The 144,179-nt window shown below is 39.6% G+C and overlaps 1 long non-coding RNA gene across 1 annotated transcript; it reads left to right on the forward strand.

Moving 5' to 3' along the window:
- The first annotated feature begins 11,377 nt into the window (after positions 1 to 11,377).
- LOC132532634 (uncharacterized) lies at positions 11,378 to 108,534 on the forward strand. Its single transcript, XR_009544555.1, has 6 exons — positions 11,378 to 11,571; positions 72,813 to 72,895; positions 89,266 to 89,337; positions 91,545 to 91,672; positions 107,770 to 107,910; positions 108,290 to 108,534. It is a non-coding gene; the product is annotated as an uncharacterized LOC132532634 (long non-coding RNA).
- Positions 108,535 to 144,179: the final 35,645 nt, after the last annotated feature.

Genomic DNA, 144,179 nt, shown 5'->3' on the forward strand with positions numbered 1-144,179 from the left:
AGTCACCCGCTGAGGCCCCAGAGGGCGCATGACTCACCCAGTGAGTGTCAGCAAAAGGGGCTCCTTGAGCTATTCCTGGCTTCTCAAGACCTTTCCTATTGGCAAAATAACAAAAGATAAGCAGAGGTCCCCCTCTCTCTCCAGCACTACTGCCCTGGCAGGCTGGTGTTTAAAATCTTGAAGGGGGCTAGGAGGTAGCTTACCTGGTTAATTGCACATATTACTATGTGAAAGGTGTTGGGTTCAAGCCTCTGAGCCCTGCCTGTAGGGGGAAAGGTTCACAAGTAGTAAAGAAGGTCTGCAGGTGTCTTTCTTTTTTTCTTCCTCTCTCTCCACCTTCCCTCAATTTCTCACTGTCCTATGAAATAAAAATACATACATACATACATATGTAAAAAATAAATCTGTGCTCCAAGTCTCTGATTGTCAGAGAAATGCAAATAAAGACAACAATGAGATACCACTTCACTCCTGTGAGAATGTCATATATCAGAAAAGGTAACAGCAGCAAATGCTGGAGAGGTTGTGGGGCTCAAAGGAAGCCTCCTACACTGCTGGTGGGAATGTCAATTGGTCCAGACCCTGTGGAGAACAGTCTGGAGAACTCTCAGAAGGCTAGAAATGGGCCTGCCCTATGATCCTGCAATTCCTCTCCTGGAGATAGATCCTAAGGAAACAAACACGCCCATCCAAAAAGATCTGTGCAGCACAATTTGTAATAGCCAAAACCTGGAAGCAACCCAGATGTCCAACAACAGATGAGTGGCTGAGAAAATTGTGATGTATATACACAATAGACTACTCAGCTATTAAAAAAATGGTGAATTCACCTTCTTTAATTTTTTTTTATTATTTATTTTTATTTATTTTCCTTTTTGTTGCCCTTGTTGTTTTATTGTTGTTGTAGTTATCGTTGGTGTTGTTGATGTTGTCGTCGCTGTTGAATAGGACAGAGAGAAATGGAGAAAGGAGGGGAGACAGAGACAGGGAGAGAAAGAGACAACTGCAGACCTGCTTCACTGCTACTCCCCTGCATGTGGGGAGCTGGGGGCTCCATCCTTAAGGTCCTTGAGCTTGTGCACCATGTATGCTTACCCCACTGCGCTACTGCCCGACTCCTGAATTGACCTTCTTTACCTCGTCTTGGATGGAGCTTGAAGGATTCATGTTAAGTGAGATAGGCCAGAGAGAGAAGCATGAAGACGGGATGATCTCACTTATGGACAGATGTTGGAAAATAAGAACAGGAGGGAAAACACAAAGCAGAACTTGGACTGGAGTTGGTGTATCGCACCAAAGTAAAAGACTCTGGGGTGGGTGGGGGAGGGTTCAGGTCCTGGAACATGAGGGCAGAGGAGGACCTGGGAGGGGAGCTAGAGTGTTATACAGAAAACCGAGAACACATGTACTAATTACTGTATTTTACTGTTGACTGTAAACCATTAATCCTCCCAATGAAAAAAAAAATCTGACCTAGCTTTCATAGGAAGACAATAAGGCAAGTTCTGATTCTACCAAGAACTGAACTAATATAGGCCTCCCCTGTGTGTCCCTCAGTCTGTACGCTCTGCTTCTGCCTTCACAGTCATGTCTAAGAACCACACCTGGATGTGGGTGGAAGGAGCCAAGGGAGGCTGTGATTTCCTTGTTCTCCTGCTCTCAGTACTCATCAGACTGGCCCATCCCAGTGAGCCTTAAACACCTTTTGGCATTTGATATTTTTCCATTATCTCTCGCCGTTGTCCCCTGGACAAGCATTCACATGTGTGAATGGGACAATAAATGTTCACAGTCGTCTGGGGGCACAGGCTTAGCTAACTTTCTCCCAAATCTGTCAGCCCCTGGATAATTTAGGGGGATTAACTGGCTATCAGTTTGGGAGATGGCATAGTGGATAAAGCATTGGATTCACAAGCATGAAGTCTTGAGTTTGATGCCCAGCATCACATATGTCAGAATGGTACCTTAGTTCTTCTCTCTCTCTCTCTCTCTTTTTCCCCCCTACCCCCTTCCACTCTCCCATGAATAAATTAATAACAATTCAAACAAAAAAGGTGGCTACAAAGGATCAAATGACATACCCTCTTCACCTCTCCTGCATGAAAAAGAGACAGCAAGTGGCTTTTAGAAGAAGGGCCATATGCGCAGAGGATATGAACAAGACATTCACTTCAGAGGAGATACAAAAGGCTAACAAACATATGAAAAACTGTTCCAGGTCGCTGATTGTCAGAGAAATGCAAATAAAGACAACATTGCGATACCATCTCACTCCTGTGAAAATGGCATACATCAAAAAGGACAGCAGCAACAAATATTGGAGAGGCTGTGGGGACAGAGGAACCCTTCTACACTGCTGGTGGGAATGTAAATTGGTCCAGCCTCTCTGGACTACAGTTTGGAGAACTCTCACAAGGCTATACATAGACCTTCCATATGACCCAGTAATTCCTCTCCTGGGGATATACCCCAAGAATTCCATAATGCCCAACCAAAAAGATTTGTGTACATCTATGTTCATAGCAGCACAATTCATAATAGCTAAAACCTGGAAGGAACCCAGGTGCCCAACAGCAGATGAGTGGCTGAGAAAGCTGTGGTACATATACACAATGGAATACTATGCAGCTATTAAGAACAATGAGCCCACCTTATCTGACCCATCTTGGACAGAGCTAGAAGGAATTATGTTAAGTCATCTAAGTCAGAAAGATAAAGATGAGTATGGGATGTCCCCACTCATCAACAGAAGTGGAGAAAGAAGAACAGAAAGGGAAACTAAAAGCAGGATCTGATTAAGTCGATAGCAGGGCACCAATGTAAAAACACTGTGGTGAAGGGGAGGGTGGCCATTGGGCTTCCCGGCATGGCGGAGGGTGGGGGGGTGGGGGTGGGTGGTGGGTATGGGACACAGTCTTTTGGTGGTGGGAGTGGTGTTTATGTACAACATTATATAAACCACTATTTAATTAATATGAGAGGCGAAAAACTTATGATATGTCTAGAACTTCTTAAAACACAGACTGAGTCTTTTTAATACATAGGCTGTCTTTGATATGTTCTCTCCCAAAAGCCTAGACCAGGGAGAACAGGAGCAACCGACAACACAGCTATATACAAGATGCTGGGTACTATACCCCAAACCCTATCAGAGGGACTTTCCAAAGTTAACCCTATCACCAAATAATGTGATGATAACAATAACTATCCATTGTCTTCTTGAACCCTAAGACAACAGGAACCTCACATTTCCACTATAGAGCCTATATTTCCCCCAGTCCTGGAATCTTAGGGTGGGGCCCACTTTTCTGCATGCTGCTCTCAATTCAAACCAAATAATATTGCATCCGCGGATCGCAACCTAATCAACACAACGAGTGCCACCCTGGCATGCTTCACTTCAGACTGTGACCAGAGACTTTAGGTGTGGAATGACAAGCCTTCAGCTTCATCACTCGGGTGAGACCTTTCCTTTCATAGTACTCTCTAATTCCATCCCAGGTGGTCCACTCCTCAAAAAAGTCCCCAAACCTAGATATAGTCCAGGTCCCCTGAGATAGAGCATAGGTTCACACGTGGCCATAAACTAGGGGAAAAATATATACCTCAAAGCAAAAGTACACAAGAGCATGCAGGGAATACCCCCAACACTTCATCTGCACTATTCCAGTCTTTAGGTCCATGATTGTTCAACAGTTTGTTTGGCTTTGTATGTTAACTCTCTTTTCAGCCACCAGGTTCCGGATGCCAGCGAGATGCTGACCAGACTTCCCTGGACAGACGACCCCATCAATGTGTACTGGAGCTCCACTTCCTCAGAAACCCACCCTACTAGGGAAAGAGACAGACAGACTGGGAGTATGGATCGACCATACTCAATGCCCATGTTCATAGTCAATGCCCATGTTCAGCGGGGAAACAATTACAGAAGCCAGACCTTCCACCCTTTGCAACTCACAACAACCCTGGATCCATGCTCCCAGAGAGATAGAGAATGGGAAGGCTATCAGGGGAGGGGGTGGGATGTGGAGATCGGGTTATGGGAATTGTGCGGAATTGTGTCCCTCTTATTCTATGGTTTTGTTAATGTCTCCTTTCTTAAATAAAGAAAAAAATAAAATAAATAAATAAAAAAAAGAAGAAGGGCCATAAGTATCAAGACCTGATGTAATGGACTTATTATGGACAACTTCAACTGCCTTGGAAGTAGATAGGCTGTCCATTATCACCAACTGTGAGAAATGCTCTCTCTAGGCCTTAGTATCTTCACCTGGAAAATAGTTCCCAAGAAGTACAGGATTGCTACGTAACTATTTCTTGGGACTCTTGTTGGTCAGGTGGTTTGGATTCACAGTAAAAACTCTAGTGGTTTAAAAGGTATCTGAATTCACTCCCCGCTCTGAGTCCTGGGGCTAATTTCTGGTTCAGGCTCTTCTACAGGCATTTGCTCCATGTCTCTGGGTAGCTTTTCTATGGCAGGGTCATATTTTAAATATAATCATATATAATATATATGATGACTTTTTTTTCTGTTTCCTTGTTGGCCACCCTTTCCATTTATCATTGTGGGTCCTGTCTTTCTCAGTACCCCTCCCTGCAGAAAAGAGAAGGAAAAGGATGCAGAGGAGGACCAGGTACTGAGCTAAGGACTTTTCATCACCCCATTTAATCCCTGCACTCTAAAACAGGAATTCCCCATTGACAGAGAATGAAACAGGCTCAGAGAGAGAACCCAAGTTCTCCTGCTTTGAATAGGTTTGAGTCACTTGCTTCTAGTCCTCCAGAGATGGGTAAGGTTAGTGTCTTCTCCTGGTTTCTGACTTCCAGCTGCCTAGACTCTTGGGGAGAGGTCATATCAGGAAGGTATCATATCAGAGGCAAAGCATTTGGGGGAGGAGACAGAACAGCCCCTTTCTCTCATCAGAAAGACTCCCAGGTCATAGGCAGGGAATTGGTGGGAGTACAGGATAGGTGTGGGCAGGGAGAGACACCAGAGGGCCTTGGCTGCAGTCTCCCTGGCAGAACCATGGAGAAGTATGTTGTGTGGCCTGGCGAGATCTGGGTTGGGGCTGAGAGTCACCGGGGTGGACCTGGAACCTGGGTCTCTTTGCCACGGAAGCAGAAGGACCTTAGAGAGAGAGGAAAAAAAAAAAAGCCTTCCTAGCTGTCTTGGTGAACAAAGCAGTAGGCAGCCACAGTTTATCCTCAGCCCCAGATGAAAAAGGAGCAGCAGGTGGCTGTGTAGGTGTCATGAGGCCAGGAGGGGACCCAGGGTCAGAGTTGGAATGACTTGGCACTGACCTGCACGGGACAGATAAAATCAACATGCAGAGGCTCATTCCTTCTCCCTCTTCCTGCCAGACCTTAGCATTGTATTGGCTGTCTGGAACCTTCTGTGCAACCTTGGAAAAAAGGGAGGTGGACCTTAGTTCATTGATGTTGTTCTACAACCCCGTTTGGACAAAAAAAAAAACAACCACTCCCCTCCCCCAAAATAAACAGTTTTTTTTTTTTGCCCCTAGATGGTGCAAAAGTGAGGTTGGGTTTAAAAATAGGGCCAACACAGGACCAAATAGAGGTGGAGTGGAATATAGAACTGATGTGAAAGTTAGCTTGGAGTGAAAATGGGGAGAGATGGAGATTAGGAAAAAAGACTAAAAGGAAAAAAAAATCAATGTCCAGCTGCCAGCAGTCCAGCTGGTGGGCACCAGCTGGGGAAAGGATGGAGTATAGCTCGGGTCCTGCTAACAAGGCTGATGGCAACCGCAAGCAGCCACCTGCAGTCGGCTTTAGGGAAATTCTGGCTCCTGATCCCAGAGCTTCCTGTAATCCATCTTAGGAGTCACTGAGCCCTGAACTCACTAAACAGCATGCACTGGAGACCTGCTCAGCTCACTCTCAGCTGCAAATGGTGCTGAAGCTCTGCCCCTGGAAGGCCAGATGGTGCAAAAGGCAGTGGTGGCCTACAGTCCTGCTGGTGAGCTCAAGCAGGGCAGCAGATGCTGGGGTTGGCCGTTCCTGGGGCAGCTTAAAGCATGGTTGCTGGCACTCCCTCTTCATTCAAGAGGCACATATGTTCTTTCCGTGTGTGCCACTCTCTTCCTCCCAGTGTCCACTTTTCTCTGATTGGCATCTGCCCTCTGTCCTGATAGAACCTGGTGTTTTTGCTTCTCTCCATCTGCAAGGATCAAGCTGGTCCATATTAGAAAGGGGGACTGTCACAGCCAGAAGGAACAGACAGAACAGCAGAATGGATGCAGGAGCTCTGGACTCAGAAGGCTTAGGACCTCAGTCCTGGCTCTTCTCCTATCTGTGGTACTAAGAGCAAGAGAATTGTTTGCTCCTCTGTTAAAAAGGAGTTCCCATATTTGGGAGCTACTCTCTTCCCTGATGCAGGTTTCCAGTCCTATTTCCAATTCTGACACCATCCCACTCAGACAATACCTTTAGCCCACCTGCATGTTGGCTGTCAGGCTCAGGCAAAAATTAGTAAAGTCATCTTGAAATATACCTAAAATAGGCCTGCCAGCCTTTTCCAAAATGGAGACCCCAAATGTCATCTGTTATCATTTTACCCTTAGATTTCTGATTATTAAACAATTTTCTCTGCCTTATATTTTAATGCTTTTTCATCCACCAAGCTGAAGATGCTATCATGATGCCAACCTGACTTCCCTGGGAAGATGACCTCACCAATGTGTCCTGGAACCCCATCTCTACAGAGCCCTACCCCACTAGGGAAAGACAGAAACAAGCTGGGGTTATGGATTGACCTGCCAACACCCATGTTTAGCATGAAGCAATTACAGAGAAGCTAGACCTTCCACCTTCTGCACCCCATAATTATCCTGGGTCCATACTCCAAGAGGGATAAAGAATAGGAAAGCTTCCAATGGAGGGGATGGGATGTGGTACTCTGGTGGTGGGAATTGTGTGTAATTGTACCCCTCTTATCCTATGGTCTTGTTGATCATCATTCAATCAATAAGAAAAAAAAAAAGGAGTCCCTACCTCATAGAGTGGAGGGGCAAGGATTCAATGAGGTAATATAAAAGAGTTTATATCTCAGTACTTGGTATCTAGTACTTAGTACATGTTTACTCAAGATGTGGAACTCTAAGACCACAACTAACAGCATTCACATCCATGTGGGTCCTGTTTTGACATATTAAGGCCCTCCAGCACCATCCTAGCACAGAAGTCCCCCAACCCTGTGGCCCAGTGCTTCTCTCCCCTGGTGGAACCATGCTCTCCCAGACCTCAGTGATATAGTACTTTAGGTTTGCTTCCCCACTCTTGCTGTCTGTTTGCTTCTCCCTGGGCAGGCATCATGAGAATCCCAGCAACACGTGAGGGTGGCAGCTGATTCTTCCCAGGCAGAATTATATTAGAGGTTTCCATTTCCTGAAACCCTGCCTGTCGGAGATTGCCTGTTTCCAATTACTGTACCTACCCATAATTAGATGACAGCAAACTGAAAAAATAGCTTTCCTGGGCATCCTACACAGATGCTGGGTTGGTTTGAGGTTTTTAACCTCATTATTAATAATAAATGTTTTGGTGATGAACTTTTGACCATGCACTCCTTAAACATCCTTTCCATCTTCTTCATGGCTGTGAGTGTGGTAGGATGGGACTAACTGGAAATTAGAAAGTTGGAGCTCAGGTTCATGGTTATGCTTGAAAACTCAGTCTCTCTCTGTGCCTCAGTTTCCTCATGTTTAAATGGAGAGGGTGACACATTATGACTTCTGGGGTCTCTTTTCCTGCTTTATTGAACATAGACAGTTGTTAAAAAAATAAACTAAACTGTCAAGATTTAGAGTAAGTATCTCAGGGCCCTGCTTAAGTGCACACATTACAGAGCTCAAGGTCCTAGGTTCAACCCCCTGTTCCCCACCTCTACGGGGAAAGCTTCATGAGTGTTGAAGCAGGCCTGCAGGTGTCTCTCTGTCTCTTTCCCTATCTACCACTCCCCTCTCAATTTCTCTCTGTCTCTATCGAGTAATAAATAAATAATATTTTTTTAAAAAAGGAAATAAAAGTAGAGTAAGTAGCTCAGGGTGGCACTGAGAAGCCCATGGGTTGGTTTCTAAAATTACTCCTCTGGAATGAGCTTTCAGCAAGTGATGCTGCTCTGTGACCCTTGAGGAATGGAATATTGAGAGCCATCTCCCTGGCTTAGCACATTTTTTCATAAGAATTTGTTTTTATCTGAAGAATGCTAAGCATTAAATACAGTTATGTCTTTCTATGTCACTTTTGACCTTGACTTTTCCAGGGGAGCTTTTCAAATTTTTGTTGTCCAGGTGACACCTTGAAACATATATATATTTAAAATTTTTAAATTATCTTTATTTATTTGATACAGCCAGACATCAAGAAGGGAAGAAGTGAGTCATAGGGTGAGATATGGAGACACCTGCAACACTACTTCACCACTTGCAAAGCTTACCCACTGCAGGTAGGGACCAAGGGCTCGAACCTGCATCCTTGCACACTCTAATGTGTGTGCTTAACCAGGTGTGCCACCACCTGGCACTGGAACATATTATTTTTGTAAGTGGCATCAAAGAATGCACCTAGGACTTCGTGCATGTGCAACACCACTGAATCGCTTCCCAGCTCAATTTTCATTGTCTATTTGCTGAGAATCAGACAGACAGAGAGACGGACACAGAGGGAGAGATACTAATTCTATCATTTATGGAATTCCCATGGTGATATTCAAGGTGCTTTCAAATGATGTCAGTGAGACTGACATAAGCTAGAGCTGAGCAGTGCTTTGACTTAAAGTAAAGAAAAAAATACAAGTGTACACTTTTGCTATGACTCAGTATTTCCTTTCTTGGGGACATATCCAAAGGATGCAACTACACCCATCCAAAGAGATCAATGTACACCTATGTTCATAGAAGCACATTATTTTCAATATATATTTTATTAGTGATTTAATAGTGATTTGCAAGATTATAATAGGGGTATAATTCCACACCAATCCACCACCAAAGTTCTATGCTCTCTCCCTTTGCCCCAGTGATAACTACCATAATTCTCTCAAGGTCATAGGTATGGCCTAATTATATATATTCAAGTCCATGAGCTTCAACTCTTTATATTCCACTTATGAATGGAATCAACCTGTAGTTGTCTTTCATTTCATTACTTACTTCACTAATTATGATCACTGCCAGTACTATTCATTAAGTCCCAAAGGGAACACTATAGTCTTCTTTTTAATTTAAAAATTTTTTTAATTAATTAATTTATTTAAGAAAGGAGACATTAACAAAATCATAGGATGGGGGTACAACTCCACACAATTCCCGCCACCCAATCTCCATATCCCATCCCCTCCCCAATAGCTTTCCCATTCTCTATCCCTCTCTTTAACTGCTGAGTAGTACTCCATTGATTATATATTCAATGACATTTTTTTTTGTATTGTGAAGAGCCAAATTAGTGATTTTTATTCCACTGTTAAAGGTCCCCCACCCCAACTCTAACTCATAGCATGTTTCTTCCTGATATTTTAAACTTTTAATCAGTAAAATGAAAAACCAGAGGAGCATGTGGGCCATTTGAGCAAACATGGCATACCCCATGTGGAAGCTGTTGTCCATTTTCATTTCCTCCTCTGGCCTTGACTTCACTTCCTCTATAAGCCAAACCTATACCTATTACAACTTTGAGGTGTCCTTCCTTTTAGAAGCAGCGTCTGACTTCCCCGGGTGTTCTTCAGATTCGCTCCCCTCTCAGTGATGGTGGACAAACAAAGTTTCCTGTTCACAGAAGTTTCCAGTCCCAGTGGAACTGGGGTTCACAACCCTCTGGTTATCTTCCTATAACATTACCCACGCTGGGAATTTGGGCCAAAATTCTTTTTATGATGCAGAAGGAAGGAGTTCTGGCTTCATACCACCACAATTTGTAATATCCCAAACTTGGAAGCAACCTAAGTGTCCAAATGACATGAGTGGTTAATAATGTTGTGGTATATATACACAACTGAATACTATTAAGCTGTTAAAACTGATGAAGTCATCTTCTTTACCTCACTTTGGATGGAGCTTGACCAACAAGAGAAGAATGGATACCAAATGATTTTATTAATTGGTGAATCTTAAGAAATAGAGACAGATGACAGAGGACCTAGTGGGGGGTATACTGTTATGTGGAAAACTGAGAAATATTATGCATGTACAAACTATTGTATTCACTGTCAAATGTAAAACATTAACTCCCCAGTAAAGGAAAAAAAAAGAAATAGAGACAGAAAAGGAAAACACAGAGTGAAATGTGGACTGGGTTTGGTGTTCAGATACCAAATTTGGCATCACACCATAGCAAATGGTAAGGGTAGGCTGAGAGGGGGCTGAAGGGGCTTTAGTTGTCATTATGGTGGAGGAAGACTTAAGTTGGGAGTGAGAATGTTGTGCTGATACCTATCATGGGGAGATGAAAATTTGTACCAATGTGTCAACAACTGTACTGTAAACTTTTACCCCTCCCCAATAAAGTGAAAAAAGAAGTAAAACAGGAAAAAAGCAAAACAAGCAAGCAAGCAAAAAGAATAGGGAATGCTTCAAACATTCATGTATATATGAACTACTGGGGACTTTTGCTAGATTTCAGATTCTTATCCATGAGGGTTGCAGTGGGGGCTGGGCATCTGGCTCTGTCATCACAGGCTACAAACTGTGCTTGAGATACTCAAGTTGCACAACCACACCTTCAAACTTCTTTGCTTCCCCTCATTAGGGGAAGGAGATTAGAAAGGCTGGGTGCTTCAGTCACGCTAATAAACTTGACCTTTCTAGGATGGATGGTCTTTAAAGATTTGTCTACCGTTTCATGAGTGGGTGTGGCATTGGATTGGCAACAATTAGTGTAGCTGTTTGCTGATTTTAGAGTCAGACAGCAGCTGAAGCTCCTTATTATGCTTTGGGACATCCAGTACTTCACCAGGTAACCCTGTGGCCAATCTTGAGGTTGATGATTTTCTTGCCTTAGGGAAGCCTGACCTTGGAAACATTGGATGCATCTGCCAACACTTTGACTTGAGTGTGTATGAGGCTCAACGGTGCAAGAAGAAAAAGAAGTGGCTGTAGCCACAGTGAGAAAAAGAGGGGGGGGGGCAAAGGGAGGGCAGAGGATGATAATAATCCTTCTTGTGACTTTGATGAGCATACCAGCATCTCCTTACTCTGTCCCTGGGCAGGGAACTCTGGGACACATCTGGGGTCCAGACAGGGAAGGAAACATTTTGAGACACATGACAGGTGAACAGAAATAAAGTTTCCTTTGTAAGTCCCACCCTGGATAACATCCTATCTAACTTCACTTCCTGTGTCTTTTTGTTTATATGCTCATGGTACCCAGGACCACCTTCTTTTATTTTTATTTTTTATTAGTAATTTAATGTTGATTAATAAGATTACAAGATAGTAGAGGTATAATTCCATACAATTTCCACCACCGGAGTTCTGTGTTCCATCTTCTCCACTGGAAACTTCCCTGTTGTTTACCCCTCTTGGAATATGGACCAAAATTATTTTTGGAATGCAAAAGGTAAGAATTTTGACTTTAGTAATTGCTTCTCCACTGGACATAGGCATGGGCAAGTTGATCCATACCCTTGACCTGTCTAACTTTCTTCAGTAGAGTAGGGCTCTGGAAAGGTGAGGTTCCAGGAAGCATTAGTGAGATCATCTACCTAGGGAAGTCAGGGTGGAATCACTGTAGCATCTGCAACTTGGTAGTTGAAAGGCAGTGAAGTGGAAAGCAGGACAAAATGTTTAATACACAGGAATCATAGTGTAGGAAGAGAGAAGATGAAAGTGGTGACCTTGGAGTGAAAGGAAACTAGAAAGTCTGTTTTAGGTATCCTGCTAGAAGTGTTATGCCTTATTAATCTTTTTTTGAACTTGATGGCTAACATGGCAGTAGACTAGAAATATTGTCTGGAAGATGGCGTCAGAGTTGAGAGTAGAAATAGGAAGGAGGACTAGGGCAGAGAATTGCTGGCAAACTTGAAGAAAACAAATAAATACAATTAACTATTTACCACAATGGTTTAACCTGGGGCCCATATTTATTACTATTTAGCACTGGAGCCCGTAAAACTGCCAAGTTCCTGTCTGACTGCTCTCTCAGTCCATAGACACAGTTGGGAACATTCTTGGCTGTATTTACTTCAAAACCAGGCTTCTTTGAGTGGCAGAGTAGGATGATCAAACCTCCATTTGGAGAATGGGGCAGTTGATAGTGAGAATACAATCCTGTAGAAACCTACAAAAGGGCTTATGATGATGTTCCCAATGGCAGTGACCAGTGATGATAGAGAGGAAGTTCTATTAGTGGTCTAGGCCCATATTATCTAGGGAGGAATCCAAGGATTCCCTGTCTAGGACCCTGGGTGATGGAATGGGCTGATATTGGCCCAAAAATCCATTGTCAAGTGAGCCAGTCTTGACCTAATCCAGCTTTTGTAATTACTTCATCTGGTGAGTTTAGACTTTCTCCCAGTTGTTAAAGTGTTGAGTCTACCTTTTTCATGGGGGATGCCTCTTTTGTCTTCCCAGGATTAAGATCCTTTAAGGGCAGGATTGTGATTTAAATTCTAGCCATCCTTGTGTGCTGTTATATAGATGCCATTTCTGCAAGCTCTTTGAGCAGAAAGCCCTGGTGGGAAAAGTAGGGGTTAGGTGGTCTTGTGTTTTCTTTATGTGCACTGGAGTGTGTGTGAGTGTGTGTGTGTGTGTGTGTGTGTGTATGTTTGTGTGTGTCTATGTCATGCATTTGTGACTCTGTATATGTGTGTGGATTTCTGTTTATGTTGTGCATGTGTGTTTACATGTGTTGTTATAACTATACATATTCTGTATACGTGTATGTGTGCATGCATATATGTGTACAACGTACATTTTTGGCTTGAATGATAGACATGCTGAGCAAAGATATGAAAAGTACTTGCCTTTTTATGTAGTCAACCAAGGTCAGTAGTGCTGTTTTTTTCTTTTCTTTGTGAAGAAAAGTGTAGGAAAATCTAGCTGATGATGTTTTTCCCTGGTCATTCTTAGCTCATGACCTTGTTATTAACAGCTACCACAGCTGTGAGCTGAATGAAGGGTGGCCAGTGGCTCACCACTTTCTGCCTGGGAGCTGGGAGCTGGGAGCCTAATGTCTCTCCTCAAACTTCCTCATCTCCTGTTCTGGAAGAGTACACCTTACTTTCACCTCACAAGCTACCCATCTCCACCATTTCCCACTTCCTTCCAGGTAGCTTTTCCTCCTCTACTTTCTTTTTAAATATGGATTTGAACTAGATGAAAAAAATGATAATATCTGGAATTATACCAAATGTGGTTTTTATACCCTCTTATGATGTCAGTTTCTCCTCTGCACAATAAATAAGCTAGACAGAATGATCTCATTGGTTTCTTCTGTCATTCAAGTTGATTACAGTCCCTTTCCTGATGCACCTCCCCAGTCTCCTGCATTCATCTTGGGGCTTGGGGGAGAGGTGTGCACGTACCTACAGCAGCTTAATTGTATCTTCTGCAATATTAATGCATTTGTCAGGACAATAGCCAGAAAGGAGAAACACTCGAGTCTGGGAGGACTTAAGAAGGGTGCATCACAGAATATGAGACGTCAAAGGCATCCTTATTAATTACTGTCCTCCTGAGACTTAACAAAGTGTCCCTGAGAATCTATTTGATCTAGGGTTCAGCTCCAAAAATTCATGTCTAACTAATACTCCAAGCTAGTTCTGCTACAGTTCATTCGAACTTCAAGAGAAGCAGCAATAGATCAGAGTTACAGATCCTCAGCACCAGCGACATTTGCTATTTTGTGCTCTGTCAGGTGAGCCACCACCCAGCCCCAAACCAGTGACATTTGGACTGGATGATTTTTAACTGGGTGGAGGGGGCAGGCACCTTCTGTGCATTCAGAATTTTCCATCAGCTGGTACAATCAGGATGTCTCTAGACAATGCCAGCTGTCTCCTGGGGGTGATATTGCTCCTTGTTGAGAATCTGTGCATAGACAGTGCCCTTTTGGGGGGACCTGAAGTTGCATATTGTGACCCAGACAGACAGACTCATAGTAGATCTGTGTCACCACTGAGGGATAGACACTCTTCAGATGAAGCCATGGCTGACCTATGTGTTGAGGGGTGACTTTTGATTATGGTAGCAACCTCCATATGGGAGCAAGTGTCCTTTGGAGAAGGGAGAAGATACAACATTGTCACACTCACACAACATGGGACAGAGATTCCCCCATCCCCCACCCCAAATTCATGAGAGAAAATCTGGACAAGGTGAGCTGTAGGATTCTCCCCTCCAGCTTCCTTTGACACCCAGGAAATCAGCATCCCAATAAGAATTTTGTCTAAACTTGTTTTCTGCTCAGCACTGTGCAGGGTGCTTTGGATGTGATATCATTTTTGATCTTCCCAGCAACCTTATCCTGTGGCTTCTATTATTATCCCTATGAAATAATGAGGGACGTGTACTACATAATGTGGCTAAATGATGATCTGGGATGAAAACTCAGACAACCTGACTCCATAAACCATGGGGTAAACTATTGTGCTGTGTATGAACACATGTACACATGTATTTGTATGTCTTTTCCCATTTGTTGAAAACTCTGTCCCAGTCTTGCCCAAGCACAAAGGTGATATGATTTTAGATGGAGACATGTAACTGTATAAATTAATGTATGTGGTTCTTTTTTTTCCAATACCTCTAAAGAACTGGGTCACCAAGTATGTGAAAGGAAAGCCTGGTGGGGGTAGATGGCATAATGAAAGATCCAGTACCTCTAAAGAACTGGGTCACCAAGTATGTGAAAGGGAAGCCTGGTGGGGGTAGATGGCATAATGGTTATGCAAAGGGACTTTCTTGCCCGAGGCTCCAAAGTGCCAGGTTCTTGAGAAAGAAGAACAGAAAGGGAAACTAAAAGCAGAATTTGACTGAATCTGGAGTAGGGAACCAAAGTAAAAACCCTGGGGTGAGGGTGAGGTTGGATATTTGGCTTCCTGGGGTGGAGGAGTTAGTCATATAAATCACTATTTAATTAATATGAAAAAGAAAAAAAAAAAACACTCTCACCCTAACAGAAGTTCTTTACCATTGTTGAGCAACAGACTCCCACGTTTCTCTTCACCACTCCTTCCCTTCTCCAGAATCCTTGGTTTTGATGCAATACACCAAATCCAGTCAAAATTTGCTTTGTGTTTTTCCTCTATTTTTAAAGTTCCACCTATAAGTATTTTTCCATCTCCTTTTTGGGCTTATCTCACTCAACATAATGCCTTCATGCAAGATGAGGCAAAGGAGATGATTTGATCATTTTTAACAGCTGAGTAGTATTTCATCTCACACACACACACACACACACACACATACATCACAGCTTTCTCAGTCACTCATCTGTTGTTGGATATCTGGGTTGCTTTCAAGTTTTGATTATTAATCATTCATCAGTCCAGCTGAAATTTCTTTATGCTGCGGAGATATCATGTGGTAGTAGCACATGAGATGTGTGTGTGTGAGGTCCTGGGTTTGATCACTAGCACCATAAATAAGCAGAGATGTGTTGTGCTCTAGTCAAAATGTCTAACTTGAGCTGTGTGAATCATAAAACAGTGGAGAGAGAGCATATATAAGTAGCTAGTGGGGGCATTATTTCACATAAGGAAAATTCCATAAGTTACCTGGTTCAAGAATGGGTGGATCTAGGAGCTCAAAGGATGTTGTAGGACACTCTATCTTTTTGTTTTCTGACCTCTCTTTCTTCTGTGGACTCCCCCACAGGCAGAGCTTCTCTGAAAAATGGGGCTCAGGTATGCTTAGCTTTACATTCAGTAGAAAGAGAAGCCTTTTACTTCTCAATGTTCAAGCTAAAGTCCTTGATTTCCAGCCTCTTCAGAAAAATATTTTATTTATTTATTGGATAGCAACAGAGAGAAATCGTGGTCCAGGAGGTGGTGCAATGGATAAAACATTGGACTCTTGAGCATGGGGTCCCGAGTTCAATCTCTGGCCACACATGTATCAGAGTGTGGTGTCTGGTTCTCTCTCTCTCCTTCTATCTTTCATATATATATAGTAAAGAAACAGAGAAAAATTGACAGGGAAGGGGGGAGATATCTGCAGCACTACTTCACTGTTTGTGAAGCTTCCCCTTTACAGGTGGGGAATGGAGTCTTGAAACCAGGTTCCTGTGCAGCTTGATATTGCACAGTGTGTGGGAGAGATCACACACAGTCTTCCAGCTACTCTTTGAGCTGTCAGTACAATGTCAATTACAGTCACATTTAAAGTGAGTATTTTTGATTTAAAAATATTAAGTTAGCTCTAGGGAGAGGATCTAGCATAATGGGCAGAGTGTCTGCTTTACCCTACAAGAGGACCTAGGCTTGACCTCTGACACCACAGAAAACTACTGCCTCCCTGCATGTTTCTACAATACTTTTAGCCCACCTGCATGTTAGTTGTCAGGCTCAGGCAAAATTTATTAAAGTCAGGCCCCTTGGAATATATCTAAAATAGACTTCCTAGCTTCTTCCAAAATGGAGACCCGAAAAATATCATCCACTCTATTCTTACCTTTAGGTTTCTGATTATTAAATAATTTGTTCTGCTTTATATCTTAATGCTTTTCAGCCATCACGTTGTAAATGCTACCATGACGCCAACTTGACTTCCCTGGGCAGACGACCTTATCAATGTGTCCTGGAATTCCATCTGCCCAGAACCCTACCAAACTAGAGGAAGATAGAATCAGGGTGGGAGTATGGATTGACCTGTCAATGCCCATGCCTAGGCGAGAAGCAATTACAGAAGCCGGTCTTCTACCTTCTACACCCCATAAATGTCTTTGGTCCATACTCCCAGAGGGATAAAGAATAGGGAAGCTTCCAATGGAGGGGATGGGACATGGAATTCTGGTGGTGGGAATTGTATCCCTCTTATCCTGCAGTCTTGTTGATCATTATTAAATCAGTAATATAAAAAAACACAAAGAAAAAAAAGTTGACCAGGAGCAAAAAAACACAAAGAAAAAAAAATTGACCAGGAGCATGGACTTATGCATGTATGAATCCCCAGGATTGCTTAAAAATAAACTCCAGAGAGAGGCAGGCTGGGAGTATGGATCTACCTGTCAATGTCCATGTTCAGCAGGGAATCAATTACAGAAGCCAGACCTTCCACCTTCTGCATTCCACAATGACCTTGGGTCCATACTCCCAGAGGGTTAAAGAATAGGAAAGCTATCAAGGGAGGGGATGGGATACAGAGTTCTGGTGGTGAGAATTATGTGGAGTTGTACCCCTCTTATCCTACGGTTTTGTCAGTGTTTCCTTTTTATAAATAAAATAAAAAAATAAAAATAAACTCCATAGTAAGACTTACTGATAAAAATCATATAAAATCATAGAAATAAATACATTTCTCTTTTTAAACTCAAGCTTATCAAAGAAGGGGGGAGTGTCTTTGTGCCTTTTCTACACCTTTCATCACCCAGTGTTTCGTGCAGTTCCCCTGGCTCTCAGCTCCTTTCACCATCATTTTACCTCAGCTGCCCAGGTGGCTATAATAAAGAAATGGATGGTGGAATGTGTTGTCAAGGATATGTAAAAAGTGGAGCCCTTGAGCATCCCCAGTGAGGGTTTAAAATGGTGCAGTATTTTTTGGAAAACAATCTTGCTGCTTCTTAAAGAGTTCAGCCTGGAGTCTGTGTTCTCAGCACTCCTGTTCCTAGGCACATAGCAAAGGAGATGAAGTATAAGTTTTCAGTATATTCATATTCAGAGGTACACACAAATTCTCATGCACGAATGTTTATGGAAACTTTTCTCTTAATAACCAAAAATTGGAAGCACTCCTTGTTGGTCTGCTTCTAGTTCTGCTTCTAAGACCCCTTCTGTTGCATTGCTATCCTGGCAACTCCTCATGCCTAGTAAAATGTGGCCTATCCATATAATAGAAGACTATTTGATGATAGAAAAGAATGGAATTCTGACAGTTGTCACAAAATAAATAGCCTTACAACTGCTATATGAAGTGAAAGAGACTAGACACAAAAGGCCACATTATCTGTGAATCAATTTCTATGAAATATCCAGCACTGACCAATTCACAGGGACAGAAAACTATTTCAGGAGGCTGGTGGAAAAAAGAATAGGAGGAATGACAGCATTATATATGAGTTATTTATTTATTTGATTTATTGAGTGATGAAAATACTCTGACATTAGATACTGGTGATGGTTGTACAACTTAGTGAATCCACCAAAAACTATTGAGCTGCATGTTTTAAATGAGTAAATGGCACATAAATTGTAACTTAACATAAATGTGTGTATATATCCTATCTGTCTGTCTGCTTGTCTATCTATCTATCATCTATGTATCATATACTTTCCTACTTGTATACCTACTTAGCTAGCTATTGAAAGAGATAAAACTGAACACCAGATTAAGGGTGTTATATTAGTAGCTTTCTATGATTAGAGTAGAAATTATATGAAGGAAAAGTTTAGCATTAGTGTTATATCATTAAAAGTAATGGTAAAGGATCCTTCATCCCAAGCTAATAACTTCTGATTACATACTAGGTCTCAAATTCTTTTTGCTGACACATAACTTTTCTTATTATTGAACAGGAAGATGTGAACTTTTAAATTTAAAAGGAAAATATGCACATCTTATCTTAGATGGTGTCCTACCAGGAGGTGTCAATGGTGGGAAAGGACAGTTCCCTCCCCCTCTGATTTCAATGAACTGGGAAAACTCTTCAGCTTGGAATGGATGGGAATGAATGAGATTTACTCTCAAATTCACTCCCATGAATCCAAATGCTTTTTAATTTTTTTTTTATTGGGGAATTAATGTTTTACATTTGACAGTAAATACAATAGTTTGTGAAACAGACTGGGGGTGGTGTCTCAACTGGTCAACTGCCGGACTGTTACCAGCTACTTAATCTCTCCCTTAGCTCCTCTCTGTCCATGAACCACATGTATTTGTACTCACTGGTGATTTGCTGGGCTCCTAAAGTCATTCTAGTCCTATCTAGTTTTGGTCCCAGATGATCTCCTTTGGTATTCCTAGTTGATCCAGGAGAAGGGAGGAGAGAAACACCCAAAATGTTTTTTAAAGAGTAATTCAAAGCATTTTACTCATCTCAGGTCTTGCCAAGTGTGATGACTTTTGAGAGTGCCATTCTTCAGATCTGTCTTTGGCTTTGGTTAAGGCCAGACTTCAAAGGGAATTTCCAAGGCTGGTGCAGAGACGAAGGCAATTTCTCATCTGTCCAGGAGGACAATGTCGCAGCCACTGACCACTTGACATTAGGGACTGGTCCTTGCCAATTAGATACACATAGCCCCCAAAAGTGTGTCTGACACATAGTAGGCACCTAGTAATTAGGTTTTTAAAAACATATTTTATTTTATATTTATTGGATAGAGATAGAGAGAAATCAAGAGGGAAGGAGGAGATAGAAATGAAGAGAGAAAGAGAGAGACACCAGTGGTTCAGTGTAGGAAAATTGTGAGGATGTGGTTGAGCTTGGCAGGGCTTGATCTGAAGGTCACGTCCATCCTGTTAGTCTTTCTCTCTCTTTATACTGAGAGGTCGAGTGAGGAGGGACATGACCCCCCAAGATTTGCCTTGACTTATCAGACTCCCTGCCTCTCAAAGCACCCTGCATTCCTGATACTATGGCCTGCTCCCTTATTATCTACATAATCATTGTTTTGCCTGAAAGATTCCCCCCATCTCCCCATGCATTCCATTCCTTTGATCTATCTTCTTTCTACCCTCAAGACCCACCTTGCCTGCAGGCTATTATTAATCCTACCCTCGAAACAGTTGCTAAGGAAGTTCCTACCTTTCCTAACCCTTTTGCCTTTCTCTGCCCATTTCCTAACTATGTATGGTATTGTCAAGCCATTTCCATTTCTGATCTGCCACTTCCGGGTCCAACTTTTAAAAGCCTTGGCTCTCTGATCAATAAAGAATTGAATCGCCTTGCCACCACCAGCTCTGTTCCTGGGTCTTCTCTCTCGCACCACTGAGTGAGTAGCAGCCCAGGCTAGCTCTGTTTGCATTCTCTCCATCCCAGAGAGTTCACACCTGAGAAAAGGCACCCCCATGCTAGCCCAGCAGTTCAGGAGGTGGTACAATGTATAAAGCACTGGACCCTTAAGTTTGAGGTCCTGAGTTCAATCCCCAACATCACATTTTCCAGAGTAATGTCTGGTTCTTTCTCTCCTGCTATATTTCTCATTAATAAATAAATAAAATCTTAAAAAATAAAAGAGAGAGAGAGAGAGAGACACCTGAGAAGCACTGCTTCAGTGCTTTTAGGTAGGGACTGAAGGCTTGAACTGGGTGCTTGCACATTGCATGTGTGTATTCTACCAAGTTCACCATCACCTGCTCCCAATATTAGTTTTTGAATGTTAAGTAGATTACAGTGGGTGACACAAGCAGGCAGGAAGCCTTAACAAAAAATAGGAAGGGAGGAGTTAATAAAAATACCAACCACAGACTCTGGTGGTTGGTTATTCAGGATGGGGTGGAGGATAGGAAGGACTTTGTTGTCAGGTTGATGACTTACAGACACATACTGTATGAAAACTGACCCTTGAAATGTTATCAATTTTGTGAGCTGCTGTTAAGTCACTGATAAGAAAAAATATAAAGTAACCTCAAACACAGATCCAGTTACAAATGTCAAAAATAGTTAACTTCAAAGGAAAAATAAATAGGGATATCTGGAATTACTGATGATTGAGTGGCCATGTGAAACCTTCAGAATTCCACCTCTGGTATCCTATAAGTTTCTGTAAGAGAACGTGTGTAGACAGGAGAAATTAGTTCACCTTAACTGTCACCAGGACTGAGATGGTTGGGATTAATTTACTGAGAATTAAAAAACTGCTTATCACAACTCCCTTCTTTGAAGAAAAGGTAATAGGTCCCTCTAAGGAACCATTTTGCAGGTGGAAGCTTACTACCCTATTACGCCATTACGGAACCAAAGCAACTGAATGCTATTGGGCAGTGGGTCTCCATTGAGGTGGGCACTGTGCTGCCCCCATGTGGTGAAAGTGGAGCATTTTCCTTCCACATAGGGGCTTATAAAAGCTTTTCAGAGGGGAGTCGGGCTGTAGCACAGCAAGTTAAGCGCAGGTGGTGCAAAGCACAAGGACTGGCATAAGGATCCTGGTTCGAACCCTGGCTCCCTACCTGCAGGGGAGTCCCTTCACAGGCGGTGAAGTAGGTCTGCAGGTGTCTATCTTTCTCTCCTCCTCTCTGTCTTCCCCTTCTCTCTCCATTTCTCTCTGTCCTATCCAACAACAACAATAATAACTGCAACAATAAAACAACAAGGACAACAAAAGGGAATAAATAAATATTAAAAAAAAAAAAGCTTTTCAGACATATACCACACTAGCCTAGCAGGGAACCCAGGTGTCCTTTTCTATTCTTCGTCTTATGAGCTAGTTAGTTGCTTTGACCCCATATCCATCAGCTGACTGGCTATGTTTTCATCTAGAAAGCCCAAATGACCTTGGTATTTTAAATAGTGAAAATTGAGTTCATTACCTTTCACCTCCACTTCCTAGCAGTGTCTTTCTGTAGACTCTGATCTAGTAAGCGCCATCCTTTAGTCCCCTGGGCTGGAATTCTGGGTTACTTCCATACCACCCCACCCCCTTTTCCAGGATGAAACAGTCACACTTTACTCACCACTATGCTATAAAGTTCATCTCAACACATCTCAGGAAATCAATTAGCCTCAGTGATGATATGGCTAAGTGTGGATCCTCTAAGTCATTATCTAGGTACAAAGACAAGGACTCAAGCGTACTGGACTCTCTGATGTTCAGTTCTGAAAATTTGCAAGGCATCTGTAATCTTGCATTTTCTAATTTAAGAGAACACATCCCCAATAGTAAAGAATTTTTTTTTTTAAGAAAACCAAGCTTTTATAAAATGAGATTTTTCATTTTACAAGCATACACAGAGTGCATAGATTTTTTTTTTCCTATTTGGTTGCCCTTGTTGTCCTTATTGTTGTTTTTGCCATTTATGTTGTCGTTGTTGGATAGGACAGAGAAAAATCAAGATAAGAGGGGAGACAGAGGGGGAGAGAAAGATAGACACCTGCAGACCTGCTTCACTACTTGTGAAGCGACCCCCCTGCAGGTGGGGGGCCAGGGGGTCTAACAGGGATCCTTACACTGGTCCTTGCGCTTCGTGCCACATGTGCTTAACCCACTGCGCTACCCCCGACCCCCTTGATTTCTTGTTTTTTTTAAATTATCTTTATTTATTTGTTGAATAGAGCTATGCAGAAATTGAGACGAAAGGGGAGAGAGAGAGAGAGAGAGACCTACAACCCTGCTTCATCACTCGCAAAGCTTTCCCCCTGCAGGTGGGGACTGGGGGCTTCACCCACGGCATTGTAATATGTGCACTCAGCTAGGCGCGTCCACCGGCCTTCATAGATTTGTTGTTTTACTAAAGCATTATTACCTTTTGTTTGTTTGTTTGTTGGAGGTAACTGCTTTTGTCTATAGCAAAAACTTTCCTAAATATAAGGAACATTGATCTTCCAACAGAGGGCTGGAATTTCCCTCTTCCAGGAACACTAACTGCTTCTTTTAGTTATAAATAAACTGTAATCAAAATTACTCTACTGTCTATGCATTTGCTTGGTGAAGCAGTATATTTCTTTAGTAGAAGACAAAATGCTTCATTCTCTGGAAGCTATAGTGTGTACATTCTGTGTCATCTGCCTCTACCTTTGAGTTGAGAGGAATATGTGTGAAAGATAAAACACTCATCTGTATCAATGCACATCTTTAAGAAATATGTAATTAAATTAAGTTTTCCCAGTTGGTGTTTTAAGTCAGCATTTGTCATATAAATCCAAAATCCCTTGGCTAGCACTCACTAGTAATCGATGGATAGATAGCAATGGCACTAAAGAATCAATTCTTGCAATATATATATATATGAAGTTCTTTCCTTGCCTGGAGAATTTTTTATTATTTGGCTTGTGAAACCATCATTTTCAAACCTAGTAATGATGTGACCCTTTTTAAACTCTCAAAGGTGTGTTAATTTGAATGCAGGAGAGGAGATGAGTTGTGACGGAGGAATTTGACTTATGTATGAGCATACATCTGTGACTTCTCAAAGGTTTCCTACTGCTCTGAGTTTGCAAAGAATCATAAGAAAGATAAAAACAAATGTTTACTTACTTATTTTTAGCAGAGCACTGCTCAGATCTGGTTTGTGGTGGTGTGGGTTACTGAACCTGGGGCTTTGGAGCCTCAGGCCTGAGAGTCTCTTTGCGTAACCATTATCTTCCCAGTCTCCTTTTTTGGCAAAAACATTCAACTTTATTTTTTTTAAAATCTTTAAAAATTTTTTTTCTTTAATTTTAAGGAGAGAGAGAGAGATACAGAGAGGAAGACACAGAGACCAGAAACTCTACTGAGGTCTGGTTTATGGCGCAGTAGGGATTGAATTTGGGGCCTCAGAGCCTCAGGCATGAAAGTCTGTTGCAGAACCATTACGCTGTCTCCCCAGCCCAATACTTACTTTTTTTTTTCCTCCTCCAGGGTTATTGCTGGGCTCGGTGCCTGCACCATGAATCCACCGCTCCTGGAGGCCATTTTCCCCCCCTTTTGTTGCCCTTGTTGTATAGCTTCGTTGTGGCTATTATTATTGCCCTTGTTGACGCAATTCGTTGTTGGATAGGACAGAGAGAAATGGAGAGAGGAGGGGAAGACAGAGAAGGGGAGAGAAAGATAGACCCCTGCAGACCTGCTTCACCGCTTGTGAAGCGACTCCCCTGCAGGTGGGGAGCCGGGGGCTCGAACCGGGATCCTTACACCGGTCCCTGCGCTTTGCGCCACATGCACTTAACCCACTGCACCACCGCCCGACCCCCCCCCCCCAGCCCAATACTTAATGTTCTTTGTGTCTCCCTCACCTGGGTGGTATCCCTAGTTCCCTGTTCCCTTAATCTTAGAGATTTTGGTGTTGTAGAAACATGGAATGGTAGCTTCACATTATACCCTGATATCATTCCCAAATGGCAGTTTCTGGAAATATTTGGAGTCTATTTTGAGTGTTCTATGACTGAAGTTGGAAACACTTAAAACCCAGGGGATTACTGCCCAGTACAATATAAAGCCAAACACTGTTACAATAGCTTTTGCAAAAAAAAAAAAAAAAAGCCTTGTTGTTATCCAAACCTGCTATGCCTGCTATGGAAGAAGGAATATACTTAAATACTCAAATAGATCTCTCTCTACCTATAAAGAAAGAGAACATTTGTTTTTATTATTATTATTTTCTAAATTTTAATTGATTTATTTATAAAATGGAAACACTGACAAGACCATAGGATAAGAGGGGTACTATTCCCAACACCAGAGCTCTGTATTCCATTCCCTCCCCTGATAGCTTTCCTATTCTTTAACCCTGTGGGAGTATGGACCCAGGGTCATTATGGGGTGCAGAAGGTGAAAGGTCTGGCTTTTGTAATTGCTTCTCTGCTGGACATGGGCATTGAAGGTCAGTCCATACTCCCAGCCTGTCTCTCTCTCTTTCCCTAGTGGGGCAGGGCTCTGAGGAAGCAGAGTTCCAGGACATATTGGTGGGGTTGTCTGTCCAAGGAAGTTTGGTTGGCATCATGGTAGCATCTGGAACCTGGTGGCTGAGAAAGAGTTAACATATAAAGCCATACAAATTGTTGATTAATAGTTAACCTAAAGGCTGGAATATTGCAGATGAATATTTGGGGTCTCCATTTTGGAAATTGCTAGTAGGTCTATTTTAGGTATATTCCAAAGGGCCTATGACTATACTAGTGTTTTTTTTTTTTTTCTTTTTTCTGAGCCTGACATCTGATATGCAGGTGGACCCAGGCTACTGTCTTGGGAGATGATGTCATGGCTGGAAAAAGGGCTAGAAAGCTGGATCAGGGAAGAGAGTAGCTCCCAAATATGGGAAAAGTGTATAAATATTGTTGACTGTAACTCCCAGTGATTTTATCTGGGGCCCATATTCAGCTTAGGAGCCTATGTAACCTCTACATCCCTGTAGGTCTGAACTTGCATTCTGTGGTCATCAGTAGGAACATTCCGAGTTGCACCAATTTCAGGACCCATCTTCTTCAGGTGGTAGATAAGAGTATATTATCCAATCCCCCTTTGGAGAAGGGAACATTCTCTACCATTGTTGATCAACATTGAGGGCAAGGTCTTATGGGGACCCACAAAGGGGTCCATTATGTTGTTCCTGATGGAAATGAACAGTGATAATGGAGAGAGGGATCTATTCGAGGTTTAGGCTCATCATGTTTGTGTGGGAATCCCAGGACTCCCCAACTAGGGCCCCAGCTGATGGGGTGGCCTGATAGTGACTACAGAGTCATCATTAAAGTATGCCAGCTTTTGCCCTTATTCAGATTTTATAATCTTACTTTGATATGGTTAGTTTTGGAGTGAGTGAGACAAGTATACTAGGAAGTAGGTGAGGAGGGTATTTAAGTCTAAGTAGAAACTATTTCATTAGGAACTTTATGGTGTCTTTTTAGGTCTTTCTACTTGCTTGCTTCATTTATTGACTCACTGCAAACTATTGTGCACTTTTGCTTTAATATATATATTTTGTCCTAATTTATGGATTTTGCCTCCAGGGTTATTGCTGGAGCTCAGTACAAGTACTAAGAATCCCCTGCTCCTGGTGGCTACTTCTTTCTTTCTTTCTCCTTTCTTTCTTTCTTTCTTTCTTTCTTTCTTTCTTTCTTTCTTTCTTTCTTTCTTCCTTTCTTCCTTCCTTCCTTCCTTTCTCTCTCTTTCTTTCTTTCTTCCTTTCTTTCTTTCTTTCTTTCTTTCTTTCTACCCTCCTTCATTTCCTTCATTTCCTTTCTTTCTTTCTTTCTTTTTTATTTTTTAAATTTACTTAAAAAAGGAGACATTAACAAAACCATAGGATAAGAGGGTTACAACTCCACACAATTCTCACCACCAGATCTCTGAATCCCCTCCCCTTCCCTAATAGCTTTACCATTCTTTAACCCTCTGGGAGTATGGACCTAAGGTCATTGTGGGATGCAGAAGGTGGAAGGTCTGGCTTCTGTAATTGCTTCCCCACTGAACATGGGCATTGACTGGTTGATCCATACTCTCAGCCTCTCTCTCTCTTTTCCTAGTGGGGTGGGGCTCTGGGGAAGTGGAGCTCCAGGACACATTGGTGGGGTGGTCTGTCCAGGGAAGTCTGGTTGGCATCATGCTAGTATCTGGAACTTGGTGGTTGAAAAGAGACTTAACATACAAAGCCAAACATATTGTTGATCAATCATGGACCTGAAGGCTGGAATAGTGCAGATGAAGAGTTGGGGGGATCCTCCATTTTGTAGATAGCTAGTAGGCATATTTTAGTTGTATTCCAAAGGACCTGTATCTCTACTAGGTTTTTTTTTTTTCTCTGAGCCTGAAATCTGATATGCAGGTGGATCCAAGTTATTGTCTGGTTTTTCTTTCTTTTTTACTTATTTTTTATTGGATAGAACAGAAATTGAGAGGGGAGGAGAAGACAGAAGAGATGAAGAAAGATATTTACAGACCTACTTCATCACTTGTGAAGTGACTCCCCCTCCCTCCTGCACGTGGAGAGCTGGGGCCTCGAACTGGGATCCTTGAGCTTAGTACTATGTGCACTTAAGCTTGGTGTCTCCCACCCAGTTCCTGAAAAAGAACATTTATACAGATTGAGTGGAGGGTTGGGAAACCAGGAGCTAGACTTAGAGTCAAACATGGGAAAGCCTGAGGTGTTCAGATGTTCATGGTTTCTGGATCATGGTCTCCTGGGTTAGGATGAGCCTTTTGTGAATTCCTAGAATTTATCCTAGTATTTATTTTAACTCTTCTTTCTTATTTTGAAGGAACAAGATAAAAAGAAGGTAATGGGGGTGTTTGAGTGAGTCTCCAATAACTGTCATTTTATTTTCCAGATTCAGTTTTAGTACATTAGTAGCTGGTAGAGTGTTGCCAGTTAAGTTCAGCCTCACTTATTAATTTCAGATCATCTCTACCTTGGTAAGATCCAGTCAGGTGGTCCTGCCCTTTTTGGGACATAGGTTCACTTGAGCTTATTTAACTTTGTCCCGAGGAGCCAAATGAAAATGTTTCTCCTTTTCTTTTCCCCTTCTCACCAAAGAAATGATTCATTTTACCAGGGACATTGACTGGTACTTATGGTCACAAATTATGCTGTGATAGACTGTATTTCCCCGACATCTTTCCCTCTCTCTATGTATGTGTGTGTGGTGAAATGAAGCAAATATACTGGTCCATAGCTGAAAACAGATGACTTTGTTTTAGTGACTAAGCTGTACTTTATGCCAGAATAAGATGTGTTGAAACACCTCTGTCTGCTTTTATTAGTTTAAAAATTGGGGCTTTCTATTATAGCTTGTGCTTAGGATAGATTTTAATGTGATATGCAATTATCTCTGTCACGCTCATTTGATTTTGTCACCTATTCTGTACCATCATGGTAGAAACCAGCTGGAGACCATGTCTTTTTCTGAAAGCCCTACATTAAGATATCTCACATAAATTCATGAATTATTTGAAATTCTAGGCATCACTGAAGTTCAAATTTTGGAAACTGTTTCCAACCTTATTCCCCTTGAAATTACTTAAATCTTAACATCTCTGTGCATGGGCTGGAATCTGAAGTTTGGCTCATTTTTTATTTTCCTGACTTTTAACTTGGCTTTGCTGTGTCATGCAAATGTGTCCTGGCATTTCCATCTTCTAAGTTCCGTAGACCCTTGGTATTTGAAGATTACTAAACTCTTGAGAACTGAGCTTCTGCAATTATTTGTAGCAACTGAAAACAGTTATTTAGCAATTGAAACTAGGACTCCAAGGGGACAGGAGATCTGGTGTGGTCTTGGGATGAGAGTGATAAATTGGGTTACATTTAACTATCAGTACATTGCCAGCTGCTAGTATGATAAAACTACATTTGGAAAGTGAAAGGACAGCATCAGAGACTCATATTCCCGATTTGTTCCTGCAAGGTTCTGAAATAATAAAGAATAGTTAAGAGTGAAGAAGGGGGCTGTTCTTAGAGGAAGGGAAGAAGTTGGAGGAGTTATGTGGGGGCAGGAATATCGGAAGATCTTGGACAGCAACTTGCCTCAAAGTCCGTTACTGGCAAGCAGCCTTCTCTCCACTTTAATTTCTCTCTTCAAATTATTTTATTTTTTTATGTTGATGAGAGAGGGAGAGATAAAGAGGAAGAGAGGTAGAAAAATACAGAAAAGCAGATAGCTCGATAGCTAGATAGTAGTTTACTCAGAAGCTTTCCTCACTCCTGTGATTAATGCATCAATTAATGCTGGGACATTTTCCTCATTTAAAAATTTTTTTTTACCTTTATTTATTTATTGGATAGAGATAGCCCGAAATCAAGAAGGAAGGGGGAGATAGAGAGGGAGAGAGACAGAGAGACACCTGCAACACTGCTTCACCACTTGTGAAGCTTTCCCCCTGCAGGTGGGGGTTGGGGGCTTAAACCTGAGTCCTTGAACACTGTAACATGAGCTCATCCAGCTGTGCCACCACCTGGCCCTTATTTTCCTCATTTTTAGTTGCTTCTGGATCACTTCGAATTTCTTCTGGGCTCCGGTCCCAATTCACTACTATAGTTTATTAACTGTTTTAGATTTGACCATTTTGGGGGGTGTCTTTTGTAGTTTTGTGTCCTGGTTATTGTCATTCAGTTGTGGTGTGTGAGGAAAAGCTACACCAAACCAAAGTCCTCTTACAACTGAGATCACAAACTTTAGCAAATACAACAACATCAACAAAAGTAATGATTAGTGCAGTTTGATCAAAACCAGTTAGCTAAGAAAACTTCCCTCTCCACAAACAAAACAAACAAACAAAAAGACAACAAAAGGACAAACAATTACAAAAATCAACTATCAGACATAAATTCAAGAAATAGTGGGAAAAATGAGAAAAGAAAGGAAGAAAAAGAGAAAGATGGATAAAGAAAAACCTCACCAAGTCAGACTTCTTACACAAGATTAATCACAAATAAGCACAAGTGAATACAGCAAAAACATGAACAAAGATTTTTCAAATCAGAGATGGGGAAGGAGAAAGAAAGGAGGAGGGAGAGGAACAACAAAACAACTCTACTACCACAATAGAGAGCATAAACAATCACCAGTTAATGCCATGCAATGACAACGAAAGCTAATTTTGGTCAAACTAGGGAGAAGGGAAAACGTATTAAAGTGGTCTGGGAAATGGTGCAGTGGTAAAGCTTTGGACTCTCAAGCATGAGGTCCTGAGTTTGATCCCTGGCAGCACATGTACCAGACTGATGTCTGGTTCTTTTTTATCTCCTCCTATCTTTCTCATAAATAAGTAAAAATCTTAAAAAAAAAGAAAGCTTAATTAAAAAAAAAAAGCAAAACTAATAATAGTGGGGAAAAAAACACACCTAAAGATCGGTCTTCAGATTAATCTATTCCAAATTGTTCTGAAAAAGATGACCAGTGGCAGTGGAGAGAGGGATCTGTTAGAGGTCTAGGCTCATCATGTCTGTGTGGGAATCCCAGGACTCCCTGACTAGGGCCCCAGATATTTCATCTTTTTTGCCATTATGAGCATCTATACATGTGACAGCTCTCAGCCTAACCACCATTCTTCACGGAAGTCCCTTCTGTTCACCACTGCCCCCAGTGTGTGTGTGTGTGTGTGTGTGTGTGTGTGTTCAACATACTCTGCCATTGGAGGAGGATGGGTCCTGAAATGCAGCCTAGAATGTTCCTAACTGTGACCACAGAATATGAGCTCAGACCTACAGGGATATAAAAGTTACACAGGCTCCTCTGCTGAATATGTGCCCCAGATCAAATTGATGGGGTTTATAATCAACAATATTTATATACTTTTCCAATATTTGGGAGATATTCTGCTCTGATATAGCTATCTGGTCATATTTCCAACTCTGACATCATCTCCCTAGATGATACCATTAGTCCACCTGCATGTTAACTGTCAGGCTCAGGCAAAAATTAGTAAAGTCATGGGCCCTTTGGAATACACCTAAAATAGACTTACTAGTATTCTCCAAACTAGAGACCCCAAATCTCATATATATTCTTACTTTTAGCTTCCTGATTATTAATGCTTTTTTCTGCTTTATATCTTAATGCTTTTCAGCCACTGATTTGCAGAAGCTACTATAACACCTACCTGACTTCACTGGACAGATGACCTCACCAGTGTGTCCTAGAACCCCACCTCTCCAGAGCCCTGCCCCACTAGGGAAAGATAGACACAGGCTGGGAATATGGATCGACCTGTCAATACCCATGTCCAGAGGATAAGCAATTACAGAAGCCGGGCCTTCCACCTTCTGTACCCCATAATGATCCTGGGTCCATACTCCCAGAGAGATAAAGAATAGGAAAGCTTCCAATGGAGGGGGTCGGATATAGAACTCTGGCATTGGGAATTTTGTAGAATTGTACCCCTCTTATCCTATGGTTTTGTTGACCAGTATTAAATCAATAAGAAAAAAAAGAAATTGTGACTAGAAAGAAATTCTGCACAATAAAGGCTATATGTAACAAATCTCTCATTAACATTATAATGGGAAAACTACAAGCTTTCCCTATAAAATCTGGAAATAGAGATGGATGTCCACTACCACCACTAATGTTCAACATAGTCCTGAATGTTTTTTCCAGTGCAATCAACAAGAAAGAGTTATCAAAGGAATCCATATTGGAAAGGCAGATGTTAAACTATCACTATTTGCAGATCATATGAAAGTATCCTTCCCAAAGCTCGAAGATTTCACCATACTACAATAAACCATGAAAAAAAATCAGTAAAGCAGTAGAATATAAAAAAGACACACATAAATTTGTGGCATTTCTATACACAAATGATGAGTCAGAGGAAAGGGAAATGAAGGAAGCAATTCCATTTATAACTGAACCCCCAGGGATAAAATAAGTTGAAGTGAGTCCAGCTGCAAGGAAAGCAAAACCAAAAATAAACCAGTGAAACTTCATCAAACTGAAACTTTCTACACAGCAGGAACTATTACCTAAACAGAGAGATTCCTCACAATGTGAGAGAAAAACCTTTTACATGCTATACATTAGACAAAGAACTAATAATCAAAATACATAAAGAATTCACCAAACTCAGCAATAATAAAAAAAAAAAAACCCAACTGAAAAACAGGGGGAGGACCTGGGCAGAATATTCTTCAGAAGAGAGATCCAAAAGACCAACAGACATCCAAACAATGCACAGTTACTGAAACAGCAAACAAAAACAACAATGAGATACTTGCAAGAATGGCAAACATTAGCAAAGACAGAAATACAACTGCAGCAGAAGCTGTAAGGAAAAAGGAACTCTCATACATCATTTGTAGGAATGTAAGTTGGTTCAACTACTGTGGAAAACAGTCTGGAGACCGTCAAAATGCTAGAAATGAACCTGCCCAATGATCCAACAATTCTCTGGGGTTTATCCAGTGAAACAAAGAAACCTATCTGATGAGCCCTTTGCACACCTATGTCCATAACAGCACAGCTGGTAATAGCCCAGATATGAAAGTAGTCCAGATGCCCAATGTCAGATGAATGGCTGAGAAGGTTGTAGGATACACACACAATGGAATACTATGCAGCTGCTAAAAACAATGAAGTCATTCTCTTTGCCATAGAGCTTGAAGGAATTATATTAAATAAATCAGAAAGAGAAGGATGAATACCAGATCGACTCATTCAAAGTTGGCATCTAAGAGACAAGGACTGAAAGGGAAAATATAATGTGAAACTTGGACTGGGTGGGGTATATTTCACTTCAGAGCCATGCTATACTATACCATCCCATATAAGGGACTCTGAAAAAGGAGGAGTGAGTGGAAGTGGCTCTGGGGCTCTGGTATATGATGGTGGAACAGCACCTAAGTTGGGGAGTATAGTGTCTTGCAGACACCTATCATGGGGCAATGAGAGGTTGTACCTATGTGTTAACAACCATATTATATATCACTATCCTCTCAATAAAGTGGAAAAATAGCTTGGAGTGAATGTAACAAAAGAAGTGACGGAATAAATAAATAAAAAAAAGAGGACCTTCACAATGAAAACTATAGGATATTGTTACAGGAAATACATGGTGAGGCATATCGATTGTCTTTTTGAACCCTAAGACAGCAGGAACCTCACATCTTCACTATAGAGCCCCTACTTCCCCCAGTCCTGGAACCCTCGGATAGGGCCCACTTTCCCGTATGCATCTCCCAATCCAAACCAAATAATATTGCATCCGCCGATCACAACCTAACCAAAGCAACGATTGCCACCTCAACAGGCTTCACCTCAGACTGTATCCAGAGACTTCACGTGTGGAATGACAACCCTTCAACTTCATTACTCGGGTGAGACCTTTCCTTTTATAGTACACTCTAATTTCATCTCAGGTAGTTCACTTTCTAACAAAGTCCCATAATCTAGATATACACCAGTTTCTGTGAGAGAGAGCTTATGTGCACACATATCCATAACCTACTGCAAAATATATACCTGAAAGCAGAAGTACACTAGAGTTTGCAGTGAGTATCCCCCTAACACTTCCTCTCCACTATTCCAAGCTTTGAATCCATGATTGCTCAGCAAATTGTTTGGCTTCATATGTTAACTCTCTTTTCAATCACCAGGTTCCAGATGCCACCAGGATGCTGGCTAGGCTTCCCTGGATTGAAGACCCCACCAATGTGTCCTGGAGCTCAGCTTCCCCAGAGACACACCTTACTAGGGAAAGAGAGAGGCAGACTGGGAGTATGGACTGACCAGTCAACGCCCATGTTCAGCGGGGAAGCAATTACAGAAGCCAGACCTTCTACCTTCTGCAACCCTCAACGACCCTGGGCCCATGCTCCCAGAGGGCTGGAGAATGGGAAAGCTACCATGGGAGGGGGTGGGTTATGGGGATTGGGTGGTGGGAATTGTGTGGAGTTGTACCCCTCCTACCTTATGTTTTTGTTCACTAATCCTTTCTTAAATAAAAAATTAAAAAAAAAAAGAAATGGAACAACATTCCCTGTTTGTGCATCAGAAGAAAAAATATTATTCAAATGATTATCCTTTCAAAAGCAATATATAGATTCAATACAATACTTATCAGAATCCCAATTATATTTTTAAGGAAATCTACCAAATTATCTAAAAATTCATGTGGAATCACATACAAAAGACGTAAGTATCCAGGACACTCTTGGGGAAGAGGAAAAAATATAGATGTCTCATGCTCCCTGTCTTGAGTTTATAATACAAAGCAAAGAAGTTTATGCTACTACTTCATATATATTTAGGTTTACTTCTGGGTGTTCTATTATTTTCCATTCATCTGGGTGTCTATTTAATTTTGACATATCACATTGTTTCAATTATTATTGCTTTGTAGTATAAACTGAAGGGGCCAAAGCCAGTTGGGAGAGTGGGAACACAGAGCTTTGTTGGTGGCTGCAGTTTGAAACTATACCCACAATCTTATAATTTTGTAAACCACTATTAACCACAAGTTAAAAATGACTTGTAAGATAATAAAGTTACATGCAGAAATAGAAAAAAAATCAAACCAAAAAAATTTTAAAGGCGACGCCTAAGGAGATGAATGTGGTGAAATTAGATTAAGTGTGTTTTGTGATTTTTTGATATTATTTATTTAGTACTCAGGTCCTTTTGGAACTAGGCAAAGGCATTGGGATGAAAATGTCAGCAATATGCTGTTGTTTGTTCAGAACACTGTGGTTAGAGATCAGGAGTATGTAGCCCAGTGAAGGGGTGGTACCGGAAACAGAGCAGTTAAGATGACAGTTCATAGTCGATGGAGCAAACCCTCTTAGTTCTTATTTTGTGTCTATCACTTAAACTGAGTAAATCAATATTCATGAATTGTTGAGTGCTCTGTAGATCAGTGCTTTAAAAAAATCCAGGGTTTTCTCAACTTGGGCACCACTTTCCTTTTGGGTTGGAAGGTTCCCTTTTGTGGGGTGCTGTCCTGTGTTAGAAGACACTGAATGGCATCCCTGACATCAACTATTACATCCCATTATCCCCTTCCTCCACTGAGTGAAACAAATATATTTAGAAACATTGAGAGTTGTCCCCAAGGGCAAAAAATCAATGTAGTTTGTTCTAGGTGACCTAGGGAGAGTTGAAATCCTTTATTTTCCAAATCCATTTACATTTCTGACTGTCCAGAGGACTTTTCATCCTATCTCCCTTGTTTCTTTCTTTTTTTTCTACATAGTTGAGGGAGAAAGAGAGAGATATTACAGTAGCACTCTAACATCCATAGAGCTACTCTGGTGCTACACTATTACTAGATGCCAGAACTTGAACCCAGTGCCTCATACACAACAGGCCCTGTGTGATCTACCCTGTGTGATCTACTTAGGCAACAGGGCACATGTGGTAGTCATCTGCCTCCTAATCCCACCTTTATCCTTTTTTACTCACTGGAATAAAGCTTTCACTGTTTTTTTTTTTCATAGTATTTTAATTTGTAGTGAAGAGAATGGAGATGTGGAAAAGATTACCTAGGGATTTTGCAACAGGCAAGACATCTATGTTGAAAGCTTTACTAGTTCTAGGAATCATGAAATATCATTCTTTTGAAATATGGATGACTTGGAGTAACTAAGACAGTTTCAAGGGTGTAGGCAGCTGCTCTGAGTGTATCTCACATTCCCAGAGACTTCAATATGGTGCAAAGAGGGGACAACGAAGTGTGAGGGTAAGACTTTGTGCTTTCTGTGAGTATTTGGGTTTATGCAGTAAAAATTTCTTCACACATCCCAGTTAGCACTTGAAGACTGTGTAACAAGTTCAATTTTAAAGAATCTGTTTAAAATATGTCAACACACAAGTTGGAAAAAAATATTCTCCTAGGGAAGGAGTTAGTCATGTTTTTTTATAGCAGACAATTTGAAAAAATGGAGTTGGGATTATAGGACATGAGTGTAATACAAATGTAATTGTTTGGAGGTAATTTGAAGAAAAATGAAGTGTGCTTGCACTGGGAGTTCAAGGACATCAAAAAGTCTTTATTTGATGGAGTTCGGGGTGAAAGCTCTCTTGGAAATTATTGCCTGAGTCTTGAGCTCTCAGTCCAGGGACTGGGTTTTTCATTTCTGCTGAACTCTCAGCTCTCAAAGGAGAAAAAAGCTATTCTTAAAATCCTCCACTATTCAAGGATTGCTTTTTGCACTATGAAAATGGGTACTTTATAGCTTAGCACTTTATTTTACTACCACTCATAATCCTATGAAATTTATGATATTGTTGCTTGAACTCACTACAATGACCATACTAGTTTGATAAAATGGAAACTGGTTTTAAAAGGACTCAGATGTTTTCTCCTTTCTGTTATGTCTACTTTGGGAGAAGGGCTGCCTACAATGTCCATTATTCCTTATTGGTGTGACAATGAAAATATGTTTGTACAATGCCTAGGAAGTTTAGGTTGGAAGGAAAATATTGGCTCCAACTAGAACCGGAAAGCTTAAGAAAATCTTTTCCTTTTTATAAATAAAAATGAAAAAAAAAAGAAAATCTTTGTGGTAGTGGTGGTTAAAGTTTAGGACTTGAATCCACTCCACCCTACTAGGGTGCTCATCCAGTTCTATCATTTTGTAGTTGAGGTAGGCCAGTAGCACTTCCAAATTCATGCCTTTTGTAGTATGTCTTTGTTTCACAGGAGTGATTACAGAGTTAGTTAATTTATGACTCAATGATTATAGAAACCTATGCTTTCCGTATTTCTTTGCTATCCTTCCCTTTCTCTGTGCTATATCTTGCCTTAGTCTCATGGTTACAAAATAGCTTTCATATCAATTGTATGTTAAAACAAATTAGGGGATTTATCTTATAATTTCATGTGCAGATAGTATTACATATCCAAGTCTATGCTAATGTATGGCCAGGTAGGCAAGTAAGTCCAGTAAGTACAGTGTGAACTTCTTTGATAAATTCATGACTTATTCTCCTAGAATTGGAGAGGTGACCACTTCTCCTGAGCATATGACCAAGTAGAGAATGGACCATAAAAATACTTTCATTTTGCCAGGAAGACACAGATAAGTAGGAATGACAGGTGAATAGTATTTGGCAGGAATAGGTAGTCTGAATTAAAATATGCCCCAGTAGCATACCATAGAAAACATACATTTTACAATTATAAAGTCTGAAGCAGGTTAGTTGGAGTTCCTTCATCTAGTATCTTGAATCCATGTTCCAGTGTTCCTCCACTTGGTAATAATGACTCCAATTCACCAGGTGTCTTCTTAGGTTGTTGCAATAAGGGAAAGTCATGGTAGAGCTATTTATTTGAACTTCCTTGACTCAGAAATAACATACTACACTTCTGTTGATTGTGTGTTGACCAGTACTAGTCAGTTGACCTTAACCTTAATGCTAAGGGAGTTTGAAATGTCTTCATGACAAATGAAGAATTTCATGAGCATGAACTGTCTTTGACAAAAGTAAGTCAGAAGTAGAGGTAGAAAATGCCAGCTAGGTTCAGAAGCAGAAGAGAGTGCTGTGTCAAAACATTTTGACTTCTAATATTGTTGAGTTCCCATCATCTTTATTGCAGAAATGGAAACACCAATCAGCATTTGTATTAGTGCATTGAGAGATTTTTTGTGGATAGATTTTTTTAAAGCAAAATTTGCAAAAAGTCTCTGAGCACCTCAGGGACAGGAAATATATAAATATTTTATGTTATAACTATTCTGTTTTGATGGCCCAGAAGCTCCAGTCATTACTCAGTTGTGTGTCTGAGTTCTGACACAGCAAGAAGTGATATGACTTACATTTAGCGAGAATAATGATGCTCCACAGCCTTGCTCAGCATCCTCATGCCATCGTTCAGTATGCCTAAAAATCTTTTTCTCAGTACAATTAGTCATTTCCCTCTAAATCTTAAATTGTTTTCAGAGAGACATTATACTGACTCATTGCTTTTCAAAAACAGTGTGGTTAATATTTATTGATGAACACAAGTGTGTTTGTACATCTGTGAGGCTATAAATTAAATTTGGGGGAGTTTGGTCTTTTGATAAAAAATCTTGTCATAAAAGATTCTAAATTTTCTTGGAGCAACAAGTATGATTTATTTGCCCCATACTACTTAATGTGGTCCTAGGTTTACAATAAGGACTATGTAAAGCCAGTCCAATATATTCTCTTTCATCTTCAGTGATAAACCATGCTCAACTGCTAAAGGATTTTTTGTAAAGTAAAAAAAAAAAGTCAATTTGTTTTGACAGTATGTGGTTGATATATTATCTATAGATTATTCTAGGAATAGTAATTATATCAGGATGATATATTTTGTCCAGACTGAGATCACTAAAACCCAACTCCCAGATGATTAGAAAATATCAAGTTACTTGAAGACAATATAACATCACTGTTGGGGAACATTCATAACAGATATTCAAAATTTCAGTGTAATATCTAACCCTCTATCTCAATACCCAGAAACTCTATTTCTAGTAAGCTAACTGCATATCCCACAAGTAAAGTTGGGTCTTTGAGAAAAAACTCAGGACAGTGATAGTTTCTTAACATAAAGTCTTAACCTTGTATATGAGAGAGAAAAATCAGTAATTTACTGATAGAAAGCAATCATTCATATGCTGACTTTAAATCTACTATCTTTATATTCAGTTACCACAGCCTATGTTTAAGCCATTTGATAACTTACCTTATTGTTATTCTGCTTCCCACATCAAACTTTCCTTTTGTGTCTGGAATTCCTGATATTTTTTAAGCTTTGTTAATAAGGAGATCCTGGAAAGACCGCCTGGGACCACAACAAAGCAGGACTAATATGACTTCAGGAACCCACCAAATCAATAGATGCAGAGAAAGCCTTTGACAAAATTCAACATCCCTTTATGATCAAAACGCTAAAAAATTGGGAATAGATGGAAAATTCCTTAAGATAGTGAGGTCTATATATAGCAAATCTATAGCCAACATCATTCTCAATGGCGAAAAACTGGAAGCATTTCCTCTCAGATCAGGTACTAGATAGGGATGACCACTATTACCATTACTATTCAACATAGTGTTGGAAGTTCTTGCCATAGCAATGAGGCAGGAGCAAGGAATTAAAGACATACAGATTGGAAGAGAAGAAGTCAAACTCTTCCTATTTGCAGATGACATGATAGTATACATAGAAAAACCTAAGGAATCCAGCAAGAAGCTTTTGGATATCATCAGGCAATACAGTAAGGTGTCAGGCTACAAAACTAACATTCAAAAGCCAGTGGCATTCCTCTATGCACACACTGTTAGAAGAAGTTGAAATCAAGAAATCAATTACTTTTACTATAGCAACAAAAACAACAAAATATCTAGGAATAAACCTAGCCAAGAAAGTGAAAGACTTGTATACTGAAAATTATGAATCACTACTCAAGGAAATTGAAAAAGACACAAAGAAGTGGAAAGATATTCCATGTTCATGGGTTGGAAGAATTAACATCATCAAAATGAATATACTACCAAGAGCCATCTACAGATTTGATGCTATCCCCATCAAGATCCCAAACACATAATTCAGGAGAATAGAATAAATGCTACAAATGTTTTTCTGGAACCAGAAAAGACCTAGAATTGCCAAAACAATCTTGAGAAGAAAGAACAGAACATCCAGATCACACTCCCAGATCTCAAATTGTATTATAGGGCCATTGTCATCAAAACTTTTTGGCACTGGAACATGAATAAACACACTGACCAGTGGAATAGAATTGAGAGCCCAGAAGTGAGCCCCCACACCTATGGACATCTAATCTTTGACAAAGGAGCCCAGACTATTAAATGGGGAAACCAGAGTCTTTTCAACAAATGGTGTTGGAAAAAAAGGTTGAATCATGCAGAAGAATGAAACTGAACCACTGTATTTCACCAAACACAAAAGTACATTCCAAGGATTCAAGGACTTGGATGTTATGCCACAAACTATCAGATACTTAGAGAAAAATATTGGCAGAACTCTTTTCCACATAAATTTGAAGTCATCTTCAATGAGACAAATCCAATTACAAAGAAGACTAAGGCAAGCATAAACCTATGGGACTACATTAAGTTAAAAAGCTTCTGCACAGCTAAAGAAACTACTACCCAAACCAAGAGACCCCTCACAGAATGGGAGAAGATCTTTACATGCCATACATCAGACAAGAGGCTAATAACCAAAATATATAAAAAGCTTTTTAAACTTAACAACAAGAAAACAAATAACCCCATAAAAATGGGGAGAAGACATGGATAGAATATTCACTACAGAAGAGATATAAAAGGCTGAGAAACACATGAAAAAAATGCTCCAAGTCTTTGATTGTCAGAGAAATGCAAGTAAAGACAACAATGAGATATCACTTCACTCCTGTGAAAATGTCATACATCAGAAAAGGTAACAGCAGCAAATGCTGGAGTGGTTGTGGGGTCAAAAGAACCCTCCTGCACTGGTGGTGGGAATGTAAATTGGTCCAGCCTCTGTGGAGAACAGTTTGGAGAACCCTCAGATGGCTAGAAATGGACCTACCCTACTATCCTGCAATTCCTCTCCTGAGGATATATCCTAAAGAATCGAACACACCCAACCAAAAAGATTTGTGTATACCTATGTTCATAGCAGCACAATTTTTTTTTTAAATTTTTTATTTAAGAAAGGATTAGTGAACAAAAGCATAAGGTAGGAGGGGTACAACTCCACACAATTCCCAACACCCAATCCCCATAACCCACCCCCTCCCCTGATAGCTTTCCCATTCTCTATCCCTCTGGGAGCATGGACCCAGGGTCGTTGAGGGATGCAGAAGGTAGAAGGTCTGGCTTCTGTAATTGCTTCCCCGCTGAACATGGGCGTTGACTGGTCGGTCCATACCCCCAGTCTGCCTCTCTCTTTCCCTAGTAGGGTGTGACTCTGGGGAAGCTGAGCTCCAGGACACATTGGTGGGGTCTTCAATCCAGGGAAGCCTAGCCAGCATCCTGGTGGCATCTGGAACCTGGTGATTGAAAACAGAGTTAACATATGAAGCCAAACAATTTGTTGAGCAATCATGGATCCCAAGCTTGGAATAGTGGAGAGGAAGTGTTAGGGAGGTACTCACTGCAAACTCTAGTGTAGTCCTGCTTTCAGGTATATATTTTGCAGTAGTTTATGGATACGTGTGCACATCAGCTCTCTCTCACAGAAACTGGTGTATATCTAGGTTATGGGACTTTGTTAGAAAGTGAACTACCTGAGATGAAATTAGAGTGTACTATTAAAGGAAAGGTCTCACCCGAGTAATGAAGCTGAAGGGTTGTCATTCCACACGTGAAGTCTCTGGATACATTCTGAGGTGAAGCATGTTGAGGTAGCAATCGTTGCTTTGAGCAGCACAATTTGTAATAGCCAAAATCTGGAGGCAACCCAGGTGTCCAACAACAGATGAGTGGCTGAGCAAGTTGTGATATATATACAGAATGGAATATTACTCATCTATAAAAAATGGTGACTTCACAATTTTCAGCTGATCTTGGGGATGCATTGGATCGACCTTCCTGTGGTGCATCCCGTGAGTATCCATTCATTGGGGAAACTGACGATCCTTCCTAGCCAAGTGAATCCACATGGATCCCAGTCACTTTCAAAGCCAGCAACAAGCAGCTCCTGACAGCTCTCAACCTGACGCTGTTGACTGGCTACGGAAGAAGGGCAAACGCTAGAAGAAGAAGCTGATCTTGGATCTTGGATGGAGCTTGAAAAAAATGTTAAGTGAAGTAAGTTAGAAACAGAAGGAAGAATATGGGATGTTCTCACTCTCAGGCAGAAGTTGAAAAACAAGATCAGAAGAGAAAATACCAGTAGAACCTGAACTGGAGTTGGTGTATTGCACCAATATAAAAGACTGTAATGTGGGTAGGTGATAGAGTACAGGTCCAAAAAGGATGACAGAGGACCTAGTGGGGGTTTTATTGTTATGTTAAAAACTAAACTGAGAAATATTATGCATGTACAAACTATTGTATTTATTCTCTAATGTAAAACATTAATCCTCCAGTAAATAAGTAAATAAGGGGATTCTGGGTCTAAAGGAAGAGTTTTTGCTGGAATATGCTGATTCCAATAGTGATGTGTGTCCAGGGATATCAGGGACAGTAACAACAAATGCCGGAGAGGTTGTAGGGGCAAAGGAATCCTCTTGCACTGTTGATGGGAATGTAAATTGGTCCAACCCCTGTGGAAAGCAGTCTAGAGAGCTCTCAGAAGGCTAGAAAAGGACTTACCCTATGATGAGTAAACTTCTTCACAATAGAACCTACTATGCATTGTAATGTCTGCATGGCACTTCATGTCACTGCCTGAATATTCTCTAGGGCCTCATGCTAAAATATGCCTACACGAGTGACCAATTTGCATTCTCAAGTTCATGTCTTAAAGAGAAAAAAACCTGCCCTTCATACAGGGAGTGGGATACAGTGAATTCTGAGAATTTTCCTTAATAGCTGGTGTTAATGGATTAGACAACTCTTCTATTTTATTAACCTCAACAATTCTCCCAAGTTTCTTCCTCTGGAAAGGGACTTACTTTCCTTGCTATACAGTGAGATGGAGCTACTCATAATCAAAATAAATGAATCTAGCATGTGGGCAAGTAATTATTGCAAGGTGTTTGAAACTGGCAAATGACTGGAGAGAAGTCATTGATGTCTTTCTGCTGGGCTTGCTAAATTGAATTTGTTGGATGTCATGTTCCCACCTTGCTGAAACGGGCTTTCAGGAGCAAAAAGAATGAGCTGATATGTAAAGCAAATGCAGCGATGAACAGAGATATGAAAAAGAGATGCCCCAGCATATATCCCGGCGAGCTGAATGTCTGGTTCTGGTTCTTACATTCCACTCTACAATTTCTCAAGTGGGCACTTGGGACAATGAAAGCTAATAGATTCCTTTTGTATCTGATTGAGCGTGTCCATAAATATGAGCCACAATTAATACATTGTGTAGACTGGGAATACCAGAGGACAGAAAATGAATCCAGTGAACTAAAAGTGAAAATCAGGAAAAAGAAAAAAAGATATGAAACTACTCTCATGAACCACTGAGAAATCACACCCTTGAACGATGCAGCATTACCTCTTGCTCCATCCCCATGCTGCATTGCAAATCTGTAGAAGGGCTTTGGCCCTGCTCTGCCATGGGCTAACCTTTAGTTTCTTTATCTACAAAGAAGGGGCCTGGGGTAAAGTTAAAGGAATGCATTTTATCCAGGTTTAGTCCAGGTGTAGTCAAAAAAGCTCTCTACTTTCTTCTTTAAGGAACAGCATGTGAAATTCGTGTTCATTTACATTTATGGCTGAAGTCAGGGCTCCAGCCCTTCATTATCTTGCATCTTCCTCTAACATCTGGTCTCCCCAGTTTAGCTTATACTGCTGCATGCAGTGTCCATTCAGCTGAGTTTGGATGCTCATTCATTCACAAAACTGCAGTGATTCTAAACTCAGTGGTACCTGCTCAGTCTTACTGTACTGAAAAACTGCAGATTTTGTAACCATTTATTCTGATGGAAAGTTCCTTCCTCCCCCACTCCACCCCCCACTACCCACACACATAGCTTACTCTCCAGAGCTTCCTAGAAGCAGTCAATTCCCTCACTCCTATGGACCTTTGCTCTTGCCAATCCTATATGAGAACTCCTTCTCTGTGCCCCCCCCCCACATCCAAACTCTTGAAAATACTCTGAATTTATAAGACTCTCTCTTTTTTTTTTTTGACTCTCTCTTATTTTTTTTATTTAAGAAAGTATTAATTAACAAAACCATAGGGTAGGAGGGGTACAATTCCACACAATTCCCACCACCCATTCTCCATATCCCACCCCCTCCCCTCATAGCTTTCCCACTCTCTATCCCTCTGGGAGCATGGACCCAGGGTCATTGTGGGTTGCAGAAGGTGGGAGGTCTGGCTTCTGTAATTGCTTCCCCGCTGAACATGGGCGTTGACTGGTCAGTCCATACTCCCAGTCTGCCTCTCTCTTTCCCTAGAAGGGTGGGTCTCTGGGGAATCTGAGCTCCAGGACATATTGGTGGGGTCTTCAGTCCAGGGAAGCCTGGCCGGCATCGTGATGACATCTGGAACCTGGTGGCTGAAAAGAGAGTTAACATACGAAGCCAAACAAGTTGTTGAGCAATCATGGACCCAAAGCTTGGAATAGTGGAGAGGAAGTGTTAGGGGGATACTCACTGCAAACTCTAGTGTACTTCTGCTTTCAGGTATATATTTTGCAGTAGTTTATGGATACGTGTGAACATATGCTCTCTCTCACAGAAACTGGTGTATATCTAGGTTTTGGGACTTTGTTAGAAAGTGAACCACCTGAGATGGAATTAGAGTATACTATGAAAGGAAAGGTCTCACCCGAGTAATGAAGCTGAAGTGTTGTCATTCCACACGTGTAGTCTCTGGACACAGTCTGAAGTGAAGCATGTTGAGGTGGCAATCATTGTGTTGGTTAGGTTGTGATCGGCAGATGCAATATTATTTGATATGGATTGGGAGAGGCATACGGGAAAGTGGGCCCTATCCAATGGTTCCAGGACTGGGGGAAGTAGAGGCTCTATAGTTCCTGCTGTTTTAGGGTTCAAAAAGACACTCGATAGTTAATGTTATCATCACATTATTTGTTAATTGGGTTAACTTTGAAAAGTCCCTTTGTTAGGGTTTGCTGTACAGTACCCAGTATCTTGTGCTATTGGTTGCTTCTGATCTACTTGGTCTAGGCTTTTGAGAGAGTCTGCATATCAATTACACAGCCTATATATTGAAAAGATTCAGTTTGTGTCTTGAAAAACTTCGAGACATACAATCAATTTTTCCCCTCGTATTAACTAGTGATTTATATGACTACATTTCACTAGGAGTGCACATAAACACCATTCCCACCACCAAAAGACTGTGACCCATCCCTCCCACCCACTCCCACCCCCCACTGGCCCAGGAAGCTGCATGTCCACCCCTCGCCACAGGGTTTTTACTTTGGTGCCCTACTTACAATTTGGTCAGGTCCTGCTTTTAGTTTCCCTTTCAGATCTTCTTACTCAACTTCTGTTGATGAGTGGGATCATCCCATACTCATCTTTATCTTTCTGACTTAGCTCACTTAACATAATTCCTTCTAGCTCTGTCCAAGATGGGTCAGAGAAGGTGGGTTCATTGTTCTTGATAGCTGCATAGTATTCCATTGTGTATATATACCACAGCTTTCTCAGCCACTCATCTGTTGTTGGGCACCTGGGTTGCTTCCAGGTTTTAGCTATTATGAATTGTGCTGCTATGAACATAGGAGTAATCTACCACTCCTGGTGGTCTTTTTTTCCCCCTTTTAAATTAGATAGAACAAAGAGAAATTGAGAGGGGTGATAGAGAGGGAGAAAGACACCTGCAGACTGCTTCATCACTAGTGAAGTGGACCCCCTGCATGTGGCGAGTGGAGACTTGAACCCCAGTCCTTGAACTTTGTAATGTGTGTGCTTAACTGGTTGTGTCACCACCCAGTTCCCCATTAAGACTATTCATCAGAGCAGATTTCTATGTCTTAGGCTGTGGCTGTCTTGGGTGAAATATTTTCCTTATTACACCCCCAGAGGTCTGTAACTCCTTAGGAATCTTTATTTCACTTTTCTGTGGGTCATAAGTTTATTTGTTCTTCCTTTCTCTTATAGCATAGTTTCTTTTTTTTAATTTCTGTATTGGGGAATTAATGTTTTACATTTAATAGTAAATACAATAGTTTGTATATGCACAACATTTCCCAGTTATCCATATAACAATACAACCCCCTCTAGGTCCTCGGTCATCCTTCTTGAATCTGTATTCTCCCCACCCACCCACCCCAGAGTCTTTTACTTTGCTGCAATATGCCAATTCCAGTTCAGGTTCTTCTTGTGTTTTCTCTTCTGATATTGTTTTTCAACTTCTGCCTGAGAGTGAGATCATCCCATATTCATCCTTCTGTTTCTGACTTATTTCACTTAACATGAATTTTTCAAGGTCCATCCAAGATAGGCTGAAAATGGTGAGGTCACCATTTATTATAGCTGAGTAATATATATATACCACAACTTGCTCAGCCACTCATCTGTTGTTGGACACCTGGGTTGCTTCCAGGTTTTGGCTATTACAAATTGTGCTTCCAAGAACATATGTGTACACAGATCTTTTTGGATGGGTGTGTTGGTTTCCTTAGGATATATCCCCAGAAGAATTGCAGTATGATAGGGTAGGTCCATTTCAAGCCTTCTGAGAGTTCTCCAGAGTATTCCCCACAGAGGTTGGACCAATTGACATTCCCACCAGCAGTGCAGGAGGCTTCCTTTGACCCCACACCCTCTCCAGCATTTGCTGCTGTTACCTTTTCTGATGTATGACATTCTCACAGGAGTTTCTTCTTCTTCTAGCATTTGCCCTTCTTCTGTAACCAGTCAACAGCGTCAGGATGAGCCTGATGTAAAGTTTCGAGACCTCCTTTGAATCTGGAGAGGTGGCAGTTCTAGGTCTTTTCTGGTTCCAGAGAAACGTTTGTAGCATTTATTCTATTCTCCTGAATTATGTGTTTGGGATCTTGATGGGGATAGTATTAAATCTGTAGATGGCTCTTGGTAGTATATTCATTTTGATGATGTTAATTCTTTCAACCCATGAACATGGAATATCTTTCCACTTCTTTGTGTCTTTTTCAATTTCCTTGAGTAGTGACTCATAATTTTCAGTATACAAGTATTTCACTTCTTTGTTTAGGTTTACTCCTAGATATTTTGTTGTTTTTGTTGCTATAGAAAAGGAATTGATTTCTGGATTTCAACTTCTTTTAACTTAGTGTTTGCATAGAGGAATGCCACTGACTTCTGAATATTAATTTTGTAGCCTGACACTTTACTGTATTGCCTGATGATATCCAAAAGCTTCTTGTTGGATTCCTTAGGTTTTTCTATGTATACTATCATGTAATCTACATATAGGGAGAGTTTGACTTCTTCTCTTCCAATCTGTATGTCTTTAATTCCTTGCTCCTGCCTGATTGTTATGGCAAGAACTTCCAACACTATATTGAATAGTAATGGTGATAGTGGGCAGCCCTGTCTACTACCTGATCTGAGGGGAAATACTTCCACTTTTCCACCATTGAGTATGATGTTGGCTGTAGGTTTGCTATATACAGACTTCACTATCTTGAGGAATTTTGCATCTATTCCCATTTTTTGTAGTGTTTTGATCATAAAGTGGTGTTGTATTTTGTTAAAGGCTTTCTCTGCCTCTATTGATATGACCATGTGCTTTTTGGTCTTGCTTTTGTTGACATGGTGGATCATGTTGATTGATTTATGTATATTAAACCAACCTTGCATCCTTGGAATAAACCCCACTTGGTCATGATCAACATCTTTTTAATATACTGCTGTATCCAGTTGGCTAGAATTTTGTTCAATATTTTAGCATCTATGTTCATCAGAGATATTGGTCTGTAGTTTTCTTTTTTGGTTGTGTCCCTGTCTGCTTTTGGTATCAAAGTGATGTTGGCTTCATAGAAGCTGGAAGGGAGTACTTCAGTCTTCTGGAAGACTTTTAAAAGTAGAGGTCTCATTTGTTGTTTCTGTATTTCTAATGACGATTCTTTCAAACTCTTTACTCACTCCTGTGATTATTTCCTTAGCTAGTGTTTGGATGTTGACCTCATTGTTTTGTGATTCACCCTTTGGGGGGGTTTAGCTGGACTCTTGTTCTGGTTCATTTCTCCAATATTTCTTCTTGTTGGTTTAACCATTTTATATAATATGTTATGAGTGCCCTCTCAGTACTTTTCAAATTACTGATCACTCTTGCCTGGATTGACTTGTGTCTAAGTAAGGTAATTAAAGGGTTCACAGTTGTGGAAGTTAACAGTTGTTTCAATAGTATTTTAATCCCTGATTTGGAGCTCAGTACCTTAAAAGTATCTTATGTGTTTTTTTGTGCTCTGTAGGCTATGGGAGCCTGAGGGCTTTTAATTGATAAGTAGAATTCTTAGTTTAATCACTGACTCCTGACCAAAATATAAAGCAGGGTGTGGCTGAGATAATCCAGTGGTTATGCAAAGAGACTTTCACAGCCCCACAGCTAGGCCACGGAGTTATAGGTCTTCTCCCGAGTATCCTGGTTAGATCTCTGTCTCCTGGTGTCAGCCCAGGGCCTCCCTGCTGCTGCTCTAGATTCTGAGGGCAGTAGCAATGGAGACTCAGAGTTGCATTTGGTGAATCTCAGGGGAGTCCACTCCTCCCTTCAGCTATCCACTTGTTGGTGGAACAGACTGGAAGTGGTGTCTCAACTGATAAACTGCTGGACTGTTACCAGCTACTTCATCTCTCCCTAGGCTCCTCTCTGTCCATGAGCCACATGTGTTTGCACTCACCGGTGATTTGGTGGCTTCCTGAAGTCCTTCTAGTCCTATCTTGTTTTGGTCCTAGGTGGTCTCCTTTGGTATTCCTAGTTGATCTGGGAAAGGAGAGGAGAGGAGAGAAACAGATTTGCTGCTGCTCGTAGTCCCACCTCTGGAAGTCTCCTGCATAGTTTCATTTAGTGCAGAAGTCATGTGCCAGTCAGATCTACTAATTTCTCATGGTCTTGTAGATAATAATAATGTAATAGAAGTTCAGAAGTTCTATTACATGCATTAAAAAAGAAAAAAGGGACAAAACTCAACATAGTTACATGTTGTGTGTTTTTTGGGTCAGGATTATTCTGGAATCAGTTATATTTGCCTTAAAAGTAAGCCACAGCATTGCTACAACTAGAGGCTGGATTTTCCTAAAATGTGGGTAGCACTCCTGCTTTGAGAGGTTTTTCAAGGAGGTTGGGGCTAGAAGACATGAATTTGAAGCACAAAAGATGTGCTGAGAACTCTCTGAACCCACTCATACTCCCAGTTATTCTAGATCCCTGCACTTTTAGATTGGTATTTTGAGCATGTCACACTACTTCAAAAAAGAACTTTACTGAGACAGATGTTTTCCCATCTGCAGCACAAGTCTTCATTTTGAAGGTGAAAGCTGGGTACCCGAGCGAGAATGAGAGCCTACATACAAGCCTGTCACATCCATCACTCTTGCCATCTTCCACAAGACACATTCTATAATCACACCGCCTGATTTCCAGGGCAATTAATTTGTAACATGGAGGGGTGGGGGTCAGGGATCCACTTTTGCTTTCCACATTGGGACTTGTTAGGATTGATCTCTTAGAAAAAGAAGTGGAGACAGAGGAGGGAGACATACTGTGAAATGAATGGCTTCACCAACTATTCAGGTGGGTCTGAGAATGAAGAACTTGGCAGGAACTAGATATAAGAAATAGGTAATTGGCTAGGAAGACAAATCAGGTTATTTCTAACCCTGTAGTTCCAACAGCCAAGAATTTCAAGCTATGGTTGTTTCTGTTTTCCATCATTAAACAATGGGCCCCAGAGAAGTTTCCATTTAAAATAAAACTATGCAGGATATGAATCTTTTTTAAGTCTTCAAATGTTCCCTACTTGCTGATGGTCAGTGAAATTCCGCAACTTGACAGATTGTCGATGCAAAGAATTAATTTTAAAAAGGGAATTAAGTAAAGAGATAGTTAGACCAGAACTATTGGACATTTTCAGAATCATTCACCCCAGCAAACTGGAATACACATTCTATTCAAGTCCACATAGGACATTCTCAAGGATATATCATATGTTAGGCCACAAAGAAAATGTCAGCTAACTCCAGAGCATCCCAAGATGGCCTTAGCTTCTTTTTTGTCCATGAACTACACATGTTTGTACTCACCTGTGAGGTTTTGAAGAGATCTTGGTCATATTTTTTGAGTTTTCAGGTGATTTTTGTTGCTTTTTCTAGTTGATTGGAGAGATCAAACTGCAAATGCTGCTATTCCATAGCCATACCTCTGGAAGTCTCCTACAAAACTTAAAAAAAAATTTATTAGTGATTTAATATTGATTTCCAACACCATTCCCACCACCAGAGTGCTGTGTTCCCACTTGCCCATTGGAAACTGTATTAGTTCTCCCAAGATCACAGTCTGAGTTGATTATAATTTCTATAATAATCTATAATTATCTATCTATATTTATATGTATTTGCCCATTTTTCTATGGTCCTGCCTTCTTTTCCTTTCTAAGTTAGACCTACTAATTCTGACTGCCTTCCTATCTCTCCTGAGAAGATCCTTTTGGTTATCTTATCCTAAGATTCACCCCTCTGGGAGTATGGGCCAAAATTCTTTATGTAGTGCAAAAGGTGAAGTGTCTGGCTTCTGTAACTGCTTCTCCACTGGATATGGGTATTGCTAGGTCAATCCATATCCTGTTTCTATCTTTTTTTCTTAAAATTTTATTTATAAAAAGGAAACACTGACAAAAAAAACCATAGGATAAGAGTGGTAAACTCTACACAATCCCTACCCCCAGAACTCTGTATCCCACCCCCTCCCCTGATATCTATCCTATTCTTTATCCCTCTGAGAGTATGGACCCAGGGTCATTATAGGGAGCAAAAGGTAGAAGGTCTGGCTTCTGTAATTGCTTCTCCACTGAACATGGGCATTGACAGGTCGATCCATATGCCCAGCCTGTCTCTCTTTCCTTAGTGGGGCAGAGCTCCGGGGAATCAGGGCTGCAGGACATATTTGTGGTTTTGTCTGTCCAGGAAGTTCGGTTGGCATCATGTTAGCATATGGTACCTAGTGGCTGAAAAAAGAGTTAATACATAGAGCCAAAAAACTGTTGACTGATCACAAACCTAAAGGCTGGAATAGAGCAGATGAAGAGTTGGGATGTGGGGGAGTCTCCATTTTGTAGATAGCTAGTAGGCCTATTTTAGTTATATTCCAAAGGGCCCATGACTATACTAATTTTTTTTCTTTTTTTTTCCTGAGCCTGACATATGATATGCAGGTGGATCCAAGTTATTGTCTGAGGAGATGATATGATGGCTGGGACCAGAAAGCTGGATCAGGGATGAGAGTAGCTCTCAAATATGGGAAAGGTGTATAAATATTGTTGATTGTAAAATCCATCAATTTGATGTGATCTGGGGTCCATATTCAGCTTAGGAGCCTATGTGACCTCTGCATCCCTGTAGATCTGAGCTCATATTCTGTGTTGATGAGTAGGAACGTTTCAAGCTGCCCCAATTTCAATACCCATCTTTCTCAGGTGGAACATAGAATATGTTGTCCATCTCCCTTTGGAAGTTGGAATATTCTCTACTGTTGTTGATCCATTGAAGGCAATGTCCTATGGGGGCCCACAAAGGGGTCTCTTGTGTTGTTCCTAATAGAGGGCTGGTAACAATAGAAAGGGAATTATTTGAGGTCTAGGCCCATCATGTCTGTTTGGGAATCTTAATACTCCCCGACTAGGGCCGCAGCTGATGGGGTGGCCTGATAGTGACTTCTTCTTCTAGTGTTTGCCCTGATAGTGACTAAAGAGTCATCATTAAAGTATGCCAGTCTCTTACCCTTGTAGTCCTTACTTTGATAAGGCTAATTTTAGAGTCAGTGAGGGAAGTGTACTAGGAAGTAGGTGAGGAGGGTATCTAAGTCTAAGTAGATACTAATTCATTAGAGACTTTATGGTGTCTTTTTAGGTCTTTCTACTTGCTTGCTGCATATACTGAGTCACTGCAGACTATTGTGCACTTTTGCTGTAAGGTATATATTTTGCCCTAATTTAGGGATACATGTGAACCTATACCCTATCTCATGGAACCTGGTCTATATTTAAGTTTTGGGACTTTGCTAGGAAGTAAACCACCTGAGATGGAATTAGAGAATCCTATGAAAGGAAAGGTCTCACCTGAGTAATGAGGCTGATGCATTGACATTCCATGGCTGACTTCTCTGGACACAGTCTGTAGTGAAGCATGCTGAGGTGGTACTTGTTGCGTTGATTGGGTTGGGATCAGCAAATGCAATATCATTTGGCATGGATTGAGAGAAGCATGCAAGAAAGTGAGCCCCTCCCTAGAGGTTCCAATACTGGGGGAGATAGAGGCTCTAACTTTTTATGGTGGGGTTGGGATCTGGAGAGGTGAGATTCTGGTATATATTAATGAGGTCATCTGCCCATGGAATTCACAATGAAATCACAGTAGGATCTACAACTTGGTGGCTGAAATGCAGTAATATATAAAGCAGGACAAAGTTTTTAAGGATCAGCAACCATGAAGTAGGAGTAGAGTAGATGGGTATAGAGATTTTGGGGTGAGTAGAAGCTAGGAATTCTCTTTTGGGTATTTTTCTATGGGTTCTTGACTATGGTAATTTTTACTGGAGCTTGATAGCTAACCAGCAGGTGGACTAAAAATACTCTTTGTGTAGATAGTATCAGAGTTGAGAATAGGACTAGAAAGCTGCATCAGGGTAGAGAGTGCTCCCAAACAGATGAAAATATATACATATAATTAACTATTTATCACATTGATCTGATCCAGTGCATGCATCTATTCATATTTAGCACAGAATACTGTATAACCTCTGAGTCCCTGTCAATGTATGTTCACAGTTAAGGAAACCTTTATTTTAATCTACTTTTGATTTCACTTTCTGAGATATTCCTTAACCTTACTTTTGTAGACTCTTACCAATTTTTTCACTTCTGCTCAAATGTTTTTCAGTTTCTAATAATTTCATATCTGCATGTTCCTTCAGGAAAAATACATCATGTTCTTGTTTTATGGTTGCGATGTCTCTTCTTTTTTTTTTTTTTTTCAGGTTCTACTTGTGTTTTCTTTTTTTTTCTTTCTTTTTTTTTTTTTTTATTAAAGAAAGGATTAATTAACAAAACCATAGGGTAGGAGGGGTACAACTCCACAGAATTCCCGCCACCCAATCTCCATAACCCACCCCCTCCCCTGATAGCTTTCCCATTCTCTATCTCTCTGGGAGCATGGACCCAGGGTCATTGAGGGTTGCAGAAGGTAGAAGGTCTGGCTTCTGTAATTGCTTCCTCGCTGAACATGGGCGTTGACTGGTCGGTCCATACTCCCAGTCTGCCTCTCTCTTTCCCTAGTAGGATGGGTCTCTGGGGAAGCTGAGCTCCAGGACACATTGGTGGGGTCTTCAATCCAGGGAAGTCTGGCCGGCATCCTGATGACACCTGGAACCTGGTGACTGAAAAGAGAGTTAACATACAAAGCCAAACAAATTGTTGAGCAATCATGGACCCAAAGCTTGGAAAAGTGGAGAGGAAGTATTAGGGAGGTACTCACTGCAAACTCTAGTATACTTCTGCTTTCTTACTTTGGTGCCATACTCCAAACTCAGTCAATTTCTGCTTTGCGTTTCTACTTCTTTTTTTTTTTTTCTGCATGCATAACATTCCCCAGTTTCCCATTTAGCAATACAACCCCCACTATTTCATTTATCATTTTTCATGGACCTGTATTCTCACCACCCACCCACCCACCCCAGAGTCTTTTACTTTGGTGTAATACTCCAATTCCATTTCAGGTTCGACTTGTGTTTTCTTTTCTAATCTTGTTTTTCAACTTCGGCCTGAGAGTGAGATCATCCCATATTCATCCTTCTGTTTCTGACTTATTTCACTCAACATGATTTTTTCAAGGTCCATCCAAGATCGGCTGAAAACGGTGAAGTCACCATTTTTTACAGCTGAGTAGTATTCCATTGTGTATATATACCACAACTTGCTCAGCCACTCATCTGTTGTTGGACACCTGGGTTGCTTCCAGGTTTTGGCTATTACAAATTGTGCTGCCAAGAACATATGTGTACACAGATCTTTTTGGATGGATGTGTTGGGTTCCTTAGGATATATCCCCAGGAGGGGAATTGCAGGGTCATAGGGTAGGTCCATTTCTAGCCTTCTGAGAGTTCTCCAGACTGTTCTCCACAGAGGTTGGACCAATTGACATTCCCACCAGCAGTGCAGGAGGGTTCCTTTGACCCCACACCCTCTCCAGCATTTGCTGCTGTTACCTTTTCTGATGTGTGACATTCTCACAGGAGTGAAGTGATATCTCATTGTTGTCTTGATTTGCATTTCTCTGACAATCAGAGACTTGGAGCATATTTTCATGTGTTTCTCAGCCTTTTGGATCTCTTCTGTGGTGAATATTCTGTCCAATTCCTCCCCCCATTTTTGGATGGGGTTATTTGTTGTCTTGTTGTTGAGTCTGGTAAGCTCTTTATATATGTTGGTTATTAAACTCTTATCTGATGTATGGCATGTAAAGATCTTCTCCCATTCTGTGAGGGGTCTCTTGATTTGGGTAGTGGTTTATTTTGCTGTGAAGAAGCTTTTTAATTTGATGTAGTCCCATAGGTTTATACTTGCCTTAGTCTTCCTTGTAATTGGATTCGTTTCATTGAAGATGTCTTTAAAATTTATGAGGAAAAAAGTTCTTCCAATATTTTCCTCTAAGTATCTGATAGTTTCTGGTCTAACATCCAAGTCCTTGATCCACTTGGAATTTACTTTTGTATTTGGTGAAATACAGTGATTCAGCTTCATTCTTCTGCATGTTTCAACCCATTGTTTCCAACACCATTTGTTGAAGAGACTCTGCTTCCCCCATATAATAGTCTGGGCCCCTTTGTCAAAGATTAGATGTCCATAGGTGTGGGGCCTCATTTCTGGGCTCTCAATTCTATTCCACTGGTCAGTGTGTCTGTTCATGTTCCAGTACCAAGCAGTTTTGATGACAATGGCCCTATAATATAGTTTGAGATCTGGCAATGTGATGCCTCCGGTTCTGTTCTTTTTTCTCAAGATTGTTTTGGCAATTCTAGGTCTTTTCTGGTTCCAGATAAACATTTGTAGCATTTGTTCTATTCTCCTAAAAAATGTGCTTGGGATCTTGATGGGGATAGCATTAAATTTGTAGATGGCTCTGGGTAATATATTCATTTTGATGATGTTAATTCTTCCAACCCATGAGCATGGAATATCTTTCCACTTCTTTGTGTCTTTTTCAATTTCTTTGAGTAGTGACTCATAATTTTCAGTATACAAGTCTTTCACTTCTTTGGTTAGGTTTATTCCTAGATATTTTATTGTTTTTGTTGCTATAGAAAAAGGAACTGATTTCTGGATTTCAATTTCTTCTAACTTAGTGTTTGCATAGAGGAATGCCACTGACTTTTGAATGTTAATTTTGTAGCCTGACACATTACTGTATTGCCTGATGATTTCCAAAAGCTTCTTGCTAGATTCCTTAGGTTTTTCCATGTATACTATCATGTCATCTGCAAATAAGGAGAGTTTGACTTCTTCTCTTCCAATCTGTATTCCTTTATTCCTTGCTCCTGCCTGATTGCTATGGCAAGAACTTCCAACACTATGTTGAATAGTAATGGTGATAGTGGGCAGCCCTGTCTAGTACCTGATCTGAGGGGAAATGCTTCCAGTTTTTCACCATTGAGTATGATGTTGGCTGTAGGTTTGCTATATATAGACTCCACTATCTTCAGGAATTTTCCATCTATTCCTATTTTTTGTAGTGTTTTGATCATAAAGGGATGTTGTATTTTGTCAAAGGCTTTCTCTGCATCTATTGATATGACCATGTGGTTTTTGGTCTTGCTTTTGTTGATGTGGTGGATCACATTGATTGATTTACGTATATTAAACCAACCTTGCATGCCTGGGATAAACCCCACTTGGTCATGATGAACAATTTTTTTGATATACTGCTGTATCCGGTTGGCTAGAATTTTGTTCAATATTTTCGCATCTATGTTCATCAGAGATATTGGTCTGTAGTTTTCTTTTTTGGTTGTGTCCCTGTCTGCTTTTGGTATCAGGGTGATGTTGGCTTCATAGAAGCTGGCAGGGAGTATTCCAGTGTCTTCAATCTTCTGGAAGACTTTTAAAAGTAGAGGTATTAGTTCTTCTTTGAAAGTTTTGTAGAATTCATTTGTAAAACCATCTGGTCCAGGACTTTTATTTTTGGGAAGATTTTTGATAACTGTTTCAATTTCATTAGCTGTGATGGGCCTGTTCATGTTATCCACTTCCTCTTTACTTAGTTTTGGAAGTTGGTAGGTATCTAGGAAATCATTCATTTCTTCCAGGTTCTCTAACTTGGTGGCATATAGTTGTTCATAGAAGCCTCGCATGATATGTTGAATTTCTGCAGTGTCTGTTGTGATATCTCCTCTTTCATTTACTATCCGATTTATTTGGGTCTTCTCCCTTTTTTGTTTTGTGAGTCTGGCTAAAGGCTTGTCGATTTTGTTTACTCTTTCGAAGAACCAACATTTACTTTCATTGATCTTTTGTATGGTTTTCCTATTCTCAATGTTATTTATTTCTGCCCTAACTTTAGTAATTTCTGTCCTTCTGGTTGCTTTAGGGTTCCTTTGTTGTTCTTCTTCTAGGTCTTTAAGATGTGCAATCAGGCTGTTTATTTGTGCCTTTTCTTGTTTCCTAATGTGTGCTTGTATAGTTATGAACTTCCCTCTTAGGACTGCTTTAGCTGTGTCCCAAATATTTTGATAGCTTGTGTCTTCATTTTCATTGAACTCTCGAAACATTTTGATTTCTTCCTTGATTTCCTCTTTGACCCAGAAGTTGTTAAGAAGTGTACTGTTGAGCTTCCACATTTTGGTACTGTTACTAATCTTTTGTTGATTATTAAGTGTTAGTTTAATTCCACTGTGGTCTGAGAAGATGCTTGGGATGATTTCAGTGCTCTTGAATAGGCTGATGCTGTCTTTGTGGCCTAACATATGGTCTATTCTTGAGAATGATCCATGTGGATTTGAGTAAAATGTGTATTCCAGTTTCTTGGGATGAATGACTCTGAAAATGTTCAATAGTTCTAGTTTATCTATCTCTTCATTTAGCTCCCTTATGTCTTTACTGATTTTCTTCCTGGATGATCTGTCAAGTTGAGAGAGTGGGGTGTTGAAGTCCCCTACTATGATTGTGTTACTGTTAATATATTGCTGTAGCTCTTTCAGTAGAAGTTTGATGTATTTAGATGGCTTCTCATTGGGTACATAGATATTAATAATTGTTAAGTCCTCTTGATTGACTGATCCTCTGAGCATTAAGTAGTGTCCATTCCTGTCTTTTTTAATCTTATCTATTTTAAAGTCTATCATGTCAGATATGAGAATAGCTGTTCCTGCCCTTTTTTGTGGGCCATTGGCTTGAATGATAGTTTTCCATCCTTTCACTTTAAGTCTGTGTTTGTCTTGTTGCGTTAGGTGAGTTTCCTGTAGACAACATATTGTTGGGTTGTGTTTTCTGATCCATCTTCCTACTCTGTGTCTTTTAATAGGTGAATTCAGGCCATTCACATTTATTGATATCAAAGATTGAAGATATTTTAACGCCATTCTTGTAGAGTTTTAGAGTGTTTTGATATATGTTCTATTTGTGGTGGTCTGGTTGTTTATAGGAAACCTTTCAGAACTTCTTTCAAGGCAGGCTTGGTGATGGTTGCTTCCTTCAACTGTTGCTTGTCTGAGAAGGTTTTGATGCTTCCATCTAGTCTGAATGACAATCTAGCAGGATATAGTATTCTTGGCTGAAAGCCTTTCTCATTGAGTACTCGATAGATATCTTGCCATTCTCTTCTGGCCTGAAGTGTTTGTATGGAGAAGTCTGCTGCTAATCTTATGGGTTTTCCTTTGTAGGTGACTCTTTGTTTTTCTCTTGCAGCCTTGAGGATCCTTTCTTTATCCTTATTCCTTTCCAATCTAAGTATGACATGTCTTGGTGTCTTTAGGTCTGGGTTAATTCTGTTTGGGACCCTCTGGGCTTCTTGAATCTTTATGTCTTTGGTGTTGTCTAGACTAGAGAAATTTTCAGCTATTATGGCCTGGAGAACGCTTTCTTCCTCCCCTTCTCTTTCTTCCTCTGGTAAGCCAATAATGCGTATATTGTTTCTTTTGAAGTCATCCCATAGGACTCTGTTGTTGTTTTCAGCATCTCTTAATCTCTTTTTGAGATCTCTTACTTCTTTTTTAGTTGTCTCTAATTCATCCTCAATCTTGCTAATTCTGTCTTCAGCCTCATTGATTCTATTCTCTCTGCCCTCTACTGCTTTCTGGAGTTCATCTATTTTGTTGCCCTGCTCTGATACTGTTTTAGCTTGTTCAGCTAGCTGCCTTCTTAGCTCAGCAATTTCAGCTTTCAGCTCTCTAATAACCATGAGATTATTAGAGTTTTCTTCCATATTCTCATTTGTTGTTCCTGCAGTTCTGATTACAATTTTTTCAAATTCTTTACTCACTCCTGTTATTATTTCCTTAGCTAATGTTTGGATGTTGAACTCGTTGTTTTGTGCTTCGCCCTCTGGAGGACTTTTAGTTGGACTCTTGTCCTGGTTCGAGTCTCCATTATTTTTTCTAACCATTTTATATAAGTTAACAGTTTTTTCAATCCCTGAGTTGGAGTTCAGTGGTGTAAAAGCCTTTTTTTTTTTTTCCCTTGTAGGCTATGGTAGCCTGAGGGTTTTTAAACTATCAATAGGCTTCTTGGCTTAATCACTGACTCCTGACCAAGAGATAAAGCAGGGTGTGGCAGAGATAATCCAGTGGTTATGCAAAGAGACTTTCACAGCCCCTCAGCTATGCCACCGAGGTATAGGTCTTCTCCTGAGTTTCCCGGTTAGATCTCTGTACCCTGGTGTCCCTCCCTGTTGCTGCTCCAGATTCTGAGGGTAGTAGCAATGGAGACTCAGAGTTGCACTTGGTGAGTCTCTGGGGAGTCCTTTCCTCCCTTCAGCTGTCCCCTTGTTGGTGGAGCAGACTGGAGGTGGTGTCTCCACTGACAAACTGTCGAACTGTTAGCAGTCACTTAATCTCTCCTTAGGCCCCTCTCTCCTCTCTGTCTCCAGCCACCGTGTTTGTACTCACGGGTGATTTACTGGGTTTCTGTGGTCATTCTAGTCCTGTCTTGTTTCGTCCGGGTGGTCTCCTTTGGTATTCCTAGTTGATCCAGGAGAGGAGAGGAGAGGAGAGAAAGCGATCTGCTGCTCGTAGCTCCGCCTCCGGAAGTCGAATCCCGCGATGTCTCTTCTTATCACTTCAAGAATACTAATTATAGCTGTGTTTGGTCATTTCTTTCTTCTCCCTATATACTCGTTTCTCTGCCTTTATTTTTTTTCTTCTTATTGTTTTGATTTCTATATTTCATATTATACACTTTTCCCAAATGTTTGAGATTTTTTGACTCTCTTTTTACTTTTTTAACTGAAGCAGGTAAGTTGTGGACATTTGGGTGGACTTATAAATGGTAGGTTTCCTATGGGCGACTGCAGGAGTTTGTTTTCAGTGAAGAACTTCCAACTGTTTCAGCACTCATCAACCATTTTTCTTTTTTTCTTGATTTTTTAGTTTTCCCTAGAGAAATGTTCTGCCCAAGGGTAAAACATAACTGAGCAATAGCAGAGTGAAGTGGGAGAAGGGAGTCAGGTTTCCACTTTACATTATGTAGACTTTCTCACAGGACCTTTTGTATGAAGATACTTTCCGTATCACATTTTCAATTACACAGAGACCTGGAGTGTGTATCTCGAGTCCTTTTGATTCTAATCACTTAAGTGAATAGGGGAATTTACTTGCCAATGTGGAAGAAGATGGAGTGGGGATTTGTGAATTTAATTACTCCATTGATTTTCAAAGTACTGGCCTCAACAGTACCCTCATGTCCAAAAGCACTATTGCTTCTATTGCTGAGCATTCTTAGTATTCTACAGAATGAATAGTTTAACTTTTCTACTGATTCCACTTACAATTTAGCTTTTAGATTTATTTTTCTCTTCACAAGTTTTTTTTTTAAATTGTCATGATCCTTTTTCTTTTTTACCTTATGATTTTTTTCTCTCATCTTTTCACCCTTACCCTTGTTATACTGGGCTACTGAAATTTAAAAATACTGTTTTTAAAAGCCATTTGATGATATTTTAAAGGGATTTATTGTAAAGAAAACATAGATAGACAGATGTGTTTGGTTTTTCATGTTTGTAAAAAAAAGATTCCCTTCATGTTACAACTGAGAAAACAGCTCTGGAGCAAATAGAGCATTTCCTAAAGTCATATTTGCATTTAGAGGAAGATTTCTCATTGAAAATATTTTAGCTTAATTCAGGACCATTGTAATTTTTCTTGTAGGTTCTTGAGAAACTCTATTCAGGTCCTGTGTTAAAACCTATTTCTGTTTTTTACTACTTTTTATTTGTGAAAATAGTATTTTTATTTTAATTAATTAATTAATTAATTTATTTATTTATTTTCCTCCAGGGTTATTGCCAGGACTCAGTGCCTGCACCATGAATCCACTGCTCCTGGAGACCTTTTATTATTTTTTTTCCCTTTTGTTGCCCTTGTTGTTTTATCATTGTGGTTATTATTATTGTTGTTGTTGCTGTCATTGGATAGGACAGAGAGAAATCGAGAGAGGAGGGGAGACAGAGAGGGGTAGAGAGAGACACCTGCAGACCTGCTTCACCACTTGTGAAGTGACTCCCCTGCATGTAGGGAGCCGGGGGCTCTAACCTTATGCTGGTCCTTGTGCTTTGTGCCACGTGCGCTTAACCAGCTACTCTACCACCCGACTCCCTGATTAATAGTATTTTACAAGATTGTAAGATTACCTTGTATAGTTCCACATACATCCACCACCATAGTTCTGTATCCCCACCCCACCCCCAATTCTCAAAGATCACTACATTTCTCACAAGTCTTAGACACAGTTTGCTTGCTTCAGTTTTTCTTTTTAAGTTCATGTGTATCAGTTCTCTAGATTCCACATGAGTGAAACCACCCAGAAGTTGTCTTTTGTCTCTTTAGTTATTTGTTTTGCAAATGTAAACTCTTAAGAAATATTTAAAATTAGGTTTTACTCTCATGTGTTTCAGATGACAACAATACCATTATCAGACCTAAGGAATATGAACAAATCTCTAATACTCAGACAGCAAATTCTCATTCACATTTCCCCAATAATCCTACAAGTCCTTGACATAGTAGGGGGACTGATTTGTCTCTTCTTAAATTTCCCTGAAGTGGAATTGTGCTGTATATTCCTTTGTATTTGTTTTCACTTATGAATATAGATCAATGATTCACTTGAACCATGTGCTTTTGCAGTAGATTTTTAAGAATTCCTGTGCAGTATTAATTATACAAACACACCATAAATTATATATCCATTCTGCTATTGGTGAATAATTAGGTTTTTTCCAACAAGGTCAGGAGTAGAATTGCTGGTTGGTGTCTTTATTTCTTGCCACCAGGGTTATCACTATAGCTTGCTGTCTGCTCAGCAGCTCCACCATTTTTGGAGACCCATTTCCTTTTTCCTATCCTTCTCTTCTCTTCCCTTTCCTCTCCTTCCCTTCACTCCCCTTCCCTTTCCTTTTCCCTTCTCCCTATCTCTTCTTCCTTTAATTCTTTTTCTTTTTTAAATATTTATTTTATTTATTTATTCCCTTTTGTTGCCCTTGTTTTTTTATTGCTGTAGTTATTGTTGTTATTGATGCCATCATTGTTGGATAGGACAGAGAGTAATGGAGAGAGGAGGGGAAGACAGAGAGGGGGAGAGAAAGACAGACACCTGAAGACCTGTTTCACCACCTGTGAAGCAATTCCCCTGCATGTGGGGAGCCTGGGGCTCAAACCATGATCCTTACGTGTACACCTGGTTGAGCACACATGTTACAGTGCTCAAGGACTCAAATTCAATCCCCTGGTTCCCACCTGCAAGAGGAAAGCTTTGCCAGTGGTGAACGAATGCTGCAGGTATCACTCTATCTTCCTCTACCCTCTTGATTTCTGGATGTCTCTATACAATAGATAAAGATAACTTAAAAGCAATAATTTTTTTGAATATAACTTTTAAAATATTTATTTATTTTTCCTTTTGTTGTTGTTTTTCATTATTGTTGTAGTTATTATTGTTGTCATTGTTGTTGGATAGGACAGAGAGAAATGGAGAGAGGAGGGGAAGACAGAGAGGGCAAGAGAAAGATAGACACCTGCAGACCTGCTTCACTGCTTGTGAACTGACTCCCCTGCAGGTAGGGAGCTGGGTCTCGAACCAGGATCTTTCTGTGCGTCCTTGAGCTTATCATCACGTGCACTTAACCCACTGCACTACTGCCCAATTCCCCTTTTCTTCCTTTCTAAGTCATACCTATACCTATTACTACTTCTGAATGCACTTCCTTTATTATTTTCCCTCTTTGGGTCTTGATGGAATTGGAGTTCAGAGCCATCTGGCTATCTTAACCTAACATTTCTCCTCCTCTGGGAGTATAGACCAAAATTCTTTTTGGGGTGCAGAAAGTGGGAGTTCTGACTACTGTAACTGCTTCTCCACTGGACATGGGCATTGGCGGTTTAATCCATACCACCAGCCTATTTCTATTTTTCCCTAGTGGGGTAGGGCTCTGGGGAGGTGAGGTTCTGGGATACATTGGTGAGATCATCCTTCCAGGGAAGTCAGGATGGAGTCATAATAGCATATGTAATTTAGTAGCTGAAAGTCCATAAAATATAAAGAAATACAAAAAACAATAAAATTAAACAATAAACAGGAACCAATACATAGGAATAGAGCTGATGAGAATAGGGATCTTAGAGTGGAGAGGATCTAGGAAGTAAGTTATTTTAGGTATGTTCCTAGAGGCCTATGACTAGTAATTTTTGTTTGAGATTGATAGCTAACATGCAGGTGAACTAAAAATGTTGTTCACAGTGTGCTTCTATTTTAAGCTAGATTTATGGGCCCTTTGCTGCCCTCCAAGTCTAGCTACATTGAAAACTAGTATTTCTGCTCATTTTCATACTCTGGATGGAGTTGAGGCTACTTTTCTCTCATGTCACACATCTAGTCCAGTATTCTTGGTGGTAGCCATCCTTGAACCTGGAAATGTGCAAAAGTTCCACGGTGTCTAGTTCCCCACACATATCAATAGTCTAAGTCTAGAATATGTCTTGCACTACCATTCCCTAAGAGTCATTTTTTCTGGAGTGCTTTTCTTTCATGAAGCATTTTTTAAAAGCAATATAGCCACCCTCCCCTAAACAAAGCCCAGTAATAAATCAATAAAAGAGACTTGCCCTGTTGAACTGGGCTGGAGGGTCAAATGATCAACCACCCTCCTCTTAATGCCTTGACAGGACCTCAGGATTGTGAAAGACTTGCTTTTATAACATTACTCTGGGCTCACAAAACCCTGCAGTTCAGTTACTATTGGATGAGCAATTAAATGTCAGTAGTTATTAGAGTTCCGTGTTAGTGAGGGAACCCTTCTAAATATTCATGAGTGTTCATATTAGCCAGGCTGCTCTAATCTCAGCCTTATTTGGATTTTCATCTATGATGCTTTTCCATAAATAAGGAGGCTGACATGAGTAGGAGGAGTGTTTTGCCTCTAGCAGGTGTACAGTTTGTTGATTAGATTTCCGTGGTTGGCACTGGAGGAAGAAATATTTGATTGTATGCAATGCAGATAGCACTATAGTGAGTGCTTCCTTATGGGAGTAGCAAAGATGGAGATTACCTGGGTCTTTACCTTGACAACTTCACAAGCACTCACTGACAGAACATGTGTACTGAAGCAGTTAAACAACTGTGTAAGATAGCACATCATCAAGTGCTAAATTGTGTATTGCAGGTATGGGAGCTGGGAGCAGTCAGGGAAGAATTAGCTTAATGAGAGAAATGGGAGTACAGGAACACATAACTTCATTGTGCTTTGAAGATATTGCTTTTTTTTTTTTTCTTCCCCCAAACCAGGAGTTTGTGGCAACTGTGCATTGAACCAGTCTGTGGGCATCACTTATCCAATGACATGTTCTCACTTTCTTTCTGTGTCACATTTTAGTAATTCTTGAAATATTTCAACATTTAAAAATCATTATTATACATTTTCCATGGTCTGTGGCCAGTGATATTTTTGGTGATCCTTGTAATTATTTTGAGGAGCCTTGAACTATGATCATGTAACATGGTGAACTTAATTACGTGTGTCTGTTCTTACTATTCCAATGGCCAGTTGCACCCCATATCTTTCCCTTTCATATGGCCTCCCAATTCTCTGAGATACAACAATATCAAAAAATTAGGCTAGTTAATTGCCCTACAATGGTCTCGAAGTGTTCAAGGGAAAGAAGGAGTTACTGGTGTCTCACTTTAAATCCAAAATCATACCTGATGTAGCTCCATATGGAAGGCATGCCAAAATTCCAGGTGGGTTGTTAGCTAGACCTGTGCCAAACAGAGAAGCAGGAAATGGAAAAAAATATTCTTGGAGGAAATTAAAAGTGTTACTCTGGTGAATATATGAATCTTAAGAATTGACACAAACTTACTCCTGATACAGAGAGCACTTTTTTTTTTTTTTTTTGGTCTGGGTAGAAGATCATATCTTCATAAAGTCTTCAGAATCCAACTTATGATTCAGAAAAGGGCCCTTACTCTCTTCAGTACCATAACAGTTGAGAAGTGGTGAGGAAGCTACACAAGAAAAGTTTGAAGATAGTAGAGACTGGTTCATGAGGTATTAGGGGGAAAATAATCTCCCTAATATTGTACTCATCCAGTAGTAAGCTGGGGTAGTAATTACTGATACAGAAAACATAGCCAAGATACTGAGATAATTTGGCAAGAAATTGTAGACATTGTTTGTATTAAATGATGAGTCAGCCTTCTATTGGAAGATATCCTTTAGGACTTTTGTAGTTATACATGAGAACTTAATACCTGATTTTAAAGCTTCAAAGAACAGGTTGATTCTGATTTTGGGGGTTTAGTGCAATAGGTAACTTTAGGTTGAAGCCAAAATCTATTTGCCAATCTGAAAATCTTAGGAGGTTTAAGAATCATGCTGAATCTGATCCACTTTTGCTCTAAAAAATGAAACAATAAAAGCTGGATGACAGAAATCTGGTTGAAATTTGGTTTATTGAATATCAAGCCAAAGTTTTGGGTGTTACTATAGAGAAAAATATCACAATATTACTTTCAAAATATTACAGCTCATGCCTAATAACACAACTTCTATTCTTTAGCTTATCAATTAATACGTCATTTTGACGTTCAAATCTTGTTATTTAAAAAAAAAGGCATTTCACAAGACTCTAGCTGCCATTGAGAATGCTTCCTCTGATGCATCTGTGTTTCTTTTCTTTTGCACAAATCACAAACTTGAGTCTCAATGCTTGCAAACTCCCACTGAAGTCTTAACTTGGGGTTGATTTTGTACAAACCTTTGATAACTACTTATAGTTAGTATCATTTCCAAATAAGCTGTAGACAGCAGTAAATTCAAATTCACTTATGAACAATCAATTTGGCAAATAGTTAATGAAGTTTTAAAAATGGAGCATGACAATGACTCAGGCAAACTCTATAGTTACATAACGTAATGTCTTTCTAACTGTACTTCTGATTGATATTTTTGTGACCTCAGAAAGCACATTCAGTAACTCAAACAAGTACTAAGCCTGCCCCTTTTGACAATGATGTCATTTGTATATTCATTTCTGTGAATCAAAGACTGAGGTATCACTTCCCTTTTCAATTGTATTTTGTGACCTGCAGGCTGAATCATCACATTCAGAAGGGAGACAAGGCTGGCTGTTCAGATCAATGTACAGATAAGAACTAGAAACTGAATACTGATTTGGTATCTCAAAGCTAGTGATTAAAGGATGGTATATACCATTTATCAAATGCCTCACATTCAGTGAATGAAAAAATGCTGTGTTTATTTCATTAATTTGTCAAAACACTCTACCAGTGTATTTCTTTTTGTTACCTCTATTTTTCAGATGAGGTGATCAAAGTTTGAAAATTAACTGTGACTCATTATACAGTTAGGACTTAGGGGAACTAGGAATATAAATCTATATCATCCTGATCAAATTATATTCTTTTTATATTTTCATTATCATGTATATATTTATAATACACATTGATATGTAATTTATTTAAATGCAACCAAACTCCAATTAGCTCATTGAATAGCTGTGCAAACTAATTAAACTGAAGCAATGGGCATACAAAACAACATTTTCTTTATATAATTGATGAGGCTTTCTCATCCCGCATTCTACATAAAATTTATAGTTACTGATTATTTATAGACACTTATATATTTGATATTTTGTAGGTTTGATCCCCATAGGAGTCTTAGTGTCAGCTGCTGGAAGGAGGAGAGACCAAACGTCTTGGGAAAAGCAAAGGCCTAAAGTATTCACCTATGGATCCGGAAGTAATATCCTCTCTCTAAAACACTTTAAAATGCTTTCATCAAACTCCATGCATACTGCTTAAAACTAGTGACTTGATGTATTGCACCCCAACCAGACTTCCCTGGGCAGATGACCCTACCAGTGGGTTCTGGAGCCTGGCTTCCCCAGAGCCCCGCCCCACTAGGGAAAGAGGGAGACAGGCAGGGAGTATGGATCGACCTCTCAATGCCCATGTTCAACAGGGAAGCAATTACAGAAGCCAGACCTTCCACCTTCTGCACTCCATAATGACCCTGGGTCCATACTCCCAGAGGGATAAAGAATAGGAAAGCATGCAAGGACCTGCTCGGGGTTCCGGGTTCGAGCCCTTGGCTCCCCACCTGTAGGGGGTTGCTTCACAGGTAGTGAAGCAGGTCTGCAGGTGTCTTTCTCTCCCCCTCTCTGTCTTCCCCTCCTCTCTACATTTCTCTCTGTCCTGTACAACAGCGATGACATCGATGACAACAACAATGATAACTACAACAACAATGAAAAACAACAAGGACAACAAAAGGGTAAATAAATAAATAAATAAATTGAATAGGAAAGCGATCAGGGAAGGGGATGGGATATGGAGTCCTGGTGGTGGGTATTGTGTGGAGTTGTACCCCTCTTATCCTATGGTTCTTGTCAGTGTTTCCTTTTTTTAACCTTTAAAAAACATTTTATTAGTTAATAATTTAATATTTATTTACAAAATTATAAGATAACAGGGGTACAATTCCATACCTTTACAACCACCAGAGTCCTGTATCCCCATTCCCTTCACTGGAAATTGCATTTGTTCCTCTGAGTTGATAGATAATGGTTGACTATTATTATGAATTAGGACAGTGACATACATGATTTTAAAATTCCCAGTAGTCTCACACAGCAACAACCACAGATGACAGACTTTTGACCTTATGCACCCCATAAAGAATTTTGGTCTATACTACCAAAAGAATAAATATTAGGGGAAAATGACCAAAGGGCTCTGAACTCCAATTCCATCAGGACCTGGAGAGAGAAGAGGAGAAAAGGGGAAAAATGTGGGGGACACTCAGAAGTAGTAAGTATGACTTAGAAAGAAAGAAGGCAAGGGGGAGTCAGGCTGTAGCTCAGCGGGTTAAGCGCAGGTGGCGCAAAGCACAAGGACTGGCATAAGGATCCCGGTTCAAACCCCGGCTCCCCACCTGCAGGGGAGTCGCTTCACAGGCGGTGAAGCAGGTCTGCATGTGTCTATCTTTCTCTCCTCCTCTCTGTCTTCCCCTCCTCTCTCCATTTCTCTCTGTACTATGCAACAACAACAACAACAATAATAACTACAACAATAAAACAACAAAGGCAACAAAAAGGAATAAATAAATAAAATAAATATTAAAAAAATAAATTAATTAATTAAAAAAAGAAAGAAGGCAAGGAAAAAAATAGGCAAATATGTAGTGTTTCTTTTTTATAAATAAAAACTAAAAAAAAAGAAATACTTTCCAACGTTAAGCAATTTTTATAGACATTCATCAATAATCTCTATCTTCCAAGTACATCTGGAAGCAAAGACAGAGCAGAAAAGGGAAGCAAATTTGGTGTCCCTAGTTTCTTTTTTTCTTTATAGGGGGTAGTTAATGGTTTACAGCTGACAGTAAAATACAGTAGTTGGTACATGTATAATAACATTTCTCAGCTTTTCACATAACACTCTAACCTCCCAACTAGGTCCTCCTCTGCCATCATGTTCCAGGATCTGAACACTACTCCAGAGTTCTTTACTTTGGTGAAATTATATTATTTTAACCATTTATTTCACTTCTCTATCCTGATGATGAAGGTGGAGATTATAATTTCTGTGTCAGATATTTTCCCCTGCCAACCCACTTGCAAATGCCGAGTAAGCAATTTGCACAGATTACAGATTTAATCTGACTTCCTTGCACTTGTGATATACCAGGGCAATGGCATTAAAATATAAAGTTTTGCTCATTTTCTAGTATAGGCACAAATTATTTCATCAACTTCTTCACTTCGATTCCTGCCTTGAATACTAATGCAATAATTTGAGCTATATATATCATCATGTAAACCATGTGGGCAAAAGATAGATGCTAGTGAAGTAGGAATATAGAGATAACTTGAGTCTTTGTTGACTCACTTGAATAGCTATATATATATATTTTCTGCTTACATCATAACTAGCAAATAAGTGATGATAATAAACAAGTTGGTATTTAATCCATTACTATTATTTATGGTTTACTACAATATTACTAAAATCTCTATGCTATTATAACACTTGACATACATCAAGGTTTTTCAGATGTGATATTTACTGACATAGGGGTTGAAACCTTCTGTTTGATAGTTTTCTCGCATTGTGGGGTGTTGAACAGTATCTCTGCTCTCTCCATCAACCTGTCACAGTAAGCAGAAATATCTTCAGATGTTGCCAAGTGTCTCCTGAGTAGGCAGGAGGACAAAAACACCCTCATAGGTTACTATTGTCATGGATAGTATTATTTGATATTCTTCATGTTTTTGGAGGTAGGGAGAAACAATTAACTAGTTTAAAAGATGAGACAATGACACTCTAAGACCTACCAGAGTCACAGTAGCAGTAAGTGGTTTGGAAGCCAGTTCAGTGTATATTTTCTATTGCAGTGTTTGGATTATTCATTTTGGTTGTCACTAATCAAATTAGTTGAAAGAATCTTTGCTTTAGATGTTGCATGGTTGTTGTAAAGAAGGATTGCACCCAAATAAGACACTGTTCTGTGAGCCAAAGATCATAAATATAATTTACATTATTTATCCCCTTAAACAGAAAAGTGTTATTTGGTATTCCAAAAGGTAGTTCACAGGATTAGGGCTTCCTAAATGAGCTGATGCAATTGTTCTGGCTGAAGTTGGATTGCCTTATTATACTTACGTATTTTTACTTACTTTTAAATACTGTTATAAGCAAACAGACTCTGAAATGTTCCCTGTGCTTCATTGATACCTTGTCCTTAGTCGACTGTTGGGAAATTAAACATATCATAAAGACCCTTCTTTTTTTGATCCTTTTTGCCCTCTTCTTCATTTACTATAGAAAAAGTCTTTGAGAAAAACCAACTGCATACATACTTTGACCATTCATTGAGTCAAATGCCTCATCTGTTTTTTCTAGTGATTCCAGATCTCTCCATGGAGGAAATAGTCCACAGGGTTGTGATCTAAATAACGTCATCGTCATCATAAGTTCCAATTCTGACCCTGTAAGCAAAAGGACACAGACTTTCTCAGTCCATTAATAGCTGTCAATAGATTTGTTCTTCAGTAGAAATATGGGGCAAGAAATCCTCTTGAGGGAAAAGAATATATTCAAGGGAACCGTTATGTATTGACTTACTTCAGTCTTGACCTTTGGCTCTTCTTTTTTTTCCCCCCAGCATTTTTAGACAAAAAGTCGATTTATTTTTAAGTACATCTCTGTCTGGTGCCTTCAGAGAATCCCTGCAAAGTCTGGTAGACTTGCTAATAGCCATCCAGACTGAATCATGTTATTTTATTTACTACCAGTCTCTGTCAACACTGTCTGGGCTAATTTTTCTTTTTCTTTTTTGGTGGGGGGAGTTATGGGGTTGTTTGTGAATATTGGAAAATATGCTTCTTGACAATTTATTTCCTGTGCCTTCTTGACACTAAGGTAGAAGGATGAATATTCTCAAAAAGAGCTCTACAAGAGCATTAAAAAGTACTAATGGGTTTACCTCATTTTTCTTCCTTATTTTATAATAGACTTTTATTTTCCTATATTGTACTCTTTAATTCTTACCTGTTGAATAAGGCATAATTAAACAAACAATTTTAATTTGATTTATGAATCTAATTTTGTGAAGCATGAACCAATTTCAATCGCTATCGAACAGGCCATGGCCGGTGCGCCGCTATGTTCCATCGCTGGGGAGCCAGAGACGACCTGAACTGCCCCTGCGGCTACAGACAGACTATGACCCACATAGTCAACGACTGCCACCTCTCCAGATTCAAAGGAGGTCTCGAAACTTTACATCAGGCTCAACCTGACGCTGTTGACTGGCTACGGAAGAAGGGCAAACACTAGAAGAAGAAGAACTGATAAGGAATTGTAGCACACCTGGTTAAGAACAAACATTACAATGCACAAGGACCTGGGTAAAAGTCTTTATCCAATAATACTAATAATTTAAAAAAATTATACAATGAGTTAAAAAATCAGCTTGGGGTCAGTTAGTTTAACCAACTAGTAGATAGACAGAGAAGACTTAAAATAAGTAAATGATAGTCTGATGTGACTATGGCTTGTAATTGGAAGGTTATCCATTACATAAACTTCTGGTGGTCAAATACCAATTGAATCTATTTATTTATTGATTAAACGAATATTTATTCTCTTCCTACTACTTTTCTGTGCTGAATTTAGTATGACAGGGAGATCATATACAAAAGTAACTACTTAGTAGCAATAAACAGAAAGCAAAAATGTGTAGAGGGTAGTGGGAACCATAATTAAAATGTAATGTGAAACTGAAAGCCTAGACATCTGGATGGCACTGTTCATTTTACAATATCTTTCTGTGGGGATCGTTGATGCCTCTTGTGGTTCTGTGAGGGAAGATGTCTGATTCCAAATGACAGGGAAATGCTGGAAGGGACATTTGTTCCACTCTTTACTCATTTTTCTAGAAAGAAAATGAATGTTCAATTGATTGCAGAGAGTTTGATTTCCACAGGGTCATGTTTTTCCCTGAGTACATAGTCACTGCCTTGAAAAGGAAACAAAAGTCTTTGACTCTCTAAAGTTCTTATTTTTAATGGGATTTGAGGCCTATAGGCAGGCTGATATGTTAATTAACATCAGAATGTATTTCCAGAATTTATCATAAGCAGAAACTTTGCCTACATTTGGGGAAGGATATTAACAAGAGCCTTCTATTTTCCCTTGGAAACATATCAATGGTGACCATGGGGTGGGAGTGGGTGGGTACCAGCTTTATGAGAAGCAGCAGTTTCTTAGTAGAAACTTTAACTGGGGCAGGGATACTGGGCATTGGATGGATAGTGGACTGTGTGAAGCACAATAAGCTCAAGATAGATAGAGAGATTATCCCATCATTTTCTCTAAGGTTTATTCTGTGCCTAGAAGGGAGCTATTTATATATATTTGTTCAGCAAATATTTGGTCAATCACTAAGTAAACAAATTTAGGGACAAAATTGTGCTATGAGCTTGACATGATGAATAGATGTCTTTCCCTTATCAGTGGCTTAGCCAATCTTTCTGAACCAAAAAAGCTTATTCTCAAATTAATGAGGAATTTTACTAAAGGTAGAACCTTGGAGAAGAAGTAGATCTTTTATCTTAGAACTTCGGTGGGTGGGTGATGACTCACATACCATGTAAAATTATATCCCTCAAATCACATGGTATGTGAGGCATCATCATCCCCCCCCCCAAAGTTGTATGGTTCTCACAAAGTCCTTGGACAATTTGGTTGCCAATTATTTCAAACTCAAAATCTGAAAAAAATTGCAAGTTTTAATTATATATATTCTACAACACCAGGTCTTCACTTATTACACTTAACATAATAATCTCCAGTGTCATTCCTGTATTCCAACCAACACAGTTTCATATTTTTTCTTTTATTTCAAAGTCATTACATTGAATATATATCCTATATCTTTTATATCTGGTCATCTTTTGTTGAGTATTTAGGTTGTTTCCATATTGTAAATAATGCAGCAATGAATAGATATGGATACATACATCCATTTGAATTAGTACTTTCATTTCTTGTAAATATATACATAGATAGGAGCAGAATTTCAAGATCAAAAAGAATTTCTTTTTATTAAATCAATTATTTACTGCTCCTTTTAAAGGACTTATTTTATTGATTATATATGGGGGAGAGTTCCACATGAGATGGAGAGAAAGAGAGGGAGAGAGAGAGAGATAAGTCAGAGCACATTCTGATACATGTGGTGCTGGATATTGAATCAGGAACCTCAAACATGTGAATCTAACATTCTACCACTTGAGTTATTTCTCCAGCTACCAAAGTTTTCTTCATGAGATAGAGAGAGAAAACCAGAGCCTCACTCTGGCACATGCAATGCAGGGGATATAACTCAGGACCTCACACTGGGATCCAGCACTCTTTACTGTACTGTCTCCTGGACTGCCAAATTTCCTTTTGTATTTGTTTAGAGATTCTCCAAACTGTTGTCCATAGGAATCACCCTAGTTTGCATCCCCAAGAACTGTATATCACAGAAAAGAATGGTCAATAACTGTAGAAAATATTTTTGCTTTGTGACTTGAAGGACTAGAAGACAACTACTAATTTATGGGCTTCTTATGTATTGCACAGAGTCAAAGCATGATGCATTCAACTAGATCAGAATCACTTAGAAAGGTGATGGAGATTTCTGAACTGACTCTGTATGTGATTTGATGATTGGACATATAAAGTCATGTTTTACACTTAGTATTTTCCAATTGCTGGTGCCAACAGTACTTCTTTAAAATATGCTACTTAGGATGATTGATATTTCATCCTTGATGAGGAAGTTGGTTGTGTCAAATAGGAGGAGAAATGAAAAAAAAAAAAGATGCGTTTCAATGCATGTAAGCCATGATTCATTCAACTTCCTTTACAAATGCATTCAAATAATAACTGTGCAGCCATGACACTCTCCATTAATTTAAAGAAATTAATTTTTTCATGCACCACTTTTAATGTTACAAAGTACTTTACAGTGAGATACAAAATTAGATAATGAGGTCATGTTTTATGGAGCCATACAGCAGTAAGTTTCCAATCATTAGCAAGACAGAAGAATATATTAAAAACAGCATGGATAGGAGAAAATTCTGAAATAGCAACTAGAGAAGAAAGGGCAGACACAGGATGTGACTCTCAAAGCATTTTGTCTTTTGCTATAAAAATAGATCAATTATTGGCAAACCTCAGGGTAAGCCTAGGGATTGAACATTTGTTCTAGAGCAGTTAGTGGGAAAAAAATGTATTTCCTACTTCTAGTTGCTTATGTATCAGATTGCCTGATGCATTAGAAAGACTATGATACTTGGAGTCAGTCAACTCTGACTTCAAATTTTGTTCTTTTCTTCAGTGGTTGTCTGTTCTGGCTTCTTTGTGACTGTTTTGTCATCTATAAAGTGGTGTGAAAATTTGTTATGATGAGACTGAGGTTTAAAATTATTTTAGCATACAGGTCTGCACACAGTAGATGTTCTATATATTTTTAAAAATATTTTTTATTGATTTAATAATTATTGATGGAGTTTCTCTCGTCTCTTCTCCCAGGTCAGCTAGAAATAGCAAAGGAGATAACCTGGGACTACAACAAGACAGGACTAGAATGACATCAGGAAGCTACCAAATCACCGGTGAGTGCAAACACATGTGGCTCATGGACAGAGAGGAGCCTAGGGAGAGATTAAGTGGCTGGTAACAATCTGGCAGTTTACTAGTTGAGACACAATCTTCACTCTGTTTCACCAACAAAAAGATGGTTGAAGGGAGGAGAGGACTCCCCTAAGACTCACCAAATGCAACTGTGAGTCTCCATTGCTACTGCCCTCAGAATCAGGGGCAGTAGCAGGGAGGACCTGTGCTGACACCAGGGGACAGAGAACTAACCAGGAAACTCCGGAGAAGATCTATACCTTGGTGGCCTAACAGTGGGGATGTCAGAGTCTCTTTGCATAACCACTGGATTGTCTCTGCTCCACCCTGATTTATCTCTTGGTCAGGAGTCAGTGATTAAGCTAAGAAACCTACTTATAGTTTAAATGTCCTCAGGCTCCCATAGCCTACAGGGAAGAAAAAGAACAAAAGAGAGTTTAACAGCCACTGTGCACCAACTCAGAGATTGAAATAATATTGAAACAACTATTAATTTTCACAAATGTGAACTCTTTAAGTACCTTACTTAGACACAAGTCAATCCAGGCCAGAGTGATCAGTAATTTGAAAAGTACTGAGAGAGGGACTTCATAACATACTATATAAAATGATTAAACCAACAAGAAGAAATATTGGAGAAATGAACCAGGACGAGAGTCCAGCTAAAATACCCACAAAGGTTGAAGCACAGAATAATGAGGTCAACATCCAAGCACCAGTTAAGGAAATAGCCATATGAGTGAGTAAAGAGTTTGAACGAATTGTCATCAGAAATGCAGAAACAACAAATGAGACTCTGGAAGGAAACATTAATTATTTCAAGGTTATTAGAGATCTGAAAGCTGAAATAGCTGAGCTAAGAACACAGCTAACTGAACAAGCTAAAATAGTATCAGAACAGGGTAACAAAATAGATGAACTCCATAAAACAGTAGAAGGGAGAGAGAATAGAATAAATGAAACTGAAGACAGAATTATCAAGATTGATGATGAATTAGAGACAACAAAAAAGAAGTAAGAGGTATCAAAAAGAGATTAAGAGATACTGAAAACAACAACAGAGAACTATGGGACGACTTCAAAAGAAATAATATAAGCATTATTGGCTTACCAGAGGAAGAAAAAGAGGGAGGGGAGGAAAGCATTCTTTAGGACATAATAGCTGAGAATTTCTCTAGTCTAGACAACATCAAAGGTTCAAGAAGCCCAGAGGGTCCCAAACAGAATTAACCCAGACTTACAGACACCAAGACACATTATATTTAGAATTAACAGGAATAAGGATAAAGAAAGGATCCTGAAGGCTTCAAGAGAAAAACAAAGAGTCACCTACAGAGTAAAACACATAAGATTAGCAGCAGACTTCTCCACACAAATACTATAGGCCAGAAGAGAATCGCAAGACATCTATCAAGCGTTCAATGAGAAAAGCTTTCAACTAAGACTACTATATCCTGCTAGACTGTCATTCAGAATAGATGAAGGCATAAAAACCTTCTCAGATAAGCAATAGTTGAAAGAATCAACTATCACCAAGCCTGCCCTGAAAGAAATTCTGAAAGGTCTCCAATAAATAGTCAAACCACCATAAATATGCTATCAGAATACTCTAAAAATCTGTAAGAATAGCATTAAAATATCTTCAATATTTGATATCAATAAATGTCAGTGACCAGAATTAACCTAATAAAAGGCACAGAGTAGGAATATGGATCAGAAAACACCACCCAACAATATGCTATCTACAGGAAACCCACCTAACTCAACAAGACAAACACAGACTCAAAGTGAAAGGATGGATAACTATCATACAAGCCAATAGCCCACAAAAATTGGCAGGAATAGCTATTCTCATATTTGACATGACAAACATAAAAATAAATAAAATTTAAAAAGATAGGGATGGATACTACTTAGTGTTAAGTGGATCAGTAAATCAAGAGGGCTTAACAGTTATTAATATTTATGCACCCAATGAGAAGCCATTTAAATACATCAAACTTCTACTGAAAGAGCTACAGCAATATATTAACAGCAACACAGTCATAGTAGGGGACTTTAACACCCCAGTCTCTCAACTTGACAGATGAAGAGAAAAATCAAACTCTCCCTATTTGCAGATGATATGATAGTATACACAGAGAAATCCAGGAGTGGGGCGGTAGCCCAGTGGTTAAGCGCATGGCCACAAACCACAAAGACCGGAGTACAGATCCAGATCGAGCCCCTGGCTCCCCACCTGCAGGGGCGTCACCTCACAAGCGATGAAGCAGGTCTGCAGGTGTCTCTCTTTCTCTCCCCCTCTCTGTCTTCCCCTCCTCTCTCAATTTCTCTCTGTCCTATCCAACAACAACATCAACAACAACAATAAAAACAACAAGGGCAACAAAAGGGAAACTAAATAAAATATTAAAAAAAGAAAAAAACCTAAGGAATCCAGCAAGAAGCTTTTGGATATTATCAGGCAATATGATAAGGTGTCAGGCTACAAAATTAACATTCAAAAGTCAGGGGCATTCCTCTATGCAAACACTAAGTTAAAAGAAGTTGAAATCCAGAAATCAATTCCTTTTAATACAGCAAAAACAACAACAACAACAACATTCTAATATCTAAGGAATAAACCTAACTAAAGAAGTGAAAGATTCGTATACTGAAAATTATGAGTCACTACTCAAGTAAATTGAAAAAGACACAAAGAAATGGAAAGATATTCCATGTTCATGGGATATAAATTTAATGCTATCCCCATCAATATCCCAAACACATTTTTTAAGAGACTAGAACAAATGTTACAAATGTTTATCTGGATGCAGAAAAGACCTAGAATTGCCAAAACAATCTTGAGAAGAAAGAACAGAACAGGAGGCATCACACTCCCAGATCTCAAATTGTATTATAGGGCCATTGTCATCAAAACTGCTTGGTACTGGAACCTGAATAGACACACTGAACAGGGGAATAGAATTGAGAGCCTGTAATTAAGCCCCCACACCTATGGACATCTAATCTTTGACAAAGGTGCCCAGATTATTAAATGGGGAAAGCAGAGTCTCTTCAACAAATGGTCTTGGAAAAAAATAGGCTGAAACATGCAGAAAAATGAAACTGAATCACTATATTTCACCAAATACAAAAGTGAATTTCAGGTGGATCAAGGACTTGGATGTTAGACGAGAAACTATGAGACACTTAGAGGAAAATATTGGTATAACTCCTTTCTGCATAAAGTTTAAAGGCATCTTCAATGAAATGAATCCAATTACAAAGAAGACTAAGGCAAACATAAACCTATAGGACTACATCAAATTAAAAAGCTTCTGCATAGCAAAAGAAACCACTACCCAAACCAAGAGACCCTTCACAGAATGGGAGAAGACCTTTACATGCCATACGTCAGACAAGAGGCTAATAACTAAAATATAAAAAGAGCTTGCCAAACTCAATAACAAGAAAACAAATCACCCCATCCAAATTTAGGGAGAGGACATGGACAGAATATTCACCACAGAAGAGATCCAAAAGGCCAAGACACACATGAAAAAATGCTCCAAGTCTCTGATTGTCAGAGAAATGCAAATAAAGACAACAATGAGATACCACTTCACTCTTGTGAGAATGTCATACATCAGAAAAGGTAACAGCAGCAAATGCTGGAGAGGTTATGGGGTCAAAGGAACCTTCCTGCACTGCTGGTGGGAATGTAAATTGGTCCAACCTCTGTGGAGAACAGTTTGGAGAACCCTCAGATGGCGAGAAATGGACCTACCCTATGATCCCGAAATTCCTCTCCTGGGAATATATCCTAAGGAACCCAACAAACCCATCCAAAAATTTCTGTGTACACATGTATTCATAGCAGCACAATTTGTAATAGCCAAAACCTGGAAGCAACCCTGGTGTCCAACAACAGATGAATGGCTGAGCAATTGTGGAATATATACACAATGGAATACAACTCAGCTATAGAAAATGGTGACTTCACCATTTTCAGCTGATCTTGGATGGGCCTTGAAAAATTCCTGTTAAGTGATAAAAGTCAGAAACAGAAGGATGAATATGGGATGTTCTCACTCTCAGACAGAAGTTGGAAAACAATATCAGAAGAGAAAACACAAGTAGAATCTGAACTGGTATTGGCATGTTGCACCAAAGTAAAAGATTGTGGGGTTGATGGTGGTAGTGGTGGTGGGGAGAATATAGGTCCAAAAAGAATGACAGAGACCCTAGAGGGGGTTGTATTATTATATGGAAAACTGGGAAGTGTTATGCATGTACAAACTATTGTATTTAATGTCGAATGTAAAGCATTAATTAGCCAATAAAGAAATTAAAAAAAAGAAAGAAAGTTTAGTAGTTGAGGTTCAATGCACACTCTTTTTTTTAATTTTCCTTATTGGGGAATTAATACTTTACCTTCTATAGTAAATACAAAAATTTGTACATGCCTAACATTTCCCAGTTTTCCATATAACAATACAACCCCCAATAGGTCCTCTGTCATTGTTTTTGGACCTGTATTCTCCACCTCCACCCACCCCCACCCCCCGCCCAGCCACCCACTTTGGTGCAATACGCCGACTCCAGTTTTCTACTCGTGTTTTCTCTTCTGATCTTGTTTTTCAACTTCTGACTGAGAGTGAGTTCATCCCATATCCATACTTCTCTTTCTGACTTATATCACTTAACATGCTTTCTTCAAGCTCCATCCAAGATGGGCTGAAACTGGTGAAGTCACCATTTTGTAATAGCTGAGTAGTATTCCATTGTGTATATATACACCACAACTTGCTCAGCCACTCATCTGTTGTTGGACATCCGGGTTGCTTCCAGGTTTTGGCTATTAAAAATTATGCTGCTAAGAACATATATGTACACAGATCTTTTTGGATGTGTGTGTTTGTTTCCTTAGGATATATTCCCAGGAAAGGAATTTCAGGATCATAGGGTAGGTCCATTTCTAGCCTTCGGGGAGTTCTCCAGACTGTTCTCCACAGAGGTTGAACCTATTTACATTCCCACCAGCAGTCAATGCACACTTTTAGTAATTCAATGAACATTTGATAAACTCCCAAGAAGGAAGATGGTGTATCTTTCAGATTCATCTTACATTCTCTGCATTTCCATAAATTTTTAGGGTTTTTTTCCACCTAATTTATCTGTTGCAGGCCAAGATAGTCAATCTGTGACTGAAATTTGATTACCAGAGATTTGTAGGCTTTGTAGGATTATATCCTTGAATTCATTTAGTTGACCATATCCATTCAGGCATAGTAATTTAGCACCAGCTAAAATGAGTCCCAAGCTGATGGTGGTGACTTGCTTTCTGGTAGGGAGACTGATTTAATGTGGTGAATTGATATTCCAGAGCCATCAGTTAATTTCCTTTTATGTCCCACATGTTAATTACTAAAGGAATCAATTTCATACCTAACTGGAAAGGATGAAACAAGATGTTGACTCTCATGGTAAATTGCCTGAAATGAGAAAATCTGGGAAAGTCACAGATGGGCTTTGTCTGTGTGAGGTCAAATAACTGTGACTCAAATGATTCCATTTAGCAATAAGGCAGATGTACATCTGGTTAGTATCCCAAAGCATAAGGCATTGATGTTCCAGGGGCAAGGTTAGACCGTATGATATGAATAAATATTTTCAAGGCAATAATGAGAATAGACTTAAATATTTCATAGGAATTGTTCATAGCTGTTGTTTTATGGTTCACCTGAAATATTGGGTTCCAAACTCTATGGCCCTAATGCTGACTGCTATTTAAGTATATGCAAATAAAAAACTTCATATAAACACTTGAATAGTTCCTAGACAACAATAAAATTCTCACATTTACAAACTAAAATGGAGTTTTTCATTTATTTGAATTTTATTAGGCTTTCATTTTTATTTTTACTTAAGATATAGGAAGATGTCATGTAACTGAAACTAAATCATTTTCAATATGAAATTCATTTTTTTGCATTTTCCATGTCATTTCTACCATGTTTTATTATTCTTTATGATCATGTCACAAACATTTTATCACTTCTGTCTTTATTTCTAGCATTTAAATAGTATTTTGTGATGGTTACATGTGAGCTATTATTTTATATAGCTTTCACATTAATAAAAAGCAATTTTTAAACTCAAAATCTGAAAAAAAAATTCCATGAAACTGTATATTAAATGTGCTACCAGAATTTGGGACATTTCAAGTTCTTGAAGAAAAATTTTAGTGCAGTGGGATTTGCAATTGAGTCTGTTAAAAGGCTTTTAAACTATCCCATGTGCCAGTGACTTTAGTGAAAGAAAACCTTGGCTTAGTGAACTGCTCCCTTCCTATTGCAGCATGTGACAAGAATGGAAAGGAAGGATTGTAATTGATCTACATAAGGAAAGGAGGGGCTTGGTGTAATTTGTGTGTCATTCTTCCCCAAGGTATGACTCAGATCATCACTAACTTTCACACTGTCTTCACAATAAACGAGCCAAAGTGACAGTAACTATAATAGAAAAAAAAATGTAGGCTGGGGCTGGGCTGTGGCACATCATCTTGTAGAGCACACATATCCAACCCCCCCCACCCCCTGCAAGTGGAAGCTGCTTAAGTGGTGAAACCCTGCTGCAGATGTCTCTCTTTTTCTTTCCCTCTATCTCCCTATTGATTTCTCTCTGAATCCATCCAAAATAAGTAAAGAAAATATTTTGAAAATAAGTAATGTTGATCATTGAAAAAGTTTGCAAGTCAAAATAAATATGAGCTAGCCTGTGTCTAAATTCAAGCTTCACAGTTGAACATTTCAGCACTGATGTGAAATAACAATAACAACAAACAAACAAAACAAGTTGGTTAGGTTTTTGGGACTAGAAGTCCCAAATACACTTGAATAAGTGTCCATTATTATTGTCCTTCACATAGCAGTACACAGTGCACAACCAGGTGGTGCACCTGGTTGAGTGCGTGTTACAGTGCGCAAGGACCCGGGTTCGAGCTCCCAGTCCCCACTTACAAGGTGAAAGCTTTGCGAATGGTGAAGCAGGGCTTCAGGTGTCTCTCTGTCTCTTTCCCTTCCTGTCATCCCCCTTCCCTCTAAATTTATGGCTGTCTCTACCCAATAAATAAATAAATAGAGATTAAAAAATATCCTAGTCTTTGAGGTACAGGACTCATAAGCACAAAGCCTCAGGTCCAGTCCTTGGCACATTTGATCTGTCTCACTCAGTCCAGGGCTGCTATGGTGGCTTGATAACACTAGAGAATAAGGTTCTATCTTGTTCCTTTGTCAATCTGCTTTAGTTTACATGATCAAAGATAGCTGACCCTGTTGCACATATTTAACCTCACACAGGGAAAAAGAAGAGGAAATAGATGCATAATCCTTTATTTCATGACCTAGAAATCACACTTATTTCTGCTTGCATGTTGTCACCAGAATCTATTAGTATGGCCATGTGTATTGCAATGGCAACAATGTGCCCACATATTTCTAGAGAGGAAGAAAAGTACTTGGCTGCATTATTGCATGGAGTGGGAAGGAAGTGAACTAATATTCTTTGCCACAGCCCCCTAAATTTTGTTTCCCCTTCTATTAAACAGGGAGAATGCTAGTTCTGCTTCAAAGTGTGATAGCTATGAATATTCAGTTGGAGTTTCCCTGGGGAATTCCTGACTGAGCAAATGCTAGGTATCAGGAGCTGTTGGTCCCAGGTTTGCGCAACATCACCCTTATTAGTGATTTTTTTTTTAATCAAATCAAACTTTATGAAGTGCCTGCATTTTGAATTATGGTGATAGTAATGGTGATTAGCAAGAAAGATACTCTGAAGACCTGCTGTATAAGAATGCTTCATGGGCCAACCCAAGTCTTCATGGAATGTACTGTTAAGTGATTCGAGCTTGGCTTCTAGAACAAGATCACTTGGGCTAGATACCCAGAACTTACAACTCTTAGAACTGTGTCATCTGGGGCAAGTTACTTATCTCTCTCTACCTCAGTCGCTTCATCTCTACAGTGAAGACAATATCTGTATAAGATTGCTGTGATAACTGAGTGGACTATTATTTTGTGAAATATGTATAATAGCATAGGGAACATAGAAGGATTGCTAAGAAAGTCAGTGTACCTTTAATAAATAAAACTATCAGATGTATCCTGTTTAGTCCTGATGCACTGAATCTTTCCCTTTACTTAGTTGATCAAAAAGAAAAGAAATTAAAATAAAAGAAAAGGAGAGAAAAGAAAAGAAAAGAAGAGAAAAGAAAAGATAATCAGATTGATTCCTCACATTTTCTAAAACCTTGGCTAAGGGAAGAGATTTGTCACTTTCCCTGTTCCATGATCGGCATTTGCAAAGATATCTGACTGCCTGTAGGTTATTGATGGTTAACTATATTTTGGAGGCTCCATGTTCCCACGGGAAATAATACATACCATAACTGATCTGATATCTGATATGATTATCATGTCACCAGTATGTAGTTCAAATAATATACATATTTAAACTTAATTTAATTATTTTTATATATTCCCCCATTTTGTTGCCCTTGTTGTTGTCATTATTATTGTTGTCGTCATTATTATTACTGTTGTCATTGCTGTCATTGTTGTTGGATAGGACAGAGAGAAATCGAGAGAGGAAGGGAAGACAGAGAGAGGAGAGAAAGATAGACACCTGCAGACCTGCTTCACTGCTCGTGAAGCAACCCCCCCTTCAAGTGGGGAGCTGGCGGCTCAAAACTGAATCTTTACACTGTTCCTTGTGCTTAGAGCCATGTGCGTTTAACCCGCTATGCTACTGCCTGATGCCCATAATTTTAATTTTTTTACCAGAGCACTGCTTAGCTCTGGCTTATGGTGGTATGGGGATTGAACCTGGGACCTTAGAGCCTCAGGCATGAGAGTCTGTTTGCACAAGTGATAAAGTGTCAATAAAAAGAGCCAAATATTACCTTGAAGGAAGGCTGAATGCCAAAGCTTATTGACACTGAAAGACAAAGCCCCTAATTCTCTATAAGCTTTGTACAAGTGGAAAGTTATGAAAATATTAGTTTCTCCATCTGTAGAGTGGGAATGAATTTTCCTTTTGTTAAAAAAAATCTTTATTACCTGTATTTATTTACTGGATAAAGACAGCCATCATCTCCCTAGCCAGATAGCATGTGTCATACATGCTTACACAGTGAAAATATGTCCATGTATTATGAAGGGTGTCTTGCTAAGTGTGGTTCCCTCACCTAGGGAGAAATATTATCCACAATATAAAGTAGTTGGACCCTTATTAATTCACTCTTGAGAGCAGAGAAAGGCCTCAGTTGGGCATTTTATACTGGGGAATCTAATAATTTGTGACTTCTTTTCAAAGAGAGGGAGGCTGTTTAGTGATATAAAATCAATTTGATCTTTAAATACAGTGCTTGCTTCCAATTGAAATGGATTTTTTTTTCCAACATGGGAAGATTCTGAACACTATTCTAAGATGCCTGGCAGACAGATTTTGAAGTCACTGTAATGCGATTTGCTGTCTATTTAAGAGTGGGAAGTGGCTGAGTCGTTCTGTAGCAGACAGATTTGATTTCAAATTCTAGTGGAAAATAAAGGAAACATGAAAAGCAAATATGAGATTTTAAAAATGTAGAAATATAAACAGGGAAATGGCAAAGACACCCCACTTTCCTGCTTCTAACCAGCATGGCCGATTATTGTTTTGGTGAGCTTTGCCTCACCTTATGGGAGACAAAAATCAGAAGTTTTCCTAGAAAACAAAACAAAACAAAACAAAACAAAAGGGTGGGGGTAGAGAGCATAGTGGTTATGCAAAGAAACTCTCCTGCCTGAAGCTTCAAAGCCCCCCCACCCCTTTCAATCCCCCACACTACCATGAACCAGAGCTGAACAGTACTCTGGTAAAAAAAATAAAAGAAGAAGAAGAAGAAGAAGAAGAAGAAGAAGAAGAAGAAGAAGAGGAAAAAGAAGAAGGAGGAGGAGGAGGAGAAGGAGGAGGAGGAAGGAGGAAGAGGAAGGAAGAGGAGGAGAAGAAGTTTTGTTCATTACAAATAGCAGTAGGAACAATAGATTATGATGTTTTTATGAGCTCATCAGCGATTATGAGGTGTGGTGTATAAACAGTAGGGAATAAATGTGAGGAAAAACTGTTTCTGCAGAGAGACTTGGGCATAAAACTGTTTTTCAAGGATACTGTGAGGTCTTAGACCTGGCTAATGCTGCTGGGTCGAGGTCACTTTTTAATTTTTATTTTGTTTATTTAAGAAAGGATAAATTAACAAAACCATAGGGTAGGAGGGGTAAAACTCCACACAATTCCCACCACCCAATGTCCATATCCCATCCCCTCCCCTGATAGCTTTCCCATTCTCTATCCCTCTGGGAGCATGGACCCAGGGTCTTGTGGGTTGCAGAAGGTGGAAGGTCTGGCTTCTGTAATTGCTTCCCCGCTGAACATGGACGTTGACCGGTTGGTCCATACTCCCAGTCTGCCTCTCTCTTTCCCTAGTAGGGTGTGTCTCTGGGGAAGCGGAGCTCCAGGGCACATTGGTGGGGTCTTCAGTCCAGGGAAGCCTGGCCGGCATCCTGATGACATCTGGAGCCTGGTGGCTGAAAAGAGAGTTAACATACAAAGCCAAACAAATTGTTGAGCAATCATGGACCCAAAGCTTGGAATAGTGGAGAGGAAGTGTTAGTACACTGCAAACTCTAGTGTACTTCTGCTTTTAGGTATATATTTTGCATTAGTTTATGGATACATGTGAACATATGCTCTCTCTCACAGAACCTGGTCTATATCTAGGTTTTGGGACTTTGTTAGAAAGTGAACCACCTGAGATGGAATTAGAGAATACTATGAAAGGAAAAGTCTCACCCGAGTAATGAAGCTGAAGGGTTGTCACTGCACACGTGAATTCTCTGGACACAGTCTGAGCTGAAACATGTTGAGGTGGCAATCGTTGTGTTGATTAGATTGTGATTGGCAGATGCAATATTATTTGATATGGATTGGGAGAGGCATGCGGGAAAGTGGGCCCTATCCTAAGGTTCCAGGACTGGGGGAAATATAGGTTCTATAGTGGAGATGTGAGGTTCCTTTTGTCTTAGGGTTAAAAAAGACAATGGATAGTTAATTCTATCATCACATTATTTGGTAACTGGGTTAACTTTGAAAAGTCCTTTTGTTAGAGTACCTAGTATCTTGTATGTAGCTGTGCCATTGGTTGCTTCTGATATACTTGGTCTAGGCTTTTGAGAGAGTCCATATATCAAATACACAGCAAATATATTAAAAAGACTCAGTCTGTATTTTAGACATGCAGCTTCCTGGGCCGGTGGGGGCTGGGGGTGGGTGCGTGGGATGGGACATAGTCTTTTGGTGGTGGGAATGATGTTTATGTACACTCCTAGTAAAGTGTAGTCATATAAGTCACTAGTTAATTAATATGAGAGGGGGAAAATTAATTGTAAGGTCACTTTTAAGACAAGAGTCCTGCCCTGTTTCTATTCCTTCTTACAAAAGTCCCCTTGGGCTTCCCATTTGCCCATAGCCGTTCTGTTTTGCCAATAGTCTGCAAACTTACCTGGAATTTAATCCATACTAAGTTTGGACGCTTTTCATGCAAGTAACCTCTGTTTTTATCATCCATGGGTTATAAGAAGGATCATCGGAGACACTTAGGAAAATTCTTTAAAAAAATAACTTATTTTTAATTTATTGGATAGGGACAGACAAAAACTGAGATGGAAGGAGGAGATAGAGAATAAGAAAGGGGGCCATGCAATGGCTCACCTGGCTAAGCACACACATTACAGTGTGCAAGGACCCAGGACCCAGGTTCAACCCCCTGGTCCCCATATGCAGGGGGAAAGCCTCATGGGTGGGGAAATAGGGTTGCAGGTGTTTCTCTCCCTCTCCCCTCTCAATTTTTCTCTATCTATATCCAGTAATAAATAGAGAGAGAGAAGGAGAGAGGGAGGAAGTAATGGAAAAACAGAGACAGAAACTCAGAGACAGGGACATAGGAAAGATAGGGAGAAAGGGTAAGTGGGAGACTGAGAGGCAGGTAAAAGGAGACAATTACGGGGAGACTCAAGCAGACTTGGTATTAATATTTTGGAACCTTAGCAACTGGTCTACATTGCTCTATTTTGCACTGCCCCAATTCCATCTCTGCATCTTTTCAATACTGAATAAAATAAAGATAAAATTGGTACATTTCTATGTCATTATTAAGGCCTCACTTCTCCTGGCCAACTTTTTCAGATAAAAAGAGATAGAGAGGGAGATAGCATAATAGTTATGCAGAAAGAAGAAAGACTCTCATGCTTGAAGCTCCAAGGTCCCAGGTTCAATCCCCCACATCACCATAAGCCTGATCTTAACATTGCTCTGGAAAAAAATAAAACAAAAACCTACATAAACAAATGAGAAAGAAAGTTGGGGGAGAGGGAGGGAGAGAAAGAAAGAGAAGAAATAATGCCAAAGCTTCCCTTAGTGTGATTGGGGGGGGGGATGGTATCATAGCACCAAAGCCTCCTTTAATGTGGTGGGAGAGAGACAGAGAGCAACAGAGAGAGACAGAGAGAGAGAGAGAATGACATCATAGCACCCTTGGGGTGGCGGGTACCAGGCTTGGATCTAGATCACATATGTGGCAAAGAAGGCGCCCTCCCTGGTCCCCAAATTAGAATGTTAAGACAAACTTCTAAAAAAAATGTAGTAGAAGTTTACAGATTCATTTAAACTATCATGGTACTTCTTAGGTGAATTGTATCGCTCTTACCCTATGGTCTTATCAATATTTTCATTTTATAAATAAAAAGTTTTAAAAAGATAAGTAAAAGGAATAAAAACTGGACACACAGCCTCTTGATAGGGGAGCAGAAGGGAGGTACACTGTCAGGCTGAGGCCTCTGCCCCTGAGGCATAGTAGAGTAGTCGAGTGACTTGGTAGAGTAGCATTGCTGGGTAGTGGGCTATGGAAGGCAGAATTGAGTGACTAGACTCCATGCACAACTCATGTGGTCATTTTTATGGCAATCCTGAGGGAGCTGAACAAATGCTATGTCCTCTCTAAGGAACACTGATAGTAGATTAGCGGCAAATGGGGCTGCAGATTCATAGAAACTGAGTGCCTTTTGGACTCTCAAACAAAGGAAATAAAGTTCAAATTAAGTTCATCTTCCTTGTTGAGGGTGAAATAGCTGCAGCTGAAATGTAGATTACATGAATAATTCAAGTATCAGTTTCTAGGAATTCAAGTCTTGAGGACATACAGGGTCCTTTTGCCTTTTAATATTTAAAAATAATATAAAAAAATCTGCAATCCAGATATTAAACACAGTGGATATCCAGTCCCAATTTTACAGATGTTATGAATATCTGGAGGCGTACACCCTTACTTCTTTCTCCAAGTGATGGCTTTCGTTGAATATTTCTTGATCTTGATGTAGGCTTGCCTCTGCTGGTACTTTCATTTCACCTAGGGCTCACTGAATGTTCCACAAAGTCTTTTACACCTTCCCTATAGCAACGTCCCCCCCCCCCAATTTAAAACAACTGATATATGAGGTATACTTTCATGAAGAAGATTTACCACATAACCGGACAACTGAAATCATTTAATCCTGCTTCCTGCTCTCTAAATCTCTCTGAGTTTCCCCATCAGAAGTCTTCCCCTCTGGACTTCATTTTTTTTTTTTAAATTTTTAAATTTTACTCATTTATAGAGAGATAGGGAGACAGAGAGAAAGAGATCCTGATCATCACTCTGGTACGTGTTCTGCTGGTGGTTGAACTAAGGATCTCATGCTTGTAAGTCCAGTGCTTTATCCATTGTGCCACCTCCCAGACCACAAAATCTACTTTGTAAAATATTTATTTTATTTTTTTAATGAGAAAGAGCAAAATACAGGGGGGAAAAAAGACAGAGAAATACCAGAGGGGTGGGGTGGTAGCACACCTGGTTGAGCGCACATGTTACAATGAGCAAGTACCCAGTTCTGAGCCCTCATTCCTCATCTGTAGCTGGAAAGCTTTACGAGTGGTAAATCAGGGCTGCAGGGTGTCTTTCTGTATGTCTCCCTCGCTATCTCTTCCTTTCCTCTCAATTTATGGCTGTCTCTATCTAATAAATAAATAAATAAAGACATATAAATCAGTAGTTAATTAATATGAGAGAGGGAAAATCAATTGTATGTCTCAAAGTTTCTCAAAACACAAACTGAATCCTTTTAATATATAGGCTGTGTATTTGATATGCGGACTCTCTCAAAAGCCTAGACCAAGTAGATTAGAAGCATCCAATAGCACAGCTATATACAAGATACTGGGTACTGTACAGCAAACCATAACAAAAGGACTTTTCAAAGTTAACCCAATTAACAAATAATGTGATGATAACATTAACTATCGATTGTCTTTTTGAACCCTAAGACAGCAGGAACCTCACATCTCCACTATAGAGTCCCTACTTCCCCCAGTCCTGGAACCCTTAGATAGGGCCCACTTTCCCGTATGCATCTCCCAATCCAAACCAAATAATATTGCATCCGCCGATCACAACCTAACCAATGCAACGATTGCCGCCTCAACATGCTTCACCTCAGACTGTGTCCAGAGACTTCACGTGTAGAATGACAACCCTTCAGCTTCATTACTCGGGTGAGACCTTTCCTTTTATAGTACACTCTAATTTCATCTCAGGTAGTTCACTTTCTAACAAAGTCCCATAACCTAGATATACACCAGTTTCTGTGAGAGAAAGCTTATGTGCACACGTATCCATAAACTACTGCAAAATATATACCTGAAAGCAGAAGTACACTAGAGTTTGCAGTGAGTACCTCCCTAACACTTCCTCTCCACTATTCCAAGCTTGGGATCCATGATTGCTCAACAAATTGTTTGGCTTCATATGTTAACTCTGTTTTCAATCACCAGGTTCCAGATGCCACCAGGATGCTGGCCAGGCTTCCCTGGATTGAAGACCCCACCAATGTGTCCTGGAGCTCAGCTTCCCCAGAGACACACCTTACTAGGGAAAGAGAGAGGCAGACTGGGAGTATGGACCGACCAGTCAGCGCCCATGTTCAGCGGGGAAGCAATTACAGAAGCCAGACCTTCTACCTTCTGCAACCCTCAATGACCCTGGGTCCATGCTCCCAGAGGGCTAGAGAATGGGAAAGCTATCATGGGAGGGGGTGGGTTATGGAGATTGGGTGGTGGGAATTGTGTGGAGTTGTACCCCTCCTACCTTATGTTTTTGTTCATTAATCCTTTCTTAAATAAAAAAATTAAAAAAATTATCTTTATTTATTGGGTAGAGACAGCCAGAAATAAAGAGGATAGGGGGAGATAAGACACATGTAGCACTGCTTCACCACTTGTAAAGCTTTCCCACTGCAGGTAGGGAGTAGGCACTTGAACCTGAATCCTTTTGTACTATAATGTGTGTGCTTAATTGGGTGCACCACCACCTGGCCCCAGCAGCACCTAATTATCCAATTTCTCTTTGAACTTAATATCAGAAGCAGTAAAAAGTTCCTTCAGTCCTTTGCTTGGTGGTCATTTCATCAAGAACTCAGAACCACTGCTGGAAAAGAGAAGTCTTCTTATACTACTGCTTGATTCTTAGACCATCAATTTAAATAAGATTTAGTTTTCAAATATAAAGAAGTTTGTTTTAATTTCAAGAATGTGAGGATGCTTTGTTTCCTCTTATCTTAGACAAGCTTCTGTAGAGTAAGTCATTGGTCTAATATTCTGATTAGCTTAAATATGGTATTCTCTTTGAAAGTCAAACTTTGGGCCCTGTTTGAAGAGAGCATTGACTCCTTGAATTCAGCTTTTCCTGCTGAGTTTGTCTTTTATTTATTTTTATTTTTATTTGATATGAGGACGTCATGGTTCCAGGGAGTTTGGTAGAGAGTCAATATTAGGTGTATCTACGATTCTAGGGACTTCTATCTTATGTTTTGTCAAAGAGACCTCTTCATAAATCTTAGTTTTTCCCAAGATAATGTTGATTCTTTTCCTAGGAGCAAATCAAGTGTCTTCTGGCCAAGAATCTGGCTCCTTCCACAGACTTTTAACTTATATTTCACTTATATGTTTCCTCAACTTCTGATGGTCTCACCTGTTTTGCCCTATACTGCATTTTCATTCACCCATTGATTAGATAACAGAAATCTTGTCCTAATACAGGGCATGGAATGAATACATCAGAGAACATCACTTAAGAGTTGTAGACCACCATTTTTTAAAACCAATAGTGATGAGAACATACAGTAACTAAACGTTTAATGGTGACAGACATAGTGTTTAACATTTTATATTTATGAACTTGTAGGGGCAAAGGAAGACATTTCCCCTATCCTTTTGGATTCTTCTTTCATTCAGTAATCAAAATGACATGAGCCAGGTAAGTAGGAGAAAAGAATAAATTCAACCACATATGTATGGATAATATGAATGAATATAAATTATAAAGTAAATGGAACAAAACAAGGATATTTATCCTGAACTAAGGAGTAGGACAGAGCAGGGAGAGGAAGGTCACATGATGAAAAGATCAGATTCTCTGTATGAACGTGTTTACCTACCACATGGAGAGTTTTATTTTCTCTCCCAATGGAAAAGTACTTCTAGAGGTAATCTTAAATCTGAATAATACCCCTGATTTTAAGTATTTTAGGTGGTTAAGGAAGTTATAATTTTTGTTTTCTTCAGTCAGTAGGAGATTAACAGAACTAAGAAACAATCCACATGTCAAAATGATATTTGTTGAGAAGTCCTGTTTTAGATATCTTGGGGAGGCCTACACTTTAAAATTTTTACATATTAAAATAGTCATATGGAATTGGAGTATTACACCAAAGTAAAAGACTGGGGTGGGTGGGTGGGGAGAATACAGGTCCATGGAAGATGATGAATGACATAGTGGGGGTTGTATTGTTAAATGGGAATATGGGGAATGGTATGCATGTACAAACTATTGTATTTACTGTTGAATGTAAAACATTAATTCCCCAATAAAGAAATAAATTATTTAAAAATAAATAAATAAATAAATAAAATAGTCATATGAAATAAATAATTATGAGCTACACTTTATAGGCAATAAAACTGAGCCTAAGTAAGATTTCCAAGGTCATAGACCTTCTAAGTCCTGAGACCAGAATTCAAGTTCTGCCAGATACCCAATCCATGCTTTCAGACCCCTCACTATATCTCCTGCATTGTTCAAAATGTCTGCATTTCCCTATTGCCTGGCCATTAGCACTGTGTTTGTTAAAAAACAAAGCCTTAGATCTTATTTCAGCTCATCTAACATGACTTCCCTTGAGCATTTTGTTTTGAGGCTAAAAATTTTGAACATGAACATCTTAATTAAAGTGCCCTTGAAAAGATTTATTAGCAGATTGCTTTCATCTTGACCATAACTAATCATAAAGAAGGGAAAACAAGACAAGTGGCCAGAAGCACTCTTTGAAACACTGCATTTGATGCAACTGGCACAAAGTAGCTTTTAAAGAATACATTCAGTTCTCACAAGCCTGTCTGGGGTCTAAATGAAATAGAATTTGCAACACAATAAAGATGTCTGTAAACAAATCATGCCATGTAAGGAGGTGAGGACAACAGCAAGATGAAAAGCATCACATTTCTATAGTCAGGCTTTGAGAAATACATGTAATTAATGAAGATTCCCTTCTCGTAACTCTCCTTCCTTGATTCAAACAATTATTGAGTTCATGTGATAAGCTAAACACCAGATGTTGAGGATTTAAGGGTAAACACAACAGAATCCTTGCCCAATGCAGTTCACTGCAAATAAATCAATACCTAAATAATAGGTTAAGCAGTGATAGTTACCATGATAAAAAATAAATTGAAGCCTGCAGCCAGAGAATGATGGTCCTGCCTCTTTTATAAACTGTGGGTTAGAAAAACCTCTCAAACAAGATAACATGTGAGCATGACAGAATGAATGGATGAGGTCACTTGGTTATGTGAAGATAAGGTACTAAACAAAATGGAGACAACAAATGCAAAGGCCCTGAGGCAGGAGCATGTTTGTTATTTGAGGGAATTACAAGGACACCAGTGAAATCTGAGTGAAGGGAATGATATAGGAATGGAAAGAGAAAAGGAGGGTGTAAGCCAATCAGGGTGAAGTCAGGGGCAGAGTAAGAAGCTGACACTGTATTATAGGAGAGTATAAGGGGAGGTGGAAGAGGGGGTATGACATCATCTGACTTGCTTTTCTAGCACCTCAAATATGAACAATATTTATATGAAATTTATCTATCAATAAATCTAAAAATAAAGTAAATTCTTAATTTTTTCTGTAAAAGCAAAAACAAAAGTAGGAGTATGCAGACCATGGTCTACAGGTCAGATAAGGCTTTCTGCCTGTGTTTATAAATAGAAGTTAATTGGCATAGTGCCATGCTCATGCTTTGATGGATCATCCAAGGGTGATTTCACACTACATATGCAGAGTTGAACAACTGCAGTAGGAATCATGTGTCTTACACAGTTGACAATCTCTACTATCCAGCCCTGTGCAAAAATAAATAAGTTTGTTGACTTCAAACAGCAATGGTTCATCTTTCCCCACTTCAGAAGACCATGCCAAGTCATCCTCATGCAAGGACCCTGGTGAAAGGAAGTTCCACATCTGGAACACTGAAGATAATTGTGGTGCAGTTAACAGAGGAGAATTACATACTGGAGATTACAACTTTAGCCAGGTATGACACCTACTACTCCCTATCTCACTCCATTGGCCAAAGCAAGTGCTATGACTGTTCATGACAATGATGGCCAGAGAAGTTCAATTCCTGCATGTGGATGGGAAGCTAGTGAGTGAGTAGCACTATTGTGGATTATTGTCACTGCCTCAAGAAAGATCACTACCAAAGATATTGTCAGTAGTGATGAAGAAGGACATTGAGGTCTAAATGATGTTCTTCATAAGTCTCAGAGTTCTGAGTCTATGCTCAGGGCATCTATCCACCATGAAAAGTTCTCTGAAGCATGAGAATGCATGGCTACTAACTTGCTGATCTTGGTAGACATGATGTTACCAATTGTCATTGGCATATCCTAGGGAGTTACTGCTACTCTAAGGTAAATGACCTGGTGAAAATAGTTGCTACAATAGTTTTGTATCAATAATTCAATATTTTGCTCTCAACCCAGATAAATAAATAACAATAACAAAAAGTTAACAACAAGCTAGAAATATTTTGTCCTGGATATACTCAGATGGTAGATAAAAGTTGACTAACTATGGACATTATTTATAGCAATTCCAGGTGGGATGAGTCAAGAATCATTTCTCATGGTGTGGAAATATTTGGAAGTAACATTTTTTATGTGCATTTAGTTATTTTTTTATTCATAAAAAGGAAACATTGACAAAACATTAGGATAAGAAGGGCACAATTCCACACAATTCCCACCACAAGAACTCCATTTCCCATCCTCTCCCTTGATAGCTTTCCTATTTTTTATCCCTCTGGGAGTATGGACCCAAGGTCATTGTGGGGTGCAGAAGGTGGAAGGTCTGGCTTCTGCAATTGATTCCCTGCTGAACATGGGCATTGATAGGTCAATCCATACTCCCAGCCTCTCTCTCTTTCCCTAGTGGGGTATGGCTCTGGGGAGGTGGGGCTCCTGGATACGTTGGTGGGGTTGTCTGTCCAGGGAAGTCTGATTGGCATCATGGTAGCATTTGGAACCTGGTGGCTGAAGAGAGAATTAACATATAAAGCCAAACAAATTGTTGATTAATCATGAACCTAGAGGCTATAATAGTTCAGATGAAGAGTTGGGGGGGGGGGTCTCCATTTTGTAGATAGCTAGTAGGCCTATTTTAGTTATATTCCAAAGGGCCCGAGACTATACAAGTTTTTTTTTTTTTCCTCTGAGCCTGAAATATGATATGCAGGTGGATCCAAGTTTTTGTCTGGGGAGATGATGTTATGGCTGGGAAAAGGACCAGAAAGAGAGTAGCTACCAAATATGGGAAGGGTGTATAAATATTATTGACTATAAACTCCATCGATTTGATCAGTTCTGGGGCCCATATTCAGCTTAGGAGCCTATGTGACCTCTGTATCCCTGTAGATTTGAGCTCACATTCTGTGGTCATGAGTAGGAACATTTCAAGCTGCCCCAATTTCAGGACCCATCTTCCTCAGGTGGAAGATAGAGCATGTTGTCCAGCCTCCCTTAGGAGGATGGAACATTCTCTACCGTAGTTGATCCAAGTTGAGGGCAAGGTCCTATGGGGGCCCACAAAGGGGTCTATTGTGTTGTTCCTGATAGAGATGACCAGTAACAATGGAGAGAGGGATGTATTTGAGGCCTAGGCCCATTATGTTTGTTTGGGAATCTCAGGACTCCCCGACGAGGGCCCCAGCTGATGGGGTGGCCTGATAGTGACTAAAGAGTCATAGCTAAAGTATGTCAGTCTCTTGCCTTGATAAGGTTAGCTTTGGAGTGAGTGAGGGAAGTGTACGAGGAAGTAGGTGAGCAGGGTTTCTAAGTCTAAGTAGACACTATTTCGTTATGAACTTTATACTGACACATGGCAGAGTATTGTGTACTTCTGCTTTCAGGTATATATTTTGCACTAATTTGTAAATACATGTGAACATATGCTCTATCTCATGGGACCTGTTATATATCTAGGTTTTGGGACCTAGAATTTGGAGTAGAGCACGAAAGTAAAAATCTCTGGGTTAAGTGTGAGGGTGGATGTTCAGCTTCACTGGGGTGGTGGAGGGGTGGGTAGATAGGATGGGACACAGTCTTTTGGTGATGGGAATGGTGTTTATGTACACTCCTACTAATTTGTAGTAATATAAATCACTATTTGATTAATATGACATGGGAAAAATTGATTGAACGTCTCAAACTTTTGAATGCACAGACCGTAGGCTGAGTCTCTGATATGCTAACTCTCTTAAAAGTTTACACCAGGGAGAACAGAAGCAACTGGTGGAACAGCTATTTACAAATAATGTCAAAGAACATAAATTATGGTGATGCTGTATATGATACAGAAAATCCTATCAAAGGGATTTTTTAAAGTTAACCCAATTGCCAAATAATTTGATTAGAGCAGTAACTATTTATTGCCTTCTTAAACCCTAAGACAGCAGAACCTCCCACTTCCTCTACAGAGTCTATATTTCCCCCAGTCCTGGAGCTTCTAGGGTGGGGCTTACTTTCCTGCATGATTCTCTCAATTCATACCAAATGATGTTGCATCTGCTGATCCCAACCTAATCAACACAATGAGTACCAGTTCAGTATGTTTCACTTTAGACTGTGTCCAGAGATGTCAGGCATGGAATGTGAACTCTTCAGCCTCATTACTCAGGTGAGACCTTTCCTTTCATAGGATTCTCTAATTCCACTCCAGGTAGTTCACTTCCTAACAAAATTCCAAAACCTAGATATAGACCAGGAAGAAACATTTCTATCCTCTTCATAATGATGAGCAGCAACTACATTCTGAATCCCCATTAGGCAAAGCACTTTGCTCTAGAGCCCATGGTTAATAAGTGTCAAAGTCTGAATTTGAATGAGCCCATCTCAATGCAGAGCTGCACACTTAGTCACTACAATACAGTGAGGCTTGAGTAAATTTAATTATAGCTTCTAATGTTTCATTCTGTCTATACTGTGACAGCCACATATTTTAATGCTATGTCACTAAAAGTTACTGAATATACACCTATCCCTTAATTCTTAAGAATATAGAAGTGTTGATTTATTTCCTGTATTACAGAGCCTTGATGATTTGCTTGATTTTGTACTGTTGTAGATTACATTGTGATAAAGCTTTTACCCATTTCTTAGAGAAGTTTTTCCCCATCAGATTTATCACTGGAACTCAGTGCTCATACGACTCTACCAGTCCCAACAATCTTTTATTTTCCTTTTCTATTAGATAAGGGATGAGAGGTAGAAGAAACGGGGGGGGGGTAGGTATCACAGCACTTCTCCACCACTTGGGAAGCTTCCCCTATTCTGGTGTTCTCATGTGGTAGATGGGTGCTCAGACCTGGAGCCTCACACAGGGCAATGTGTGCACACTTCCAGGTGAGTCACTTGCCAATCCCCCTAAGGAAAATTTTTGCAAGTGGAATACCTTGTAAAAATTTATATATATAATAAAATAAATAAAACTCATCGTTGTTGGTCTTTCATAATGTTTAGGTCAGTTAATTCTCTTATGAGCAATATGTAAAGATAAATCTCTGCCAAGCTTAGGGCAGAATATTAATAATGAGAAGTAAAATTTCTACCAATTGAAAAGGGGTAAAAATAATCGAATTGTTTTAGTTTTGCAGGTAACTCAAGTATTTCACAAACTGTATCAGTGCAATGTAATGATTTGTCTCCTTTCATCCAACTGCCTGTACTCAGAATGCTTCCTTTCCACCATGCTCAGTGATGCTGCAAATGTCTGATCAGAGAAGATGTGTCAGGGGCAAAGAAGCGTGACATGGAATGGTTATGCCAATGAAAGATTCAATTAGAACATGTCAAGCCTAATAGAATGCAGCAATAGTCGGTCTCAAATTTGCTTTTATGTTCAAGAGGTCACAGTGCAGTGCTTTGATTGAGGTATATAAAAAAGTGGCCATACATAGACATGTAGAAGGAAAAGGGGAGAGTATTTAAATAGCTTGTCAGAAAATTGTGGCCGTTCACTTTCACATGATACTAGAGGTTGACATGTAGTATTTATGAAAGGTTTCATGTGATATGGAAGATGAAACCTTGCCAAGGATTTTTTCCATTGAGTCCATCTTGCACCTTAAATGGATTGTTTCAATCATGCATATTTTTGTAACACCACTGGCCATAAGGGAAACATTGGTTCTCTGCAATATACACTTTTTCCCAGTGTTGGCACATTTCATACAGTTATTTGTTAAGTCACATTTGCTAATATCAAGGCTAAGTTCACTACAGTGTCTCAGATAATACTAGACTTTTAACTTTTTTAAAAACGTATTTTGTTCATCTTAGTTTGATGAGAAGTAGAGAGGAGGATTATAGCAGTTCAGCTCTGGTTTATGTTGGTGCTGAGACTGAACCTAGGACCCTAGGACTGCAGGCATGAGCGTCAACTGTGGAAATAATGGTAGATGGTAGCAGGCAGACAGGCTCATCTTTGTTAGCTCCAAGATGGATGTGATCATAACATAGAGTTGGGCCTGACTAAAAAGCAACCAGATCCAGAATAACAGGAAAAGAAAAACAAGCACAGCGGGTTAAGCACACGTGGCACAAAGCACAAGGACCAATGTAAGGATCCCGGTTCCAGCCCCTGGCTTCCCACCTGCAGGAAATCGCTTCACAAGCAGTGAAGCAGGTCTGTAGGTGTCTTTCTCTCCCTCTCTCTGTCTCCCCTTCTCTCTCCATTTCTCTCCGTCCTGTCCAACGACAGCAACAACAACAACAATAATAATCACAACAATGATAAAACAACAAGGGCAACAAGAGGGGGAAAAAATGGTCTCCAGGAGCAGTGGATTCATGGTGCAGGCACAGAGCCCCTGCAATAACCCTGGAGGAAAAACCCAAAAATGCCTCCACCACCATGGCTGATACTCACCCCTCTGTGTCTTCATTAAAAGTTCATTCTGGTAGATGGTTATCACCCATCCATATCCTTGACATCTCTGGAATTCTCTCACTAGTGTGATAATTCAACAATGGCAGTGCTGATTTGGTGGTGAGGATTGCCAAGAACTCTTGACACATAGCAATTCCGTCTAACCCCCTGTACTGGGTCTGGTCTAGCATGCTTTTAGCAGCCTCTGGCCAATTCCTGGATGGACCTCATTTCATTTAGAGTTCCTATCTGGAGACACATGAGTGTGGAAAGAAATGTCTGTTATTTCAAGTTACTGTCTGTCCCTTTTTAGAGGATTTACTGGAGTATATAATTACAATTCCTTATGCCTCTTGGAATTGTACATGATTCTCCTTAGTGATATAAAATGAAAACCAAAGCAAAAAAAATGCATATGGCTGAGTCTAAATAAGAGTTCAGTTGGATCTGTGGGCTACTGAGGGTCAAGCTGCAGGAAGTTCAGATTTACTAGCATGTTCTGGCGTGCTCAGATTCATCTCCCATGGAGAAGAAGATGAGGCCACGTCTGAAAGACAAAGATGACCCAGGATTAAACATATGATGCACTGGTGTCAGGCAATGGTTTACCTGGTTGAGCACACATGTCATCCTGCTCAAAGACCTTGGTTCAAGTCACTGGTCCCCCTGCACTGCAGGGGTGAAGCTTTATGAAGGGTGAAGCAGTGCTGCAGGGTTTTTTCTTTCTCCTGCTCTCTCTCCCCCTTCCCTCATCAATTTCTCTCTGTCCTATCAAATTAAAGAAACTGGAAAAGTTAAGTTAAAATATTAGCGTCTCCACAGTATTGTACCTGGCTGATAGCACATGTTACAATGCACAAAGGCCAGGGTTCAAGCCCGCAATCTCCACTTGTAGAGGGAAAGCTTCATAAGCAGTGAAGCAGGGCTGTAGGTTTCTCTCTCTCCACACCTGTTTGCCTACACATGTTACAATGCATAAGGACCCAGGTTCAAGCCCTTGGTCCCAACCTACAGGGGGAGTGTGTACCAGTGATGAAGCAGGATGGCATATGTCTCTCTGTCACTTTCTCATTCTAGCTATCACTTTCTCTTAATTTCTGGCTGTCTCTAGCCAATAAATAAAGATAAAATTTTAAAGGAAAATACTAAAAAAGGATAATTGGACTGATCCATCACCACTTGGCAAATTTCCTCCAGTTGGAATGGTACTCATTTGACCTCATTTGCATAAAACAGGCCTAAGCGGGACTTGCTTGTCTCCTTTTGCATGTGTGAAGAGATCAAAACAAAATCACCTATCAGAAGAGATCCGTGTACACCTATGTTCATAGCAGCACAATTTGTAACTGCCAGAACTTGGAAGCCCAATGACAGATGAGTAACTAAAGAAAATCATAGTAAAAAAAAAAAAAAAAGAAAATCATAGTAGAGGGGGGTCGGGCAGTAGCGCAGTGGGTTAAGCACATATGGTGCAAAGCGCAAGGCCTGGCATAAGGATCCCGGTTCAAGCCCCCGGCTCCCCAGCTGCAGGGGGGTTGCTTCACGAGCAGTGAAGCAGGTCTAGCAGTGAAGCAGGTCTGCAGGTGTCTATCTTTCTCTCCCATCTCTGTCTTCCCCTCCTCTTTCCATTTCTCTCTGTCCTATCCAACAACAATGACAGCAATAATAACAATAATAATAATAACAACAAGGCAACAGAAAGGGAAAAAACAGCCTCCAGGAGCAGTGGATTCATAGTGCAGGCACTGAGCCCCAGTAATAACCCTGGAGGCAAAAAAAGAAAAGAAAAAAGAATGGGGCTGGTGGTGGTACACCTGGTTGAGTGCACCTGTTACAATGCACAAGGACCCAGGTTCAAGCCCCCGGTCCCCACCTGCAGGGGAAAAGCTACACAAGTGGTGAAGCAGGGCTGCAAGTGTCTATCTCCCTCTCTATCATTCCCTTCCCTCTTGATTTCTGGCTGTTTTTATCCAATAAATAAAGATATAAATTAAAAAAACAAAAGAAAAGAAAATCATAGTAGAGGGCCTGGTGGTTATGCACCTGGTTGAGTGTGCTTGTTATAGTGTACAAGGACTGAGGTTCAGCCCCCTAGACTTCACCTGCAGGGGGAATATTTCATGAAAACTGAAGTGGTGTTGCACATATCTCTGTATCCCTCTCTGTCTACTTCTTTCATTTCAATCTGTCTCCAATCAAAAATAAATAAATAAAAATACTTAACTAAAGAAAAATCTATTTTTAAAAATGGTGGTATATATAGACGGTGGAGTATTACTCAGCTATTAAAAATGAAGCCATCTCCTTTGCATCATCTTGAATAGAAATTGAAGTCATTATGAAATAAGTAAAAAAAAAAAGACAAAGACAACTACTGAATGATCTCACTTATAAGTGGAACTTAATAAATAGGGACAGAGAAGGAGAACCACAAAGTGAAATGTATATTGAGAGTGGAGTATTGCATCAAAGCAAAGGGCTCTGGGGAATGAAGGGAAGGAAGGGAGAGTGGGAGAGAAAGGGAGGGAAGGGGCAGAAAAGAACTTTGGGACCCTGCTATAATAAAATTGTACCCTTGTATCAATAATTGCACTGTAAATTATTATACTTCACCTCCCTCCATAAAAATGAAGAAAAAAAAAGAAAAAGATACCAGAGCAAAGATTCATGAAAAATAAATAAAAATTATTATTCAAAAGATCAGTAAAACGAGGAGCTGATTGTTTGAAAGGATAAATTAAAAAGTAAATAAATAAAACAAATCTTCCTCTGGGGGGAACTTGACTATAGTTGTGAAGGCTGAATAAACATTTGCTATAAACATTCAGCTGCATTGTGTTTGCTGTAACGTATGAGTGATAGCACTAGAGACCTAACACTTAATCTGCAACTGGATTGTTACAGATTGCAGTCCTACAATACTGGCATGCTTAGAATTGTACCTCTGTTATGTTACAATCTTGTTAATCACTATTAAATGATTAATAATTTATCATTTATTTATTCATTTTACCAGAGCACTGATCAGCTCTGGCTTGTGGTGGTGTGGGGGATTGAACCTGAGAGGTTGGAGTCTCAAGGATGAGGGTCTCTTTACATAATAGAAAAAAATTAAAAGTAATTTTCAGTAGAGACCAGGGAGGGGGGTTGGTCTTATTTATCTTTATTGGAGTTATGGGAAATTTTGAAATAATATTTATAACAGGCAGACTGTTGTAGAAATGTCCATCAAAATGTGGAAAATGTAAACTTTCTATTTTGTCATGAACAATGCCTTCTCCTTTTAGAACTTCACAATAAATTCTTCTTTAGTTATAAAATAAAAGCCATTGCTTTGAAAAGTGATGATCAGATAGAACAGAGTCTCCATCTCCTAGGCACTATGGGCACTATTAGCCCCACTAAGGAAACAGAGAGAGAGAGAGAGAGAGAGAGAGGGGCTGGGAGTATGGATCGACCTATCAACACTCATGTTCAGTGGGGAAGCAATTACAGAAGCCAGACCTTCCACCTTCTGCATCCCATAATGACCCTGGGTCCATACTCCCAGAGGGTTAAATAGGAGAATAGGAACGCTATCCAGGGAGGAGATGGGATATGGAGTTCTGGCAGTGAGAGTTGTGTGGAATTGTACCCCTCTTATCCTATGGTCTTGTCAGTGTTTCCATTTTATAAATAAAAATTAAAAAAATAAAACTATTAGCAAGCAGACTCTGTTGTCCTAATTACATGGATACTGACCAGACTTTTATGATTTTTCACTCTCCAGAATTGACTTGAGCCCTCTCCGGTCTCTTCCCCCACCTCCCCAGTTTCCCTTGAAAACACCCTAGTGGGAGTCGGGCAATAGAGCAGCGGGTTAAGCACAGGTGGCGCAAAGCACAAGGACCAGAGTAAGGATCCCGGTTCCAGGCCCTGGCTCCCCACCTGCAGGGGAGTCGCTTCACAAGCGGTGAAGCAGGTCCGCAGGTGTCTATCTTTCTCTCCCCCTCTCTGTCTTCCTCTCCTCTCTTCATTTCTCTCTGTCCTATCCAACAACGATGACATCAAGAACAACAATAATATCTACAACAATAAAACAACAAGGGCAACAAAAAGGAAATAAATAAAATATTTAAAATAAATAAATAAATAAATAAATAAATAAATAAATAAATAAAAGAAAACACCCTAGTCACCTCTGCACCAATCAGAATGAGACTCAGCTCTTTCTCTACCATCTATAGCCAATGAACAAGATGTTTCCATGGCTTTTTATTAATATCTGGCTTTGACTATCAGAGGCAGTAGTGGTGGCAAGTTTACAAAGGGGATATCCTCAGTAGCATAAGTGAAACCGAGGAGGAAAAATGCCTGTGGCCAGAAGCTCAGGGTAGTCCTAGAACTCCTCACTTTAGTCACTTGTGCAAAAGGAAAACTTGATTGTGAAACAATGTACAGTATTGAGAGTGGTATCATCTTTCAAAGTATTCTCCCCTTTTCCCTTAGCTTCCATTGTTTTAAAAATCTGCCCCAGCATATTTTAAAATATGGCTGGTGTCAGGCAGGGGGAGATGCAGGCATAGCTGGTGTCAGGCAGGGGAGATGGTCCATTCCATTCCTTCTTAGCAGGGACCCAGGAGTTGCAGGGAACTGACAGGAGGCGTAGAGAGGCAAGGTAAAACAGAAGTGGACCTTTATTCTGGTGGGGAGTCACCACAGCTTACTTTCCCTCCACACAGCTCATCAAGGTTCTGCCTGGCTCTCCCTACTCACCTCTGCAGTCCCTGTCAGCTCTCATAGCTCTCTCATGATTTTAGTTGGTGACTTGAATTGAAGAAATTCTGCTGAAATCTTTGGTAATTTTGCCTACTCAAAGTCAGTGTATTCTAAAATATCATATGGTCTTCAAGATATATTTTTTCAGGAAGAAAATCAGAATATTTTATATTTCACCATGGGTGAAAACAAAAATGAAGGATGTGAGTGAGGATATTCTTGGCTTACATGATAGGAGAAAAAAAAAATAATGAATTTGGTCAGGCTTTCCTACTTGGGAAAGCAGATAACTGAGTAGATAACTAGGCACTAGGTATGTCAAGACTGAGCTATGCCTGGAGCCTGTGTTTAGCTTTGGCTCAAAGGCTGTATTTTGCACACCATACCTTTTACAACTAATGCAAAAAATGCGATGCACCCGCTGTCAGCTGTTAAAAGGCTGTTTGGAAAATCAATAAAGGGGAGCTAGCAAGAGGAAGCTAGCTAGCAATCCTGCACCCCCTCCCCCATTTGTGCTCTTGTCTGCTCTACCAGTGACAGTTTTGTGTACTAAGGACCTCGCCCCTCCTGAACTATCTATCCACCACTCAGCCCTCTGGCCTGACGGGAGGATTTTAGAGAGGACTTTGAGAGGGGTGCTGCTGCAGCTGAAATGTAGACACTGACCCAGGGAGCAAGTGCCCTGCCGCCCTGGGAGCTGGCCAAGGCTGCTGACCTAGAGAGCAGCTGCCAAGATGTAGGGCTGCTGAGAAGACGTTGTTGCATCTGCAGGTCTGAGGGAGCCGCCTGTGAGAAAGGAGGGGGGTGGGGGAAAGAGAAAGAAAGAAAAAAAGAAAGAAAGAAAAAGAGAGAGAGAGAGGGAGAAAGGAAAAGAATGAAAGAGAGAAAGAGAGAGAAAGAAAGAAAGGAATCCGGTAGCGCAGTGGATTAAGCACACATGGCACAAAGTGCAAGGACCAGTGGAAGAATCCCGGTTTGAACCCCCAGATCCCCACCTGCAGGGGCGTCGCTTCACAGGCGGTGAAGCAGGTCTGCAGGTGTCTGTCTTCCTCTTGCCCTCTCTGTCTTCCCCTCCTCTCTCCATTTCTGTGTCCTCTCCAAAAACAACGACGTCAATAACTACAACAATTAAAAAAAAGGAAAGAAGTAAGGAAAGAAGAAAGGAAGAAAGAAAGAAGGGGGAGAGGGAGGGAGGAAGGAAGGAAGGAAAGAAGGAAAAAGGAAATGAAACTGACTCAGAAGAGAAATTTTGAAGTGTAGTTTGAAGTGAACTGGCAAGTGCTAGCAAGGAATAACAGTGGAAAAAAAATACTCACGAAGCTATTAAAGAAACAGATAAATAACTTCCCCCTATTAGGACTGGGACTTCAAAGCTGAGTGGCATCAAAGAAGAGGGATGAATAGAACAAATGAAAGCTGTGGCTTCAATTATTTATTGGCATGGTAAAAAAAAAAAAAGAAATTTGGGAGATGCAGAGCCTTCCACATATTCCAAATGAACTGCTCTTGCCTGGCTAGATTAATTAGTATGTTAAAAGGCTGGGTGTTAATTAGTTGCCTTTACACTGCTCTACCTACCCACAGTACAACTGAGGGGTTATTATCTCCTACTTGTTAATTGGCTATTAACAGCAGGAAGTAATTGCTTTGGAAATTATTCCCTGGAAAGTGCTTAAGGTCTAATGTTGAGAAATATATCTGTACACATGTTTGCATATGAGTCAGGGAAAAGCCTGCATGCTGATACTTCCTCACACTGTCTGGGCTACAAAACAGGCTTAATCTAATGCCTCTCATCTAATTGTTTGCTTCCTTTCTTCCAAACCCAGTTATGAACCATGTTCATGGCAGAGAAGCTTCACTAGGGGGACTAAAACACATGGTGAGTTGGTTCCAGAGTCCATGATGTAACCCTATTCATTTTCATTAGCTATCTTATGCCTGTTCTATTTGTAGAGATTATGTATGACTGGGTTGGGAAAATAGCTTAGTGGTTATGCAAAAAGCTTTCATGCTTGTGGCTCTGCAGTTCCAGGTTCAGTCCTCAGCACCACCAGAGCTGAGCAGTGCTCTAGTGAGAGAGAGATGATGGTGAGGATGGCCTGTGGCAATATCCACTAAAGTAAAGCTGTATTAGCATGTATTTATCTTTCTTTTGATGAGTTTGTGCATATTCATTCAACCACATGGTGCCATTTGCAGAAGGCTTTATAAGGTCATTTTCTGTCTAAAACCAACCTCAAGAAGCTAACACCATTTTACCAACTTGGCAGTTCTCCTCACCTTGAACTTGATATAATAGTTATACAATATGTTTTATGTCTTGTCTGATTTTTTTTAGGAGTTATTTATTTTACAAGGGAAATCAAAATACCACTTGTCGGGCCTTAAATCCAGCCCTTCCCTCCCCCGCTCTGCTCCATGCTCCATTGCTGACACTATGGTCTATTTACATAATCATTGTTTTGCCTGAGACCCGCCCTGCCTGCAGGATATTGCTTAATCCCACTGGTTAGAACCTTTGCAACAGCTGCTATGGAAGCTGTCTACCTTTGCGCTCTTTTCTCCACCCCTTCTCCTGGCCATTTCCTTTTCCCACTTGCCACTTCCAGTTAAAGATATATATAAAGGCGTTGTCTCTTATCAATAAAGGCATTGCATTGCATTCCTGATCTGCCACAAGTTCTTGGTCTCTGTCCCGAGTTGCTGAGTAAGTAGAAGCCCAGGTTAGCTCAGTCCAGTTCTCTCCAACCCAGAGAGCACGTGCCCAGGAAGAAATACCCTAGCACTAGCCCGGCAACCACTCTGGCATATGTGATGCTGAGGATCAAATTCAGGGCTTTCCTCAACATAATATCTAGAAGACTGTGTTACTTTTGCTTTCCAGTAAAATGTTTATCTAGAGAAGAGCTGGCACTTCCATCAGCAAGGAGACTGAAATGAGCTACCTCATGGTCTACTTTGGGGACTCTGGACTCCACCATGCAGACAAGGGCTCACTTCTGGAGTAAGTGGGAATGGCACTGCCAAAGTTGAATGTTCAATTGCCTTGGATCATAGTGAGATTGGCCTGAAAGAGAAGCCATTACTTCTGTTTAGATTCAACATCAATGTTAAGTCCCTAAAATAGCCCTCAGCCTTATGTTCACAACTGCCTTGGATCATCTTTAGGGAGGATTGGAGTCACCTGGAGGGTTTGCTAAACCACAAGTGGCTGGGTTCAGCCCAGAGCATTTGAATCAGAAGATTAGGAGTAGTAACCACAGCTAATATATTTTTTTAAACTTTTTAAGTTTTTTTTAATATTTACTTTCCCTTTTGTTGCCCCCCTTTTTTATTGTTGTAGTTACTATTGTTGTTATTGTTTTCATCACTGTTAGATAGGACATAGATAAATGGAGAGAGGAGAGGAAGACAGCGAGGGAGAGAGAAAGATAGACACCTGCAGACCTGCTTCACCGCTTGTGATGTGACTCCCCTGCAGGTGGGGAGCTGGGGACCGAACCGGGATCCTTATGCAGGTCCTTGCGCTTTGCACCACCTGTGCTTATCTTGCTGCGCTACCGCCCGACTCTCCACAGCTAATATTTTTAGCAAGACTTCCTGGATGATCCACTGATCTATAGAATCACCCCGGCAAGGCAGAAACTGTTACAAAACCAGGCACTAAATATTTGCATTTTCTTTTTTTAAATTTTTTAATTTTTTTATTGGGGATTAATATTTTACATTCAACAGTAAATGCAATAGTTAAATACAATACATGCATAAAATTTCTCAGTTTTCCACATAACAATACAACCCCCAGTAGGTCCTCTGTCATCCTTCTTGGACCTGTACTCTCCCCTCCACCAACCTCAGAGTCTTTTACTTTGGTGCAATACACCAAATATTTACATTTTCTAGGGAAAAGAGAAGCCCACTATGCTTTTGGTGACATGATGATCAATGAAAACATTGAAGGAGACTAGAAATCTGGATCCAGATTTTGTACATTTTGAAATTAACTATATGAATTTCTTCTATTCAAAATATTTGATCGTATCAATAGGAAAGTCAGTCATCTGGCCAAACTACATAGTATCATTCAGTATCTTTGTATTTATCTGCAGTATTTCAAATGATGCTCCATGGACAGTCTTAAGGGACTTGTATTTTTCTCCAACCTGACAAGAGTTCTCAGGTCTGGAATCTTTCCTAATGTAATTCTCATACCCTCCCAGATTTGTATACTTGATCCTTTCAACCACCCTTCCTTCCAGCCAGCTTGTATCTGTCATGCAGCCAGCCCAACCCAATTCTGCCTACAGCACTACTCAGGATCTTCACTTCCCTCTGTATAGATGCTGTCCTCCTCACTACCACTTTAGCTAAAGAACTGAACACGTTTATCTAATTAAGTGCTTCATGACACTACATTTAAATGCTCCAGAACACCTTTATTCTATGAATATAAGCAAGTAACCACTGCTCCCAGTGTAGCATAATGGCTATGCAAATAGACTCTCATGTCTGAGGTACCCTGGTCCCAGGTTCAATCCCCATCATCACCAGGAACCAGAGCTGATTGGTGCTCTGGAAAAGAAAAAAAAAGTTTTTTTTTTGTATATATGTAGTGGGTTATAAATTTACTCCCAGTGAAATACAAAGGATATACAATTTTTTGTTTTTTATAAATAGTCTGGACTGCTTCTGAGTCCCCACAAAACAAAATAAGACTTCTAGTAATCACTGCCCAATCAAAAATATCTATCAATCAATCAATTTCTCAATTTTAATGGGAAGGGATTGTCTAATGCTTACTAGCTTCATCAATCTGAGTTTTTAAATCAGAGAAATTCCCTATAAATTTATAATAATTTATCTCTGAATAAATAACTTTTAGTTAAAGTGACTCTATAATTTCTCATCCAAGCTGGAATGTGAGGGACTTTGGTATAAGCTAGCATTGTTCAAAGAAACCCAAGATGTGTGGTTATTTTCATTTTAGATAATAACTCTCTCAGAGGTCCTAAATTATAAGGGGCAGATGACTTGATCTCCCTCTCACTGGGCCCTTTATTTCTGTTGGGTCTTCATGTGACCTCCAACTTGATCAGTTTACCTTATTCCCGTTTCCCAGCTGGATGAGAACACCAGATCAGGTCTCATGACTCTCTTTGCAATACAGAAGGAAATGCTCATATGCACAGATTTCCTCTAATTTGCTCTGCATTCAACCCGCAACAATGATTCCATTTGTCAATGCTTGAAAACAAAGGCTTTTCAAAATCAGAAGAGTCTAAGAGAAGTTGGGCATCTTGATAATCTAATGCACTGAATAACACATTTTATAACGTACTTTGTTATTTAGAAAAACACTTCCATATGCAGTGACTGTGCCACTGTTGAAATCCTATTGCTTCTTTTCCTGAGGCTGCCAGGAGACTTCCTCTTGGATGACTCAGCTGAGTGTATCAGTCTTTAGATTTTTATACTGATATTTGAAATTGGGAGTCTAAGAACTAAGGGGAAGGGGGAATGGTTTAAGTAAACGCATAGGACTGGAATGAAAGGGGTATCTCTGGCCATGGACTAGATCTTATGAATTTGCAGGTCTAGTGCTCTGTCTGTCCACTTTGGACCCACCCACAGATAATGAGTAGTTTCTGCTGCATCTAATCTTTTCCAGTTGAGCCTGGGTCAATTCTCCCTTCCCTGTTGCTCTAGCTTTTGCTTAGCACCTAAGAGCTATAACTCTCCTCTGGAACACTGCCTTCTCAGTGTCCTTAGTTTGAGCGTTTTTTGTTTTTTTTTTCCATACCTGAACTTGGTGGTATCTGTGGTGGTTGTGTTAGTCCTCAGGTTAGCATTTCTCTTGCCATGAAAAGTAGGAAGATCTAGAAGAACACTATGATTTTCTCTTTGCCTAAGCCTTCCATTGCTAACCTCTTTACTGTGATGGTCCAGCAGATTTTCTATGCTCCTCTTCTCCTATATTCTGATGGACCCAGCAGACACAGATTAAGTTCTCTGGGAAGCAGATATAGATGAGCATGTAAACGGCTTATAGGAAAATTTTGAGGAAGTCTGATTGGACAGAGAGAAATACTGTGTTATTATTTTATCTACTTTATGTTATTACAAGTTTCTTAGCACTAGCTAGAGTATAGAAGCAACCTAATCGCCCAAAGACATAACTGGATAGAGAAGTTATGAGGGGCAGAGATAGATAGCATACTGGTTATGCAAAGAGACTCTCATGCCTGAGACTCCAAAGTCCTGGGTTCAGTCCCCTGCACCACCATAAACCGGAGCTGATCTGGTAAAAAAAAAAAATTGTGAGATATATGTACAGTGGAACATTACTATGCAATCAAAATAAAATGAGATTGTATCATTTAGAATAAAATGGATAAAATACCAAGTTCTGGCTGGCTTCACTCATATGCTATGATTTTATTTCAGTGGTGCCAGGCAGCCTCATGGGGAATCAGGAATGGCCATAAAAGTTGTCTTGACCTAGGCCAGGAGGACCAATCACTATACTGAGCTGCACCTACCAGTTATTGAGTGGAGGCTGCCCAGCAAGGGGGGCACAGAACCTGGGTAGGTTGACTCTTCAACTGAAGCACTTTTATTGAGGCTACAAGGAAAGCTTCTTGAGGCTGTTTTCCACCAACACTGTGAGCACTCAAGAGAGGAGGAATTTCAGTGTCAGAGAATGTGGGGGACTATAATTGTGCCTACTTCCATGCCCGTCCTTCTATTCTGGGTAAATATTGCAGGCAGGAAGCTATATTCTCTACATTTTGGAAGAAACTATGATTTAGTATGCCAGGACTAGCCCTTGATGTGTTAAGTGGGAGCTAAAAGACTTTGGAAAGTTGTTTCATTCACAATGTGTAGCTTATAACTAATTATCTTGTAAGAAAATGCTATTTTGAATTTAAGAAACTTAATTATAACCCTTTATTTCTCTTTGCAGCTCTTCTGTAACATGACTAAAATCCCAAAAGCATCTGGAATGACAGTTCGGACTATGGAGAAAATATTGTGTATAGAAAAACCCAAGAGAAAAGCCTAGAAATATTTTTGAAAGTAATTGTGACCTACCTACATATGGATCTGTTTGTCTTTCCCTGAAGTTCCAAGTTGTTTGAAAGCTAGGACCATGCTATTGTTATGCTTTGGAATTTCTAGTAAATACAATGGTATTTAGTACAAGGCTTTGCACATATAGTGCACTAGGAACGAATTACGCATCCTGAATTTTAGGAAAGTTTATGTGTACTGGAGTATTAGTTATGTGTGCAATAAATTATCCCCAAACCTACTAGTTTAACAACAAACATTGTGTCACACAGTTCCTGATAGTCAAGAATTTGGAAACTGTTTTCCAACTCTAAACTCCTCTGAAGGACTGAGGCTACAGCATCTGCTGCCACACCCACTCACGTTGTGGTTATTGAAGTGCCTGAGTCTCGCACTGGCTACTGGCCAGATTTTGGTTCCTAATTAGTAGGCCTGATCCTAGAGTGGCTTATGGCGTGGCAGTTTGCTCTATCAAGACAAAAGAAGAGAGAGAGAGAAAGATGCAAATATACTCCAACTCAAGAGGCACACTTTTAATAACATGATTCAGAAGTGATATGTCACCACACCCACCATATTTGATTGGTCACAGAGATTAACCCTTTTAAAAAAAAGTGTTTTCTTAAATTTATTTTTAAAATTTTTTAATTGCCACAGGCTTAGGGACTCAGTGCCTGCACAATGTCTCCATTCTGGGACCCTATGGGCACTCTTTTTCTTTTCTTTTCTCTTCTCTTCTCTTCTCTTCTCTTCTCTTCTCTTCTCTTCTCTTCTCTTCTCTTCTCTTCTCTTCTCTTCTCTTCTCTTCTTTTCCTTTCTTTTTTTTTATTTAAAGGATAAGACAAAGAGACATACATAGGAAGAGAGAAGGAGAAACACCTGAAGACTGACTGCTCTACTACTTGTGAAGCTTCTTCCCTACAGGTAGGTTTTGGGGACTTAAAACCCAGGGGAGTCCGGAGGTAGCTCAGCGGGTTAAGCACACGTGGTGCAAAGCGCAAGGACTGACATAAGGATCCCAGTTCCAGCCCCCAGCTCCCCACCTGCAGGGGAGTTGCTTCACAAGCAGTGAAGCAGGTCTGCAGGTATCTATCTTTCTCTCCCCCATCTGTCTTCTCCTCTCTCCATTTCTCTCTGTCCTATCTAACAATGAAGATATCAGTAACAACAACAATAATAACTACAACAATAAAACAACAAAGGCAACAAAAGGGAATAAATAAATTAATAAGTAAAGATTTACTAAAAAAAAAAAACAGGCCCTGAGGCATCTGTACACTCTATTGAGTGCACCACCACCTGACCCCTCACAGAGATCAAAGTTAGTATATTGTGGGAGGAGGCCATAGGAGGGTGTGAATACCAGGGAGTTGGTAGCACAGGGCCATTTTCTGGAATGATTACCACAACTGGCGTACATTCTCAATTATTCATCTGACACTTAGCACATCAGAAAAACACTGGGTTTAAGATTCATGTATGAGTTGAGAAAAACTCGTCTGTGTGACCTTGAGAAAATGTTTTAACTTAGCAGCTTTCTTATGAGTAAAATGGAGAATGTAATACCTTCTTCAGAACAGCATTGTGAATAAACAAATCAGGTAAAATATGCAGATAGCATTGTCCATGAGAAGCCACACTGGAAAGATATAATAAATGATCACTTTTGTTATTTAAGACTGACTTTTTTTTTCTTCCTATTCATGCATCATGCGAGTTTTCTACCCATAGGGTTGGAAAGGTATTTGATGTCTAGATTTGTAGAGCTGAGAAGTGTCTTGTGCAACTCAAGGGCTGTGCCTTCATGGTTCTTGCAAGCTTCCGTCTTCCCCTGGCAGGATGGCAGGCCAAAGCTTAACTGAGGAAACAACACTCCTGGTTCAGGTAATCCAGGGTACATTTATCTCCACCAGGGTTTCTTGCTCAATGTCAAGGCAAATTAGTTATTGCAATTCAATTTTTGAGCTGTGCTTGTCTTGGTCCCAAACAACCCCAGGGGAAGAGACTGAGGATGTGATTCTAATTTGCTGTAACCACACTTGATATTATCATTGTTTTGAAACATTTGCATTTTCCCTGACAAAAATGTCAAATGCACAAGGCAAATTTTATTCCTAATCCTAGATCAAATATCTAAAAATACGAGAGGTCTGAAAATGATTACCCTTTTAAAGCTGTCTGGATCTCATATATATCATAGTCGTGCCAGCAGGCTTATAGATGCTATCAGCTAAAGTAAGAATATCCAGTCTTATACTAGTTATACATTAAAATTTTCTTAGTGCAGGAAGCAAATTTAAGTGTTGCTTACTTACCTCTTTTAAGATGTGGTGTGTTTTATTTTGTTCTATTCAGCTTGCTTTATTTAAAAATTCAAATATTCTTTGTTCTTAGGTTTAAAAGTCTAACCTTTAACATGCCATAGGTTTTTGTAAAGGATGTCTGTGCACATATCACACTGGAAGAAGTCAGGTCTGAACAGCATGTAAACTTGCTAGAGAGTTTTTTTTTTCTTCTTATCATCCAAGGATTTTTGGTTTCCTAAAGAATTTACTGTAGCAGGAATTATCAAGTGAATTTCAGATACAGCTTGGTTTGCATTAGTCTTTCGAGGAATACATCTATCATAGAAAGAGAATTCTGGATGGTCTGGAAGGTGGTGCAGTGGATAAAGCATTGGACTCTCAAGCATGAGGTCCTGAATTCAATCCCCAGCAGTACATATGCCAGAGTGATATCTGGTTCTTTCTCTTTCCTCCTATCTATCTCACTAATAAATAAATAAAACCTTTAAAAATAGAGAGAGAAAGAGCTCTGGTTATATGATTGAGATTAGCAATGCACATGAGAACTTTCTCTCACATCTGACATGCACAGTGAATTCTAGCGTTTTGAAACCTACAATGTCATTCTAAATGGAGATATGCTACGGAAATTAGCTCACTGCAGACATCTTTTGATGCATATCTAAAGTTTGACGACATGGCAGAAAGTCAAGAAATAATTTATTTTCCCCATCAATTTTATGCAATTTTCCACCCTTTAGCTAATTTTCTTGGAGAAGCATCTTTTGGTAAGAGCTTAAAAGAATTCTTTCTTTTACTCAAACTCATAAATATTTCCTTTTCTATTATCCCTGATAGTTGAAACATATTTAAATAAAAGTTTTCCCTAAAGGTGTGTTATTTTATCTTTGTTGGAGAATGAAATGAAATTAAAACCTACTGTTCTTTGGAATTCCTGATTCAAGTCCACTTATTAACATGAAAACCACCTGACTTTTTAGAGAGATCACTTTATATTTTGAAAGAAGTCTACTCAAGTCTCAGAACATAAGTAGACACTAGAATCTCAGTCTTTGCTTAGAAAGCTGTTTTTCATTGATATATAAAATCTAGAAGCTTCTTTATTAAAAATAGTGCATGTTTATTAAAAAATTAGAAAATGCAGAAACACAAAAGGCATTCATATTATTATCATCCAGAGATTCAAAGTATGTGTATGTGTGTGTGTGTGTGTGTGTGTGTATTTTCTTCTTTCTGCCACATTTGTGATAAGTTAGATTTCTGAGTCTTATGGGAAGCCTGCCTGAGGGGACTTTTTTCTTCTTGGAGAAATATTTCATCTAACTGTAAAGCTTTCCTCATAATAATATTAGTATTTGTTTCTGTTGTTAGGTTTCATTCTGATATATTGTAGTTTAACATTCCAGCTCTGTCAATTTTTTTTTCCAGATGCATTCATGTTGCCAGTAGCATCACATGTGATTTACTTAGGGGAGAATTCTCCTTAGGACTCTTATTACAAATCAGATATTATGCTTGCTGGGAGTTCCACTAATCAGTAGGCCAGACGTTCAAGGTCTGACTACAGTAATTATTCTTGACAATTTTAATTAGGATTTAACTCTTGGTCATCTGTAGTAAGCTTTAGGCAGTCTTTTTAAATAAAGACAAATGGCTGGAGTGGTTTTGCAGCTTTCAAAATAATTTTTTGATCCTCCAAATTTTACAACCAAAAGAAGGCAATGAAATGGTGTGACATACTTCGCTGAGTGCATTTGTTACCATGCACAAGGAACCAGGTTCAAGCCTGTGTCCCCACCTGCAGGGAGATTGCTTTAGGAGCAGTGAAGCATTGCTGCAGATGTCTTTCTCTCACCTCCCCCATCTTTCTTTCTCTCTCTCTCTCTCTCTCCCTATCCCACTGTCAATTTCTTTCTGTCCATTCTAATAAAACAAAGGGGTGAAATGGCTGCTGGGAATGGTAGATTCATCTCACAGCTACCAATTTCCTCAGTGATAACTCTGGTAGTGATTTTAAAAAAGAAAGAAAGGAAGGAAGAAAGGAAAAAAGAAAGAAAGGAAGAAAGGAAGAAAGAAAGAAAGACAAAGAAAAAAGTGTGGTCATAACTTGTGATAACATTTCTTTTCAATGATTTAATTGTTGCTTCATTGTCTCTCAGTTTTTAAAAATTTTTTTCCCCTTTTGTTGCCCTTGTTGTTTATCATTGTTGTTGGATGGGACAGAAAGAAATCGAGAGAGGAGGGGAAGACAGAGAAGGGTAGAGAAAGACACTTGCAGACCTGTTTCACCTCTTGTGAAGTGAACCCCCTGCAGGTGGGGAGCTGGGGGCTGGAACTGGGATCCTTATGCGGGTTCTTGTGCTTCCCGCGATGTGCTCTTAGCCTGTGGCACTACCGCCTGGCCCCCTGTCTCTCAGTTTTTTAAAAAATATATTTTATTATTTTAATGAAAGATATACAGAAAGAGACCAAAGTACTGTTCATGGTGTGATAGGATTAAACCATGCCTCTTGCATAACCATTATGCTATCTATCCAGCACTTTAGTGTTTCTTGTTGAAATTCTGAGGCTGGAATGAATTTTGCCCTTTTATATGCCATCTTTTAAATTTTTTCTTTTTTTTTTTTTAAAGTAGATGACTGGAGAATTTTTTCTGTATTGCTTGTATGATGAGATGAGTCTCCTTTAGGGGGAGTTTTGCCTCAAATAAAAGAATGTCTTCTCCAGAAAATGCTTTATGCAGGCTGTGCATACATTGTATCATTATTTATTTTTTTTCCTATTTGTTACTGCCATTGTAGGTTCTGTGGATTATTTGGTATGACCTGGTAGTTGTGTGTGCACGTGCGTGTGCGTGTGTGTGTGTGTGTGTGTGTGAAACACAAGGTTATTTTTTGCACTTTATGCCATCTCAGTTTACAGTTTCCTTGGAACACTCCACTTTCAGATGAATGAAGAGATTTGCATGGTTTTCAGTCTTAGGTATTATATTCCCCTTGAAGGTGACCTCTTCGCCCAACCTGCCCATTGGTGCAACACCAAGGCAGGTAGGTGAAGCTGTTTTTGAGAATGAAGTCAAAGCTCACTTGTTTACTGTCGCTGTCACCAAGCTTTCTGATATGTAAAATGAAAAATCTATAGGCTTGTGGTGGACACCCACTTCTACATTCCAGCATCCCAATGTTGGGCTCTAAGTGGCAGGCTCTGATCTTAGCCAACCTGCTCTCACTTTTATTGTCAACACCTTGATGGACTTTGTTCCTTACCAATCAGCTTATGCTGTGCCCAGTTTGAAACTGATTAAAGCTGGGTGCTATAGGACAAGTGTGAGTAGGTCTGGTAGGAATCGACCTGTAACCCATTAATGTAAAATAAACATAACTCCCTGCCCTCCATGTGGCCTCAGGTCGCATTCTTTGGTTACTTTTGAGCTATAATAGGGAATTTGTTTTTACATCGGACTCTGTGCATCAGCATTTAGTAAACTTCTATACTCTCTTAGTGCCAGGATTCATTGGCTATTAGACAACACCACTTTGTTTTGGACTTTTTACAGTGGTTCTGAGTGATGCAGCTCTATGCATTTCCACAAAGTTTTAGTGACTAAATTATGTTTGAGAGTTCTAATTTGGAATCAAATATACCTGGATTCCAACACTCTCAGCTGTGTGATGTGACAAACATAATTCATATAATTACTGCGTGCTAACTGATAGAGCCAATGGAGCTCCTGACAAACATAATTCATATATATCTCTGTTCCTTGATCTGTAAACCAGTGATAAGGACACAGACATCATAGATTTATAAAGGAAATAATATGATATAATGTGATATGATATGATATAATATAATATCATATAATATAATTAATATACAGAACAACTGAAGAGCATCTTAAGTAGATCCTTTATAAATACCAGCAGTACTACCCTAGGAGGGAACAACATTTTCTTATTATTTCTCTCTCTCCCTAGCTTGCACCGATTTCCAGAAGGATTACTGATTCTGTAAATATGAATTTACTACCTATTCATGAACATGGATCATGCAATGGAGAAGAGGATGTATTTTTATCTTTTATGTAAGTCCCCCTCCCATGAATGTCTTCCTTTGTGATGTATCTTTAGAAGGAAGAATGTGGATGGAGATAATAACTGCTTCTTTTCACAAATATGATCATTTGAAGCTTCCTAAAAACACTGTTCATGACTGTCTAATGTTGTTATGTGGAGTCCTTAACACCCCAGGATGTTAATTCAAGGGTATTTTGTTTTGCTAAAGATCCTGTTGTTTATTCATTTTGTGATTTTTACCTCACAATAAATATCAGACTACATGAGGCTTATCAGGAAAAAAGAGGCTTTAGGCTCCCTCTGGAAGGACAGCTCTGAAACTGAATAGTATAAATTTGTATTAACTTTGCCCTGACAATTAAATTTGTAAGCTCCTGAAAGAGAAGTTTATTATTATTATTATTTCCTTGCATATATCTTTGCATAGATATTTAAAACTATCTTATTCAGGTTGGAATTGTCTAGTGGGAATTTGAATGCCTGTTTGCATGGTTTAGAAATATGGTAGGATGTTAAAGAGAGGGTCACAGGACTTCAATGAGCTGCCAAGGGTTATTTCTGCAAAGGTCTTGCAACCTTGGCACAGCTGACATTTTGGGCAAGGTAGTTCTTTATTACAGGGAATTTTCCTGTACATTGTATGATATTTATATCACCCCTGAGTTTTGTTCATTAGGTAGTCACTGGTAGGCATCCTCTTCCCAAATTGTGCCAACTCAGAATTCCACTAACCCTTGCTTAATGTCCCTCAAAGCCAGTCTTTCTCTCCCTACTTGAAAACAGCTGATGTAGGCCAAAGTCTTGCTAAATGAGTGATAAATTGTCCTATTCCTGAATATAGGTATTGATGATTTAAAGCAAGGTTTGGTACCTTACCTGGCCCACAGTGGGCTGAACTTGAGTAGTTGTGGGGATTGAATCTGAGAGTTTAGAGCCTAGGGCATGAAAGTTATTTGCATAACCATCTTCTACCTCCCCAGCCCTAGGCATGAAAGTCTTTTGCATAATAGCCACAGCCCTCTAACTGGTTGTTTTTACAGATGACATTTGCAATCAGTTTCAGGATTGTGGCATTGACTTTGAACTCCAATTAAGCAAATGTTACCCTGGAAAACATTTTTGGACAGGGGTGGGAGTGGGTGGGGGGGTAGGGGGGCTTGGGGGATGGGAGGGTGGTGGTAGATAGTATAATGGTATGCAAATAGATTCTCATACCTAAGGCTCCAAAGTTCCAGGTTCAACTCCCTGCACCATTATAAGTCAGAGCTGTGCACTGCTCTGGTAAAAAAATAAAAATAAAAAAATAAATTATCTTTTCATAGTAGATCTCTACTATTGAAATAAAACTGCATTCTATTATGATTATATAATGTTATAATATTTTGAATGTAATCAATATTTTAGAAGTTTGTGTGCTTTCCTGTTATGTAAATTCTACATAAATAAAAAATTTGTTTCTTTGCTTTCAAAGTTACATATATACTTTCTTGCTATTACAGAAATATTTGCTGGCCCCTTGCTTTAGTTTTGCAGCCTCTGACTTCAGTGAGTTCCAGAGTGACTTGAGATCTTATAAAAAGAGAACACCGGGCACCTTTATAAGAGTTACTGATTCTAACAGGTCCCTAGTTAAGACTACTGCTATTTTCTGGACAGTGAAAATCCTTTGGAAATTACTCCTTTGAACTCCTACTTCTGAAAATGATCAGGAATGAAGAGCTTGTTGCTGGTGCCATGGTCCTCCTGTTAACATTTTGCAAAATTTGGAACAACAGCTTCTCTTACAAAGAGATTTGAGTATAGATGGCATCTAGAGAGAAGCGTAATTCACAATGTCACCTTTGTTCAGAGAATGTCTGCTTCGTGCTAGTCACAAGGGGGTGAAAACCAAAGGTGAATGGAAAAGGGTTCCTACACGGCATGGAATTAATGACATCCTAAAACAGAGAAGAAGAAAAGAGATGAGGTCTGGGTGCAAATCTCTGATTAGAAAACATACTGCTGAAGGATTATCTCACCTGGATAGTACACTTACTTGGACATATACATGGCCCAGGTTTGAACCTTTCCCTGTCTCCCTTTCTTTCTTGAAAAAAATCAGCTCAGGGTGGTGAAAGAAATAATGAACATAATGCAGCCCAGCCTGATCATAATGCACAGTGCAGACCAGTAAGGTTGGAATTGCTCTTACACAAAAGATAATCAGAAAGAGAGATGACTCAGAAAAGGACAAGCACTTTTACTCCGGAGTAGACAACACATAAATTATGCATGGAGTATAGTGCATAGGAGAATAGTCTGAAGACCACTTGAAATCATAATTTCTTGATGGCAGGGGACAGAAAAGGACTTGTGTGTTACCTTAGGCAAAAAGGAGAACACATAGGAAGAAAATATTAGTTGTTTTAGACTAGGGATCAACAAATTTCTTTCTCTGTAAAACTCAGATCTTGACTCTTAACAGCTTTTTCTTCTTTCTTTCTTCCTTTTTTATTTCTTGCCTCTAGGGTTGTTTTTAGGGATGGTACATGATAACTCTACATCTCCCTGCAGCCATTTTTCATTTTTCTTTTGATGGAAGATGGGAATGAGAGTAGAGAGAAAGGGGTGGGGGAGAAAGAGCAAGAGACAGAAAGAAGAGATACACCATAGTGTTCTACCTCTGGACACCCCCCACCCCCGTCCTGAGGACCAGGGGTTTGAATTCTGGCTTTTGAGATGGTAAAATAAGAAATTGTATCTATGTATCAACAATTGTACTGTAGACTATTAATCCTCCCCACCCCATATAACAAATAAGAAGTAAATAAAAAAGTAGAATTTCTCCAGAAAGTTAGGTTAGCAAAAGGCCAAAAATAGGACTTTTCTTTAACATAATAATGTTCACTGTTATTTTTTTAAATAATATTTTATTTATTTATCAATGAGAAAGATAGGAGGATAGAAAGAATGAATTAAGATATCACTCTGGTACATGTGCTCCTGGGAACTGAAACTGGAACTTTATGCTGGAGAGTCCAGTGCCTTACCCACTACATCATCTCCCAGACGATACTTCATCATCATTTTGCAACACTGAATGCAGTATACCTGAAGCACTTTTTGAATTTATTTGCAGTGAAACAAACATTTGTCATCTCACACAGAAGGTCTAGCTGGGAGTGAACCTGAGTTCTGTGTTCTCTGAGGACTAGCTCATCTCTTGCCTCAGAGCAGCAGTTATAAGTAATCTTATCTATCTATCTATCTATCTATCTATCTATCTATCTATCTATCTATCTATCTATCATCTATCTATATCTATTCCCTTTTGTTGTTCTTGCTGATTCTTTTTATTGCTGTAGTTATTGTTGTCATCATTGTTAGGACAGAGAGAAGTGGAGAGAGGAGGGGAAGACAGAGAGGGGGAGAGAAAGATAGACACCTGCAGACCTGCTTCACCGCCTGTGAAGTGACTCCCCTATAGGTGGGGAGCCAGGGGCTCGAACTGGGATCCTTCCACTGGTCCTTGCTCTTTGCACCACCTGCGCTTAACTTGCTGTGCTACTGCCCGACTCCCTTAAATAAGCTTCTTTATTCATAGTACAGTATGTGGAAGAAATTCTTCTTTCTTACATGTCTGGAACTGCTATCTTTTTGAATCTTCTCAAATCAAATTTGCATAGGACTCTGGACACATCATTTGCTGAGGAGGTGGGCTTGTAAAGACATGCTGTTTGTCTGTGTCCTGTGATTTCTGAGAAGTCAATCAACTTTTTATTATGAGTTTTTAAAAGCAAATCTACTGCTTAGCAAGAGAGACCTTGAAAAGACATCATTTAGATATTCAAGCTCTATGGCTTATATTGACATGAAAACTATGTTAACGTAGATTGTCAGTGTTATTGAATATCTCTGCAAAATACCTCTAATGCTGAAATAAATATCTATCTATATATACTTTAATTATCTTTGCAATTATGGATTTTTGCCTCTTTCTTTCTCCATTTTTTCCCCTCTTTTTTATTATCCTCTTAATCTTACTCAGCTCTACTCTCTTCTTTCTGTCTCTTATTGTTCAGTCTGGGCTACCACATTAAAAAATATTGGAGCTTTGAGTTTTTTTTTCTTCAGAATGTTATTTTGTGTAGGTTTTTTGAGTTTTGGAGAAATAATAGATCCACTCTTCCTTCATGAAACATACAATGTTCTCACAGTAAAGTGTTATGTCATAACTCCTCTAATTTCTGGGTTCTAAAGTCTCACCCATACTTATACTATCACCAGTAACATGCCATTAAAGGAATGTAATAAGTGGGAGTATTACTGTAGGCTACCATGGAGGAATTAATGTAGGAGTGACATTTTTTTTTCTCCATGACTTTTTTTTTCCTCAATGTTACTATCCTTTGTATCAGAGTATTGTTAGGTTGAACAAGATTCTTCTCAATTTGTACATTGGAAAAATTAATAACTATCCCATTTTTAAAGAGAAATAGGAGTGACCACAATCAAGATTTTCTGATCATTTTTTTTTGCCTTATTTTCAACAACTTTCTCTGACAGAGATGCCCTCTTTAAATTGAGTTTCTTTTGTGCTCAAAGAATGAGGATTTGGATTTCCCATGGATGCTATGTCTCAATTTCTCCTAATTTCCTCAGCCAGGGAGAGAGTCCTTCATCTACTAGAAGAAAGTTTTTTTTTTTTTTCTCTGTGAAACTCAAAGGGAACTGGGTATTTCAGCTTCAGTAAAATGTGGCTTCAATAAAACTTCTTGTAAGCATCTTGAATGAATATCTCACTTTCCAGGCAGGATCACTTAGAACTAGAGAGAGAAAATTGCCAAGGGGAAGAGAGTGCCTCTTTGAATATCATTTATAATCAAAGCACTTGCTGTGTTGCTCAATCAACCCAAAAAGGCCTTTAATGCTTTGAGGTTTTTGTTGTTGTTGTTGTTTTTGGTAAGAAATTTTGTTTTTGTGTGTGTGGAGATAAAGGGAGCAGTGGAGAACCTAATCTTTCATGAGGACATATGTGCTTGTGTAGCTTTCACCTTTTTTTTTTAAATTTATTTCTTTATTGGGGAATGGGGAATTAATGTTTTACATTCAACAGTAAATACAATAGTTTGTTCATGCATAACATTCCCCAGTTTCCCATTTAACAATACAACCCCCACTATGTCATCTATCATCCTTCATGGACCTGTATTCTCCCCACTCACCCACCCCAGAGTCTTTTACTTTGGTGCGATATGCCAATTCCATTTCAGGTTCTACTTGTGTTTTCGTTTCTGATCTTGTTTTTCAACTACTGCCTGAGAGTGAGATCATCCCACATTCATCCTTCTGTTTCTGACTTATTTCATGTAACATGAATTTTTCAAGGTCCATCCAAGATCGGTTGAAAACGGTGAAGTCACCATTTTTTACAGCTGAGTAGTATTCCATTGTGTATATATACCACTACTTGCTCAGCTACTCATCTGTTGTTGGACACCTGGGTTGCTTCCAGGTTTTGGCTATTACAAATTGTGCTGCCAAGAACATATGTGTACACAGATCTTTTTGGATGGGTGTGTTGGGTTCCTTAGGATATATCCCCAGGAGAGGAATTGCAGGGTTATAGAGTAGGTCCATTTCTAGCCTTCTGAGAGTTCTCCAGATTGTTCTCCACAGAGGTTGGACCAATTGACATTCCCACCAGCAGTGCAGGAGGGTTCCTTTGACCCCACACCCTCTCCAGCATTTGCTGCTGTTACCTTTTCTGATGTATGACATTCTCACAGGAGTGAAGTGATATCTCATTATGGTCTTTATTTGTATTTCTCTGACAATCAGAGAGTTGGAGCATTTTTTCATGTGTTTCTCAGCCTTTTGGATCTCTTCTGTGGTGAATATTCTGTCCAAGTCCTCCCCCCATTTTTGGATGAGATTATTGTTGTCTTGTTGTTGAGTCTGGCAAGCTCTTTATATATGTTGCTTATTAAACTCTTATCTGATGTATGCATGTAAAGATCTTCTCCCATTCTGTAAGGGGTCTCTTGGTTTGGGTAGTGGTTTCTTTTGCTGTGAAGAAGCTTTTTTTTTTTTTTAAGTGTTTATAATTTTTTTAATTTTTTATTATTTTTTATTTAAGAAAGGATTAATTAACAAAACCATAGGGTAGGCCCATAGGTTTATATTTGCCTTAGTTTTCTTTGTAATTGGATTCGTTTCATTGAAAATGTCTTTAAAAAAAATGTCTTTAAAATTTATGCGGAAAAGAGTTCTGCCAAAATTTTCCTCTAAGTATTTGATAGTTTCTGGTCTAACATCCAAGTCCCTGATCCACTTGGAATTTACTTTTGTATTTGGTTTAATACAGTGATTCAGTTTCATTCTTCTGCATGTTTCAACCCATTTTTCCCAACACCATTTGTTGAAGAGACTCTGCTTTCCCTATTTAATAATCTGGGCACCTTTGTCAAAGACTAGATGTCCATAGGTGTGGGGCCTCATTTCTGGGCTCTCAATTCTATTCCACTGGTCAGTGTGTATCCATGTTCCAGTACCAAGCAGTTTTGATGACAATGGCCCTATAATACAGTTTGAAATCTGGGAGTGTGAAGCCTCCGGTTTTGTTCTTTTTTCTCAAGATTGTTTTGGCAATTCTAGGTCTTTTCTGGTTCCAGATAAACATTTGTAGCATTTTTTCTATTCTCCAAAAAAATGTGCTTGGGATCTTGATGGGGATAGCATTAAATTTGTAGATGGCTCTGGGTAATATATTCATTTTGATGATGTTAATTCTTCCAACCCATGAACATGGAATATCTTTCCACTTCTTTGTGTCTTTTTCAATTTCTTTGAGTAGTGACTCATAATTTTCAGTATACAAGTCTTTCACTTCTTTGGTTAGATTTACTCCTAGATATTTTATTATTTTTGTTGCTATAGTAAAAGGAATTGATTTCTGGATCTCAATTTCTTCTAACTTAGTGTTTGCATAGAGGAATGCCACTGACTTTTGAATGTTAATTTTATAGCCTGAAACCTTACTGTATTGCCTGATGATTTCTAAAAGCTTCTTGCTGGATTCCTTAGGTTTTTCCATGTATACTACCATGTCATCTGCAGATAAGGAGAGTTTGACTTCTTCTCTTCCAATCTGTATGCCTTTAATTCCTTGCTCCTGCCTGATTGCTATGGCAAGAACTTCCAACACTATGTTGAATAGTAATGGTGATAGTGGGCAGCCCTGTCTACTACCTGATCTGAGTGGAAATGCTTCCAGTTTTTCACCATTGAGTATGATGTTGGCTGTAGGTTTGCTATATATAGACTCCACTATCTTCAGGAATTTTCCATCTATTCCCATTTTTTGTAGTGTTTTGATCATAAAGGGATGTTGTATTTTGTCAAAGGCTTTCTCTGCATCTATTGATATCACCATGTGGTTTTTGGTCTTGCTTTTGTTGATGTGGTGGATCACATTGATTGATTTACGTATATTAAACCAACCTTGTATGCCTGGGATAAACCCCACTTGGTCATGATGAACAATCTTTTTGATATACTGCTGTATCTGGTTGGCTAGAATTTTTTTCAATATTTTAGCACCTATGTTCATCAGAGATATTGGTCTGTAGTTTTCTTTTTTGGTTGTGTCCCTGTCTGCTTTTGGTATCAGAGTGATGTTGGCTTCATAGAAGCTGGCAGGGAGTATTCCAGTGTCTTCAATCTTCTGGAAGACTTTTAAAAGTAGAGGTATTAGTTCTTCTTTGAAGGCTTTGTAGAATTCATTTGTAAAACCATCTGGTCCAGGACTTTTATTTTTGGGAAGATTTTTGATAACTGATTCAATTTCATTAGCTGTGACGGGCCTGTTCATGTTATCCACTTCCTCTTCACTTAGTTTTGGAAGTTGGTAGATATCTAGGAAATCACCCATTTCTTCCAGGTTCTTTAGCTTGGTGGCATATAGTTGTTCATAGAAGCCTCGCATGATATGTTGAATTTCTGTGGTGTCTGTTGTGATATCTTCCCTTTATTTACTATCCGATTTATTTGGGTCTTCTTTTTTTTTGTTTTGTGAGTCTGGCTAAAGGTTTGTCGATTTTGTTTACTCTTTCGAAGAACCAACATTTACTTTCGTTGATCTTTTGTATGGTTTTCCTATTCTCAATGTTATTTATTTCTGCCCTAACTTTAGTGATTTCTGTCCTTCTGGTTGCTTTAGGGTTCCTTTGTTGTTCTTCTTCTAGGTCTTTAAGATGTGCTATCAGGCTGTTTATTTGTGCTTTTTCTTGTTTCCTAATGTGTGCTTGTATAGCTATGAACTTCCCTCTTAGTACTGATTTTGCTGTGTCCCAAATATTTTGATAGCTTGTGTCTTCATTTTCATTGAAGTCTTGAAACATTTTGATTTCTTCCTTGATTTCCTCTTTGACCCAGAAGTTGTTAAGAAGTGTACTGTTGAGCTTCCACATTTTGGGACTGTTACTAATCTTTTGTTGATTGTTAAGTGTTAGTTTAATTTCACTGTGGTCTGAGAAGATGCCTGGGATGATTTCAGTGCTCTTGAATTTGCTGATGCTGTCTTTGTGGCCTAATATATGGTCTATCCTTGAGAATGACCCATGTGGATTTGAGTAAAATGTGTATTCCAGTTTCATGGGATGAATGACTCTGAAAATGTCCAATAGTTCTAGTTTATCTATCTCTTCATTTAGATCCCTTATGTCTTTATTGATTTTCTGCCTGGATGATCTGTTGAGAGAGTGGGGTGTTGAAGTCCCCTACTATGATTGTGCTGCTGGTTATATATTTCTGTAGCTCTTTCAGTAGAAGTTTGATGTATTTAGATGGCTTCTCATTGGGTGCATAGATGTTAATAATTGTTAAGTCCTCTTGATTGACTGATCCTCTGAGCATTAAGTAGTGTCCATTCTTATCTTTCTTAATCTTATCTATTTCAAAGTCTATTGTGTCAGATATGAGAATAGCTATTCCTGCTCTTTTTTGTGGGCCATTGGCTTGTATGATAGTTTTCTATCCTTTCACTTTAAGTCTGTGTTTGTCTTGTTGAGTTAGGTGGGTTTCCTGTAGACTGCATATTGTTGGGTTGTGTTTTCTGATCCATCTTCTTACTCTGTGTCTTTTAATAGGTGAATTCATGCCTTTGACATTTATTGATATCAAAGATTGAAGATATTTTAACACCATTCTTGTAGAGTTTTAGAGTATTTTGATATATGTCCTATTTGTGGTGATCTGATTGTTTATAGGAGACCTTTCAGAACTTCTTTCAGGGCAGGCTTGATGATAGTTGATTCCTTCAACTGTTGCTTGTCTGAGAAGGTTTTGATGCCTCCTTCTAGTCTGAATGACAGTCTAGCAGGATACAGTATTCTTAGTTGAAAGCCTTTCTCATTGAGCACTCGATAGATATCTTGCCATTCTCTTCTGGCCTGTAGTGTTTGTATGGAGAAGTCTGCTGCTAATCTTATGGGTTTTCCTTTGTAGGTGACTCTTTGTTTTTTCTCTTGCAGCCTTGAGGATCCTTTCTTTATCCTTATTCCTTTCCATTCTAAGTATGACATGTCTTGTTGTCTTTAAGTCTGGGTTAATTCTGTTTGGGACCCTCTGGGCTTCTTGAATCTTTATGTCTTTGGTGTTGTCTAGACTAGAGAAATTTTCAGCTATTATGGCCTGGAAAATGCTTTCTTCCTCTCCTTCTCTTTCTTCCTCTGGTATGCCAATAATTTGTATACTGTTTCTTTTGAAGTCATCCCATAGGACTCTGTTGTTGTTTTCAGCATCTATTAATCTCTTTTTGAGATCTTTTACTTCTTTTTTAGTTGTCTCTAATTCATCCTCAATCTTGCTAATTCTGTCTTTAGCCTCATTGATTCTATTCTCTCTGCCCTCCACTGTTTTCTGGAGTTCATCTATTTTGTTGCCCTGTTCTGGTACTGTTTTAGCTTGTTCAGCTAGTTGCATTCTTAGCTCAGTGATTTCAGCTTTAAGCTCTCTAATAACCATGAGATAATTAGTATTTTCTTCCATAGTCTCATTTGTTGTTCCTGTATTTCTGATTATAATTTTTTCAAATTCTTTACTCACTCCTGTTATTATTTCCTTAGCTAATGTTTGGATGTTGAACTCGTTATTTTGTGCTCCACCCCGTGGAGGACTTTTAGCTGGACTCTTGTCCTGGTTCAATTCTCCAATATTTCTTCTTGTTGTTTTAACCATTTTATATATTATGTTATGAGTTCCCTTTATCAGTACTTTTCAAATTACTGATCACTATTGCCTGGACTGACTTTTGTCTAAGTAAGTTAATTAAAGGGTTCACAGTGGAAGTTAACAGTTGTTTCAATAGTATTTAAATCCCTGAGTTGGAGCTCAGTGGTTTAAAAGCCTCTTTTTTTTTTTTCTTCCCTGTAGGCCTTGGGAGCCTGAGGGCTTTTAAACTATCAATAGGCTTCAGCTTAATCAGTGGGATGCATTGGATCAACCTTCCAGTGGTGCATCTCATGAGTACCCATTCATTGGGGAAACTGACAATCATTCCTAGCCGACTGAATCCACATGGATCCCAGTCACTTTCAAAGCCAGCAACAAGCAGCTCCTGGCAGCTTTCAAGCTGTTGGTCCTGCTCTTCGAGTCCTCCAACTTAATGTTGAGGGGCTGTCCTTTGCCAAACATGTTCTTATTGGTCAATTGGCGATACAGCATCAGGCAGATGTTATCTGCCTACAAGAAACACATATAGCAGTCGATGAAGCTGCTCGATTCACCATCAGTGGATTCGATTTAGTATGCTATAATCTCCATCCTAAACATGGCCCAGCCATCTACGCCAAATCGTGTCTTGCGGACGTTTACCATACGGCCTCTTCGATCTTCTACAACTCCATTACTATTGAAACTATTCAGCTCATCAACGTATATAAGCCTCCCAGTGCCTCATGGGATAATGAGGTCCTGCCTAGCCCGAATCACCCAGCCCGTTTACGTTTGAGACTTTAATAGTCATCACCAAGACTGGGGATATTCCTCCACTCGTGCTGACGGCTCTATCTGAGCCGACTGGGCTTCAGCAAATGACCTCTCCCTATTATATGATCCCAAACAGCCAGGCTCTTTTCACAGTGCTAAGTGGAATAAAGACTTGTCACCCGACCTGTGCTGGATTAGCACAGTCAACGGCCAAGCCTTTCCCGCTACCAGACAAGTTCTCAAGATCTACCCACACAGTCATCACCACCCAGCTATCATCCACATTGGTCTCCAGCTCCCACTGATTCTGTGCTCGGAGAAACTAAGATGGAACTTTCGGAAAGCAAACTGGCATCTGTTCAGTGATCTTACCAACACATCTATTCCTGCAATTCCAATTAACTCTATCCCCTCTGAAGATTCCTACAGGCGCTCCCACCAAGCCATCTTCAAAGCAGCTTCCCAAGCCATTCCTCATGGGAGACGTGCTAACTATATGCCTTGTCTTGATGCTGAATGCGAGCAACTACTAAAGCAGTATGATGAGTCAGGCGACCTAGATGTGGCTGACCATCTCATTGCCTCCCTGGATGCAGCACGCCAAGCCTGCTGGCAACAACTCACCGAAAGTCTGAACTTCACCCACTCAAGTAGGAAGGCCTGGAATCTTCTTCACAGACTGGGTGCTGGTAGCCAACCCCCTCCCGTCTCCCATCCTCCTGTATCTCCAAACTCAGTGGCCAGTCACCTAACTCAAGTTGGACGTGCTAAAATTGACCCAGTCTGGAAAAGAGAAATTTCCCATGAGTGGTCATCCCACTTCCGGTTATCTTGTCCATCTCCAAAACTCTCTCCCTTTACACTGTCTGAACTGGAAGACGCTTTGATAGGGTTAAACCGGAAACAGCTGCTGGCTATGATAACATCACCCCAGAACTCATTCTTAACCTGGGTCCCGCGGCAAAGAAGTGGCTCGCTTCATTCCTGTCCCACATCTTGGAATCTGAGTCTATGCCCAAAGTTTGGCGTCGTGCGAAGATTATAGCGGTTTTGAAACCAAAGAAAGACCCAACACTGGCCGCCAGCTATAGACCAATTTCTCTCCTCTCCATGTGTTACAAACTCCTTGAGAGGCTGCTTCTGTCACGTATTTCTCCTCTTACAGAGAAATTCTTATCACCCGCCCAAGCTGGTTTCCGCCCAGGAAGATCTATCTACCTGTGAACAAGCCCTGGCCCTCTCAACTTACATTGAAAATGGATTCCAGAAGAATTTAAAAGACGGGTGCTGTCTTTGTTGATCTCACAGAAGCCTATGACATGGTTTGGCACCATGGTCTCCTAGTCAAGATCTCAAGATGCCTGCCTCCATGGGTGGCCAACACTATATTGTTTCTTCTCCAAAACAGAAGATTCCGGGTGCATCTGGGTGACAAGTCTAGCAGATGTAGACCTGTCTCAAGTGGCCTCCCCCAGGGCTCTGTTCTGGCTCCTATGCTATTTAATATTTACATCAATGACCTCCCAGAAACTTCTTCAAGGAAATTCATCTACGCCGAAGACATCTGCTGTGCAACTCAGGCATCAAAGTTCGACATCCTCGAGGAAACACTCACGAAAGTGAGTCTCTTGTTGGTATGCATGAGACCCCTTCTGTTTCATTTGGTTTAAATCCCCCCTGCTTAACACTATTCTATTTACATAACCACTTCATTCTATTTATATAACCGCTGTTAACAAGCACCTCCCTCCAGGGCATTGGTTCAATCCCCACTGTTTCATGATATGTTTTTGCTCCACCCCCCCTCCTTGTCACACCCTGATCCCTTCTTTATCACACCCTGATTTTCACCAGTCACTTTTCTCTCCACCCTCTCTATGTCACATCCTGTTTCCACCCTACTTGGGAAGTATATATAAAGACAGCATTGTGAGTTTTAGAGTACTGTACTTTACCTTTAGTTTAGCTTAGCTCGGCTTAGATTGTGCTGCATCCTGCATGAATAAAGAGATGCTGCCTACAGCTCAACCATGAGTCCCTGGTCGTCTGTTACCCGCCCGTGAAGCCAGCCCAGCGAAAACAACCTAACCCATAAAAAAAAACAGTCTCTGATATCTGATTACTGTAAAAAATGGCAACTAATCCCTAGCACTGCAAAAACGGTATCATCTGTTTTCCATCTACACCATGCCTCGGCCTCGCGTGAGCTTAATGTGCAGCTTGGCAGTACGAGAATCTGGCATGAAGCCCAGCCAGTTTATCTTGGTGTTACTCTCGATCACACTGTCATTTCACAAACATTTCATAAAAACTGCAGCAAAGGTGGGCGCGAGGAATAACATCATTGCAAGACTAGCCAGGTCCTCATGGGGTGCCAGCGCTTCCACACTACGATCATTATCTCTCGCATTATGCTATTCCACTGCAGAATACTGTGCCCCAGTATGGTTCCGTAGCCCCCATGTCCACTTGGTCGATTCCAAATTATATTCCTCCATGAGGATAATTTCTGGAACCATCCATTCCACCCCGGTCCCATGGCTGCCAGTTCTTAGCAACATCGCCCCACCAGATATTCGTCGGGATGTGGCATCATCTAAATTCATTTCCCGCGTCTACGCTGGACCAGACCTGCCAATATACGTGGATATCTTTGCCCACCCTGTCCAACGCTTGACGTCTCATCACCCAATCTGGTCCCCTACGCCTACACTGAACTTCTCTGTTTCAGACTCTTGGAAACAGAGTTGGCAGTCAGCTGAGGTAAAGAACAAACACCTCATCACATACCCCTGCAAGCATCAACCCAGCTTTGACCTAGCACGTTATGATTGGGCCCTCCTCAATCGCTATCGAACAGGCCATGGACGGTGCACTGCTATGTCCCATCGCTGAGGAGCCAGAGACGACCCGAACTGCCCCTGTGGCTCCAGACAGACTATGACCCACATAGTCAACGACTGCCACCTCTCCAGATTCAAAGGAGGTCTCAAAACTTTACATCAGGCTCAACCTGACGCTGTTGACTGGCTACGGAAGAAGGGCAAATTCTAGAAGAAGAAGAAGCTTAATCAGTGACTCCTGACCAAGAGATAAAGCAGGGTATGGCAGAGATAATCCAGTGGTTATACAAAGAGACTTTCACAGCCCCACAGCTATGCCACCGAGGTATAGGTCTTCTCCTGAGTTTCCTGGTTAGATCTCTGTCCCCTGGTGTCCCTCCCTGTTGCTGCTCCAGATTCTGAGGGCAGTAGCAATGGAGACTCAGAGTTGCATTTGGTGAGTTCTGAGGAGTCCTCTCCTCCCTTCAGCTGTCCCCTTGTTCGTGGAGCAGACTGGAGGTGGTGTCTCAACTGATAAATTGCTGGACTGTTAACAGTCAGTTAATCTCTCCTTATGCTCCTCTCTGTCACCAGCCACACATGTTTGTACTCACCGGTGATTTAGTGGGTTCCTGTGGTCATTCAAGTCCTGTCTTGTTTCAGTTCCAGGTGGTCTCCTTTGGTATTCCTAGTTGATCCGGGAGAGGAGAGGAGGACAGCTTTCACCTTTTGAAAGGTAGGATCTGAAAATGTAATATATGCATTATATAGTATGTAGTTTTGATAAAAGCACCGATAAGGAAATGAAGAAAAAAATTATATATGAATACTTGGTATAGTTTATCCAGTTATATAAATATGTGAGGATGATCATGAGCTCATTTCTTTGCTTCAGCTTTCTTTTTGAGGCCATTTCATCTCTATGGAGACTAAGTAGACTGAAGCCACCACTATTTTAGTTTCTGATGTTAAGTAGAGTTTGAATTTTATCAAGTCCTCTTAGGAGGTGACAGAGTATAATGAAAAGTTGACAGATTTGGGGTTTGATAATTGGAGGTCTAAGTAAATACATGGTTTAGTCTCTTTGCTGAATCTCACTGGGTATCAATTTTTCACTTGCCAAAGTCTAGAATAAAAAATAAGGATCTCAGAGGAATTTTATGAGCACATGATTTCACAGTGGTTCCTTCAACTATTTGTTCTGCCACCCTGCCCATATCTTTATACTGTTGTTTCTAAATATATGTTGTATGCATTCCAGATTAGAATATGTATTACTGGAAAAAAAAAGGGATTCCTCTATCTTTTCCTGTTCTCAGACCATTCTTTCTATGTCTGAATCCTCTATTAAATTTTATTAAATGTATGAATTATTCAATACCTACTTCACAGAGCTTCAATGATCTTTTTTTTAAAAAAACAGTATTTGTAAAGTATCCAGTGCAATGCTTAATAATGCTGGGAAATCTTGGAATAAATCCTTAAACGGTCTTTGAAGTCTTGGTGACTATTCAGCAGACAAGAGAAAGAAATCCCTGTGGTGGTGAATAGATGGAGACCACTGAGTTCAGAGGAAATTGTCTCCCAGGGTTCACTTTGGACTGGGCTATATAGGAGATAATTTGAAGCTGATGAGCTAAAACTATTCTTAGGAAGAATTAGAGTAGGAGGAATAATTCTGCTAAGGGAATAAACATCTCTTTATTCTGTCCAGATTCCCCAAAATTCTCCACTGACCTAGCTAATAATGCTTCAGTGGCTCATCTTTTGCGTCTATTTCTGTTGTGTTTAGGGGTGTGCATTTTGATGGAGGTTTGGTATTGTCTAGGTTGGGGTGGATTGGAGATACACCTGGCAGAGTTGGTTTTTTTCCTGTTCTCTGGCAGAAGTCTAAGACTATTCTTAATTCCTTTATATAGCAAACAAATGGAGAAAGAGAAAGGAAAAAGAACTGTAGTTATAATTGCCATCACAGTCCCCAGCATTATGATTTCTGTTTGTGAGCAGGCGTTTCTTCTCTACGGGAGTTCAGGTAAATTCTTCTCTAGGAAACACAAAAAGCTTAGGAAATCGTAGTTAGAATAGTTGATTCTCTACTTGTAGAGACGGGGGAGTATGTAAACCATTGCAAATTGCTTATTTGGTGCTGAATTTTCTCTTCATTATGCAAAACACCACTACAATGCTACATTTATGAAATCCATTGAGTAAGGTTAATCTTTAGGTGGGAATTCAGATAGGTAATAATACTTCTTATTTTCTCCATCATAAAAACAAACTGTGATGCATCATCATATTTAAATACATTGCTATTGTCTTTTGGTGTGTGTGACACAGTTGGCAGTCCTTGATAAAGCCTCTGATATTCTGTAGTAATCAAAAACACTTAGGCAATTTTTCTTCCTGTAAGTAATTTTAGGTAAAAAATCAACCAGAGTTAAGTACTGCATTTGGGCAGGAAAATAAAGTACTTTAGGATTTATTTGTTATATGCTAATATCCCAGTGAGAACATATTTTCATGCAAGGCACAAAGAAACAATAGATGTTCAGATGTTCGAGAAAATGTAATTTCATAGCACCATTTTACAATTCAAAGTTTCAGATTCTTTTCATATGTTGTTAGTAACAAATTCAGAAGGCCAGCTTTAAAGATATAGCCTAAAGAGCTTGCTTCTTTTAATCTTCAGTTTTGAAAGTGAATACTGAGTGATTGTTGCATGCCCTAAGATAAGATAAAATAAAAATACTGCCTTTGGGGATATTGTTTTCTTTCTTGGCAAGTAGGGTGAGGCAAGCTAATAAAATAGTAAAAGCCACAGGACTGATGCTCTTGACAATGTAACTTGTTCCTGATAAGTATACCTATGTGCGTATACTTTTTTTTTTATGTATTTATTGAACCTTTTGCCCATCTTTTCCTAGAATTCGCTTTGATCTTTCCAACACATCTTTAAGCTTAAACAATGAGATGACCAAAAGAAGTTTTAGCACCATTCCAAACCCTAAGGCAACTATTCCTTTTGTAGTTATCCTGGTACTCTAGCAGACTAATTAAAAGGTACCATATTGAACATTAATTATCACTCTGTTTAACATTTTTAAAGGATTTTTGAAGTCATTTTCCCTTTTAGAATCATTTGGCCTTTTTGTAATCCAACTTACTATTGTAATATACCAGCAATCATTCCAAAAATTCTTATGTAGTCATGCTCATATAGTGTAAAACATCTTACTAAAATGTTGTCTTTTAATAAAAATAAATGTTTTATACAGTTAGACCTAGCTTTGAAAAACTTTAATCTAATGTTATATTTAGAAGTTAAAAAAATGTTTTGATGCTGGTTTATAAAACTACAAATTAGTATAACTTCAGAACTCGACAAAAGCATATGCTATATCCATGAACAAAGTTCTGATACAATTTACCTCTAGTGTCAAATTAAATCTTTTTACTCCATTCTCTGGGGTCTTCTATTTGCTACCAGAATTTAAGACTTATTTATTTATTTATTTGTTAAATTTCTTTTCTGGGGATTAATGGTATATATTCAACAGTAAAAATACAATAGTTTGTACATGCATAACATTTCTCAGTTTTCAACATAACAATTCAACCCCACTAGGTCCTCTTCTGCAAAACTCATTTTTGTTGAGTTTTATTAGTCTGATTGTTTTATTTTATTATATTGCACATATGAATGGAGATTTAATTGTTAATTGTCCTTTTTTAAAATTTTCTTTATTGGGGATTAATGTTTTACATTCAACAGTAAATACTATAGTTTGTACATTCATAACATCAGTTTTCCATATAAAATACAACTACCACTAGGTCCTCTGAACCTTTTGGACCAGGTACTCTCCCCCCAACCCCACCTCACAGTCTTTTACTTTGGTGCAATACACCAACTCCAGTTCAGATTCTACTTGTGTTTTCTCTTCTGATCTTGTTTTTCAACTTCTGCCTTAGAGTGAGATCATCCCATATTCATCCATCTGTTTCTGGCTTATTTCACTTAACATGATTTTTTCAAGCTTCATCCAAGATAGGCTAAAACCAGTGAACTCACCATTTCTAATAGCTGAGTAGTATTCCATTGTGTATATATAGCACACTTGCTCAGCCACTCGTCTGTTGTTGCACACCTGGGTTGCTTCCAGGTTTTGGCTAGCACAAATTGTGTTGCTATGAACATAGGTATACACAAATCTTTTTGGATGAGTGTGTTGGGTTCCTTAGGATATAGCTCCAGGAGAGGAATTTCAGGGTAGGTCCATTTCTAGCCTTCTGAGAGTTCTCCAGACTGTTCTCCACAGAGGTTGGGCCAATTTACATTCCCACCAGCAGTTTCTTTGACCCCACAACCTCTCCAGCATTTGTTTATGCTACCTTTTCTAATGTATGACATTATCACAGGAGTGAAGTGGTATCTCATGGTTGTTTTTATTTGCATTTCCCTAGCAATAAAAAAATTTGGACATTTTTTCATATGTTTCTCGGTCTTTTGGATCTCTTCTGTAGTGAATATTCTGTCCATGTACTCTCCCCATTTTTAGGTGGGGTTATTTGTTTTGTTGTTGTTGTTGTTGAGTTTGGCAAACTCTTTATATATTTTGGTTATTAGCCTCTTGTCTGATGTATGGTATGTAAAGATTTTTTCCCATTCTATAAGGAGTTTCTTGGTTTGGGCAGTGGTTTGTTTTGCTGTGCAAAACCTTTTTAATTTGATGTAGTCCCATAGGTTTATGCTTGCCTTAGTCTTCTTTGTAATTGGATTTGTTTCCTTGAAGATAAAATAAATCTTTAACATTTATGTGGAAAAGAGTTCTGCCAATATTTTCCTCTAAGTATCTGATAGTTTCTGGTCTAACATTCAGGTCCCTGATCCACTTGGAATTTACTTTTGTATTTGGTGAAATATAGTAGTTCAGTTTCATTCTTCTGCATGTTCCAACCCATTTTTTCCAAATCCATTTGTTGAAAAGACTCTGCTTTCCCCATTTAATAGTCTGGACACCTTTGTCAAATATTAGATGCTTATAGGTGTGGGGGCTTACTTCTGGGCTCTCAATTCTATTCCATTGGTCATTGTGTCTATTCTTGTTCCAGTGCCAAGCAGTTTTGATGATAATGGCCCTATAGTAAAATTTGAGATCTGCAAGTGTGTTGCCTCCAGTTCTGTTCTTTCTTCTCAAGATTGTTTTGGCAATTCTAGGTCTTTTCTGGTTCCAGATAAACATTTGCAGCATTTGTCCTGTTCTCCTAAAATATGTGGTTGGAATCTTGATGGTGATAACATTAAATTTATATATGTCTTTAGGTAGTATATTCATTTTAATGATGTTAATTCTTCCAACCCATAAACATGGAATATCTTTCCACTTCTTTGTATTGTCTTCTATCCTTGAGGAGTGACTTATAATTTTTAGTATACAAATCTTTCACTTCTTTTGTTATGTTTATTCCTAGATATTTTATTGTTTTGTTGCTATAGTAAAAGGTATATAGTTGGGGGTTCCAGGAAGATGGTGGACTGAGAAGCTGAGCAGCGTGAGCTCTGATCACATCTTCTGGAAATGGTAGGATTTTCTGCCTTTAGCAGGCCAGTCAATAAGGGGTCCTAGTGATGACACCAGGTAGTGACTATAATTTAATTTGGGTTAAGAATTAGAGTAAAGGTGGCACGGACTAGCGGGCGGGCTGCTCCAGACTTCCAGGCGGCAGTGGGCAAGGCGGGTGCGGCGGGCATTGTCCTCCAACCGGGAAGGCGGCTCCTCCGCCGGTTGCAGAGCGCTGCTGGGCAGCCGGCAGAGGACCCAGAGGGAGCACTATAGCTCGGGGGCTTTCTCTTGGGAGTCTCCAGGGACCACCATGACCCTGAGGGTGGATCCAAAGACTTCTTAAGTATAGCTCTCATTGGATCAAAGGACTTGGAGCTAGTTTTCATTTTCGAGAAATCCTTTAAAAAAGTCTGGAGGGGGGGGTTTCCCAGAAGATGGCGGACTGAGAAGCTGCTAGCCGCTGAGCTCCGAACACATCTCCTGGAAACAGTAGGAGTTTCTGCCTTTAGCAGGCCAGCCAATAAGGGGCCCTAGCGGTGACACCAAGGAGGTGACTATAACTTAATTTGGGTTAAGAATTAGAGTAGGGGAAAAAAATTCTTTTTTCTTCCTTTTAATTTTCAAGCATACCTCCCCCCCCCATAAGCAGTCCCTGGGGACCAGCTCCTAGCAGGATACCCCACACCACCAAACAGGGTGCTTTTTTGAATTCACTGATACACATTTGGGAATTTCCTTGCACTGCTCTTTAATTACAACTCTTTTTCTTATCTTCTCCCTTTTCTCTCTCTTGTCTCTCTCTCTCTTTTTTTAATCTTGTCATACACTTCTTCCTTCTTCTTTGGCTTTCTGAATTTGTGAATTATTGTGGGGAAGAAATCTGACTCAGAGTGGACTCTCTATGTGTTTATCTCTGCTCTAGTTCCCTTTCCCCTCTTGTTACCCCTAGAATATACAGTGGATAGTAGATTTGCATAACTGTCTATTCTTGCTATGCTCTCTTTCTTTTCTCTTTCTTCACTGGGATTTGGTTACTATTTTTTCACGGACTGGAGAAATTGTTTGACTAACTGGTAACGATTAAACTACTTCAATACTTACTTCAGTTGCTACTGTGATTCCGGAGGTTGGTGAATGCAATTGTCATAAAGGTATTTAGTACAGTGTTACTTGTACTCAAGACACAACAACGGAACAACAACAGAGCATAAAAAAAAGAAACACATAAATAAAAAAATGGGTAGATCAAAAACAAATAAAACTGCTACTCCAATGAATGAAGACAAGAGCCAAGAAGAAAGTACAAATCAGCCAGAAGTAACCATAGATAAGAAAAGTATGCAAGCAATAATAAACTTATTAATCACAGAAATGAAAACAACATTGGAGGAAAGGAATGGCAGTATTAGGGAAACAACAGTTGAGACCCCCAAGGAAAATACTGATTATCTTGAGGCAATTAGAGAACTGAAAGCTGAAATAGCTGTAATGAAGAAAGAAGCTGAGGCAAGGGAAAGCAGACTAACAGAAGCAGAAAACAGAATTAGTCAGACAAAGGATGAGTTAGAGAAAACAAAGAAAGAGGTGAAAGAGATTAAAAAGAGATTGAGAGACACTTAAAACAACAACAGAGACATATGGGATGATCTCAAAAGAAGTAACATTCATATAATTGGCCTGCCAGAGGAAGAAAGAGAGGAAGGGGAAGCAAACATTGTAGAGGAAATAATACAAGAAAACTTCCAAAACCTGAATAACAGAAAGGATATCAAGGTTCAAGAGGCCCAGAGAGTACCAAACAGAATCAACCCAGACCTGAAGACACCAAGACACATCATAGTCACAATGAGAAGAAGTAAGGATAAAGAAAGGATCCTAAAGGCTGCAAGAGAGAAACAAAAAGTCACATACAAGGGAAAACCCATAAGATTATCTGCAGACTTCTCCACTCAAACTCTAAAAGCCAGAAGGGAGTGGCAAGATATCTATTGAGCCCTGAATGAAAAAGGGTTTCAACCAAGGATAATATATTCTGCTAGACTTTCATATAAACTAGATGGAGGGATCAAAACCTTCTTAGATAAACAACAGTTAAAGGAGGCAACCATCACCAAGCCGGCCCTGAAAGAGGTACTAAAAGACCTCTTATAAACAAGAACATCACTATAATACTTGCAATATATCAGAGCAAACATTTTTTTTTTAGAACAATGGCACTACAATACATTAAATCCATAATATCAATAAATGTCAATGGCTTAAACTCACCCATCAAAAGGCACAGGGTGGGGGGATGGATCAGAAAACATAACCCAACCATATGCTGCTTGCAAGAATCCCATCTGTCACAACAAGATAAACACAGACTTAAAGTGAAAGGATGGAAAACTATCATACAGGCTAACGGTCCACAAAAAAGGGCAGGAACAGCCATTCTCATCTCAGACACGATAGATTTTAAATTAAGTAAAGTAATAAAAGATAGGAAAGGACATTACATAATGATTAGAGGATCAATCAGCCAAGAAGACTTAACAATTATTAACATCTATGCACCCAACGAGGGAACATCTAAATACATTAAGCATCTACTGAAAGAATTTCAAAAATACATCAATAGTAATACAATAATAGTGGGATACTTCAATACCCCACTCTCACACTTAGACAGATCAACAAAGCAGAGGACCAATAAAGATACAAGAGAATTGAATGAAGAGATGGACAGACTAGATCTCTTGGACATTTTCCGACTCCTCCACCTAAAAAACTGGAATACACCTTCTTTTCAAATCCACATAACACATACTCAAGGATAGACCACATGTTAGGCCACAAAGACAGCATCAATAAATTCAAGAGCATTGAAATCATCCCAAGTATCTTCTCAGACCACAGTGGAGTAAAACTATCATTTAACAACAAACGGAAAATTACTAAAAGACACAGAATTTGGAAACTAAACAACATGCTCCTTAAGAACCACTGGGTCAGAGACTCACTCAAGCAGGAAATTCAAATGTTCCTGGAAACTAATGAAAATGAAGACACAACCTATCAAAATATTTGGGACACAGCTAAAGCAGTACTGAGAGGGAAACTTATAGCCACACAATCACATATTAAACACCAAGAAGAAGCTCAAATGAACGACCTTACTGCACACCTCAAGGACTTAGAGGAAGAGGAACAAAGGAACCCTAAAGCAACCAGAAGGACAGAAATCACTAAAGTTCAAGCAGAAATAAACAACATCGAAAATAAAGGAACCAATGAAGATCAATGAAGCCAAATGTTGGTTCTTTGAAAGATTAAACAAAATTGACAAACCCCTCGCCAGACTCACCAAACAAAAAAGAGAGAAGACTCAAATTAATAGAATTGTAAACGATGCAGGAGATATCACAACTGACACCACAGAAATCCAGAGAATCCTACGAAACTTCTATAAAGAACTATATGCCACCAAGCTAGAGAATCTGGAAGAAATGGAATAATTCCTAGAAACCTATGCACTTCCAAAACTGAATGGAGAAGAACTACTAAATCTAAATGCACCAATCATAGACAAAGAAATTGAAACCATTATTAAGAATCTCCCCAACAACAAAAGTCCTGGACCAGATGGCTTCACAAACGAATTCTACAAAACTTTCAGGAAACAGTTAACACCCATACTTCTTAACCTATTCCATAATATTGAAGAAACAGGAATACTCCCTTCCACCTTCTATGAAGCCAACATCACCCTGATACCAAAAGCTGATAGGGACAGAATAAAAAAGGAAAACTACAGACCAATATCTCTGATGAACATAGATGCCAAAATATTAAACAAGATCTTGGCCAACCAGATACAGCAACACATCAAAATGATTGTTCATCATGACCAAGTGGGATTCATCCCAGAAATGCAAGGCTGGTTCAACATCCATAAGTCAATAAACGTCATTCACCACATCAATAAAAACAAAGCAAAAAACCACGTTTATCTCAATAGATGCAGAGAAAACCTTTGACAAAATCCAACACCCATTCATGCTCAAAACTCTACAAAAAATGGGAATAGATGAGAAATTCCTCAAGATAGTGGAGTCTATATATAGCAAACCTATAGTCAACATCATACTCAATGGACAGAAGCTGAAAGCATTCCCCCTCAGATCGGGGACTAGACAGGGCTGTCCACTGTCACCGTTACTCTTCAACATAGTATTGGAAGTTCTTGCCATAGCAATCAGGCAAGAGCAAGAAATCAAAGGAATACAGATTGGAAGGGAAGAAGTCAAGCTCTCACTATTTGCAGATGATATGATAGTATACATAGAAAGACCTAAAGAATCCAGTAGAAAATTACTGGAAGTTATTAGGCAATATAGCAAGGTATCAGGCTACAAAATCAATGTACAAAAATCAGTGGCATTTCTTTATGCAAACACTAAATCTGAAGAAGAAGACATCCAGAAATCACTCCCATTTACTGTTTCAGTAAAATCAATCAAATACCTAGGAATAAAGTTGAGCAAAGAAGTGAAAGACTTGTATGCTGAAACTATGAGTTTGTATGCTGAAAACTATGAGTTTCATAGGAAATAGAAACTGATACCAAGAAATTGAAAGATATCCCATGCTCATGGATTGGAAGAATAAATATCATCAAAGTGAATATTCTCCCCAAAGCTATATACAAATTTAATGCAATACCCATCAAAGTTCCACCAAGCTTCTTTAAGAAAATACAACAAACACTACAATCATTTATCTGGAACCTGAAAACACCTAGAATTGCCAAGACCATCTTGAGGAAAAGAAACAGAAATGGAGGGATCACACTCCCAGACCTTAAACTATATTATAAAGCCATCATCATCAAAACAGCATGGTACTGGAACAAAAATAGGCACACAGACCAGTGGAACAGAATTGAAAGCCCAGAAGTAAATCCCAACACCTATGGGCATCTAATCTTTGATAAGGGGGCCCAAAGGATTAAATGGAAAAAGGAGGCTCTCTTCAATAAATGGTGCTGGGAAAACTGGGTTGAAACATGCAGAAGAATGAAATTGAACCACTTTATCTCACCAGAAACAAAAATCAACTCCAAATGGATCAAAGACCTAGATGTCAGACCAGAAACAATCAAATGCTTAGAGGAAAACATTGGTAAAACAGTTTCCCACCTACACCTCAAGGACATCTTTGATGAATCAAACCCAATTGCAAGGAAGACTAAAGCAGAAACAAATGAATGGGCACTACATCAAATTGAAAAGCTTCTGCACATCCAAAGAAACTATTAAACAAACAGAGAGACCCCTCACAGAATGGGAGAAGATCTTCACATGCCAGACATCAGACAAGAAACTAATCACCAAAATATATAAAGAGCTCAGCAAACTTAGCCGCAAAAAAGCAAAGTACCCCATCCAAAAATGGGCAGAGGATATGAACAAAACATTCACTTCAGAGGAGATCCAAAAGGCTAACAAACATATGAAAAACTGCTCTAGGTCACTGATTGTCAGAGAAATGCAAATTAAGACAACACTAAGATACCACCTCACTCCTGTAAGAATGGCATACATCAAAAAGGACAGCAGCAACAAATGCTGGAGAGGATGTGGGGACAGAGGAACCATTTTACATTGCTGGTGGGAATGTAAATTGGTACAGCCTCTGTGGAGAGCAGTCTGGAAAACTCTCAGAAGGCTAGACATGGTCCTTCCATATGATCCAGTAATTCCTCTCCTGGGGTTATACTCCAGGGACTCCATAACACCCAACCAAAAAGAGGTGTGTACTCCTATGTTCATAGCAGCACAATTCATAATAGCTAAAACCTGGAAGCAACCCAGGTGCCCAACACCAGATGAGTGGCTGAGAAAGCTGTGGTATATATACACAATGGAATACTATGCAGCTATCAAGAACAATGAACCCACCTTCTCTGACCCATCTTGGACAGAGCTAGAAGGAATTATGTTAAGTGAACTAAGTCAGAAAGATAAAGATGAGTATGGGATGATCCCACTCATCAACAGAAGTTGACTAAGAAGATCTGAAAGGGAAACTAAAAGCAGGACCTGATCAAATTGTAAGTAGGGCACCAATGTAAAAACCCAGTGGCGAGGAGTAGACATGCATCTTCCTGGGCCAGTGGGGGGTGGGAGTGGGCGGGAGGGATGGGTCACAGTCTTTTGGTGGTGGGAATGGTGTTTATGTACACTCCTAGCAAAATGTAGACATATAAATCACTAGTTAATTAATATGAGAGGGGGAAAATCAATTGTATGTCTCAAAGTTTCTCAAAACACAAACTGAATCTTTTTAATATATAGGCTGTGTATTTGATATGCGGACTCTCTCAAAAGCCTAGACCAAGTAGATTAGAAGCATCCAATAGCACAGCTATATACAAGATACTGGGTACTGTACAGCAAACCCTAAGAAAGGGACTTTTCAAAGTTAACCCAATTAACAAATAATGTGATGATAACATTAACTATCGATTGTCTTTTTGAACCCTAAGACAGCAGGAACCTCACATCTCCAGTATAGAGCCCCTACTTCCCCCAGTCCTAGAACCCTTGGATAGGGCCCACTTTCCCGTATGCATCTCCCAATCCAAACCAAATAATATTGCATCCGCCGATCACAACCTAACCAATGCGACGATTGCCACCTCAACATGCTTCACCTCAGACTGTGTCCAGAGACTTGACATGTGGAATGACAACCCTTCAGCTTCATTACTCAGGTGATACCTTTCCTTTTATAGTACACTCTAATTTCATCTCAGGTAGTTCACTTTGTAACAAACTCCCAAAACCTAGATATACACCAGTTTCTGTGAGAGAGAGCTTATGTTCACACGTATCCATAAACTACTGCAAAATATATACCTGAAAGCAGAAGTATACTAGAGCTTGCAGTGAGTACCTCCCTAACACTTCCTCTCCACTATTCCAAGCTTGGGATCCATGATTGCTCAACAAATTGTTTGGCTTCGTATGTTAACTCTCTTTTCAATCACCAGGTTCCAGATGCCACCAGGATGCTGGCCAGGCTTCCCTGGATTGAAGACCCCACCAATGTGTCCTGGAGAGAAAGATAGACATCTGCAGACCTGCTTCACTGCCTGTGAAGGGACCTGCCTGCAGGTGGGGAGCCGGGGGTTCGAATTGGGATCCTGACGCTAGTCCTTGAGCTTAGCGCCACCTGCACTTAACCCGCTGTGCTACAGCCCGACTCCCTCCTCTCTCCTTTTCTCTCTGTCCTATATAATAGTGATGACATCAATAACAGCAACAAAATAACTACAACAACAATAAAGAAAAACAAAAAGAGTGACAAAGAGGAAATAAGTAAATAGAAAAATAATAATTAAAAAAAAAGATTTGTTGGTCTTTGTTTTATAGATAGCTAGTAGGCTTATTTTAGTTATACTCCAAAGGGCCCATAAATATACTAGTTTATTATTTTTTTCTGAGCCTGACATCAGATATGCATGTGGTCCCAAGTTATTGTCTGGGGAGATGATGTCATGGCTGGAAAAAGGACCAGAAAGCTTGATCAGGGAAGATAGTAGCTCCCAAATATGGGAAATATGTATAAATATTGTTGACTATAAATCCCAATGATTTGATCTGATCTGGGGCCATATTCAGCTTAGGAACCTATGTGACCTCTCCATCCCTGTAGATCTGCGTGGAGAAGGGCACCAATGTAAAAATCTCTCAGTTGAGGGTGAAGGAGGATGTTTGGCTTCACTGGGGGGTTGGGGGGAAGATGAGATGGGGCACAGTTTTTTGCTAGTGGGAATGGTGTTTATGTATACTTCTATTAACTCATAGTCATATAGATCGCTATTTAATTAATATGAGAGTTGAGAAATTGAATATCTCAAACTTTTTAATGCACAGACCATAGACTAAGTCTCTGATATGTTGACTCTAAAAAGCTTAGACCACAGAGAAAAGAAGCAACCAGTAGTATTACTTTATAAGACAAAACTATATACAAATAATGTCAAAAAACATAAATTACTGTGATGTTGTGTATGAAACAGCAAATCCTAACAAAGGGATTTTCACAGGTAACCCAATTGCCAGATAATTTGATTAGAGCAATAACTATCCATTGCCTTCTTAAACTCTAAGACAGCGGGAACCTCCCACTTCCTGTATAGAGCCTATATTTCCCCTAATCCTGGAACCTCTAGGGTGGGGCTCACTTTCCTGAATGCTTCTCTCAATTCATATCAAATGATACTGCATCTGCTGATCTCAACCTAATCAATGCAAGGAGTGCCACCTCAGCAAGCTTCAGTTCAGACTGTGTCCAGAGATATCAGGCATGGAATGTGAACTCTTCAGCCTCATTACTCAGGTGAGACCTTTCTTTTCATAGCATTCTCTAATTCCACTCCAGGTGGTTCACTTCCTAACAAAATTCCAAAACCTAGATATAGACCAGGAAGAAACATTTCTATCCTCTTCATAACGATGAGAAGCAACTACATTCTGAATCCCCATTAGGCAAAGCACTTTGCTCTAGAGCCCATGGTTAATAAGTGTCAAAGTCTGAATTTGAATGAGCCCATCTCAATGCAGAGCTGCACACTTAGTCACTACAATACAGTGAGGCTCGAGTAAATTTAATTATAGCTTCTAATGTGAAATGTTTCATTCTGTCTATATTGTAACAGCCACATATTATAATGCTATATCATTAAAAGTTACTGAATATACACCTATCCCTTAATTCTTAAGAATATAGAAGTGTTGATTTATTTCATGTATTACAAAGCCTTGATGATTTACTTCATTTTGTACTATTGTAGATTACACTGTGATAAAGGTTTTACCCATTTCTTAGAGAGCAGTAAGTAATATCCATCCCTATCTTTTAAAATTTTTATTTATTTTAAACTCTATCGTGTCAGATATGAGAATAGCTGTTGCTGCCCTTTTTTTGTGGGCCATTGGCTTGTATGATAGTTTTCTATCCTTTCACTTTGAGTCTGTGTTTGTCTTGTTGAGTTAGGTGAGTTTCCTGTAGATAGCATATTGTTGGGTGGTGTTTTCTGATCCATTTCCTACTCTGTACATTTTAATAGTGAATTCAGGCCACTGACCTTTGTTGATATAATAGATCGAAGATATTTTAATGCCATTATTGTAGATTGTTAGAGTTCTCTGATATACAGCATATTTATGGTGGTGTGATTGTTTATAGGAGACCTTTCAGAACTTCTTTCAGGGCAGGCTTGATGATAGTTGATTTCTTTAACTGTTGCTTGTCTGAGAAGGTTTTTATGACTCCATCTTGTCTGAATGACAGTCTAGCAGGATACAGTATTCTTGGTTGAAAGCCTTTCTCATTGAGCACTCGATAGATACCTTGCCATTCTCTTCTGACCTGTAGTGTTTGTGTGGAGAAGTTCTGTAGGTGTTTTCCTCTTTAGGTGACTCTTTGTTTTTCTCTTGCAGCCTTTAGGATTCCTTCTTTATCCTTATTCCTTTCCATTCTAAATATTATGTGTCTTGTTGTCTTTAAGTCTGGGTTAATTCTGTTTGGGACCCTTTGGACTTCTTGAACCTTTATGTCTTTGATGTTGTCTAGACTAGAGAAGTTCTCAGCTACTATGTCCTGAAGAATGCTTTCTTCCTCTCTCTCTCTTTCTTCCTCTCATAAGCCAATAATGCTTATATTATTTCTTTTGAAGTCATCCCATCTCTGTTGTTGTTTTCAGTATCTATTAATCTCACTCTGAGATCTCTTACTTCTTTTTTACTTTTCTCTAATTCATCCTCAATCTTTCTAATTCTGTCTTCAGCCTCATTTATTCTATTCTCTATGCCCTCTACTGTTTTCTGGAGTTCAACTATTTTGTTACCCTGTTCTGATACTGTTTTAGCTTGTTAATCTAGTTGTGTTTTTAGCTCAGCTATTTCAGCATTCAGCTCTCTAATAACTTTGAGATGATTAGTGTTTTCTTCCAGAGACTCATTTGTTATTTCTGCATTCTGATGACAATTTATTAAC

Source organism: Erinaceus europaeus, chromosome 14 (genome assembly GCF_950295315.1).
Source record: "Erinaceus europaeus chromosome 14, mEriEur2.1, whole genome shotgun sequence".
Taxonomy (NCBI): domain Eukaryota; kingdom Metazoa; phylum Chordata; class Mammalia; order Eulipotyphla; family Erinaceidae; genus Erinaceus; species Erinaceus europaeus.